The sequence below is a fragment of the Pagrus major genome, chromosome 22, assembly GCF_040436345.1.
Source record: "Pagrus major chromosome 22, Pma_NU_1.0".
Classification (NCBI taxonomy): Eukaryota; Metazoa; Chordata; class Actinopteri; order Spariformes; family Sparidae; genus Pagrus; species Pagrus major.
In genome coordinates, this window is record NC_133236.1 from 11,169,975 (window position 1) to 11,314,153 (window position 144,179).

Consider the following 144,179-nt stretch of genomic DNA (forward strand, 5'->3'; position numbering starts at 1 on the left):
GTGATTTCTGCCACTAGGGGTCTCTGAATCAAAACACAACAAAATACATAAATATTGAAGGATCATGGGAGTTGTAGTCTTTATTGTCAAGCATCCACCATCACCAGTGAAAATCTATTTTTGTGAAATGTTCACAACCTTCACATTACAGTCATCTGCACCACTGTATGATTTATTGATCAGTGCAGCTTTAATGTTGGTAGGAAACAACGTTTTGGAGACTTGAACGGACTTTGCACCATCAGATAATAGAGATTGTAAACAGTTAATGTCTAGTTGTTTCCTCTCCCTCATAGCTCCTCTCTTATAGTCGACTGTTTTGAAGAAATGTAAGTAAAACAAATCTTCCTCACTGTTTGAGCTTTTGCAGTAGCACAACTCCAGACTCTTGATCTGCTCCTCCAGGGCTGCTTCTCATGCTCATTTCACTCTGAATATTATGATGAAATTATATGTGAGAATGAGAATAGCGTGTGCATGGGCGTGTCTTCAGGAGGTATTCTGGGAAATACTCTGAGAAGTAATTACATTGTGTGTAATATGTTAATTGGTCACTCGCATTCCTTTAGAGTGTGTCGTCTCACTTCAAAGTTCAAGGTTATGACTCATGAAGGCTGCTGTTTGGATCCGATGGCGCTCTGACCCTTTGTTATGACCGTTTTATGCTTTACTTTTCAAATTCAATAATTGTTGCCTCATAAGGGCCTCATTAAAGCGTGCCTGAAAAGGGCGGTGGAAGTTAAAGATGAGGAACACATGCCGTGTGGCGTGCTGGCTAGATATTTCTACAGGTCACAGCTGAGATACCTGACATACAAGGATTCAATACCCATTCTCAGGCATTAATTTCTTCTCGGTGAAACATTAATTTAAAAATCAGCCCAGAAGCACTTTGGAGTAAGTGGAACCAGCGATTAAGAATAAATTACTTTTCCTTAAACTGGTATCATCCATCATGCAGTGAGGACAGACAGGGTAAGTGGGAGCATGAATAAATCCTGCAGCCTTTTTGATGACACATTCGACATTTGTTATTCAGGTACGGGAGATGTGAAGCTGTGTCGCACAACTTGTATTTTTGTTGTGTTTTTTGCTTCTGTGTGGAGCTCAAACAATGAGTTGTTGCCTTACGTTGACACTTGGTTTGGACAAAACATGCAGTTTGAAGTGATTCACTTTGTCTTCAGACATTTTTTCCACTATTTTCGGATATTTTCTTGAAAAAAATAAACATGTAATATTGTAATATAAACATATTAATCAGATTAATTGTGACAGAAAACCATCTTCAGTTGCAGCTCTACTTCTGTGTGAGAACATCAGTAATAGTTCCTTCATTGGTCTTTTGTCCACACGTTTTGTATCATTAATGTATTGAAATAGGATTAATAATATGTATCAAACATCTGGCTCTGTGGTAGACACTTAGTGATTCAAAACTTAAAGCACCTACGGGGCGGAAATGAATACATTATTATTAAAGGGCCACTCCACTCAAAAATGTGTTCTCGTTCCTTCACTGTGCAGAATGATGCCTGTGCACAGTTTGACAATAGAAATTCAATGAGGGAAAAGGAGCAGGTCCAATTTTAAGAATTTTAAAAAGGTGATTGAAACCTAAGCAGGATACTATTATATGAATAAAAACCAGTCTGAAGACAAACTTAAGATTTATTTAATATCTGAAAATATAAGCAAAACTCTGACTCATCTTTCCGATGCTTTACTGGCAGCATGGTGCACAATTCTAAACAATTCACTGCAAAAAATAATATTTGACCCTTTTACACAGAAATATGGAAGCGACAATAATAGCACAAACTGCTGGATAATATAGAGAGAGCGCATGAGCATTTCCTGGAACCCATCAGACAGATGAACACTGCTGTATTTAATAAAGGACACAATTATGTGCCGGGTCTTTGCTGGGGAGTGGCGGCTGTCTTTCCATTTAATCCCTAATATGCAGACGCTTTTGCATTTTGCACATTGATTTATACTGAACAGGGTTTTTCCTCATGAAACCATGACAACATGGGGAGTCATCGTTTATGTTTGTTACAGCACTGCCAGCTCAGACAGGCAAGGTCAGCTGTGCAACCTATCATGTTGGAACTATAAGAAATCACTAGTTGAGCAATAGTGAGTATCAACCAGATGCTTATATTAATCATTCACTTAAAATAAATACATCTTCTTGAACAAGAAGATGGAGACTGTCCCACCTAGTTTGAGCCTCCTTTAAGTGTCTGAGAAGACCAACAGTCATTTAACTTACTTCTTTATACAAATGTTGGCAAGGTCACAGCTGTTGTTTCTGAAAATTAAGTCATGCCAAGAGGTAGAGAAAACTAAGTTTGTCCACTCAGTCTGTCATGAAATGTCTAAATGGGGATTGTGATCAAGGGCAAAATGGTAAGATCCTAATTATGTCAGTCTCATAAAGGTAATCTTTTCTGTTTTCAAAGCATTGAGATTCAGGTAAATAAAGACTATTGGAAGCATTTCATCAAAAAAAAACCAAAACATTTCATTATTAGCTGCTGGGATTCCTATCTTTCGATCTTTACTGTGAAGAGAAATAACTCCTGAAAAAAAAAAACTGAGGAAAAAGACAAATGAATCCTGGACGGTTCTGGTGAAATGTCACATTCTGATCTCTGTTATGTTGTTCATAGATGACTGAAAAAAGTGGAAACGGCCTTTTCCTGCCCTTTCTAGTTCAAACAATCAAAAGGAACATAACTGTGTTAACAGAAAAAACAGAAGATTTGATGTAATACAGTGTCACACACTGTACTGAGCAGTAATACTATGTAAAAACATGAAGTAATCCTCTAAAAGACAGATCTACCTTTTTTTGTAACAATAAAATGTTCCAGCTGCATTTTTAGAAATTACACTTGAAATAACACGTGTTTTGAGGTCTTGCCATGACAGTTCATAATGTTGAAATATGGCCTGAGTTTTGTACAACTGGATAAGAGACTTGATGTAAAGGAAATGAGTTTATCCTTTTAAGGAGGAAGTTTAAATGTCCTGTTCGCTAACATGAGTCACGCTGCAGCACAACATGACAAAGCAGAAAGTTTTCCATTCTTAAGTTGGGGATTGACAACGTAATAACATATATTTCAATTAAAATGTATGACACATAATTTGTTTTTTCATTATGGGGACTTTATTGCAGCTTTATGTGTGCAAACAAAATAAAATAAAAGATAAAAAGTATGATTTATTTACTGCATACTTTATGTAAACAACAAATCCATTTTTGTCACTATATTATCACAGTTTAATTCTGATAATATGGTGACATCCTGAACACATCGCCAGTTTTTTGTATAATCAAAATTCAAAGTATAGTGTCAACACAGTGTTGAAAAATGTTGTATCTTGCAGTATTAACATAAAAAAAATGTTTTTTTTAACCACCACGACAAATTAATCCAGAAAAAACTTCACATTTTCCCACTTTAATCTTGATTACAGGATTCACTGAGATGAGGAGCACAACTTTCAGATGTCGTCCTTTGATAGATGAAATTAGATACTGAAGCCTCTGTGGCCTCCTCGTCACTGCTGACATGCACTGTAGTTCATATATGAACAATGTCTTTTAATGCCGTCATTTGAAGAGTTTGAACTTGCGCAGCAGCGGCTGGACAGTCTCTTTTGGACATGGCTTCAGAGCCAAGCAGGTGGGGATGTTCTCTGGCTGTTCGATCCAAAGCTTGTGGGCCACACCGGCCTGCGTTAGGTTCTCTGATAGACTAGAGAGGGCGGCCTCGTCTGGAGCCTAGAGAGACAAAAACAAATACACAAAGGAATTTAACGTCCAAGACTGGGACACAGATCATCATGACTTCACATTTGACTCCAGCCTCCATGCCAGAGAAAATGCATATAAATATTTGTAGTTTATCTAGCACTAAAATCTCTTGATGATGACTTAAATAGGACATTTTCTGATTCAAGTATTTAATGAATTGCATCATAGTGAAATTGAAACAGTTTCACCAGCTAAGACTGCAATAAATTATTATTTTAAATTCGTATTATTTAAGGAAATTTAAATTATTTTTAAGTATTATATCAACCCTTAGTATGAATAGCAAAATCATCATAAAACTGACGTGAATCTTAAATAAAGAAATACCTCCAAACTCCATCTGAAATCCGATCTTTTCATTATTTCTTTGCTTGTCGGCACAAACTTACGACAGCTTGAATACCATTTAAGATTTTGTTATCTTCTTAAGGACGTACTTTTAAATTCGGCATTAAGCTTGCATCGACAGATCACTTTAAATAGTCAAAATCGAGGACTTTTTACGTCGCTTTACCTCCGGTTATCATGTTATTCTCGCACGTGTTTTCGAAAGCTTAGTTAGCGGGTGACAGCTAGTATAAACCGCTTAAAAACGACATTTTAAATAAATTTGAACAACGCCGAAGAATACAGCTAACCAGACTAGATTTCAATGTGTTATCAAGTGAATTGTGTTCAGTGATATAACGTCGTTGACGTGCCAAGCAGCACTTAATTGACCAATATTTGAATGGAGTCTGGCGTGACGTGTCGCGCTTACCCCTAGCACTACTTTATGCATGGAGTCCAGCTCTGCCAGGTACTGCTGTGTGTCCGGGTCCCCGTAGTGAAGGTGAATGGCGGCGGTAGCAGCATGACAGGCCTGAGTTATAACAGCCCCCAGGGGCCAGGACAGTTTGTGAACCAGATCCGAGCGGACAACAACATACTGGACCAGCCGGCTGGGGGACCCGGCTCCTGTAGCCGCCATGTTTAGCCTGAACAGGAACGGGTTCAGGGTTTGTTTTCCTTCCGGTTCAGCCGCAGTGGAGTTTCTTATTAAACGATATTGAAGCGCCACTGCCCTCTGCCGGTCACTGATAAAACTGCACGGGTAAACACACAGTCGACCTACTTGCAGCACCAGCAAAGAACAACGTGTTCTCCAAGAAAAACATCCTTTAAGCACCTCACTGCAGCGGCTGTTACTGTACTCTTCACTCCACTGCACTTATATTATAGCCTTAGTTACTGTACTTCACATAGATCTGACAGAGGCCAACAAAACATATGAAGAACTTTTAAAACAAGATGCATTGTAAAATTATATTCTTTTTTTTAAAATTTAGCTTGAATAATTAACTAGTTAATCAATTAGTTGATTTGTCAATTTTCAAAAAATAATGGGAACCAGTTTTGGTCACTGAATAATTGTTTAGGTCATTTCTAATGCAAAAATGTCTAGTAATGTAAGTCAGGTGGACAGGTTGATGGTGACGCAACATTCCCAGAGAACTCTCTGGGAATGTTCCCTAAAGGTTATCTATAGGCTATTTTTTGTGTAACCTTTAAAGACCCTTGAGGGGGAAGGTTCCCTGAAGGTTATTTTTGTGTAACCTTTACAGAACCTTAAGGAAACCTTCACTGAAGGTTTTCTGAGGGTATTTTTTGTAACCTTTACAGAACCTTTAGGGAACGTTCCCTCCAAAAACTCCAAAACCAAACTATATGCAAGGAACTTTTAACTGTGTATGAACACATCTCATTTTAATACTGATGCCTGTATATGACCTACATAAGCAAAATAACCATCTCATTGTCTTGGAGATGAATTGAGGAGTCTCACATCCTGAGGAAAGAAGCTGCTCTGCAGTCTGCTGGCACAGCATTGTCACATTACAGTTATTAATCTTACATAACCACAAAGAGATACATACCTCATTGTATTGCATCCTGCAAACAGCTGTTTATTTTTTTCTTTTTACGTCTCTCTTTCATACGCTTTCACAACAAATGCACAGCTAGACAGATTAGTCTTAAGATCTTTATTACAGGAGGATGTGGTGCTCATACTGCTTTTGTCCACAGGACTGCCAGAATCAAAAACAAAAAACGAAAAAAAGTTACAACAATCAAATCATCAATAAATTTTCATTACTGGCATAAAAAGAAATTCACAGTACTAGTATAGAGTTAAATTAATACGTAGATTAATTGTCATATTGGCAGTATGAACATTAAAAGTGAACATTAGTGTTCCAAATCAAATAATTTTGACAACAAGCATTTCAAAGTCTTTTTGTATACAGACAATGACACTGAAGAATCCAGTAATAAACATTTTCATTCCATGATATTTGATAGAAAACTGACCACGGGATGTTTTCTACAGAGAAAGATGAAGATTCCTAACCTGTCTAGTTGGGTAATTATGAAATTTGAGTTATAAAACAACAAAATAAAATAATATCCAAAATTATCAGGTACATTTGTAATCTTATATCTCACTATATAATGTGCATGTAGCAGCAGCAGTATTTTGTACAGGTACGTTAGAAATGTACTCGCCCATACGATATTGCAATATGTCAAATACAGATAAATCAAAATATAACGTTAATGAACATGTATTGTGTACATCACCTCTGAATTTTGAATTTGCCTATAGATTTAGAGCTCTTACTGCAGACTAGACCAACCTGTTCTCTCCAGGAGAGTTTATAATCGATCAGAATACCTGAAAAACATGTTGATGAAGATTATTTCTTTATTATGAATAATTTGCTAATTGTCATCCTTTTTTTTCGTCTCACAAATAACATGAAATTAGACTTTTTGACATTTAGAGACAACTTAATTATGAGTTATTAGCAGTGTGAGTGTTTCTCTACACATGAGGAGACTCTCCCTCCTACAGCTCACACAGAGACACTGAGGAACCAGGTGACCATAACCAGAACCCAGGATAAAGTGGTTCGGTGAATGTGGTGTTGAAGGTGTGGAGGTGGATCAGTGTGTGAGAGGAGACTCTGTAGAAGGACAGAGTGCCAGCAGGACAGTCCAAATACACTGCCACTCTGTTGGAGTCAGAGTCAGAGTCAGAGTCAGAGTTGGAGGAGGTGGGAGGGAGGGTTGTTTTTCTTTTATTGTGATAGACAGCAAAATCATCAGAGCACTCCAGACTCCAGGACTGATTATTCCCTCCAAACCAGCTTTCAGCTCTGTTTCTTCTTGCTAAGATTCCTTTGTAAGACACTGATACATACACCATTCCTCTCCACTCGACCTCCCAGTAACAGCGACCAGTCAGACCATCTCTACACAGCAGCTGTTCCCAGCAGTTAAACCTCTCTGGGTGATCAGGATACGGCTGCTTCACTTTCACTGCTGTCACCTTCCTGTTGTTGTTGGTCAGTTTGAGGAGTCTGTTTACTGTGTTTGTGTCCACTGTGAGTTCACAGGCCCCTGGTGGAGAGAACAAGACACAAAATAGTTTAATATCTAACACACCTACTGTACTATACATTAGATCCAAACTTCAGAATGACTCATGCTGACACACAAGCCTCTGGCCCTGTTCACATTTGGTATCAACATGTCTGTGAACACACTGTCTGTTTCAACTAAATAGTAAATGGCAATATCCCAAACTCCCTCAACAAATCATGTGATTTTAAGAGTGGTTGCATGAGGAGAAACTTAACGAACTTTGTGAAACTGCTACGGCAATTTCTAAATCATTGGTGCCTTCTTGTAAATTCAGCATTGAATACAATACATTAAGATGTATTATGATTAAAGAATATAACATACTGACAGTTAACATGTCAAATTTTACAAATATAGTCATCTGTAGCTAATATAGGCTACTTCTTTGTCATCTGTGGAGAAAGTCACCAGACTTGACAAATTGCTAAATTTTAAGACTTGTTGCATTAGAGGAGAAACTTTCTAAACTTTGTGAAACACTGTCTACAACACACTTTTTGTGCCTACTTGTTAATTCGGCAAATGTTATTAATGAAAAAATGTCTTTCTTTGTGTAAAACACATTATATTCATTTGTTCCAGTGATGTAGGTGTACATTTGCATATATAGTGGGGGTGTGAATTGACAGGCTTGGAGCTGTCCACTTGTGATCGGATCACTCAGCACGGATGGTAAAACCAAATGTGGCCAGCCTCTTTGATTTAAACTACTTTATCATGTGCTGCCTTGTAAACACATACTCACATTTCCTGACACCAGGTTTCAGCCTCTCCCATCCACAATGTCCCACCCTGGAGGAAGAAACAAAGTCAGAATGAACCTTCACAAGCTTTCTCATGAACCGTCACTCAGATCCAGCATTAAGACACAAGAATATACATATACTCAATTCTCAATTAGAAAATTGAGACAATAAAATACTAAAAATGAGAAATATAACTAAAGATGTAGATATAAAAACGATTACCTGAGAGTCTCCAGTCTCCAGTGTGGATCCTCCAATCCGGCCAACAGCAGCTTCGCTCCTGAGTCTCCTGGGTGATTGTAGCTGAGGTCCAGTTCTCTCAGATGGGAGGGGTTGGATCTCAGAGCTGAGGCCAGAGAAACACAACCTTTCCCTGTGATCAGACAGCCTGACAGCCTGGAGACATACACACAAACACAGATCAATATTTATTTTGATCAATTTCATCATTTCACTGGTTTGAAAATTCATTGTTACTATGCAGTCAAATGACACTGGAACCCTCAAGTATTTTGAATTAAATCTACATTAATTTAATTTTGACCACACTGTTATTAAACAAAAGAACTGACACATTTCCATCTAATAAAGTTGATATTATGTGCTCGCCTGATATTATAATGTTGCCTACTTCTGTGGTGACTTGCCAAAGCTAACACGTGTTAGGGCTCCACCAGATCTTAAAAAAAAATATACCAGGCTCTTTAGCTGCGAGATGTTCCACTTTCTTTACCAGCTATACTCTAATCTGCTTTTTGTTGCTGGGCAGGTAGCGTACAGTCGGGTTATTAGAGCTTGTTTGATAAAAGCAGCTACTTGTAAAGGTGTGAGTCGTAAAAACAACATTGGACAAAGAAAATATTTGGGATAATATAAGTACACAACTCAACATAATTTATAACAAGGACCTAGACGTTTTCAGATATTTTCATACAGAATTCCTACATATTATATTGTGTTGATGAAGGTTCTCAGACATCCAGGTCATGGTAATTCTAGGTGCTATATCATAGGCAACTGGACTTGTTTCAGTTTCTTGAAGACATTTGACCTCTCATCCAAGAGGCCAGTTGGATCAACGACCCATAAGGTGGCCCTAACGACTCTGAAACTCAGAGCTCACGCATGTCCTTAACGACTCTGTAAGGACACTCCCACACAGAGTTTAAAAGCCTGCAACTGCCCTTCAGTTAGTTAGAACTGAAGAAGCCTCTTGGATGAGAGGTGAAACGTCTTCAAGAAACTGAAACAAGTCCAGTTGCCTACGATACAGCACTTAGAATTACATATTATCTCTTTTAAACAAATCTTTTATTATAAATGATATAATTTTAGATAAAAACCTGGACATCATTTTCCTTACAGAGACATGGCTGGGCACTGACGCACCTGTTGTTCTCACCGAGGCTTCCCCACCAAATTTTAACTTTTTATTTTCTACTAGGGGGTGCAGAAGAGGGGGCGGTACTGCTTCGATTGCAAAGACCAACATGCATACAAACAAAGTCAATTTTAACAGCTACACATCATTTGAATATCATGCCTTCGTTTGTAGCAGCCCGCCTATCCTCTGTATAACTATCTACCGACCACCCCAGTATTCCACTTCTTTTATTAATGAATTTTCAGAGCTTTTATCAATTATTCATACCTCTTTTAACAGAATTTTAATAACCGGTGATTTTAATTTACACGTCGACATCTCCTCAGACTTACTGTCTAGAGAATTTTTAAACCTTTTACACTGCCTCGATTTTAAGCAACATGTCACGCAGCCGACCCACAGCAGGGGGCGCACCTTGGACCTGGTTATATCTTATGGTCTGTCCATTGGCGCGCCCTCTGTTGTGGACCTGGCTGTGTCTGACCATTTTTGTGTGTTTTTTACAATCACCAGTTTTAACCAGCGAGAGGCCCCTGTGGGAACAGTGAGGAAACGCTACCTAACTTCTGAAGTGGCTGCAAATTTTATCCAGATCTTACAGAGCACTCCTGCCGAAATTCTACCAGCACCCTGCGATTTTATTACTGACAACTTCAACAACAAAATAAAGACAACACTGGACTCAGTGGCTCCACTTTTTATCAAAACAGTTAAAACAAGATCTACACCCCCGTGGAGAACTGAGGATATCAAAAAACTAAAAAGGGAATGCAGGAGTGCTGAAAGGAGATGGAGGAAATCCAAGTTGACAGTTCACTACGACATACTACGTCAACGACTCAAAATTTACAATAACACAGTCAAACAAGCAAGAATCTCCCACTTCCAAAACTTAATCCATGACCATAAAAATAACCCCAAATTCTTATTCTCCACAATCGATCTTTTAACAAACAAAACTTTTAAAAGATCCTCCAGGATACCAGATGACGCCCTCTGCGAGGATTTTGCAGACCACTTCAGAAGAAAAATCAATGACATCAGATCCAGTCTTTTATCCCAACAGCTTTTAACATCTGGATCATTGCTTTTACCTGAGGAAACACTTGAGAGTTTTGCCCTGGTTGATGCGAGGACACTTGGTCGAGTTTTCTCCCAGGTAAAGCCCACAACCTGCCTTTTAGATCCCATTCCCACACCGTTTTTTAAAACACTCTATGGATTCTTTGAGGAACATCTGCTGTATTTGGTGAATTGCTCTCTTCAGACGGGTGTCTTCCCCACCTCCTTTAAAACGGCGGTGGTGAAGCCCCTTCTGAAGAAGAGTGACTTAGACCCCAATGTTTTAAACAACTACCGGCCTGTATCCAACTTACCATTTTTAAGTAAAATTTTAGAAAAACTTGTTTCTAATCAAGTAAATGAATTTTTTAACTCAAAACATATTTTAGAGTCTCATCAGTCTGGTTTTAGGATGAACCACAGTACAGAGACAGCACTTTTAAAGATTTTAAATGACATCAGGTGTAATTTAGATAACAACAAACTCACAGTCTTGGTACTACTGGATCTAACAGCCGCCTTCGATACAGTAGACCATCACATTTTATTAAATAGACTGAGGAACCTGGTTGGCCTCTCTGGTACTGTTTTTAACTGGTTCACATCCTACCTCACTGATCGAAGTTTCTTTGTTAGTATGGATACATGTTCCTCAAGAACCCATAAGATAAAGTGTGGGGTTCCCCAAGGGTCAATTTTAGGTCCAACTCTTTTTAATCTTTACATGCTTCCCCTTGGGGACGTCATCAGGAGGCATGGCATCAATTTCCATAGTTATGCTGATGATACACAACTGTACATTGCCGCGTCTCCTGATGACACAGGGCCAATTGATGCCCTTTTTAACTGTATTTTAGACATTAGGTCATGGATGGCAGCAAACTTCCTACAGCTCAACCAGGACAAAACAGAGGTTTTAGTCATTGGTCCTGAAGGCCAGAGAGAGAAACTTTTACCAAAGCTACAGGATTTTAAACCCTCAAAATCAGTAAAAAATCTGGGCGTGATTTTTGACTCTGACCTCACTTTTATTCCACACATCAAAAACATAACAAAGATAGGTTTTTACCATCTTAAAAATATAGCCAGAGTCCGCCCGTTTCTCTCCCAGGCCAGCACGGAGGTGCTGATGCATGCTTTTATCTCTTGTCGTTTAGATTATTGTAATGCCCTGCTCTCTGGTCTTCCCAAAAAGAGTTTGCATAACTTACAATTATTACAAAACTCAGCTGCACGAGTGCTGACGAAGACCAGAGGGCGGGAGCATATTACGCCTGTTTTAAAATCGCTGCATTGGCTCCCTGTGCGCTTCAGGATTAATTTTAAGGTTCTTTTACTTGTTTTTAAGTGTCTTAACGGTCTTGGGTCTTCTTATCTATCTGCATTACTTTTACCCTATCAACCCTCGCGGACCCTGAGGTCCTCCGGTGCTGGCCTTTTAACGATACCACAAGTTAGAACTAGAACACACGGGGAGGCGGCATTCAGTTATTATGGCCCCCGATTGTGGAACAGCCTCCCGGAGAACCTCAGGGCCGCAGAGAATGTTGATGTTTTTAAAAAGAGGCTCAAGACCCATCTTTTTAATCAGGCATTTAATTGAGCTCATTTAACTCTTTCTAATTACCGGCATTTTTTATTATTTATTTATTTATTTATTTATTTATTTATTTATTTATTTATTTATTATTATTATTCTATTTTATATTAATTCTTAGTTAAGCCAATCCTGTTTTATTACTTACTTGTTTTATCTCAATGTTTTATTTCAATGTTTTAGTCGTTATTTATGGTCTATTTTATACATTATATTGTTCTATTCCCTCAGTTTTAGCTTCTATACCTTTTATCTTATTTTACTGTTTTAGCCCCTCGATTCTCCAGTGTTTCCTCCTGGGGGCCTACCACACCGGGAGTTGCTTCTGGTCCACCGTTGGGGGTGCTGTCCCGAGGACGGCCCTGGCCGGAGTGGCGGGAGAGCTTTACGCCTTGGTGTGGAGCCTCCTGTCTACCTGGGCTGGGGCGGTCCTTTTGGTGGCGCCCCTGCAGTCATGGACCTTGATTCCTCTCGGTGTGCACGGCCCCCAAAGGTAGCTGTTCCTCACCTCTGATCTTTGTGCCGAGCCATGTCTCCTTAGCAATAACTAGTGTATGTCTGTGGGTGTGTGTATGTTTGTGTGTGTGGGGGTGTATGTATGTCAGTATGTCTATGTATGTACGTGAGTGTGTATGTAACTGTGTATTTGTGTGTATGTTTATGGGTGTGGGAGGCTTGGGGTTTTTATGATGTTGTCTTGCTCTGTTTGTTTGTTTTTATCCTCTGTGAGGCACTTTGTGCTGCAAAACTGCATGAAAAGTGCCATATAAATAAAGATTGATTTGATTTGATTTGATTATATCTTTAAATCCTATAGATTGTGTCTCTTTTGTAAAATACACTTTATCCTGCAAGCAACATTTTAAGAGTTCTCACTTAAACAGAAGCTCAATCCTGACCTGAGAGTCTCCAGTGTACAGTATGGACTGTCCAGTCCGGCAGAGAGTAGCTTCACTCCTGAATCCTGCAGATCATTGTTACTCAGGTCCAGTTCTCTCAGACTACAGGACTGAGAGCTGAGAACTGACACCAAAGCTTCACAGCTTCTCTCTGACAGATTACAGCCAGTCAGCCTGAAAAACATGCACAGGAATAAATGTGAAGACATTTCCCTCCTTATTTAATTTGACTTACTTTTATTTTTGTGAGCAGGTTTAATAATCCAACCTGAGGGTCTCCAGTGTACAGTTTGGACTCTCTAGTTCAGCCGACAGCTGCTTCACTCCTGAATCCGACAGGTCGTTGTTACTCATGTCCAGCTCTCTCAGACTGGAGGAGCCGAGAACTGAGGACAGAGCTTCACAGCTTCTCTCTGACAGATGACACCCACTCAGCCTGGAGAAGAGTTGGTGATAAAGATACATACTGATTTCTATTGTATGCAAGGGATGCACAATGTGAGATTTTTAACAGATATTTTCGAAATCATGTTGGTGATGGCGACATATGCACATTTCTTTCTGCATCCCTATTGAGTACAGAATCAAACACATCACATTTCTATGGTTGCCCTTACTGAGTTGATGAAATAAAGATTTTTTGGGATCATTGGTGTTTTTTAGTTAAATATATTTGTTTTTTTTTAATAAAGTATATTATAACAAAGATATCATGGATTGTACCTTAGATTTCTGGGGATGAGCCTTATCTGAACTACAAGGTCACAGATTTTTGTCTTTCATTTCATGGCTGCATTAATCTGTGAAGGTTCAATAAAGCTGAAGAAACAATATGAATATTTTTCAGTTAATAAACTTATTAATTAGTTGACTAAATCTTAGACTCTCATTTGACATTTATTAGCTGAGAACAAACCATACACATAGTTAGTATCTGCACTTACAGAGCTTTGTTGGAGCCTTTGACCACCGGCAGCAGCCTCAGCAGAACCTCCTCAGAAGCGGAGTATTTCTTCAGGTCAAACACTTCCAGATCTTTCTCCGATGACAGTAAGATGAAGCCCAGAGCCGACCACTGACCCGGAGACAGTTTATCTGTGGAGAGACTTCCTGAACTCAGGTACATTTGGATCTCCTCCACTAGAGAATGATCATTCAGTTCATTCAGACAGTGGAATAGATTGATGCTTCTCTCTGGAGACAGGTTCTCGCTGATCTCCTTCTTGATGTACTCGACTGTTTCCTGATTGGTCTGTGAGCTGTTTCCTGTGTGTGTCACCAGACCTCGTAGGAGAGTATGATTGGTTTGCAGTGAGAGACCCAGGAGGAAACGGAGGAACAAGTCCAGGTGTCCATTTGGACTCTGTAAGGCCGTGGTCACTGCGCTCTGGTAGAGTTGTGTTGGATAAGGTCTGTATCTGAATACTTTCGACCACCACAGGGCTGATGGTTCTCCTGACAGCAGATTGATGCCAGAGTTAAAGAAAGTCAGATGGACATGAAGAGCAGCCAGAAACTCCTGAACGCTCAGATGGACAAAGCAGAACACCTTGTCCTGGTACAGTCCTCTCTCCTCTTTAAAGATCTGTGTGAACACTCCTGAGTACACTGAGGCTGCTCTGATGTCGATGCCGCACTCTGTCAAGTCTGATTCATAGAAGATCAGGTTGCCTTTCTGCAGCTGTTCAAAAGCCAGTTTTCCCAGAGACATGATCATCTTCTTGCTCTCTGGACTCCAGTGTGGATCCGTCTCAGCTCCTCCATCATACTTGACGTTCTTCAGCTTGGACTGAACCACCAGGAAGTGGATGTACATCTCAGTCAGGGTCTTGGGTAGCTCTTCTTCCTCTCTGGTCTTCATCACATCCTCCAGAACTGTAGCAGTGACCCAGCAGAAGACTGGGATGTGGCACATGATGTGGAGGCTTCGTGATGTCTTGATGTGGGAGATGATCCTGTTGGCCTGCTCCTCATCTCTGAATCTCTTCCTGAAGTACTCCTCCTTTTGTTCATCAGTGAACCCTCTGACTTCTGTCACCATGTCAACACACTCAATAGGGATCTGATTGGCTCCTGCAGGTCGTGTGGTTATCCAGAGGTGAGCAGAGGGAAGCAGTTTCCCCCTGATGAGGTTTGTCAGCAGCACATCCACTGAGGTGGGCTCTGTGGCATCAGTGAGGATCTCAGTGCCGCGGAAGTCCAGAGGAAGTCGACACTCGTCCAGTCCATCAAAGATGAACACGACCTTGAACTCTTCAAACCTGCGGATTCCTGCGTCTTTGGTTTCAGTGAAGAAGTGATGAACGAGATCTACCAAGCTGTACTTTTTCTCTTTCAGCACATTCAGCTCTCTGAAAGTGAACGGAAATGTGAACTGAATGTCCTGGTTGGCTTTGTCTTCAGCCCAGTCCAGAGTGAACTTCTGTGTCAAGACTGTTTTCCCAATGCCAGCCACTCCCTTCGTCATTGCTGTTCTGATTGGTTCATCTCTTCCAGGTGAGGGTTTAAAGATATCTTCTTGTCTGATTGTTGTTTCTGGTCTGGCCGGTTTCCTGGACGCTGCTTCAATCTGTCTGACCTCATGTTCATCATTGACGACTCCCGTCCCTCCCTCTGTGATGTACAGCTCTGTGTAGATCTCATTCAGAAAGGTTTGGTTTCCTGCTTTAGCGATCCCCTCGAACACGGACCGAAACTTCTTCTGCAGGTTAGATTTGAGTTGACGCTGACAAACTGCAACAATGCTTCCTGAATGAAGACACAACAAATCAGTGAGTGGATGTTTGTGTGAATAAGAAAACAGTCTAATGAGAATCCTCTTACTGCTCTGCAGACTGTCAGCCAGCTCCTCCTGCTTCATCCTCCTCAGGAAGTGCAGTGTGATCTTCAGGAATGCCTCACTGCTGCTCCTCCTCTGCTCTTCCTCCTCACCGCCCAACACCTCCTCATCCTCACTCTGCCTCTCTAAGCACTCTGGGTAATCTGGACTCAGAACCTTCTGGAACTTCTTTAGCTCGTTTCTCACAAAGGTGGCGATGTTGTCCTCAAGATGCTGGAAAAGAATAAATTGTAAAAGACAGTTTTTCATTTAATTTGCAGCTTAAGTAAACTTGTTTTCAGACATTTACTCACCTTAAATATGGAGTCCAGGTCTGTTGGATGCTGCTGACCACCGGGAACCTGCTGCACTCTGCAGAGAAAACATGAAGTAGTATGATTACAAATGTTAACAGGGACACATTTGTACAGAGGCTGCCTACTTCTGGGGACATCTGATTGATTAGGTGATACAGTTTTCTGGTATTAATGATGATATCTTTAGGCTGATATAAGAAGCTATCTCAGCATCTCATTTGTCACATAATTCTTTGATTTTCCGATTTTCCTGGAAAACTGGTCTGTCTCTCTGTACTAAATTGGGTGCTAAGAGACTGAAAAGGAGTTTACTGATTTTGTAAAAGTCTTGAGAGAATCACCAGCTTACTGTGGTAGAGGGGTTTGCATGCCTTCATGACCCTGGGAGCTGAGTTGTTTAAAACATGTCCGTAGGGCTGGGTATCGAACTTCGCTATTTTAATGGCACCGACTGAACTGCCTCAATACTATCGAGTATCAAAAAATGTCTTGTCATTCGATATCAAATTTCAACACCTAAGGAGTTCATCTCATCAGCGTCAGTGAGCCAATAAGCATGCAGCATGCTTGTTGTGCCAAGATCTAATAGTGCTGGTGAGTGGCTGTCTCGAGGCAATGCAGGAAAAACACTAGGTTAAACTCCAAGATGGGGCTCATCACGTGTATGTGTCATGTTGTTTGTTGTTAAAACGGACTTAATAAAATTGTTATAGAAAAAAGTATTATTCAGGAACCAGTATCAAGGTCAAGTCAAGGTATTGGTATATGTACCAGTATCAAAGATTACATTACATTTTACATATTACATTTTATTTATATTTTAAAGTTAACATTTTTCAACATTTTTTGCTTTATCTTCAGCAGACTCACCTATTGTAACTAGTTGTTTGTCTTCACTGTAAAAGTCGCTCAGCTGCAGAGTAACAACCTCTTCTGGTTTAAAGGTCATATTGGTAACATTTTTATGTCGCCAAATCATTATTTTTTAAAAATAAATAAATAAATCTACAGAGCTTGTAGAAAGGTGCAGCATAAAAGTATCACTACTCCTTAAAAACATTATTATGATTATGAATCAATAATTTAAAAATGTTTGTCAGGTCCAAAATGATTGTGTGTGTATGAATTCTGACGGTCGGTTCCAGCTTCTAACGAGGTTCGTCAGCTAATAGTATCACACCGTTGGTATCATGTGGTATCAGTTTGTGGAAAAAAACCTAAAAATATCTTCGGCATAATGTACTGCCCTAACATTAGCTAACTATTGTTACCAACATTAACGTTAACTAGCGTGAGCAACGTTAACGTTAGCTAGTGCAACACTTGAGGGGGGCAGATGATTCGTAGCTGAATGTGATCAAAAACACCTTTCAATTCTTACTTTTCTTTATCAGAGCGGTCTTCATCCTTGAAGGTAACAGGCTCAATCATGGAGCAGTCACTCTTCATGGACACACCGCTGGGTGCAGGGGAGTCTGGTCTCTGCTGGTGAACCCTGCGAGAAACACACAGACAAACCAACGCACCTCTTAAAGCAACATTATGTAGAAATTAGCATTTTGTGTGATTCGGCGCTCCCCACAGTTTGCGCAACACCACTAAATACAAATCCCAGGTCTGTAACAAGGTGGAGTGGTTGAGACAGAGACACCATTCACCCTGTTACAAGACAGCACCTCCCACAGGTTGGACTGGCTTGTTTAGGCGCCATACAGCCAAGCTGCTCCCACGACAGCTCAATAGGCTTGAGATCTGGCGGCCGGTCCATTACAGACAGAATACCAGCTGACTGCTTCTCTTAGTAGTTCTTGCACGGTTTGGATCTGTGCTTTGGGTCATCGTCTCGTTGTAGGATGAAGTTGGCTCAACTCAAGCGCCATCCACAGGGTAGGACGTGGCATTGCAAAATGGAGTGACAGCCTTCCTTATTCAAGACTCCTTTGACCCTGTACAAATCTCCTTTCATACTTCCCTCTTGCGTCGACGACACCCATCTAAAAACTTCATTTTGATCTCAACTACGTTATATATGTTCACGGACAGAATCAAAATCACTTCTCTGGTTGTTCCTGCAAAAAAAGGTGTCTCCAGGACCACATTTTACCATGATGACACACACACAGACTCATTACTAGATGACGCTGCAGAGTAACAAACTCTTCTGCTTTAAATTCTTACTTTTCTTCATCCTTGAAGGTAACAGGCTCAATCATGGAGCAGTCACTCTTCATGGACACACCGCTGGGTGCAGGAGAGTCTGCCCTCTGCTGGTGAACCCTGATGAGAACACACACAGAGCTTTGACTGTGAATAATGACGGTGGAGTGATTTGATCTGAGAGTCACGGACAGTTAGAGATCCTCATCTCACCTCTGAGCTCCGGTCTGTCCGTCATGTTCCTCACACAGAGTGGCTGTAGAGAGAGGGACGTCCTCCTCTGTCTCCTCACAAGGATTCATTGCAGAGCTCACACCTTCACACAGACACAACAACATGCTGTCACATGTCAGGTTACAGTTCTCCTCTGTCACATGACAAAGTTAGAGTTCACACAAATACATACAAATCAGACGGTTTACATGTTGACAACCGTTTTATTTATTAAAGTTGGACTACAGGTTACATGTAGAAGTAATATGAAGTACTTTTACTTTGAAGTGTTTGAGAAATCCTTATAGAAAACAAGGTTAAGTCAGTTTTTTACTTAGATGTTGAATAAAAACTCTTTTTCCAGAAGTATTTCACCTGTATTTTGACTTCAACGGTAGTCAACTGTGTTTGTGACCTCTTCTCAAGTATTTTCTGAAAAAAACAAACAAAAAACTCGAACAACAATGGTGTCTTCTTTCTGTTCAAACGTATTCTGCTAAAAAAAAACACAAGCAGTTGATCCTGAACACCTCTCACTTTAACCACACCGGTGGTTAACTGTGTCAGACTAATGCGAGACAGAAACATTCAGATAACATGAGTCACTGCAGGAGAAAAGAGAAGAAATCTGACATGAAAAACGCAAACATACCTCTTTGTGTGGAGGCAGCAACTAGTTCTGCGTCACCAGAGAGTGAAAGTGAAAGTTAGAGACAGAAAGTAAACTTTACTTTTTCTTTCCTTTTTTAAAAGAAGTTAATAGTTAATAGTAAAAATCCTCTCAGTGCAAGTTAAAACATTACTCTGAGTTATGACAGGTCTGATCTAATAACAGGCTTGTGAGCTACTTTTCTGTAATGGAAAGTATTTTTTACTTAGTGTTTTATTGTATTGGAATATTTCTTAGATGTGTGTCCATACAGTTCAACAAACCCAGGCCAGAAAACTACACTTTAAAGTTTCTTTGTAGTTTAAACAGCTGCATCCAACACATCTGTCATTGTTGTCTCCGTCCTCTTCTTCTTCTGTCCTCTTCATCACCATCTTCTGTGCTTCATCTCACAGGTAATCCCCGTCTTTCTTCTCAAAAGTTGACTGTGTTTTTCTCCTTCTGACAGCACACTTGTGTCTGTGTGATGGGGAGTCTTTATATACTTTCATATACTTTATACGGAAAAATGTTTGTTCCTTCACCATCTCACCTTGCATATTGTATAGTTTTCTACGGTGCTGTCCTGATCAAACAGTTCAATGTAGTGTCATGTAGTGTCTCTGCAAGAGAGATTTACTCACTGTTATCATTTGGGAATGTGTTCTGTCTGTAATGTGGTGTTGTGTTCTTTTGAGAGTGGTTTTAACTCGGTTAAAACACCAAAGGTTGAGGGTGTGTGGAAGTTCATGAATGTCAAATTAATTCATCAAGTACAAGTTTTAACAGACTGCAAGTTCAGATTTGAGAACGACCAGGGTGTGTGTGGACAATTATTTTTGAATGCAGCGGTCAAGAGTTACTGTGTCACCCTGACATAACCCTGCTTCTTTATCACAATTATTTGTAAATATTACATTTCTGTGTTTATTTTCCCAGTGTAATGTTTGTATTTTATGTTCTATCTTATTTTTCTATTAATTATGGCATTCTGTTCTTGTTTTTATATTCATGCCAGGTCTGTTTTCACGTGAAACACACAAAAAAGTGAATATTATTATCATCATCATTATTATTATTATGTTACACTTTAAAAGACCGTTATTCAAAATGGTAATTTTAAAGTTGATTAAACATTAGTTATTTCACTATTAACAATTAATTTCATGCTTTATTAACCATTTATTAAGCAATTGTTTATTGTAGTTCACCTTTGATCATTATTTGGATGGCCATTTTGAAGTTGCACCTGATGTTTATATTGAAGTTTGCTGATTATTAATATTGTAAAGTAAGATTGTAAAGGTTATCTGACTTTACAATATTAATTAAAGTTGAATTTACTTTAAATTTGACATTTATTAATGATGGTTATTTTAAATTGTCACAAATGAAGCTTATATTAATATTAATGTAGCTGTTGTTGTTGTTATGTGATGAATCAGCTTTTTAAAATTTTTCTAAAATACAAAAACTATCCTGATGAAGCCTGTTGATACACATTCTCTTCACATTCTGTAAAAAAAATAGCAAAAGAATTCAAACAAACCACAACTTAAACATTTTAAACCTTTTCTGCCTCAAAATGTGCTGCAGCTCAATATCTCAGTCACTGATGAACTTCCATGATGTTGCATCTCTTAAAATACAGCAACACTAAACAGTGTGAACCACTTATTCATTCAAATAAATGACAAACAAACACAAGTAAATGTCACAATAATTATTTATTAAGCATACACATTATAATATAAATATAAAATATGCTATTTTTGTTTTTAAAATTGGTGAGACATCATTATATCTGTGTTGAGACAGACAACCATACAAACAGGTTTTAATATTCTACCAAAATCTGCTGAAACTTCTATGCAGCTGTAACAAACTCGCCATGATGGTGCCGTCCTAAAACCAGAGCCTATGTTCATGGAGCATATCAGAGAAGTGTGACTGATCTAGGATCAGGTCCGTGGAAATGTCACCGTTAATGAGGAGGCGAACTGGTCGTAGATCAGCGCTCCTAGTCTAAGATGCTGTATGCAGTGGGCCCACGTACAGAGAGAGCACAATAACCTACCGTATATTTCTTTATATATATATTTCTTACTGGAGTCCAACGATGGCAATTAGCAGCATGATAATGCACCACTCAATTTTTTTTTCTAGTTCCATGAAACTGCAAAATAAGTCAGGAAGTAAAGAAATCAAAGAAACATCGAACAGACTGATGATCATTGTCACTGTACTAAGAGAGAAACTCATCCACAGTGAAACAATCAGAGAGAATCAAACAATCAAATCAGATCAGAGTGATGACGTCTGACGGTCAGGATCCAATCACTTTCACCTCAGCCAACGACAGGAAGTGGGTCATCTTTACATTTTCACCAAAGCGAGGATGAAGGACATCGAGCTCTGTGCGTTTCACTGACAGATCAATGACAATTAATCCTCAAACCATGAATTAGACTTCCAGCTGACTGAGTCTAAAGTGAGCTGATCCCCAAACCGATCAATGACAATAAATAACAAATAGTTTTAACATTTTTTCTCTTTTTTTCTGTGTTTTTTTATCTCAGTTTTTTTTTTCTCAAGTTTGGTTGACATGCTGAATCCTTGTGTTTGCAGGTTTGTTGTCAATCAAAAGGAAAAGTATTGAGCGAACCACTCCTGGCGCTGGGCGTCCGGGGAGTCGATGGTGGAGTCAGTCTTTGTTTCAGGAGGGCTGCAGATGCAAAAATCGCCACGAGGAAAATGAAAACAAAAGACAGAGAAAAGACAAGTCAGGGAAGAAGCCAGAGGTTCACTCAGTGCTGTGCTACACATGACTGAATGGTGGGAGCAATGTCCGTAAAGTTGGTCTTTTGCTCTACTTTGCTACCGTCCTCTTCTCTGTTTGTGCTTAAGCTTTAATTTTTTCACTGAGTCAAACAGAAGTGAGCTGCAGTTTTGCTGCATTGCAAAAAATCAATTTATGTTTGGATTTGATTTATCGAGCCTGACACAGAACAGCAATACAACCATCAGATTATATGAAAACCAATGGATTTTTCTTTAAAACTTAAGACCTACTTATTCAGAAAGGCGCTTAGTAACTGTCTCTTTTATGAATCTGCCTTTTTAGTGGATATTTGATTCCTTTTTTATGAATGTATTGATCTTTTTCTATTGTTTTGTTTCTAGTGTGTCTGCAAAGCACTTTGAGCTGCATTTTATGTAATAATATTAATAATCTAAACCTTTTTATAAGATCTGTATGGGGGTGTAATTCACAATTCTGTCCACATGGGGGCAGCAAAGCCATTGTTAAGATCCAGTGATCAGAGCAGAGCAGAGAATTCCCTCCTACATACCAGCTGTATACAAACACTAATTGTCCTAACAAGCTGTTTTTGCAGTTAGTTTACAGGAAAACAACAAACTGTGCAGTTTTTTGGGAGTGAAAAGTGATGCAACACGTGTACAGTACAGGAAATTCATGTATGTGAACTTCTTACACTGTAGTGTTGAAGATGAATCAGCCAGATCTTCTTTATATTTTTTGTATCTCATTATGTTATGCAAATGGAAATGTATGCTGTTGTTTTAAACATGGGAATTGTTGTTACTATTGTGTTTGAGTTAATTAATCCGCTGCTGAAAATAGTGCCCAACGAAAACACTATTTCCTCCTGTTTGAGTGAGTTTGGTAAAAACTAAAGTGAAAAGCTGGTTGAGGATATTAGTCTTTTTTTTTTTTAATTAAAAGGAACTATATTTGTCTTCATCAGATACCAACGGGCCGAGAGCCAGAGATAGAGTAGGAGGGTCAGGAAGTATTAATGGACTAACACAAGGTTGATTTTGGTCTTTTCGTGGGATTTGATCACCAGATATAATCTTTAATACGGTTAACTTTTTATTTTTTAAGCTATGAGTAGCTGGAAACTTACATTTTTAATATGCATGCTGGCATAAAGAATTTAAAATAATTTTCTCTTGATCCACTAACTAGATCTGTCTTTTTCAGCATATGGAGTTAAGCTGAGGATGACCTTGAGATGTGGCTGAAAGCTTGAGAACAGTTTGAAGAGTTAAGATATTTGTTTTGACAACTTTCAAGTGTAGAATCCGGACACAGCTTTGCATTTACACTTTACATGTGTTTCGCCTGGAAACATGTTAGGATGTCAATGTTTTAGCATGACGAAGAAACTCTGCGTGATCCGTATCGGACTTTTCAAACCTCTATCAACCCTCATAAACTGCTGAGAGTTATTTGTTTTTACAGGTGGATGCCGATCATTGGCGTTGTCTGTTTGACCACATGAGGCTGTACCTTCTTCCTGCCTCATGTCCTCAGGGGGAAACATGTAGTTCCCCAAAGTTTGAACTAATTAGGCTGATCAAAACAAACACCTATTGGAGCCTTGTCTGCTCTCTTAATTGGCTACTTCTTAAATAAACAGTCTCTTGACCCCGGGGTAATGTTTAAACTTCGAGGGTCGTATTTTCGTTGTTTTCTATGCTAGAAGAAGTCGACTTCTTCCCAAAGGGCTTTTATTTCGTGCAGCCTGATAAATCAAGTTTATACTGCACACGGTCACAAGGATTCTGTTTTAAGTTTATGAAATATTAATTGGGATATTTACAGTTATTCGCATTCAACATTCCCATATTAAACAAACACTCTAGCACAGTACTGCTATATAACTGTAGCTTTTTATTCATCATAAAATAACACCAGTGAAATCTCCCTCCATGATCATTTGTGGGTATTTTTTCTGTCTTTCAATGTCGCCAATTACAGGAAGTGTTCGAAGGATAAGTTGAAACTTTATTGATCCATGAGGAGAAGATGGGCTGTGACAACAGCAAAAGGAAAAGTGTTTATATTTATAAAAAAACTGATTATATCCTATGGATTTCTCTATGGGAAACATTTAAGATACAGAAAGATTATTAGCAGGTAAAAGGAGAATTTATATGGTCTATGTATGGGCATTAAGTTGTTGTAAAAAGCTATATTTACCTCATTAAGTATGATTGTTGGATATCATTTTAAGATAGCTGATGTACAGAAAAGGACGATTTTGTTGACTGGCAATGGGAAGCGAGAGGAAAAGAAAATGTGATCAGAGATGCTGGATGAACTGAGCGATATGGGATTGAAATGTGACGGAGAGGACATGAAAAGAGATTGGCAGAGGATGTGATGAAGAATCAAGGTCAGAGGAGACGCAAGACGATAAGAAAGATGAAGAAGGAAGGACAGAATCAGAGGAGGGAAGGTAATGATGTGGCTAACTCTTTACAGATTGTGATGAGATCTCGGGGGCCAGCTAGAAATCTTATAAGTCTGTTTCTGATTGAAAAGCAAAGCCCAAACACTCAAAAGCTTACTCCGCTGTCATCAGGCAACAAATGTCTGCCGGGCCCAACAGTCCCATCAGGATCAGGAAAGGAACAACATGTTTTTGTTCTACTAGACACATAAATATGTTATTTTTGTATTATATTCTGTGCAAAAATAAAACTGTTGTATATGATATTATCTACAATAACAATCTAGCATTAATTGTATGGGACACTGTCTTCTGTCGACACCATGGACTGTATAAAATATGGACGGATCATCCTGGTTTGAAAAGTGAAACCAACGCTGAAGGGCCTTAAACCACATTCTTTGCACAGCCAGCAGGGGGTGACTACTGGTTTCAAAGCGAAGTCCGATTGTATGTAAGCTTATGAGAAACTGACCCTACTTCTCATTTGATTCATGACCTGAGTTAACAGTCTCCTCATGAGTTTATGGTCTCAATTGAGTAAAGTAGAGCAAAATAGACGATAAAGCAGGGTTTGTTTTGTGGCGTCGCTACCTTGTGATTAACAGGTCTATCAGGATATCCTCCAAACTCCAATCTCTTATCCAAACATGGTCACTTCCAACTCCCAAAAATAATGGATGGAGACCTTATTTTTATATAGCCAATCAAATCCTGCATAAAGCAATAATGCAATTGTTGTATTATAGGCAGAACAAATGGTCACACTTAGCTCTGAACAACAACCAACATTAGCTTTTCGTAACTTCTTGAACAAACATTAAACAGAGAAAATTTCACTGCTCATGTCAGTTTGCAGGCCAGATGGCTAATATGATGTAGCACATTTAACAGCATGTGAATGTACCAGCAAACTGCCCTTCAGTCCAGTTAGATGCTGGTGTCTCTACTCTTCAGTACCACTAACAACAAGCCTTCATTACATGTAAGCTGCAGTGCAAGTTTGTTTTCTTTGTCACCTGTTCCCCTGCTGGTGCTCAGCCTGCCAGCTGCTGTAAGTCAAATATAGACTCTCCAACATGTCTGATATTTACCAGAAGACCTTTTAATTCTTAGTTTTTCTTCCTTTTAATGATACAACATTACTATCAATACAGTTTAGAAGTTAACATTATCCTTGATGACAAAAAGGAATGACTAACTGTTATTTAGTAACAAGTACATAACAAGTTCTCATTTCCTGAAACTAATGTTTACATGGAGCTCAAACCAAACCCTCTAAAGGTGCCAATAATAGTTGACCAGATGACCAAGAGGATGATCTACAGTCTCCTTTGGGATGATCTCCTTTAACGCTGCACTTTCAAATTTTTTTGTGGTCTGATTCCCTGAATTATACAGATGTGGAACACTTTTTAGCTGCATTTAATTTTTATATAGATATTTTTTCTTTTTGATTAAATTTAGTATCTACCAGTCTGTAGCATGACCTTTACTTTACACTTTACATCATCCTATCTAATTTATAAACGTTTAGCTTTAACCATGTTCTCATTGGTCCTCAGAGGGCAATAAGTACCAGCTAAAGTTAGCTTTATAATCAGTGTCAGGATATTTGCGTATGTCCCAGGCAAAAACCTTGACTTACTCACATTAAGTTAGTGTATTTATAATTTACATTCACATCATTAATAGAAAAAAATACAGTAGGGGAAGGTAATATTAGAATACATTCTTTAAATCTACTGCAGGAGTTTTGCTAAAGCACCAGTCTGTAGTTGGTGTACAGCATCCTTTCTGGGTGGGAACCTTTTTTTTACTTTAGAGAAAACTGTTAATTAACTCTGCTCACTGCTGTTTGGCTCATTGTTTAGTATTCAGAATCAATTGTTATATTCCTGTTCTGATTAATGTTGAAAGTCCACTTTGATGAGGTTTGTTTTTGCTTCAAGATAAAACTACTTTGAGGACCAAATAATTTAAAGGGGTCAGCTGAACAAATTGCTCATCAGTGTGTTGGGAGCAGGTTAATGTCGGGGCAGAGGGATCAGTCGAGTTACAAATGTTTGTCAAGAACAAAGAGTGTGCGTGGAGAGGATGGGCCAATCGTTTAATGGAGTCTGAAAACATTTCAAAGCAGATCAACGATATCTGACCTCATACTGTCAATGCTCGGCTCTGTTGTGAGCGTGTTTCTCTGTGTGTGTGTGCATTTTATAACAGTAAGATGTAGGTCCCATCATAAGAGGTTTGTTCCAAGCTTTAGCAAAGCAGCCACCACATCTCGGTCTTTACATAGATGGCAGCAGAACATGCAGCATAGAAACATGCTCACTCACACACACACACACGCTCACACATGCTAGAAACTTCAATAACAGAGCCGTAAAAAACACATTTCCTGGCATGCGATACACAAACTGCATGTATTCATGTGAAAAGCATGTTACATAATTTATAATCATAATAAATTCACACCACAGCCACCAATCACAGCCAATATCAAGAAACAAGAGGACGATTATTGGACCACAGAGCTGAGAAGTAAAGCGGTTTTCAAAATAAGACACCACCACACACAGAGGGGACAGTCCACGATAGCAAAAGACAATATCTACTTCATTATAAATTCACATAATAGTTTATTTATTTGGTGTACAAAAATAGTCAATCCCATTTCGAGTTGAGTAGAAAAAGTGCAGCGTGAGCAACATGCTGGAAATTAGATGAGTAATGACGAACCATAAAATGACACAATGCACAACAAAGAGCCACAACAGATATTAACAGCAAGTTGAATAACTTCCTGAACAGAAAATGGAAACCTGTCAGCATGCACACTGTTCACAGACGGACGGACACATGGAAAGGACAAAATGGAAATAAATAAAAACATGCCCCTTTTGCATTCCAAGGCCATTCTTTGAAGCTTCAGTCACATATGGGACTCTTGTGTTGATGTTCTGTTTGTAATGTCAATTTCTTTTATTGAAACACCTGAGATGCTGCTGATGTCTCTCAGTTGAAATGTGCTGCAGGGAAATGCAGCCATGTACTTTATCTAACGAGGATCAGCCATTTTGTGATATAAACCTCAGCGCCTGATAGGAGACTACCAGTCTGTTTTATCCCAAATTATCGCCCTGTTTCCACACAGTTTTGTTTCGTATGCGTAAATGGATTTCTTCACAAATTTCTTTTAAATGCCACCGCAAGCATGAGAGAGAAACTAAATTTCCCAGTTTTTATATGCGCTTTGGAGCACAATCGAGACAAAAGTGGGTGACAAATAAGTGAGGAGGTTAGCCTGCCAGGTGTGTAGCCTGTTTTGTGAAACATTTTGTTAAAGTTGTCAGAACCACTGTGCATGCACTCTAACTTATTCATGTTACACAGCTAGCATGTAACCAGTATTAGCTAAATTTATTGTCGAACGTCTCGCTCTTCACAAAAAGTGTATGAATAGAGCTGTATTAGCATTCGTCAATCAATGCCCTGTGGCACAGTGCATACAGTTTGTCCAGAATCTACCGCAAAGGTTTCAATGTCGTCGGGGCAAATTCCTGACCGAAAAAAACAGGAGTTTCACAAATAGAACCAAGATCACTGAGGTTACCACTGGAACGGATAGATCTGCGGCTGACTCGCATACGTACAAAGTGCTATGTGGAAACGAGGTGTCAAGCTTAGCAAGTGTAAATGAGATAATTAAGTGGAGTAATACCACATATATGCAAATGTTAGCATATCCAGCTAACGCGCATACTACCATAGCATTACTTCCAAGGCCATTTCATACTACATTTTTTTATGAGGTAACAAGTTACTCTAACATTATTCATGAATAGTACATCCACTGTATGGTATTTTCCCACTATGTGGATGGTGGTCTGGATGCTAACGTTACTATTCAGAGTTTAAGCTAATGTTAGCAGCTCTGTCTTGCTCTGTATTAGGAAGGTTACACTCCAGCAGCCACAGCTAAATCGTTTCCTAAGATTTTTTATGGTAATCAAAGACACTAGTGAAACTGCTTGGAAATGCGAACAATAAAGCATAACAATAACCTCTGTATTGCTTTTCCGAGTGTGTAAACTTAGCAAGTAAATGGGGCTACTTTGGAATGAAAACACAGTCATCTCTCACTAACTATTTCTGCATCTGCAACAAAGAATCAAGCTGGTGATGATGCTAACTTTTGCCTCAGACATGCAGCTTTAGCCCCAGTCTTTTAGCACAGTATTAATCAAGTGCATATTTAAGACCCCTTTACAGGTTTTGTTTTAAAACTTGTCAGCTGGAAACACTAAAAACACAGCCAGAGACGACCAACTAAAGTTAGCTTATAAAGCTAGGTAGCTACAGCTGATAAACTAAGCTAGCGACAGGTGTTTTTTAAGCTTGAACAGACTGGAAGCTGCTTTTGTCTAACACTAGCTCAAATGAATCAAAACTAAATGGCAAATCTGCCACCGTTATCATTGTAAAGTACATGTGTCTTGTGCGAGGACAGGGAGCTTGACAGGCGTAGCAGCAATAGTAACTAAGGTAGGTGGGGACTAGCGCTCGAATACAACACATTAGAGTGTCTGAAAGCTGTTATTTTACCCTCTGCAGCTCGTGATGACAATGATTTCATGCTACTTATGCTTTATGAAAGGGCCCACTTGGCAGGAAGGGATGAAAATGTAAAACATCAGTTACCGTCCCACTGAGGAGTTTCTTTTCAAAGCCAGAAACAACAGAGAGTTCTGGTAGGTTTTGTTGTTATTTTCAGGCTTCTGTGAGAGAACACTCAGCCTAAAATACAGTTTCTACATTCAAGGTTTGACTAAGGCTACGAGTCAAATCAGTAAAAGTGCTTTAACCCTCATTAACCAGCAGGATTTTCCAATTAAACCCAAGTCTGTGATTGGATGATTGATGCGTGGATTGACCAGCTGCTGCCCGTCGGGGCTGAAAAGGTCTCACCTCATGAATTTCTTGGGTTCGGTGGGAGGGGTCGGCGGGGGAAGAGGTTTGTTGGAGTTGAGTTCAAGGTGGTGGAGGGGGGAGTTGGGGAGGGGCTCTAGGCGGCTGGGCTGGGCTGGGGGCGGTGGTGGGGGTTGTGGGGGCTGCCCACTTCCCGAACCTGCCACGCCCACGCCCATACCCGATGCCTCCATAGCCCTGACATTAGAAGAGCTGCTGAATCTGCTGGCTGCTGTTTTCTCATTCTTTCTCTTTTGCTACAGACAAAAAAGAAAAGGAGGGGCATGGGGGTCAAAAAAGGAGCAAAAAAGGGAAGTTTGAAACAAAATCATAATAAAAGATAAGAGGAAATGGAGGAAAAAGAGGGAAAATGGAGGACAGGCAGAGCCCTAGAGGTCCATCCAGTGAGAGACAGGAAGAGAGCAGCGTGCTAACTTGATCATTTGAATGTTGATCGAAGCAGAGTGAATGGATCAATCTGAAGACTGGCATCAATCAGTCTCAGTCTGAAAGCATCAGTCGCTCTGAGCAGAATGGAAGTTCAGATGAAGAGAGATGTGTCAGAGCAGAAAACATCTCACACTAACAAATGGCTTGGAAAGCAAAGGAAAGCTGGAGAAAAAGTCAGGAAGAACAATCGAATCGGGAGGAAGAATCACTCGCAGATTTAGACGCACAAACACATAAATAAAAACCAGCACACGGTGAACACACGACACATATACAGATATGTGGAATAAATACATGTAACAGCAGGAAACATAAATACTGGAAGTTATAGAACCTGAGACATGATGTCAACAGTTATATACTGATCATGCAGAGGGGACCATTCAACTCAGACACACTGTGAGAGATGAAATATGTTTTTCAGGAGCACAAAGAACTTTAAAGACCCTGAAAACATATTTTCTCAAATTGCTTCTTATTATGAGCAAAGGGATCCGACAGGACCACACAGTTTTCTGCCAACGCCAGAACAGCTTTTGTCGTTTAATTAAATGTGATGTCACATCCTTCCATGCACCAATCAGGATTAAGCAACATTTGAATCAAAATGTGGCGACAGTTGTGGAGCTATGGTTGTGGCAGTGTTCCAGGGCCAAACCTAATTAGTATGCCAAAGATTGCAGTGGTTTAAACATGCTAGCTTCGTTTTTATATTTAAAAATGGTGGGAAAGAGAAAGAAGTCATGGTTTAAGTTAAAAAAGCCCATATCAGATACAGAATCAGAATCAGAAATACTTTATCAGAAATACTTTATTGATCCCCGAGGGAAATACAGGCCCATATTTAAGTTTATATTAGCCGGCGACCTCTAGTGGCCACAGTAATCATTACAGCAGCAGAGGAGGAAGTCAGGCAGAAGAAGTATAAAGTAACAAAGTTTGCAAATTGAGGAGGATGGAGTAAGATGGTTGCATCAAACGTTCACCCAGGAGAACACTGTTTGTATCCAGTGTGAAAGACAAAGCTGAGTTATTTTAACTCATGAGTACCCAATGAGGTCAGTTCGTAACTGAAGTTACACGAGTGACGTAGATATTTTAAACCGAACCAAAATGACTTCCTCAACCTCATCGACAAAGGTCTGCATCTGTTTTTCTTTCCTTCCTGGTATTTTCATACTTCTGATGACTTAACTTATGTAAATATGTAAGAAATGTACTTATTTTAACCAGAACCGTGATCTTTCTCGAGACTTAACCAAGTAGTTTGGGCGCCTTAACCTTTCCACAACTATTCTACAACATTAAAGGTCCACTTTGTAAGAAAATTGATATTTGAGTCTCTTTCCCAAATTGTCAAATACTGAAGCCTTGGGATCAAAGGTCGGGTCGGTCGCCATACCAGAGCGTAATATTTGAAGAGTTGGGAATGAGACTCAAAAATCAAAGATCTTACGAAGTGGACCTTTAACTTCGTAACATACTTGACGTCACGTATGTAAGCTCCTTGTGTTGTCACCAACAGACATACCTCCAGTTGCGAGGTTGTTTGGTCATTTTGACAGCACAATGTCAATCATTAGTTTGTGAGTTGAGTCAAGTTTAGGACATTTGTTAAGTTTAACTTTGTATAAACTTAAATGTTAACACATACAAATATATCATGTTTAAGTAATCTGTTGCCTATTTAAATATGTTTTCAGGGCCTTTTAAAGCTTTTTACACTTCAAATTAATGCAATTTTAACTAAAAAAGCACTTGTATCCCTTTAGGTTTGAGATGAAATGGGACACAGTAACTCTTTCATTAAAAGTAAATTAATAGATCCTGTTGTTCATGTTCAGTAGATTTGAGATTGCAACAGTATTGTGTATCTGTATACTGTGGATCCTTTTCATAAAAGTTGAAGGTTATTTCAATTCAACAATATTAACAGTATTAATGTTGTATTGTGGTGATGCTTGACTGTTCGATAACTTTTTGAACTGTGACACTTTGGTTTAATTGTTGTAAAGAAATGAGACCTTGTACAACTGTCAGCCTCCATTTCATACCAGAGAAAAAGAAGCAAAACACACCATATTTCCCATTAACTGTGCTGTTTCCTGTCCTCTTTCACTGTCCTTGGCAACTTTGTTTGTACTAAAAAGAATAAACTTGTAAAAATTGATTTTTCCATCGGCCCGACATTGCAGTGAAAGTTTTAGCTCTTTTTCGCTGGAACATCATAATCCTGTCTTTTGCAATAAAACACAAAACTTTCCTTTTTTTTTGTCATGGCAGCAGATTTCCTGCTCGGTTCAACCTGAAACGCTCTGGTGGAGGCTGACAGTCGGCACAAAATGGTCTCATTCCTTAACAGCAATTAGAGTAATGTTTGAAAATTACTGCGGCCATGATTTATGGCTGTTGCAATGCAATCGTACCTTTTTAAAACTTCGGCACTGATTGTTCTTCTGATCGATCAGCACTGACGGATATGAAATGAGATGCAGTGGATATCATCTTTGCTATGTAGTAGAACAAAGCGGCAGGCTGATCAGAGTGCCCCTGTGTGTGGTGTGTTACAGGATATCGGGGCCTACCTTGATGAGCGGGTTGATAACTCCTACGTTAGGACTGGCGTTGAACACTTTGTTGAAGTTGGTCTCCCTGTTGACGAGTTCCAGCTGGTAGAACTTCTTGTCGTCCTGGAGGAGAAAACCATGTTAGCTGACAGCCAGAAAGGCTGCGGGAGACTCAAGGGACTGTGAAATGACTGAAAATCACACATTTAAGAGTTCTGTCTGCAGTGTTTCTTTAGAGGCACACACATATTTGACGCTGCATTTTGATTCTGCTTCCCCGAAATTCTTCTTCCTACCTGGATTTAGGACTTGAAAGTTAGCTTTTAAACACTCAACTCTTCACCTCTAAATGACTGCAGACTGTGGATCTCAGACACAAGCTCGTGACTCAGGACCCTCAATGGCAGCAGCACTACAGCGTGACAAATTGTAAGCTGATTTATGAAGTCACCTTCATGTGATCAGAGCAGTGGAACCGCAGTAGCCTTGTGTTATTGTCAACGGTGTTCCAGACACACCCTATGAAAATCACAGTGTTAATGAGGTGAAGTACACTGGATCACAAACTGTCTGAGAGACAGAAATTAAGGTCGGCCGTGTTAATGCAAAGAACCTTAAAAAGAATGAAGGGTCATTACGTCACTGAATCTTGCTTTGGGGCCAGACTGTGTTGCCAGCTGTATCTATGGGTGATACATGGTGAAACACACTGAAACCCAGCATATCAACGTCGTATGACTTCTGATGAAGAAACGCCTCCAGAAAATGAAAGAACACACTTCAGAGAGCAGGTGAACCACTGATTTTTTCCCCAAATGATTGACAGAGCTGATAAAAGTGTGATTAAACGGAGCCGGTCCGACCAAATATCGCTGAAGAAACTGCAATTACACTCTGAACAGGAGGCTTTTCCAAACGAAATTGAGGGACGAACAACATTTCAATAAAACAATAATCACTGGTTAAGAAAATCTCTCTTCACTTTCTGGGACCTTTATAAAATTAACATCCCGTATGTAACATGTTTAATCTGCACTGAAGTCGTAGGAAGTGGCTGCACTACAGGGATTAGGAGGCATAGTTTCCCGCTGCTTCCAGTCTTTATGCTAAGCTACGCTAATTACCTCCAGGCTCTACCTCCATATTTAGTGTGTCGACACAACAGTGGTATCGATCTTCTCATCTTACTCTCGGCATGGAAGCAAGTAAGCTATTGAACTATTCCCCAAAATCTTTTTCCATGGGCGGTGGATCAAAAGACAAACTGAACCTCTAGATCAGGAGATTCTAAAACAAAGCTGTATATGTCTTTCGCAAACCTCAAAAAAAGAAACCACACCCCAGTCTCCTTGCAAACTATTGCATTTACTGTAAATTTTCAACTGACCAGGGGAATTATATCTTTAAAAACTCTACTTACAAAATGCTTTCCTGAAAAACTATTTGGCTTTGTGGGATACAAATGTCACACATGTCTGAAACTACTTCCTCCTGTATATAAGACACATATTACCTCATCAGCAGTTACCTACCACAAGTTTCTTGACTAGAGACTCCCTCTCTGACACCATGTCCTTCAGCTCAGCGATGATCTGCAGATCCTCAGGACGACTCTCCCTGTTCCTGAACTTCTCCTCTGTTCCTTCCAGCCTGTTAAGAGACAAAAACATTAATATTCTGCATGAGGGATCCACTGAGCAGCGTTCAGACTCTTAGGTAAACACAATAATTAAGTAATGAAAAAGGAAGACAGCATTCAAAACTTCTTCCTCAGCGGTGAACTGCGTTAAAATGCTCAGTTTGAGATGTGATCTAAGCAGGTTGTGTGTAAAATATGCAACATCAAATATCAATTACACATCAAAAAGAGCGAGGTGAAGATCTCGCTCTTTAAAGTGAGTGTGTACTCGATGGAACCTTATGTTGGTTAAGAGAATTAAATGCATATATTACAGGGAGCAAAGAGATGATGATTCATAGGCTTTTCTTTTTCATTAGCTTTTGATCAATAAAACAGTAATTGTCCCCAGTCCTTTCCCGTCGTTGCCCTCCTCTCCTCTCATTACAAAAACCATTAAGCAGCGGGGCGTTCAAATCAAAAATAGAGCTGCGCGGTTCCTCCGGAGGTTGTTTTCATTCTGTGAGTTATGAGAATTTTCAAAAAACTCTATAATGGATTTCTGCTACTTTCCGAGCGGCCCCTCAGAGAAATCACCACTCGTGTAAAAACCTCCGATTCATTTAAAATTCGGTGACATTTTCTCTAATGCAACACATGCTAAAGATCGCTGAGCAGAATGGGCATTAGCCGGCTGAAATGTTCTCAAGCGAGGAACAACCAATCATGAAGTGACACTGTTGCTGGGAAATGACTCATTTTTAAAAATTGTAATAAAATGAAACAAAACACAATTGAAAGCCTCCATTTGGCACCAGGAGCGCAAAGTTTAGAGAACAAATGCACTTTGGAAAGTTTTTCAGTTTCAATTCATCAGTTGCCCAATACTTCATATCACGTCACTGTCCTTTTAATGTGATACAGAGATGAACTAAAATTGCAAGGTTCAAGCATTTATCACAACACTGCAATTTGTAGACTTGATAAAAATGTACAAATTTTGTACAATTTTTTGTTGTAGTCACCTCTCGGTTTTGAGAATTACAAGACACCGTCCAAGATCCAAAACACAAGTTTAAACTGAACAAGAACAAACAAAAATGACATCTGAAGTACGATGAGTTTCAGTGAAACAACAAGCTACTGGAATATTAAACATGAAACCAGGGCTCGAGATGTCAACGTTGTTTCTGGAGCAATAGAAAACATGAAACAGAGATTTTCCTCAGGACGGGGTGTATGTATAACTATAAATTAACAAATGACAAACTGAACCGAGCACTGTCAACAACAGAGTGCGGCTCGCAGTGCAAGTCCTATGAAAAATATGACGCATTAAAATCGCGTTATTTTTTGACTGTAGCGGTGAGGTCTTCTGAGGTGTCTGTGTTTCTTATGATTAAACAAGGCTCCTCTGCATGTTCAGCTGTGAGCCCATTTCTTGTTTTACCAGTCCCTTATGTGACAGTGATTTAAGCAGCCTTTCACCTCCCACACTTCCACAGCACAAACCACTGAGGGGTCTCTTTGTGACATTCACGCCACAGTGTGAAATCACAGTTTCTTAAAGGCCGAGCACCAGAACAGCTTGTCTTCCCGATAAACTGCGTTCTCTCCATGGACTGTCCGCCGCCGCACAGGAGCAGCCACCGGAGCTCTGCTCAGTGATACTGATACATACTGATCTGCAGTTTCATCAGATACACTGCCTGCTGCTGCTGTGCTGGTCCTTCTGTGGACGTCTGATAGCCGATTCATCGTGTTTGTCAAACATTTTCAGCAGCTCAAACATCAGGATCAGGACTGCTCCAGCAGTGTCTCTGTTTGGCTTTGTTTTACAACGAAGAGAAGGGAACATTTTAGCTTAAACTATGTTCACTGAGCTTTAGGATTTGAATTATTTAACCGCTTAAAACTGTGTTAAACAGTCACGGAGCAACAGAAGGTATGATTTCTTAGCAAATCATAATGGCCTTTTTAAAGCTGCATTAGTCAGTTTATTGACCTCTAAAACAGGAGTTCTCAAAGTTTTGACGAGTTTGTGCAGATTTAAGGAGCCAGCCAGCATGTGATGGAGCGCGGCAGAGGAAGACCCATTAACTTTTCATCAGACTACTGATTTGTCTGATAATGGCAGTTAAAGCCGCAGCAGACAACTCTAGAGAAAGAAAGTATTTCGTCAAATACTGGCGCTTTGGGTCGGCCACCGGGACGCTTGTTCGGTTAAAGCTGAAACGCAACAGGAGGTTTTTCTCCAGACCAGAAAAGGAAGTGCCTGTAAATGATGTGCTGTTTCAAGTTTTATCCTAATTGCCCTGAACAGACGCTTTAGCCAAGAATCATACACTGACAGCGGGAAGGACTTCCAGAGAGTCCATTTGTCAGTAAACTCCCCAAATGGAGCTCATTTGTTCCCACTGAGGCTGGTGGGGAGTTCATGATCCGATCCAGACATTCAGGTTTTATTCTGCTTGTTCCAACGTGTTCAATTCTTCTGTTTCTGTACTTTTTGTTGTTTGCATTTCACACTTAAACGTCTGGTATCTCATGCCAATAAAACCCGTTGAATTGAATGTATCTCTGCTCTCACTGTGGCCGTTTTCTCTCGGGGCAGGAGCACACTGAGTCCAAATGTTTAGAGTCCAGCTATTTTACGCCCGACTGCCACAGCATCAGCAACCCTTCAGTGAGCAGGAAGACCCTCTGTGACACCCAGCTGGACTGTCAGTGACACATGAAAGGCAGGGGGAGGCCGGTGTCACCCACGGCTTCCATCTTATTTTTGGGTTTGTCTAAGATCACATAAACAGAGTATCTCAAGCGACTGGACAGACGCACCTGCTATTGCTCGGCTTATACGCAGCCATCAGACAGATTTACCTGCAGGGGATGAAAAATCCACATCTATCCACAGCATGTTTAAGCTGATAAGAGATATTGGACAGACACTACTGCTCCAAACGTCTGTAGCAAAGCTGCAGCGAGGTACTGATGTGGTTCTTCAGTTCATTTTTGGTGAACGTGAGTCTGTTTTCAAGGTGCTATAACTCAAATCTGACAATGACTGATGGTCACAGGGAAGTGTTGGGTGTGTTACTGTTATCATCGCTACCTTCTGCTTGTCTTTTGTAATTTTGTCTCGCTGCTGCTGCTGCCGCAGTGACTGGCAGCTTTAACAAAATCACCGGACTGAATGTTACAAATTCAAGTGCTTTTCAATGACTCTCCAGGTCCGATTCCAATTCCTTGGCTCTTGCTCGCCGTCCAGAGAGTCTTGTTTGAACTCACAAATGTTAAACTGGTCATTTTTAATGGGTAATATGGCAGGCAACCAAAGCATTGTTGCTATGGTAACATTTCCAGATGGTGTCCGGATGATTTTGACAGACACTTGTGAGCTGGAGAATTGCTGTGCGTGAATACAAACTGCATCTCCAGTTGGCGTGATGACTAAAACCCAAACAAACACACACTTCAACTCGCACACATGCTTGCTAACTCCCATAGGACCGAGCAATAAGGCACAGACGCAGGAAGAAATATTTAAAAATTCATGAAACTTAAATGTTGGAGTATTCTCAGTGGCTGTTTTTGGAGAGGGAGTGAAGCTGTCGTCATCGCAGAGATTGATGAGGCGGGAAGGGACAGGGCTGCTGGTTAAGATGGATCTGTGTTTCAGTTAATTAGATGGAAGACAGTGGATCTTCTCCGGGGACGGCTCAGGAAATGCTTCTTTACCAGGGAGAGTGAAGAAACAGCCAGAATATAAAAACTGCTGATCATTAAAGTAAATTTGTCCCAGAAAACTGAAGCAGACTGCATGTTTAGTCTGGAAGATGATTTCACCGTGCAGACTGTCTCTTTCCACTTTATTTTTTAAAAAACTATGCAGTTGTTTTGACAGGTTTTCCAAAGTTGAGCCTCTTTGGTCAAGTCAAGGCTTCAGAAACTTGTCAGAGATTCTTGTCAGAGTTTGGTTTCAACTAAATACTGTGTTAGATAGTGTTAGTTACACATACAAGAAACTTAAAAAAAAGCTTAATATCAGCCGATAATTAGTCAGGCTGATAATCAGTCTATCCCTCGCCCTACTCTGCTTCTGAGTGGTTGCATTTGTTGGTTAGGTTGAGGCATGAGGAGGGAGATTGGTTAGGATTCAGGTGAGAATATCAGGGTATCCAATCAGAGGGTTGGTGTTAGTAAAAAAAAAAAAGCAGCAGGATCCATAAAGAGACAACAATGACTGCTTACATGCTGATGTTTGGCAATTATACTTGCCATGTTTACCATCTTAGCTGTGTGTTAGCACGCTAGTATTTGCTGATTAGCACTAAATCCAAAAATGTCATTAGCTTCGCAGGTATTTGGTCATAAACCAAAGTACTGGATAAATAAAAATTCTAACCTGATGAATTCACTATCTGGAAAGTTAAGTCATCCTCAGAGTTATTACAATTATGAGAATTCTGTCATAAAGGTCAACTTCATGGTGGTGCAAAATGAAAAGACTGAGGATTTAAGGGTATTACATCTGAGAGTTGTTGAGATATTTCAGGACCGACCAACCGACCGACCTTAAATGCTTCGAATTAGAGCATAACAGCTTCTAAGATTAAATGTCATCACATCCATCTCTGAGATAACTGAGCTAACTAAGTCCATCCTCTGAAGAGAAATAAGGTTGAAAAAGCCAGTAAGACGACCCAGAAAAAACCTACATCAGTAAGAAGTTGACTCAAAAGAAAACTAGGCAGCACTGTATATTTTCAATGTTGTTTATGTAAGATGAGCTTCTTGGCCTCTGCAGGCACATTTTATTGATTTTCATTTTTTTGGACTGTCAGTATTTGTGCAAATATAACAGAGGAGAAAAGAGAAAACACTGAGCACAGTTTAGTTGATTCTTCTGCCTTATTAGACAACAGAGAAAATATTGGAACATTTTAGGAACTGCTCCTCTACAAATCTATCCAACTGTCCTTGTGTTGTTCTTGAGATCCTGTTGAACTATAATGTATATCTTGTGTAATTCAGACTCTATCAGGATGTTCTTCTTCAGTCCTGCAGGTGGTGCTTGTCTCTCAGCTGAGTCAGAGTAAAAGGAGGTCAGCTCTGAGGAGGAAGCTTGCTGGCTGCATATCTCTGACTTTCATGTAGCTTTTCTTTCTTTATCTCTCTCGGTTTTATCTGTTGTCCTTTGTCTGTCTCTCCTGAGGTTTGGTTTCGCTCATTTCCCTTGTGACTTGGCATCATCCACTGCCCAACGGCAAAAAATGTACCTCTCAACTCAATTTCTTTCTGTTTTCTTCCTCCATACATCCATCTTCTTCTCTGAATCTTCCTACCTGCAGTCATTCAAGTCACATCTCATACACATTCTTCTCACTCTCTGCATCGACATACTGCATCCACAAAGCTTTCACTCTCTTTGCTTCACCCGACACCTAACTCCACCTCTCTCTCCTACATTATCTTCCCTGTATGTCATCTGCAGGCCATCAATAATACATATCTGCTTCTTCATCTTGGGTAATGTCTTTCCACTAATTAGATTCTCTCACCCTGGTGTCATTACTTTCGAAGCTAAATGTCTTTGATCCGTTTTTCATACAAGTCTATACGTTACCTTTGATCCCTGCAAGTTCTCTCTCAGTTTGATGTTATTCCACACTGAACATTTGGCAGAACATGTCCTGAGTTTGAGGATGTATAGTTCATCTTATATGGATGTTTTACAATTACAGGAGTCCAACCATCTCAGGGTGTATAACTACTTTTCTATATTGTACATTCGCTGCTGTCATCCTTCAACTGTGTTTTAGAGTCAGAAAAATTCAGTGTTTGCAGATATCAGAGTTGGGTTTAATATTTTGTAAGACTGATTTATTTAAAGGTGAATCATTATGATGATATTTCAAACTGAATTAGAAAGTAATAACCAATGCCTTCCTTTCCCTGCCTGAACTTGCCGTGTCTTTGTCTTCCCAGGACTCAAGAGTCCTGGTCGAAGCACCAGTGAATCACCTTGCTCCTGTATTCCTTGTCATCAAACTGGCCTTCATCGGTTACAGAAGCTGTGTTTCGTTCCGGTCTGACCGTGTTCACTGAGAGGCTGCTGATCTCAGTGCCATTGCCTGCTTTCATGGCTCCGGTTCTGGCGTTCTTTCTGGCCCCACTCCCCGCCCACTTTCTGGATAGGTCCCTCCGTCGCGGACATTAAAAACCTCCTCCTCCTGGCAACAAGAGCTCCTGTGCACTCCTCTGGTGCTCTAAGCCCACAGTCCGGACTGCTACCTGCACTGTTAACTGAGCTAACCAGCTTTGACTACATTTAGACAATCAGTATCATGTAAGTTAAAATACAACAAAGGGAATATTTAGAATATTATCCTGGCGGTATGATAAAGCTTTTGAAACAACATTTGTGGAGAAAATTGTCAAGAAAATACAAGTGAACAATCAAATGAATGAATCGTTTGGCTGTGGTTCGTCAAAAATGTCTGAGTGTTTCTAGAAATCCTGGCAGCAGCACTGACACTAGCCACAATTTAATTCAGTGCATTTTGGCAGGAAGAAATGTTTTTTATTTCATGCTCAATGATTTTTAGCTGTTTTGTGTTTGTCTGCTTAAACGATGATGACACCCCAAATCTTCTGTGCCTCCTCTGTGGTTTCATACTTCAGTGAAGACATAGATACGATGGCACTGTTTGGACTCAACAGATGAACATATCACAGCAACGTTCGCAACAAATGAAATCCAAAATTTCCGGCAGACTGGACAGTTGTTACAGTTGTTGTGACGCAGCCGTGTTGACGCACACCAGGAGTGAATGCAGCAGTTGCCAAGGCAAACACACGTCCTTGGGTGTGACACCTCATAAACCTGAGAGCTTTTGATATCAATCTTTCATTAAGTTGGAATCAAAACACCTACTTTAATCAAAGACTCCAATGTAGCTCGAGACAATGCAGCCGTTTGTGTTTCGCTCGTTCTTATCTTTGATTTCAGGGTGTCATTTTTATCTTTTTGCTGTTTCTCTTTGTTTTGAAAATGTGAACACATTGTCTCCTGAAGAATGCAGCTCAGGTACACACTGAGGGTGCACCGGTAAATCTCTCTGGGTGCTGCCTTTCATGGTGAGCCAGTTTCGTCATGCACCGTCATGCTCGGTGCAGCTGTATGACAGCAGCAATATGATTAGCTGAGAAGAAGAGAATTCATCACGGCAGCCTGCTATTTATACTTCACTTTACCTGACGCAAATGAAAATAAAAATAGTCTGCGTGGATCCTGACTTACGACTGTAAGTTTGTTAAGCTATGCTCCAATTGTCTGTGTGACGCAGTGATTTTTTAGGTCACTGCATTGAAAAAAGTACAGTGTACACTTTATTTTCCCATATTTGATCATCTACTCAAGTAGAGGGCAGGTTAGAGCAAGTATAGATAATGTGAATTAAAGGAATTAAGGGACAGTTCACCACAAAAACAAAATGCATATATTCGTCTTACCTTTACTGCCATTTATGAATCTAGACTGACATTGCTGTTGAGTTTTTTTGGCGCTTTAAGCACCACAAGCGAAGCACATGTAGTTTTATTATATTCAAGAGAAGGCAGAGAACTCTTTGGCTGATATCTCCACAACTCTGCAACTCACACTAAAACAGCTCCACAGGTAGGAGGGGAAATATGGGCTTCTGATTTTGGGGTGAACTGTCCCTTTAAATCTGATGGGAGGAAAAGAGAAACCTGGAGTGATCAGGCAGGTGTTAATGCGTCTTCTGTTATTCTCCCCAGAGAAAACTTGTCAGTTGTTTTCAGCCTCCACTTGCCACCTGACAGCGCACAATTACATTATCTAGGACGAGTAGGTTGACCTGCTCACATCATCAGTCATGAGTTAAGAGTTAGACAAGTGTTGTATCTCTTATTTCTCCATTGTTGCATAGCTGTTTGAAGACCACACAAGCACACAGTCTGTTTACAGTATGTACGTACAGTATTTGGAGGGCGGAGATCTTGTCTTTGAGCACTTCCTGGGCTTTGTTGAAGTCTGACAGCATGTTCTGCGTCTCTCTGCTGTGGACGGCGCTCATCTCGTTAAGTTCCCTCTCGTGCCTCTTCGTCAACTCTTGTTCGTGAGCCCTGAGGAGAGAGAGAGAGGTCAGACGAGTTTCAGTGTTTTATGTTGTAGCTGGTCAAGTAGGCTTTGAATTTGAATTTTCGTTAAATATGTCTTAATATAAACGATTTTTCAAAATAATATTTTCTGTAAAGTATCTAGTAACTATAACTGTATGTAGCTGAGTAAAAATGACAACATAGTGAAGTATGAAGTCGCATCAAATGGAAATACTCTGCTGACATTTTGATATAAGGCTTTCTTTACCTGTATCTTGCTGGTTTTGTATATGAGAACAATTACTAACATACATTATCCTGCACACTACATAAGGATAATTAAAACAGCTTCAAAGAACTTTCTGTTTTGTTGATTCTGGCGGCCCCTGTGGACAAAATCCGTATGAGCACCACTGCCTTGATCTGGCTAGCTCATTTATTTGTTTTGAAGCGAGTGAAAGAAAGACGCAATGTAGTGGTTACATGTAATCCTTCAGCCAATAGATATGGTTGCCGGTAAAAGAAAATTTGTTGAACTTAAACTTCACTAAAGGTAAAATTAGCACCATTTCCTAGAAATGTTATGTCTTAATAATAATAAGCCAACAGCAAGATACAACTCAGTAGCAAAGCCAACATTAAATGTCACGTTGTAAGTCAGTTGCCACCAGACTAAAGAGCAGCTTCTTTCCTCAGGCTGTGAGACTAATTATTTAGGTCATATAGAAGCATCAGTATTAAAATGTCCTTCAAGTACAAACAGATGCTCCATCTTATTGAAGTTTGGTGACCATGGCTGTTACCAATGTCTCCCCCCTACGTCACAGCAATTAAACAAACAAGTCCTTCCTCTTCACTGGTAGTCCCAGGAAGTTGCAGGGGAGGTATTCACATTAGAGGCTGACATTTGTTCGGGAATCCCACGGGTCACGGGATTCCCGTGGGATTCCCACGGGATGGGAGTCAACCTTACTATTAATCACGTGATTGGGACGGTACAGGATAAAAAAGTTAACGGGAGCAGGCGGGAGCGGGAACCAACTGATAGGACAACAACAACAAAAAACATAGGACAGGCGCACCGCCACTTTGTAGTTTTCTTTCCATAAGCCTATACTGTTACGCAAGTCAAAATAACTACACAGCCCAGAAGCCAACAGTGCTTCCGGCCGCCGCTTTCCGCTGCTTTCCATCGGAATATCAACTGTCTGACTCGGTGTACTCTCAGGAGCCCCGAGTCGGAAAGTTGATATTCCGACCAAAAGGGGGCGTGCCTCGGTGAAATGTTGCGAGACAGCTGCGAGATTTCCCACTTTGCAACTCGGGCGAGTGGTCTCCCATGCATCTGGAATGCAGCATAAGAGGCACACTTGCAAGGCAAATTCTGTTTGGGTTTATTCAACTAAGGTAGGCATGGTGTGACCCATGTAGTTTTCTTGTTTGTTAGAAACAGGGACTTAGCAGGTGGTCCTCCACAGAAAAACTATAGGGACCACAGGCCATGTATTATTTATGTTTTGTGCCCTTTAGTGAAGGTGTTTTGTTTGGATTAAGGCAATAAATGCCTCCCTATATTACCACAGATGAACTGTTCCTGTTGCCATATCTTTTAAAATGACACTGCAGAAAGTAATCTAAAAAGAATGGGGAGAAGATCAAATCAAATTCAATGTATTGCCTAAAGACTAGAAGAAGAAAAAAAAAATGGGAGCGGTACAGGAGTGGGAGTCATTCTGAATGGGAGTGGGATGGGAGTGGGAGTCATTTTACCAGGAGTGGGATGGGACAGGAATTTTTTTTTACTCTGGCCCGGGATTGGGACGGGACAAGATTTTTTCTGTGGGAGTGGGATGGGACAGGAGTGAAAATCCACTCCCGTGTCACCCTCTAATTCACATCCCCGGTGCCCCCATGTTCGAAAAATCAGCGCAAGAGTTCCTTCTTGGATGCCCCAATGGTTGATAAAACGGGCCCTCTAGGTTGCCCTTCTAGCGGACAAACAATACAACAATACCCCCCCCAATACAAGTGGTGCGTCCACCGCTGTTCCTCTTAATGACGTCATTTTAATGAAGCCATGTGTGTGAAGCTCAAAACCACTCTCCAAAACATCCTTGGTGGCTCAGAAATAACACCAACTTCATTCATTTTACTTTCAAATGGGTGACATTTCCCTTTAAGACTTAATCAGGACCTGCAGACTCTCCTTCTTCGTCCGTCTCTCCCACGAGAAGCGAACATAATGGATTGTTCCCCAGAGGAAACGGTGGTGAGATTAGGGGAAGGCGACAGATGCACTGAATGAATTCCTCGAACATAATTGCATGAAAACATTCTGTGAATGTAATTGTGATAGAAATATGACTTTTGGGTTTTTCGCAGACAACATGAAAATGTACCAAACCATAAATATGTAATGGCTTAAGTGCAAAACACGACATGTATGGAAAACAAATGCAGAGGAAGTGGTAATAAATTCGTCTTCTGATCCAACATGTTCAATTTGCAAATGTAGAAGGTTTTTCTACCGGAGGAGATGAGCTAAAGAAAGTGGAGGATGACGGAAAACGGGAATAAAAGATGATGATAATTAAATGAGGAGGAGAAGAAGACTGATGAAAGGGATGTGAGGGAGTGAAGGAGGACGGAGGAGAAACATAGATGTCTGTCTGCCTCTCACTCTGACTGGGCCAACTCTCCCTGAGGGGTGCACATCTTATCTCTCTCTGCTTCCTCTTTATTTATTTATCATCCTATTTTTATCCCTGTGACCAGGATTCAGACGGGGAGTTACGTAAGAGAAGGGGGAATGTGCTGCGCATGGGCCTGCCAGCCAGCACAGAGAGAGTGAGAGGATGCATATACATGAAGGCTAGCAGCGCATGAATTAACGATACAGAATAAAGCATCATGGATACAGTCATCAAACGTACACAAAGGCATGAAAAACCTTCAAACACACACACGTAACACATAACTCCATGGCTACAGATTGATTCTAATGAGTTGCTGGACCACATAAGCCATACAGCGCTTTCACAACACAAATTCATAACACGCCGCAAGGAAACACATGATTATAGATTCCATTTCGCCTCAACCCTTAATAACCTTCACGTCTCCTAATCAATGGGCTGCTGACACTGGACGAGAGACAGAGAGAGGGGGGGGACAAAAACACAGGGACTGATTTGCCTCGTTTGGTTTTTCTCTCTCTTTCATCTCGCTGTGTTTTCCTCGGGACCGGAGCAGGAGTAGGATTGCAGAAACTATCGTCATCCAGATATAACAACAGGGGTTAAATTCAGCAACATGCACAGATGACAGGGGCCACCAGCAGAAAAGGAATGTGTGTGGGCATGTATGTGTGTGTGTGGATGTCAAGGCCGTCCTGAAATGTCAGTGATAATGTCCTATCAATGTTCCTAATGTTGCTACTCTGTGCTTATTTATCCAAGAGAATAGCTCAATAATCTGGGAAATACTCTTATTCCCGCTCTCCCCCAGAAAGAGATGAGAGGATCAATACCACTGGAGCCTGAAGGTGATTGTCTAATACATCAGGCTTTTGTGTGCAATGGGAATGTGTAAACTCTGTATTTACACCCAGGTCAATTGACCAAGGTGGCTAACTTCCAGTTTAGCGTCCGGCTATCTTGAATGGGGTTAAAATTATTTAATCGTGCGGCTCCTCTAGACTTTTCAAATGTTATCAGACCGAATGGTTCAAATTATGACAGTGAAACGAGTCACTTCGTGGGGGCTGTGACGCTCAAAACCACCTTTATACAGACACTTCTTTCACAATGGGTCTATTGTTGCTTTCTCATGATTGGGTCCATGTTGCACCGCCATGTTTCTACAGTAGCCCAGACCGGACAAACCAAACACTGGTTCTTGAGAAGGCCTTTTGCGTTTTTAGCAGCTACCATAAGTGAGAATGAGACGCGGGGAGTTCAGTTTGTTGCAATGTCAAACCTCAACTCTAGATGCCACTAAATCCTACAAAATTTCACCTTCCATCATTTGCTCAATCACCTTTCTGTGGCTGTGTAGGCCTGTAGTAAGCCCACCCAATCATTTCTTGTGACCCAAATGAGTGAGAGTGGTTTTGGAGAGAGGTCTGAAGGAAGAGTGCAGGATTTTTTGGTTGGATAATTTTAAAATCGACATTATCAAGATTTAACACACTAAACAACGGTGGTATCAATCTTCTCATCCAACTCACTCCAGTATATTTCCCAACATGTTGGAAGTATTTCTTTAATAGAAGTAAAACCTAAATTCCTGATTCTTGATCAACAGAAAATTCACAATAAAAGACATCCGTCTCGTCATACAATGTGAGTGGAAAATGATCAGGCAGAACATAATAATATATCAAGTGCTTATTGCCCAAAATGGAGGCAGAGAGAGTGAAAAGGACCACCACTCTGAATTCATGAGAAAGATATTCAGTAGTTTGGTTGCCAGGTTACAGTGTATTAAGATGAACTGCAGTGTGAACACAATGGGGTCTATGCTTCCTGGGCTTTGGTTGTGGAGTTGCATGTTTGTGAGACGAGGATGAAACTGTGCGGCTATAAATATTTCATACAGACTGAAACAAAATCTGACACAAACAAAAGAGGAGAGACGACTCGTATCAAACATGGATAAGAAAGATGATGTCAGTTTGGCAGCTACTGAAGATAAGAATTCACTTTTCTAACATACATGACAAATGGGACAGTCAGATTTAAAAACAAGAAACCATTTTACAGTAAGAAGGTCTTGGTTAACTGAAGCAGGAAGTTTTTGAACAAGTTTTGAAGGCCAGTGGCAAAAAAACTTCTACTCATTTCTGCTCTTGTCAAGTGTTTTTGGACAAAATCAAATCAGCAGAGCTCCCAGGAAACAGCAAAATCCCTCTGTTTTCGCCGAGGCTTTCATTTTAGTATTGTGTCTGCTCCGAGCGCTGAGTCATACCTGATCTGCTGATTGGCTTCACTGCGGATCTTGAGCACCTCCTTGCCCTTGAGCTCCAGCTCTTTAGTCAGAGTGCTGATGTTCTCGTTGAGCGTGTGGATCTGGTGGTCCAGCTGAGCGATGTGGTTCTTCCTCCGGGACACCTCCTCCTGCAGCTCAGTGATCCGACCCAACAGCTCTCGCTCCTGGGATAGAAAAAAAAGGAATCAGTGTCGTTCATTGTCATGGTTTAAAGAGTTGAGGTCCCACTGTGATGATGTGAGGTTTTTAATTACAGTCTCTCTCTGACTGATATCAAGTATAAACCCTCCATCAGATTTTCAAATTAAAGTCAAGGACAGAGCAGGTTCAGCAACTTTCTCAAAAAGTTGAAACCACAGTCTGACAGGTCAATTCAATGAATGTTTATTTTATTATTATGTCTATATAATTTTTACACCCAGCTTATTTTGGCTAAGTTTATGTATACATAGGTGTATAATATAAAATATTCATGCAGGAAAGTAATCATGGGTCTTGACAGAAAGTCAAGGGCTTGAGACTTGACTTGGACTTGAAAGTCAAAGACTCGTGACTTGTTTAAAAGTGATGGGGAGGAGATATTACTTTGATTAAGAAGAAGTTAAGACATAAATAAGATTAAGCACTTAATTGTTTTTTTGTTTGACTGTATTTAATGCGCTAAATATCAATAATTATAATACAAATTCAACTCACTGCCAAACCTTCTGAAGAGGTTAGATACATTTGCCAATAATAACAACCATTATATCATTAGATGACGTTCAACATTAACGTAGACTGGAAGGGTTATTCTTACATCTTGTGGTTTACACAAATCTTTATGCATTTCAATTAAATAAAACTATTATGAAGTAAAACCACACAGATGAGACAGTGAATAGTGAATACAGCTATGCAAACAGCTTCATTAGATCTCATTTAAATCAGCGCTTAAAACATTACTGTTTACTGTGTAAGTAGATACATAATTTATTTTTATGTCTCTGTAAAGCACTTTGAATTGCCTTGTGTCAGAATAGTAATGCTATTCAACAACTTGTCTTTGTGACATTGCACACACTGCGTATTGTATTGTAGTTAACAACAGGGCTTCTTAAAAAATGGTTTCTTAGTTAAGTTAATGCATCAAATCTTATGTAAAATGCTGTATTTATGTAAATGTGGGTGGAAAACATTTTATATAATCCATAGTTGAATCAGCACCTTTCTGAAACAGTTCAGACAAAAGCTAAATATGATTAGCCTTCAGAAACAGGATTTAATACACAGCTGTTGTGTTTGATTACATTCGGTGGCATTAGGCACACAGTGCATAATAAGCTTAAAACTCAGAATATTGGTCTGTTTTGACTCTTGTCTTGCGTGTTTAATGAAAAATAACTGGAATAAGGCATTTTTCACCTTCTTGAACACGGCTTAAATGCTTGTTTTTGCATTTTCTTAAAGCCAAACTTCTTGTGGAAAGTGTATGAAACAGTCTTGATACACTGTTTTTTGTGAACAGAAACAAACTCTACCCATAATTAATGAGATGATTAATCCACAATGAGTCAAAATCAAAGATCAAAGCTCCATAGTGGCTGTCAAAAGCTGGTAAACTGACAATGAATGTTAATGAATGAACTGACAACATTCATCATCATTCGCTGTCCAACAATGTATTGTAAACAGACATCCCAGTGTGTAGAAGAGGCAACTATTGTGCTGAATGTTTCAGGTATGAATTACAAAGCGTATCGTTCTTGACTTTATAACTTAAGGGACACTTTAGAAACGCTTAAATAGAACAAAAATACACTTGTTATAACAGCTCTCAGACCTTAAATTTGCAGAAGGATGGTGGCAAAGGCGATATGTAAAGAGGGACTGTTGGTGTGTTGGTGGCTAACGGAAAGTAACCTGCTAAAATTTACCCTGTAAGACAAGTTAAACTTATGAAAAAAAGACTCACAGATATCACAAACACTATATTTCAGCCAACGTCAGCACTGTACAAGAATAAGGTGCTCGTTTGAATCACTCAGTCAGCTTCTAAATTATCAAAGTTCTCCAAATCCCTGAATGACGTCCATGTAAAAACTATCCAAATTACTCATAATTTGCCTGCAGAGCTCCACAGTCAAACAGAAGAACTGGTTTATATCAGTCCTGATTTCAAAGTGAGAAAATGAACACGCTCTTTCTTTTCTGAAGATGAGTCAGTATAAAGATGCCCTTCAAATAAGTGACTCACTTCTTCTAAAACTTGGTGGATTATGAAAGTTTTTCATTTCTGGCTGATGAAGACGGATTTCAAAAATAAAATGTCATCCAGTTGAAGGATAAGGCTGGAAAAATTCTAGATTTTTCTTTCTGTCAACAAACCTTGTACAGAAAACCCAAAACCAACATTGAATTGATCCAAGGAACAAGTATTGTCTGGTAAAACTGAAGTCTGATATAGATTGTATTCCTCTGTGTATAGGGGTCCATTGACGTTCAAAAACGTGTTAACAACATCTGGGAGGCATGTTTCTTAATGGGGAAAATGGGCACTGTAGTTTATTTTGACTTAATCAACATTTATCGTCCTGCTGCCATAAAATGCATAAAGTGCAAAAGTACTTTTTCCTCCTGTTTGGCTAATGTTTTCGAAAAAACTACAGTAACCAGATCTTTTAGGAAAATTAATAAGCATTTAAAAAACAAAACAGTTTTCAAAGATTTATGTCTTCAGCGGGGATCAGTGGACAGACTTGCAACAACTGATTTTGAATCTGTCTTCCCCTTCACCATAACCAGACACTAAATATAAGACATTATTTTATTACAAGCCATCAAGGCTGCCAAACAGGTGACCAGAGTTTGAGTCACACCGCTGGATATTTTTAAGGACACCTGGACCATTTTCAGCAGTTTTAGTAGCAACAAACCTCTGTGTGTTTTTTTTTAGGAGCGTTAGAGACATTTCTATCCATCAAAACCGGGTGTTTTTTAAGACGACAATTCCTGCAGACATTTCCAGCTGTTTTTGTGGCGAACCATGATGCGTTCCTAACCCTAACAAAGTGTTATTTCTGCTGGAATAGAGCATGAGCACAGAGTTGTGACAAAAGAGAAATAGCCATCTCATTAGCCAGCCATCAACAAACAAAACTGCCAAGTCCAGAGTTAAAATCCACATTATGATGGGAGGCAGAGCGGGCCCTGTTTGTCAAATTGCTCATTATGTTTAGAGACTTGAATTAGGGAACAAAAAGCAAAGATGTGATCTTCAGTCTCCCAGTCGAGGGCCACTTAACTCCATCAGAGTCAGATTAAATATCGTCGAGTTATTGTCCGCTAATGATTCCTCACTCTGCAGAAATCTCATTCTACTTTCCTCTATAACAATTTACGCCAAGGGCTATGTTCATACATCCAAAAGCCATAATCTTGTGTAATCACCTCATGGTCGCAAACTCCCGTCTCAGTATCTGTCTCTATCTGACTCTACCTCAACGTTTAATTTAATGTCATTGGCTGATTTTTGCTGTCAATAAACCTAGCGGCGCAATTAAGCACAGCAGGGACAGGGCAGATTAATCTTTAATGACTCATTTACTCATTTTTACTCTCAGTCTCGTCAAACTCCTGGCTTCATTCTGGGAAGAGATGACGCACAAAAGCAAATAAAACAACAAGCAAACAAGAAAGGGATGAAAAAAGAGCTGGCACAATAAAAGGAAGGAACAAAGAAGAAAGAGGATAAACCCAGAATTGGTTCCTTTCAGCGCATTCAGGACGATTTAAAGGAAACATAATGCACTTTTTTTGAACAGTCTGATCTAATCAGACTGAAGCAGAAATCTGTTGGCTGTTCATATTCACGTCAGATGAGCAGTGAGATAAAAATGATGGTGTTGACTGCGAGCTGGTTTTGGAGCATCGAGCTTTATTTCTTCTCTCATCTGTCACTCTGTCATCACTCTCTATTCTCTCTTTTTTTGTAATCTCATTTCTCTCTCCTCTTCAAACAACCCTGGTAAATAAACAAACAGCACTGTAAAGGAGGATATGTGCACCAGTTTTTTGCTTTAATGCCAGTTTCCTTCTATTCTCATTTTTAAGTCTTTGAAAAATAAATAAGTTGTTCAAATATTTATCAAGCGACTCGGCTGGATTTGGGTGTGGTTTTCTGATATACTGAAAATGAAAAATATATACCTACAGTATATCAAAGATAACGGGAGAATACAACTTATCTGATATCCAGTATGACTGAAAGACTTTATAGAACGAGTTAGCACTGAACTGGCTCCTTAGAGAATATCATAAATGTGAATGATAAGATTGTGATGTTAACCTCAGATTTAATGGACAATTCTAGTGCGTAAATGACAATTCACAGGCCTTTACAGTCTGTCAACAGAAGGCCAGATCTTCTGTGACATATCGAATAATTGTCTGGCTCTAACTTGGTTCAATATAAAGGCCCTGATCTCTGATCAGGACGGTGACTCCGGGGATGAGAAGACACGGCAGGAAGGGACAGGAGAGGTGTAAAGCAGCAGAGGGCAGAGAGAGAGTGAGCTGAGGATTTATTTGGACCAAACCAGAGGTGACTGTGGGAAGATAAACCAAGACAGTTTGCGTGAGTTTTATTTTGTTTATGTCAAGTTTGAATCAAGTGAGTTTTACGATGAGTTAGTGAGGCAATTAAGCTCGTCTTAGTTCGGTAAAACTTATTTTCTAAGTCAGAATGTGTATGGTTGAAATTGATCCTTTCTTGACTTTTTATGAGTTTATTTTGTTGATCTATTAGACTTAGTCGTGAACTTGCTACTTTTACATCACCCAGCTTAAACTACGGGGGCTATCGGACTCTCACCTCCCTATACCTCTTTGTGGTACAAAGTGGTATAGGGAGACAGAACGGACTGGGACTAGCATGCTAACTTCAGTGGCCATCTCTGTAACACAGACATGATGCCACATACTGTAGGCATCTTTGACATACCATCAACACTGTTGTTTCTTCACACTCTATTGATAATGCTCATATTCTGGACACTTTTTACAAACTTTTTAAAACAAATGATGAGGTTAACATATTGGACTGAGAGCTGTAACAGAAAATGACAGCACTTCTAAAATACTTCACATGTATTGATAAAAATAATAGTTTCAAGTTCAGAGTAGAAACAAGAAAGAAAGACTTTGTCACAAACATCAAAAATAGAACAATATCATGGAAATAGAACTAAATAGATATCGGGTGTCAAGAGACGCCGATGATGTGATAATTGATCAGACAGCTCTGTCAGATCAAACACGTTACTGTGCGTGTCTCCAGGGAGACAGACGACAATGTACGAGCAGAGACACACAACCCCGTACTTCATCAGCCTCTTTCTCCCCGTCTGTTAAGTAATTGGAGTTATAAAAACATTATTTAACACAGCGTGACGACCGTCTGCAGCTGAGCTCTTCCACTCTGATGACTCAACACAGGAAGTTTCAGTTTATGTGCCATTAAGGCTCCGGCATTGTAAGCAAGGGATTAATGTAAACACAAAATCTCCATGTCTCCGTCTCTGAGTTCTATTGTATGTGCAGTGTTTCAACATTAAGAAGTCATTCAACAAATAGGAAGTGCTGGGGTTTTTTCCCCTATATTTTAACTTCATAACCCCAAATGAAATTCATACGCTGGGTTACAGTTTGTGCCCTGCTGGATTATTTTAAAGCACAAAGGGGGATAAAAGCAGATGGAAAAAGGACAGAGAGGATAAAGTCACTGTCATATTGGTTCTGCCGAATACTGACCTATCCTTTCTGTCCTTACTGCAATGTTCCCAAATCAAATCCCTCTCTCTGGCCCAATCCCAATACAGCCCTTGTCACATACTGCTCACGCCAAGGTGTAGGGTGTCCTAAATGCTGTTGGGATAGAGGGGTTAGAATGAAGTGTTGGACCACATGGCTCCTCAAAACAGAGGTTTGTTAGAGGCACACTTGTAATTTTCCATCTGATTTTATTACATGTAAAGTGTTGAGTCGATGTGAATAAGTTAAATAAAGTAGTCTGATTAAATTAAATTATTGAGGACTTTTACATCAACCTTATGGGTTTATTCAATTATAAAGTTAAGGCGAACTTCAAGATATACATAATGTGTCTTTCAAGTGCTTATTATTCAAGTATTATACATAAAAGTTATGCATTTCAAATAGGTTATTCTGTCTCCTGTAATGAATCTCAAATCTAGTTTTACATTAAACTTATGTAATAGAATTAGATGGAACATTTACTTAAAGTTCATGTTTGAGGCATAGTGACTGCACCGATATTACAGGAGTGGTACAAAGTGCGGCAACTTTACTACTAAACTTCAGGCATCATATATCATCAAATGGCAGGAATGCAACATTGAAATATGTCTGAAACTGTGGGACTGTCATGAACAAATCAGCTTTCACAATGTGACATTAACTAGTTAACTACTGTAGTTAGCGACATCCGCAACCTAGACTAGCAGGTTGGGAGCATGGGTTGCTAATGTTAGCCTATTAAACACAGCTAGTGGCAAGGTAATAAAGCAGTGTTCTTCTGTATTATATGACTTGACACATAAATGGCAAAAGGCATTCTGACAATGACAGGATAGCCACAGTAATGTAAGAGGAATCATCGCAGCGGAAATGTCTGGTTGCTTGTTCTTACATTAACGTTATGGATGACTACCCATGAGGGTCTTGAAGGGTTGTCAACATTTCACTGGGGGAGATTTTACTGTGTTCTGAGGGGCAAGGGGGTACTTGAAAACAGGAGGTTCTTGAGTGAAAACGAGCCGTTTTGACTTTCTTAAACTATATTTTATGAGTTTAACCTTTTTACCATACAATGAATTGACTTGCTGGGTTGGAGCTTGTGCCGATAAATCTGGTGGATTATTTTAAAGCATAAAGTGAGATAATAGCAGATGGTAAAAGGACAGAGAGGATAAAGTCTCTGTCAAATCTGGCCAGTCGAATAGTGACCTATCCTGTCTAACCTTACTGTTCAATATCTCCATCGGATAAATGGCAAATGGAGTTTTTGAGTGGTAGGGGTAAAACTTGGGAATGGGATTGAGCATCTGTCTGCCCTCACATTTTATGTCTGATTCTCTGCTGTACACTATAAAATCAAGTGAAAAACAAGGAGAAATACTGATATTTATTCAGGAGTATTTCACCAAAACTAGCAGAGTTTGAGCTGAAACTTCTAAATTGGTTGATCTGTGATGTGTGTGATAGGATTTGAGATGCATCTGCAGTGGAGAAAAAAGTTTTACAGACACCAGAGCTAGAAATTAAAACTAATTTGGTTGAAAAAAAATCAACAGTCAGCTTATTGCATCTTTTCTTGAGTTATTTCAGATCAGTTACAGAATTTACATTATATTTATCACAGATTTCCTTTCCCATATTTGCAGTTCTCCATACACAGGATAATGTTTTAACTAAATGAACAACTAAAATCTTCTTGCACGTGTGTCTGGGATAGAATCTGACTGAACGAAGGCCTGTGACTGAACGCGAATCTTCTTTGGAGAAGCTTGTGTGCTGCAGGAGCGACTGAAATTCAAACTCAGTTTTCTCTGTCTTTCCTGCAGCCTCGTGACTGACAGGCAGCTCAGACTGCAACACTGTACTATTAGCCTTTATTGACTCCTTATCACCTTGGCAACTGCAGATGAGAGGGACTGACGGTGGCGTGTGTGGGGGCCATTAAAGACAGCCAGCTGGGCTTCTCTGCTAGAACATCTGTAGAGCAAGGTGAGGAGAGAAGAGCCTGTGGTGTTTAGGGTAATTAGTTACAAGAGATGGTAAGAGGGTAGCCTGCCGGGTGTTGTGTGTGTGTGTGTGTGTGTGTGTGTATGAGCCAGCAGCAGGTGTTAGATGAAGCTCTCTGGCTGCATCTCACACAGACGTTATCCACAACTAATTTCTGTTTGACCGCTGACACAGGTAGACATTTTAAATTTTTTTTTAAATCAATTTAATCCTTGATGTTTTTCTTTGATTCATATATTGTTTGTTTTGTCTTTAAAATGCCAATAATTGGGCGCCGCGATAACTGGGTTGAGTATACACCCTATGTACAGAGGCTGTGTCCTCGCCGCAGTGGCCCAGGGTTCGAAGCTGATTTGTGGCCCTTTGCTGCATGTCATTACTCCTCTCTCTATCATCCCATGTCCTGTCACTTTTAATTAAGCTGTCCTGTCCAATAAGGTCCTGAAAAGGCCAACAAATATTTATAAAAAAGCCAAAAATAGTGGAAACTGCCTTCCTGCCTTACAATTTTCACAAGCTTTTTTGTCTAACAGTCCACTAGAGACTTCTGCCGACCGAGCGGGCTGACCAATGGGGATAGAGTAATTTAATCGTGCGGCTCTTCTAGACTTTCAAATGTTATTGGACCGAATGGCTCAAATTATTAGAGTGAAATGAGTCATTTTGCAGGGGTTGTGACGCTCAAAAAAATGTACCCACCGTTTTACAGACCCTTCTTTCACAATGTTAGCTAATGGGGAAAAGTCTTTTTGGGCTGCAGTGCATCATGTGATGATGTAGTTACATGGTTTGGCCACTACGAAAACTGGATTCAGAGCCTGGTGCTCTTCCTGCGGGCTTGGATCCAACCACATTGATTGTATATAAAGATGGACGACATTGCAGTTCCCCAGAAGTGAAGCCAAAACATCGTGATCGTCCCCTGGTGGCTGGTTACAGTATAAGTCATTTGCCTCTCCCCCTCCGTTTTAGAAGATGGGACATGGGCTAAACTAAAAACTCAAAGAACACGAGTAGTTTTATCACATTGATGTATTTTCTAGTTTGAATTTTTCTGATAAGTTTGTTTTTAATCAGTTATTCGATACTATAAAAATGGGTGTGATGTCACATTAAGAGCATCCAACTGGCGAAACACACGTTGGCTTTTATTTTGAAGCAGTTAGAGGAAATCGAAATGTTTCACTACATGATTAGTTCAATAATTGATCAATAATGCATTTACAAAACAAGACGATTGGTTATTTTTAGCAGCTTTTGACATAAAATCAGATCACGTTAACAGTTTCACCAGTAGTAGTAGTGTTGTTGTATTCCTGGTAATATCAGTATCTGCTCAATGAGTGCCGCCCCAGACGGACCTCGAGTATTAAGCCATAATCTTATGAATTACAAACAGCTTGCTAAATTTCTTATCAGTCAATTATAAGCATGTATTCAGTCTCTGTCTGTGTTTCTCACGAGAAAAGCTTCCATGGAGACTGTGGATGAATGTGTTAATAGTGTGAAACTCCTGAAAGCCTTTTCAGAGGCGTCTGAGCATCGTGGATTTATTATTTCATTTATTCTAATCACACAATCTTCACTCTGGCTGCGAAAGAAAGAGAACATGCTGGTTTGTGTTTGAAAGGAGTCATACTTCACTAGAGACTCATTCATCACAGTAGCTTTGTTTCCGTGTAGAGGTCAGGTGATCACTAAGGTGGTGATGATAGCACAGATGGTCACAATATAAAGCTCTGGGTATTATAATCAACTCTATAGACGTGTGTTTTTGTGTGGACAGCTCTAAAGTTTTGACCTACCTGTGTCCGGTTGTTCTCCAGTGTTTTCTCCAGCTCCACCTTGGCAGCTTGTAACTCCTGTTGGTGGGTTTGTCTCAGGTGTTCGATGGCTGATGCGTGGATGTGGTTCAACTCTGATCGCAGAGAGGCTGAAAAGGACACAAGAGGTCATATTTCATTGGAACAGAACATACCATACGCGAGGAAACAAAAAGCATTTGCACATTTCAGATTCAGGGATTTTAAGGCTTGTTGAAAACCTCCAGCCATTAGTCTGCTCGTGAAAAAGTGCTCATTAGATGCACAGGCTTTTTTAATATAACATAAATAAATTAAGTCTTTTTTTATTTTGCACATAAAGCTGAGTGCTTCTGCTACCTTTACCAAAGTGGCCTTTAATCCTCACTCCAATGAACACCTTTCATTGCAAACAGTAATGGTTTGGAGGAACATTGAGAGGGAACACACTGCTGTTAGCTTTATATTTGTATATAAGACCAATTCAAAATGTCAGAATAAAGAAATACAGCATTGAAAGCTGAAACTAAATCTCACCTGAGCCCACATATGTATAAAAAGACACATTCATAGACGAGGAGGAGATGAAGGGAAGTGAGAGAGGGAGAGAAAAAAGGGTAATAAAAGGTTGTCAGGATGTGGGAAGTGAGAAATAGATGGAAGCAGCTCTCCAGTGTCAGGACCATGACATGAAGGTTAATGGAAGACCATTTTTCACAGCAGAGTACTGGTGTGTTCCCACAAAAACAGGAGAGGGACTGAGATTCTTCTGCACTTTCAAGTTGTGTTGATCTATCGTTATTTCTACTGATGTTCTCATTGTACTCAGACTGTTGTTCCAACGTCACATTAGATTACACTGTATATAAAAACACAGACTGCACCTCTTTAGTCTTTTCTCAAATGGACTTAAGAAAGGAAGAAAGCAGTAACAGTGTAATCTATGATGGAGGGATGGTAGTTTATTTTGTCTCTGAAGCCCTGTAAACATCTCACAAAAGATTAACAGAGTTTTCACATATAATCACCTCTGAAACTATTTTTTAATAGTAATGCTACAGCTACTTGTGGTGCTACAATGACTTGCTAGCAACCAATTTACATAGTCTATTATTAAAGTCTTAAAAGGCTTAATGAAAATAAATATTTTGAAACTAGCTAGTTGTTACTAAGCACCCAGAATTTAAGCATTATGCTAATTGACTTGTTATGTGACCATGACAGGGCATTTTTGATTATTCTGCCTCTTGTTGTAAATGTTTTGTATTATTTGAACTAAACATGTCACGATTCTCCAAATCCATGATTCGATTTGACTTGATTTCATGGACATGATTCGATTACATTTTATTTATTAATTTCTTTTTTCAGCACTGGTGGCTTCGCTATTATACTCTCATTTGGATTTGCGTCACATGCGACCACATTCTTTAAGCAGTAGCAGCAGATGTTTGTGAACACACTGTCAGTTTCAACTTGTCCAACCATTGAACTAGTAACCACAATATCACCAGACTCCCTTTACAAATCGTACAGTTTTGAGAGTTGTTAAGTGAGGAGAAACTTTGTGAAACGGCTAGGACAAATTCTAAATCACTGGTACCTTCTTGTAAATTCTGCATTAAGTTCAGAACATACAGTTGCTGTGTCAGTTTGTGGCCGCATCGCTGGACCAGCCTGTCTGCTTCTGTGTCTAAAGTGCGTCTTACTTGCCAACATTTAGCAGCTGTTTGAACACTCTGTTTCAACTGATACTCCATTTACACTAAATTTTGATCAACAGATCACTGTTTTTTTTACCTTGACTTCTGTCGTTAACAAGTTCCACCTCTTCTTTGAAAAGAAAGGGGCATTTTAAAGCAAGGATTTGACTTTATCCTGGTGAACGTGCGAATATGTGTGAATGTGAAAGTCAGCACAGTGGGTGGGTGGTGATTTAGAATCAAAATTATGACGCCCCTAATTTGAACAGTATTAAACTGTACTTTCTTGAATTCCAACTACTTCTGGACAGAAAAATGAGTACTCCTACATCAAAGTGACAGGCTTATATCACTATTTACTACATGAAAGGACATGAGAGGCATGAGAGGTTTTATGACTCCAATTGCCCCCGGTTTCCACAGTAAAATTAGTGCACACTGTGACCAAAACCCTCAAATCTGTGCAGCCCAGGATAATTTTGTTGAAAATAAAATGTGCCAAAGGGTCATGGGAGGGTGAGTCTTTATAAGTCATGTCCCCCCACACACAGACACTCTAAGACCTTACCCAGCATGGCTTTGCCCTCGTCCTCCAGTTCAAAGCGCAGTGTCTGCAGCTCTTGTTCCGACTGCTGTTTGAGCGTCTCGATGCTCTGGCGGTGAGCCTCTCTGAGAGACTGCAGCTCTGCATGGTGATGATGGCGGAGACGCTCCTCCAAGTCCTGATGGGGAGATCAGAGGGGGAGGAAGAGGGATGGTGGTGATGGTGGGATGCAGTGGGAACAGGGGAAGGCAGGAAAACAGAGTGGGAGGGCCACAGGGAAAGGGGGAATCCAGGAAAAGTAGGGTAGAGAAAAAGAGTGAGTAGAGAGAAGGGGAGGATAATTTGATGATGAAAAGTTTAAGATGTAGGAGGAGATGATGGAGTGGGAGAGAGGAGTAAGAGGGGAGGGAGATATAAAAATGAAAATGGAAAAGTGAGGCAGGGAGAGATAGGGAAGTACTTTAGTAACGTTTTAAATCCTCTATACTGTTTGAACGAGAAAATTGCCAATCATCACCCACTGACTTAAACTGCACTGAAACATCAGCAGAAAAGAGAATAAAAATGTGACTATTTCTGCTGTACAGTCACACCTCCAGTGTCAAAATGCATTGTAAAACACAGAGTGTCCCTCTTATCTGAAGTCTCATAAAAGTCATTCTTCAAAAGGTTTGCTGACAGTTTCAATAGTTTCCTGTGCACCAAATTAATCAGAAATCACTCTTCTGTAGAGCTTTTAAAATTAAAAAGGTTACCTGTTCTGTCAAAATGCATTGTAATATTGACAATTCACTACATTTCTACTGTACCGCTTTTGAGAAAAATCGAGGGAAGGTCACCTCTTATGTCAAACTGCATTTAACACAGAGAATTCAATACATTCACAATCATATTTAAAAGATTGGCTGAAAATACAGATGGATTCCTGGTTAGAAAGGCCTTGAATGAAACTTAACTTTTCTGATTAAATTACATTTTTTTCCTCTATAATACTAGTTTTTAGTCAGGGACCCAGGAAGTCAGTCACAGTTGGGGGTGCTGAGTCTATACAACGACGTCATTGTAAATGGTGCGTGATGTTTTTCTGTTAATTTATATTAAGTAGTTATTAACACCAATTTCCGACAATTTCTAGAACAGTTTGCACTACAGCAGGCGGCAAACTTGAACACCAAAACACTACAGCAAGGAGATGAAGAAGGAGAGAAATTCCCAAGACTCCATAATAAAATCCCTCCATTTTGTGATCAGATCACCAGTGACACATGTTAATGTTATGGACACCTGCTCATCAGCTAAGCTCTCTGCCAACTTCCAACCATTATCTACTAAACTTTTTTTTAATAGAGTTCAGACGGACTTGACTGAAGATAAAACCCCTACGTTTTCATGTTTCTATGTGTTCAGATTGTTATTAACAACTCTATTTGTGGAGGAAACAAGTCTACTATTTTTTATTTTAAGTCTAACTATTTTTTCAATGTTTTTTTAAACTGTATACATATTCTCTCAATTAGGTGATTAATTAATATGTGTTTGGTCTGTTTGATTCAGCAGTTGTTGGTTCATTAGAATTTAACAACATATTAGATTATTAGCAAAGAAAACTGACACTGACAAGCACTTATATACACAGTATTAGCATCAGGTATTAGCACTGCTGACTGGAGGGCTGCCACAACACACACACACTCACACACATGCACACACACACACACACACTGAGTATAGACCAACTAACATTACGCTGCTGGCAGTTGGAATGTTTACTCTGGCAGTAAAAAGCTGTTGTTAATGTGCGAGGATCCACATATTGAGGGTTTGTGTTTGTAGCCGTGAGTCTAATGGAAATATGGTTTTAGGTTTTAGAAATTCACAACCGGTGCTGCTTTCAACTCGATCCGCCATTCAATAGACATTTGTTGTGTCTATTAAGATCATCAATCTGCCTTTTTGGCAGCGAATGTGAGAGCAACATTTCATTTGACCATCAAAAGCTTCTGTTTAAGCTGTTTTTTTTTTTTTTACAAGAAACATGGTGACAGTTTTTTGCAGTTGATCATAATAATAATGTCAGATTTTATGGATACTGATGGATGCAGCTGCTGGAGTGAATATCAAGTTACTGTACACTTATTTTTTAGTCAGTTTAGAGAATGTGCCTGATTATTTCCCTGTCACTTCCTCAAATACATATTTACTAATGTTGAACCACCTTTAGTTACCTTCTCTTTCTAATACCACATCCAGATAAATTATTCATATACAATTCAATTGGATGTAGGCTAACAGGTTATAGGTGCTTGTTTAATATTTAAACATATTTAATGTTTAATATTAAAGGAGAAAACACAATAGAGTTGAGATCCCATTTTCATTATTACATAAAGCCTTAACAACTCACCACAGTAGACAAGAAAACTACTGCTCTCACTGACTTCAAACCATTTTTCCTTTTCAGTAAATTATTAAGATGCCATTTTGGAAATTATAACTAGAGCCCATCAACAAGGAACATCTAAAATGATATTCATAGGAGGTTGACAGCAACATCTGTGGCATTTTAATTCAGCAATATATAATGCCTCTGGGAAATGATTCATAGAACGCAGAGAGCTCTGAATATTTAAATGAACCTCGCTCTGAGTCGGCGGACATCCGTCTCTGATTCTTAGCGTCTGACGGGGCACCATGCTGTTTTTATGGAAACGCTTTAAAACCCCCGAATGCAAAACAACAGCGTTACAGTTCGTTAATGACAAGATCTTCGTGAGCAGTGGGATAATAGTGTTGTTCACGCTTTATTTAGTTGTGTATCTACTAAAAATAAAAACAGCAAGTATACAACAAGCCTCTCCTCTCTCATCTCAAGAAGCAGCTCTTATCCATTATCAGTCTGACAGTCACCAGCATCCTGTCATTTCTGCAGTCGTCCCCAGTGTTTCCTGCCACTCAGCACCACCTGATCTCCTCATTCACCTGAGCACTTGCTCCCAAACCCTTAAAATCAGCTACCAATACATACAAAAATCATCAATTGTGTATTCTGCTTTAACCTTGTCTTGCCTGCCTGTCTCTGAGTTGTACATTTCAGTTGTTGTCGTCAGTATTACTGCTTTGTAACATTGGAATTGGAATTATGACACCAAGATATCATGACTAATATGATGGTTTTCTGAAAGGAAGGAAGAAAACTTTATTTATCCCCAAAGGGCAATTCAGTTTCTACAGTGGTTAACACCGTCATAAAAAACATTCATACGACATAAATCATACATACATACGCGTATACATGTTTAAAGACACATTAAAAACTAGAATGGCACTCAGTAGAGTGCATACCTCCGCCAAGGCCCAACAGTCCCTTTTAATCAATCAAGCCTAATCCAATATCAAACTTGATAGCCCTGTATGACTATGAATTTAACCATAATTTAAACTCACCAGATCTAGGATAAGCATTACATTGTATTCACTCACAGATACCAGCCACTTAAAAACACCTGATTTTTTTTCATTAAGATCCATGCATTATTCCCTGAGAAATTAACGAAAATGTTGAAAAACGCCCTATCTCACACTGTTAAAGAAAGTGAGAAAAAAATTCCTGGATCTGTCCTTTTATCCGGATATGAACCAAAAGGTAATGGGGTCTATTCTGGGCAGAGACCCATCCTCCATCAAGCCTCAGTTTTGTGGAAATCCATTTAGTTCTTTTGTAATGCTGCTGACAAACCAAAAGACCAGCCTACGCAAAAACAACCAACCAACTCACCAACCCACCAACCAACCCACCAGCCAACCCACCAACCAACCCACCAGCCAACCGACCATCCAACCCACCAGCCAACTGACCGACCAACCCACAAACCCACCAACCAACCAACCAACCAACCAATAAACTCAGCATCCAACCAATCCAACAACCCACCAACCCACAAACCCACCAACCAACCAACCAACCAACCAACCAACCAACCAACCAACCAACCAATAAACTCAGCATCCAACCAATCCAACAACCAACCAACCAACCAACCAACCCACCAACCAACCAACCCACCAACCCAACAACCAACCAACCCACCAACCAACCCACCAACCAAACAATCCAACAACCAACCAACCCACCAACCAACTCAGCAACCAACCAATCCAACAACCAACCAACCAACTAACCAACCAACCAACCAACCAACCAATCCAACAATCAACCAACCCACCAACCAACTCACCAACCAACCAATCCAACAAACAACCAACTCACCAACCAACCAATCCAACAACCAACCAACCCACCATCCAGCCAGCCCAAGACTAACCAACCAACCAACCCAAAAACCAACCAACCAACCAAACAACCAACTCAACAGCCATCATATTAAATCACACTTGGCCGTTAGCTTGTAGTTCGTAGTAACCAGCAGAACAAAAAAAATCCACCCTTTAACGATATCCCATTCACATAATCCTTATCACTTAAAACATGTTACATAACAGAAGCTAAGGACACTTTCACTGTGACTTTAAAGTTAGCATGAACTCTGAACTGTAAACGTTAGATGTCTTTACTTTTCAGTTCACTGAACCGGTAAAAACACAAGTAGATGCGTGTTGAAACTCCAGTGGGACGTTTTGTCACAGTGTGAAAAAGTGAGTTTTAAAAGCCTCTCTCTTATTTATTGGTATTGATCATTGGCCTTTTTGTGCCGTGGGTCAGTAAAAACCACACCTTTTATTTCTTTAATTAAAGGGAGAACATTAATTACTCCGAATGGCAGTGACTCGTATAATTACTAATTGACTGTATTTTTGTGTACAGTCACCTCCTCCTCTTCTCTGTGCTGTTCGTGTGCGGAGGCCTGGTTGTTCAATCTCCACTCCATTACTGGTAGGTCAATATTTCTTACTTTGCTGGTGGCTGAATCCATTTAACTAAGTAAAAAAAGGTGATAGTGATGAACAAGAGCAAGAGAGACAGGAGGGATAAATACACAGAGACATGAAGTGAGACTGTGGCCTTCAGGTCGTCTGGCAGGCTGATCCAGCCGGTCTTAATCCTGACCCTGAGGACAACAGAAATACCTGCTGCAGGAACTGATGTGTCTACAGAAAAAGGGATGTAGTTTAAAAGAGTGTCTGATCTGTATTCAGGTGCTCGACTGTTGTGTGATTTAAAACCAAAGAGCAGAATCTTAATGTCTAATCTAACCTGAAGCTAACACTTTGAAACAGTTCCTACATGTTCTCTGCTTCTGCAGAATGATGATCTTCAGTTTAATCAAAGCTTTCTTGGGCAGACCAGAACAGAGCACATCACACTAGTGGAGCCTTTTAGAGATAAACACATCTATAACCTTTACAGTGTTTGACCGTGAGAGATGGCTTCATGCTGGAAAGATTCCAGAGAAGTTATTTCCGTGGTATTTTTTCATGTGGGCTTCAAAATTCAGATCAGAGGAAGAAAGAGAAGTTAGCTATCCTGGGACTTGACATGCAGCACCCAAGATTCCAATAATATCACTATAGTGGGTGATTTATAGAAGTAGACCATTAATACTTTGGTTTAATTAAAGATTTAACAAAACTAAGAGTCTACAGTCATGCTAGGAGCTATTAGGGTCTGCTCTTACGCAGGGGAGCTAAATGCTAGTATGCTGATTTCTATTAGGTAATATGTTCACCATGTTTGATTTCCTAGTTTAGGATTGCTACAATTTGTAAGTTAGCAGTATTCCAGGCATTTGGTCATAAAACAAAGTAATTGAAAAAACAATGATTGGTCTAAAGTAAAAACTGAGGATCACAAATGTCATCGGGATGCATCATCTGCAAACCATGAATGTCTGTAACAGCTTGAGGTCCAATCCATTGAGCACAGGTCAAGATATTTGACAGGATAGTGAAAACTTTGACCTGCTGGTGGTGTCGTTTTAGCCTCATAGCATGGTACATTAACCTGAAAGTCAGATTTAATAATGATAACCAGTAGGATTATTGGTCTAGAACACTTAACACTCTCATACAACTTTAATAAAAGTCTGGCAAAAGCCATTAGGCAGCCACCAAGCAACCATTAATGCCTCTGCTATATATATCACATTTTAATTAACACTCTGAGATGGTTCCTTTAGGAAGTACAGAATTCCCACGGTCACCTGCCATTGATTCAAACATTTATTTTAATATGTGCAGTCAAATAACTTGACTTGTACTCTAGCAATGTGCTTGCATCATCTGTAGTTATCAGCAAGACCATCATTCTCTTATTGTTTTCTTTTATTACTTTATATTGGTCTCCTGTTTAATTTGTACCTAGTTTTTCCTTAGTGTTAACACTTGTGTTTACTACTAGTAAGAGCTACTCTTTCTAACTGATGCCTTTTTGTTTACTTTTACTGATAGATGAGACCGATCGACTGTTTCAATGTGTTTATTTTTTCCATGTTTCAAGCCAAATTTTCCATGTGGGACAATAAACAATGAACTGAACTAAGACATCCGAGGATAACCAAAGTCATTAGGATTCATCCTCCAAAGAACTTCAGTTTGTACCAGATCCAATGGTGATCCATCAGATTGTTTTAATCGAGACAAAGTGGTGGATGGACCAACATTGCAACCCCTTAATCCCTGCAGCTTCCGTGTCTAAAAGACAAAGGTACTAGTTGCTTTGCCTTCACATACTGTACATTTATATTTATATGAGTATATTCTTGCTTTTACTTGACATGTTATATGTTTTGTATTCTAATTTGTGTTAAGAGACTTTTCCAACCTGATCGCAAGAATTAATGTTGGCGATGTACGTTTCTGCAAACCATGGATATGTTGAAACTTTACATTTCTTCATGTTGCAATTGTACATTTCTTGAGGTTGAATTTTCAATTTAAGTTTTAACAAGCTGTGCTTATAGTCTGGTTAGATTTAGGCATGAAAACACTTGGTTAAGATTAGGAAAAGATGATCTTTTGTTCTAAAATACCTGTTTTTGTTGCCATGAACACAGCTGAAAACCATCCCAACATTTATTGAACAAGACTCGGTCAAAACCTAGTATATGGCTGGACTGTGTCTGGTCAAGATGCAAAAATGTTCCATTTTGTCAGTGGGGTAGTCAGTAGAGTCTACAATTTAAATCCCTGGATATTAAATGCTGCAGAATATTCTTTTGTCAGCAGGGCGATAACTTAGGAATGAGGTGCAGGCAATTTGGTGAAGCCCCAGTAAACACTCACTGAGGACCTAAGAGAAAACAGGTCGGAGAAAAGAAATGCCCCCTGGTGACGTAATAACATAAGGGCAATGGGTAAACGCCAAGATTTGACTGCCTGGACCAGTGCTGTAACTTCCTCACTTACTCACAAACAAATATGTTATCATGGCTGGCCCCACTGTTGTAGTCCAGCTAAAATATGCAGTGGTTTCACACTTACAAATGGTGAAACATAGTCTTGAACAGTGGTCTCTGCCTTGTCATCCCACCACCATCCCCTCCACCAGCTCATAAAGATATAATGTGAACGTGATGAGACACGTATTGTAGAAATGCCAACATTTTACTCTGGTAAAACGATATTCTCCCTCTGAAAACTTATAGGCAGAAAGAAATGAGAGCAAAAGTCAGAAATAAGACAAGTAGAACAAAAGATGATAAAGCGAATCAATAAGATGCAAATTGCTCCGTGCACACTCGTTGCTTCTATTTGTATCTTTTCAGCAGCGGAAAGTTGGAGAGCTAAATTAGGTTATGTGAATGTGTTTGTGTAGCGGGGATTTGTAAAAACTTTATTACTCCCTGGATGTCACTGTCTGCGAGGTGTGAACTGATAACGCCAGACAATCTGAATGTACCTCCCTTCCACCCAAACACACATAAAGCACACATACACAAATCATCCCTCTAATGCCTCCACTCTGGATAATTGAGTTTTCTCTCCCGGCACCGCTGACAGAAATATAAACACCCCGCCACCATAAAAGCCCTCCGTAAAGCTTCTCACACTTTGTTTCCCTGCTTATTAACAAAGACTGTGACAGGAGAGAGAATACTCGGAGTGTCTGACACAAAAAGTGGTCAATTTCGTGGTTCTCTTGAGGGATGTTTGCATCAGAGGAGAAACAAGTGGAGGAGGAGAGGGAGATAACAGGGAGGAGCGTGTTTGTTGATGCAGTCGGTTCGGTTTACAGGAAAATAATGAAGACTGCCGATTTCATAAGTGCAGCGTGACTCAGAGGTGATATTCTTCCTCCACATTTGCACTCAAGGAGTTGCCAGAAACACATCATAAGGACGCCACTTCCTGACCTCCATCCCGCCTAAAGCATTAATACAATTACAGCGTCCAAGTCGGAAAAAGGATTTGGAATTGTGATGTATGGCTGATCCAAATCGACCTTGACTGTGAAATGGAAGGATTAGCTCTGAAGAACATTTTCTTGGCACCTTGAGGCGCGTGTATGTTGTGTCTGTGCATGCATATTTTGACATTATGAGGAGGAAACACAGAGCTGTCAGTATAGCTGCTTGGTATAGAAGCTGTCTGCTGTCAGTGAGAGTGAGTAACGATGCTGATGACTCACTGCCAGTCTAACCTTGACTCTGACAAGGCTCTATTGGATTAAAGTGTCATGGATGGCTTCCTCTGAGGAGCTTCTCTAACTGGCAGAGGAGATGACATAAATGCTGCAGCTCAGAGTTCTTGTGTTCTTTTAAAATGGGAACATTGTTTGCATTTAATTACGGGATAATCATTATTTTGAAGTTTGACAATTCAGTGCACGGAAAAAGCAGGTTGTCACATTTCTACAGCCATTATACTATTTTTAACTATGAAACTGTCTGCCTGACAGAACTGTTTATCCAGTCTACTTTACACTTGGCAGGTGTGTTGCTGAGGACCCAATGAAGTGCAGTGTTGAATTTGGTGGAATTTGCAACTGGCATAGATGATATGAAACTCTTATGTCACGATTATCCGTAATGCCATTCATGATAGTATTCCAACAATCAAAATATGCCACTAAACATGGAGGGCAAATCGGTGTTGGGCTTAGAATTTTGGAATGACTTGTGGCAATTAAAAATAAGTCGGGAGATTGTAGGACTGTGTCTCAGCGAGCTAGACTGCTAGACATGAATATTCATGATTATCCTGAAAATGGAGATTCACTACAATCAACTTATAATGAGAGTTTTGAGAGATCTGCGATAAAATCTTTTATTTTCCCAATCCCTTCTTTGGACGTGTTAAATATTTATAAGATTTGAATGAACAGTGAGCATCGCTCTGTGCTCTGGCTTCATGGCTCTGCAGACTAGAGCTAGGCTCACACGTGATCCCTCTCATGTGATCTCATAGAGAAGCAGATGTAAACAAAACAACAGCTTGCTGTAGTAATGCGTAGCAGTAAGAAAACAAAAAACAAATGCGGAAGGTTAAACAAGTCTGGATGAGTGACGTAGTCAACCGAGGTTTTCTATTCTTCAGCAAGAACGTTAACGCTAACGTTAGCCTCAAGGACTAGAATATGTTGTGTACTGGGAATAGCATAAAACATAGCAATATTATTTTAATGTCATATCGCCCCGCCCTAGGTGGTATTAGGTATTTTTTTAGTTCGAAAATATCATTATAAGCATTGGCGTCAAGTGGGGTCATGTTTTTTAAAAGGGGCTTTCTGTTTTGTTTGTATTTCGTGCTCTACTAGAGCACAGGTGCTTCACATGCTCTCATGCTATTGCACTGATTAACAGTTGCTGGCAGTAACATGCAAAGAAACACAGCACTGTGCCAGCTAAAAGCAGGGAAGAACAAAAAAACAACAACCTTGCAAACATTTTATGAAGAAGAAATTGCATTCAACACATAGTAGCGAGTAGCGTTGGATTATGGGAGTTGTTGTCTTCATTGTTTACTAAGTTTGCCGTTGCGGATAAATGCAGAAATGTTCCCAGACAAGATAAAGTATTAAAGTTTAATGTTCTATTTAGTTACGTATGCCGACTTCCTTCCTCACTTGCTAAAACATTGTCTGATGTTTCCCCTGATGTTATAGTGAAGGGCAGCCGAATAAAAGACAATGTTACCTTGAATAAAAATAGAGATTTCTCTGGGTTTGAACATTGTTGAAAACATTTGGGATAATCTAATTACACAACATTAAATCTTCTATGCTTCATTAAAAAAACACTTTAAAAACTCTTTAGATTGTATTGTTTATATGTGTGTGTTCTCCACCACTCACCTTCAGGTCCCTCTGCCTGGCGTGCTCCATGTCCTGCATGGAGCAGCAGTGGACCTCCTGCAGACGCTGCTGCCGCCTCTGGTGCTCCGTCTGCAGCTCGTCCAGCTGCATCCTCAGGTGCTCCCTCTCCTGGTTGAACTGGTGCTGCAGCTGCTGCAGCGACGACTGCGACTGGGACAGCTGCATCTCCAGACTCTGCTTCAGCAGGGAGATCTAGAGGAGAACACACAAAATAATAAGTGGACTGCGAGAGAGACCCTAACTGGGACAGCTGAAGAAGCTGCTGCGTTTGCACTTTTGCATATATATACTTATTAAATGAAAAGCAAGTAGATGGTGCAGGAGGAGTAGGAGGAAGTTTAGGCTGTCTCTGGGGAGCAGCATCTTTATGCAGCAGAATAACAAAGAAAGGGCAAAGAGGGGGTGGCAATTAGGCTTAAACAAATGTTGCCGTATTAAGATTTAAAGCCTTGAGCAAATAAAATTCCTTACTGTTTGTAAATAAATTATTTGCAGTAGGCTTCATAATAAAATGCGGCTAATGCTGCAGTGCAGTGAATGTAGCGCTAGAATTCATTGTTGGGAGGAAGCAGCATGATTCACCAAATTAGTCTGTCTAGACAACTTAAGACAATGATTATTGGGGAAAGCGTAGAGATAAAAAAGTACAGCCTTGTACAAACTGCTTTGGCAGTGCTGTATTAACTGTGGCCATTCAAATACAGGACGTTTTATAGAGAAGCTGAATAGCACTTTAGTGCAGGATGTAAAGTTACTCTCACTCAGGGAGATGATAACCTTGTCTGCTTCACCGACTTCTGAAGTCCCTCGGAGCAAACTGACAGGAAGAAACCTGAACTTTGAGCACAAGAGAGACTGAGCATTCAAGCGGACCTTGAATGTTTAATTCATTAACACTATGAAACAAAGTTGGAATAAATATTGGTAAATTAATCACCTTTTGGACTCCTGAAAGAGAAGCAGCTCAGCCTCAATAGCTGCATCCAAAATTTGCATTATATGACCAAGACATGAGTCCAACATTGTGTCATGAGTTGGATAAACATATAGTTATATATGCTGTATTCTGACCCCATTAATACCATGTTTACTTGCTGATACAACTGGGTTTCTGAACTGTGAAATGTGCAGGTGGGGAGAACAGCGTTGATGCTTAAAACAACTGTGTGTCATCTGAAAGCGCTAACAACTTGAGAGTCGTGTAGGCAGCGAGGATATGATGGATGGTCGACTCTTATGTCTCATCTGATGTGCAATGAATATTATATAATTAAAAAAAAACATAGTCTCTCCTAATTGAAATGGCTTTCAGCCCAACGTCAGCCTCACACTTATATTTACAAAGCTGATACATACATTTGGAGTTGTGCTTTTTGTTAACAAACTGTGAGGCATCTTGTGTGAGAGCAAAAGTCACTGATATAATAGTCTTATAAAATACAGACCATTAGAAAAGAGTCTGTACCATCATTTGATTTCCAAACACCATCTTCTGTCAGTGTGTGTCTGACCGCTGCTCTGATTTGACATTGGAGTAAATAATATGGGTCAGCTGACTGCAAGGCATGAAGCATTAATCACTGGACGGGAGCTGATGGACAGCACAGGCGTGACGACGACCGGCAGCTGATGTGCGCAGAAATGAACATAAATAAAGCCATCGACACAGTTTGTCTGGGAGTATGATGACCACAGGAGAGCTTAGTCACGCTACATTAAGATTACCGGCTGGTCATTAGCAACAGCAGCCTGCTCTGGTGTATTCACCGCTGCATCGAGTAATGAATGTGTGAGCGGGTTTGTCCACCAGCGCGAGGCAGAAATCCGTCAGTCTGGCATCGACAGGAGGTCTTACAGGAGCAACATGAGCGTTCAACGGAGGCAGTTGCTCTTATTGCCGTCCTCATCCTCTCTCTCCCTGACCATTGATTTTTTTACTGCAGGTATAATTACAGCCATTCGCCTAGAAGCTGCAGGCGTCTAGTACTTCGTGTTCAGAGAGATCCGCAGCCCGAGTTAAAGATTAAAACAATCTTTAACAAGTAAATGGGGGTATCTCTATTAAAGTCCTCCATATCCAGGACTAAAGATTATCTCTCTGTGCCTGGTTTGGACTTTTAATTTGAACATTATTTCTTGTGCTCCTTTAAAAAAACATAAAAAACCAAAAGCTCTTCATCATGGTGCCATTTTATTCCTCTCTATGTAGTTAAAAGGACCACAGAGGAGGCTGGTCAACTTACTGTACTGCACAAATACAGATCTGATGACATTAGTTGTACCTGTTCCAGCAGGTCCTCCACTTTCCTCTGCCAGCTCTCCCTGGCGTTGCTCATCTCCTGCTCCTTGCTTTGTGCCAGCTGAGCCAGGGCCGAGGCCTTGTCCTCCTCATGCTCCTCTTTCAGCTCCTCACGCAGCTTCTTACACTCCTGCCTGCAACACAAAGAGACACACAGACACTTACGTAAGCTTCAGGTGCCGGCTATTGAGTTTGATTCACTAAACCTGCGACAAAACCAGCGAACTTTCCAAAAAGCAAAACAAAAGAAAGTACTTGACTAACACTTGAATAATCACAATAATGAAATCCAGTGTGATAGAATGACTATGTATGAGCAAAGTGTTTGGGAAAAAAAGAAGATAATGGCTAAAGAGAAGGGGAGAACTCAAATGTATCATAAGGCCTGTAGACTTTACTTAATTGCTAATTACTTTACGTAAATAAATCAGGGTTTCTTTTGTCGAGATGAACAACACACAGCTTTGATAAATTATGGCCTCATCAAATAAAGATGACCAACATGTTAGCAAACAGTTTAGTCAATGTTCATGTGACCTGATTAATGCAAGTCCATTATTCCTTCTCCTTCCAGCTCTGATTCGGTCTCCAACAGTCGCTGATAAATAATAGCCAAGTCTTTAGCTCTTATTGCTCCGCTATGATCACCAGCAAGTCTCTAACATTGTGGTACTGAGCAGCCAAAAAATGATGCTATGATCATTTCTTCATTTGCATCTTTTACACAACCTGTTCAAGGCAGGACTGTTGCGTCTTTATTCTGCCTTTCTGTATGTAACTTCATGATTCCACTGGGCACTCCTCTGTGACCTCGCATGTTCACACGGTTCTGTTCCATCCTCCTTCATATCCAATTGTTTCATGTGTGCCTGATATTGTTGACTTGCTCAGATTGTGTTTATTTTGTAATTTTTACTTGATTTGTATGCTCCTATCGATGGTGAGTAGGCTACAGAGGTAAATTATTATTTTTTGACTGTTTTAAGTGTGTTTATTTTCTGGATGCACTATGTTGTTCTGCTGTCTGACTTCCTCATGGCTCAATCTGCTCTGTACAGCTTGACGTGGCTGCCGCCCACGTTCGTCAAAAGTAGACTTGGCACGTATGGAACCACGAGCATTGTCCAGAACGCCCCCACAGAACGGCCGTGTCATGACTGGGACACGACGCAGGTAATCTGGGGGTAAGATACAAAGATGGTTCTGACTCTGAGCAGCACAGAATCAATATCTATGTAAAAGGAGTGAGCTGGAAGGGCGGCAGGATGGGACAGGGGTGTGATTTTGACAGCTAGCAACAGCTAGTACCTAACTCAAAGAAGAAGAAGAGCAACCGAAAATGTCTGCAAACTGGGGAGACAACGAGGTCTGGGAACTTCTTACCCTCCAAGCAGAGGATAACATCAAGATATAGACGGATATATGTTTAGAAAGCACTGCCCAACACGTATGCAAATCTTCAGACTAGAAGCAGACGCTGTTGTGTCACATGCCGTGCCTCTTTTGCTTGCTATCCAAAATCACACATTATCCTGCTGCTGTTTAGTTCAGTGTAAAAAAACTAAGGGAGCGTAGAAAAGGTTCTTTGTTGTGGCAATTTCGTGCAATCTCTGTGTAAAAAAGGGCCATTTATCATTCATCCAACTGAGCTTGATACAGACTGTGCTGCAACAGAGTTACATTAAAGTTAAAGCTGCAAGTCTGCAAGCTGAGCTTTAAGGCTGAATTTAAACCATTCACTGCCTAGAAGATAAGAAATCAATCTTGAATGTTATAGTATGATTTGTTGAAAGAAGTAAATACTTTCAAACAAACTCCCAAATCTTTGTGAGCTTCCTTAAGGCACCTTTTGTACTCTTGCTGTTGTTGACATGGCTTTTATTAAGTGCCGCAAAAATCCAGTGAAAGCAGCGACTCAAACAAAACTCCCCAGCAAAGGTAAAGGTGCTTCTGAGGGTTTAATATTCTCTACAAGGGAACAATAAACGGTCCTTTATCAGAGCTCAACACTGCATCTATTGAGTGACCATCACTCTTAAACACTGCTGATAACAGCTCTATGCATGGCTGTGTGTGTGTGTCTGTGTGTGTGTGCGTGTGCGGTGTGCGGTGTGCGTGCGCCCTGCCAATGTAATAGCTGTGTGGGAGTTGAAATGGCAGCTGTTAAATGAAGTATCGAGGCAAAGCACATTTTTTTGTCACTTTGAGAGCCAGACAGACGGCAGGCTCTCTCTCTCTCTCTCACCCGCTCTCTCTCACACACACACACACAGACACACACACATTAAAACACAGAAAAATGCACACAACCACACCAGACAGTCACGTTCATCATGCAGCACACTTGACACGTGTCATCATTCATGTCCTCGTTCAATACAAAACACGCAGCTACAGACATTGATGCATACATGTCCTCTCTCTCTTTCTCCCTGTCTCTTATACACACACGTTCACACACACTCACACAGACACACACACACAGGCCTTGGGCTTCAAAGAGCTCTGGTCTTTCCTAATAAGCGATGTTCTATAGCATCTGCTGGGCAGGAAGAGAGATGAGGGCAGACGGAGCGAGGTAAAAGCAGGAAGGAGTGCATGCACTGTCAGAGATGTAAGACATATCCTGATAAAATGTGCGATAATTGGCTGGATTCTACTGCCTGCGCCATAAGATATTAGACACACATACTCATTTTGATGGTGTGTGTGTTCGAGCATATGGACTTGAGTATGCTAAGTATCTTTCTTTTTTTTAATTGTGTGCATGCCACAGTGATAAGGCCTTCATCTCTACTTGGCATTAACACGTGTCTTAAGGTTATCTAGAGATCTTATCTGAGTAAAAGTAGCAATACTCTAAAAGTATGTTTTTTATGTTTATGTAGAACGGCTCGTTTCAGAATTATCATGATATTATTGGATAATAATCCTAATTGATAAATTAATCTATGTATCACTTTAAATGCATAATATGTAACTTCTGCCTCTTTCAAACCAAAAGACGCTGGTTGCAGAGCCAGACCTTCTGGAAGGATATACACCCAGAGTCCCATCAGATTCTGCTCTGATCTAAAGCTGTTTACAGGCAGGAGGAGAGCTCGGAGATTACTTTTAAACTTTTGGAATTGAAAAGTGGATTTAACTTCACTCTAATTTATCAACCTGACTGCAACAGCAATCTGCTGAGTGACCTCCATTTTCTACTCAAAATGTTGACTGCTAACTGGAGCTGGAGGGAAATGACTTCAAGAATGTAAAGTTACAGAGAGGAGAGAGAGCCGGAGTCTCTGGTGAGAGCTGAGTTCAGTGAATAAATGGAGTTAAAGTAGAATGTAAAAGTAAAAGCACCTCACAATTACTTGTTAGTAATAAGTATCTACTTAACTTACTTAACTTAGTTACTGTTTAACTAAAAATGTTAAATGTTAAAGACGAACTGAAGAAAATGGTCTTCGATCACAGGTCTGATGGTGATCACAGATCAGGTTTTTATCAATGGGGAGAGAACTGAGCAGGAAACAAAACATCTACGGTATTGATTGTGATTCTCAGTTACACTGGGCCAATCAAGTGGAACATGTTTATTCATGAATCAGTCAGCAGCTGCATTTTTTCTGAAGACTCATGGTGCATGCAGTAGGCTTATTGTTCTTTAGGGCAGCCACTGAATCTATTATTCATTATGGTATCACAACATGGTTTGGTTACCTGTCTGTTTAACTCGAATCACAGATCCAGATCCTGATCAGAAAGGCTGAAAAATAATTGCCATTGTGCCCCCATCTTTTCTCCAGGAGATATTTGAGGAGACAGTGAGGAAGCACAAACCACATCCTTCACTGACAGGATGAACTGATGTCTTCGGGCAGAAGGGAAAGATCACGAGGTATAAACTCTCCTTAGTTACATGTACTTAGACGCGACGCACGGGACGTCACAGGAAAGGGAAATTTATTCAGGTATTTGGTCATGAACCAAAGTAAAAGTTAAGGGATTCATGGTGGTGCTACAAAACCATGGATGCACTAAATTCAATGCCTCTGGGAACCATTAATATCTATAAAAAATTTCACAGCAATCGATTCAACAGCTGTTGAAACATTTCTGTCTGGACCAAAGTGGTGGATCAACTGACCCACCATCATGCATGGCTCAAAAATCACACCCGTACAGCGACGAACAGGACCAAAAGGCAAAAAGATTCAAGTCCCTAACAGGCTCTACAAGTCTCTCTGTGACCAGGACCAACTAGCACGGTCCTGCCTGCTCTTTATTCTGCTGATCTGCTGAACCTCTTCTGTTCATTTGGTAATCCTGAGAGCTCTTTCCATGATTACGCTATCACAGAGAAACCGTCTGTTTCCACTGTGAGACAGGGATTAAAGCCAGCCGCCTTAATTCAGACAGCTCACTAACCACAGTGTACTCACCCCAACCACCAAATGAATAGATGTTCTCCTGAGAATAAAGAGCTTTGCGCAGGAAGACAAAGGAAGGTGAATGAAAGGTAATGAAGAGGAGACTGAGAGGAGGGGAAGAGTGACAGGTAGACAGCAGCTCGCCGGCTTATATTTCTTGTTATTTCCACAGCCTCCACTTTCAAGCTCCACTCTTATTATGACTCTGAGATTCATTAGTGATTTAACTGAATTGGCCACAGTCAGCTTGTCATCACAGCAGACAGAAAATTAGAACTGGCATTCCCAAAACTTTCCTTGATGCAGCCATTTTCAGCCATTAATGTCAGACCATTATTGCTATCACTGCATGTAAGACTGTTTCCTTTTGTGTTTGGCTTTTGTCACTCTTTAATCAAGACTCTCCCAAACTGTTAAACTATTAATTATCTTTTTGTCTGTCATATGTTATACAGCAGGTGCAATCAGCCAAACATAGATGATATCCACGGTGGGAGGAAGGTTGTGTTTGCAAATGTTTAGGGGAAAAGAAATGTCATACTTCTAGGGAGGTATAAAAAGAAGTAAGCTGTCTGGAGAGACACTGGCTGACAGATTTAGGTTGTGATGATTCCCAAGATAGGAGGAAGCGATGCTCGAGGTTCATAAACTGCTTCCTGGTATTTTAACATCACTTCTTTCATAATTTGATGTATGACTTGACACTTATTAGCCCTCTATTTTTGTTGGGTCTCTTGAAACTTGGAGAGGAGAGGATCACAAGGCCAATATAAACCATTAAAAGCATTACTGTAGATAGATCTGACGTGCTGCGACTGTATCAGACACATATGATCTGGTAGTTAACATCTGTATAGATTTCTGGCTTTAACCAAATTGTATCTACCCTTTTTGGTTCTGTGAACTTTTAACAGGGGATTTAGGACCCAACCCCAATTGCCAGACTAAATGATTCTGCAAAAGCACAGATATGTTAAAACTTTAAGTTTCTTTATACAGCAAATTTAGGTTTCCTGAGGTTCAATTTTCTATTTCTATCTTGTCACAACGCTGTGCTTATGCTCTGGTTGGGTTTAGGCCCAAAAACACTTGGTTAGGGTTAGGAAAACATCAAGGTTTGACTTAAAACACCTGTGCTGGTCGCCACAAACACAGTTTGAAATGTCCTGAAGTCTTGTTAAAAACACCCGGGTTTTTATTCCACAAACACAGCTGGAAATGTCCCAATGTCTCGGTAATAACACCTGGTTTCGGTCACCCCAGTAGCTCAGTAGGTAGAGCACGTGTACAGAGGCTTTGTCCTCGCTGCAGCGGCCCAGGGTTCGAGTCTGACCTGTAGCCCTTTGCTGCATGTCATCCCCCCTCTCTCTGATCCCATTTCCTGTCATCTCGAAATTCTGGCCAAAAAATACATTTTAAAAAAACACCTGGTTTTGTCGCAGATGTCTTGTTAAAAACAACCAGTTTTGGCACTACAAACACGGCTGGAAATATCCTGACATCTTGTTAAAAACACCCTGACTTATGACTCCACAAAGGCAGCTGAAAATGTCTTAACATCACGATAAAAACATCCAGTTTTGCTGCCACAAACACGGCTGGAAACTGAACATAGGTCTCCTTAAAAACAGCCAGTGGACACAATCGTATGGATTTTCTGTGGTTTGCAGAAATGTCAACCCCTAAAATTCTATCCTGGCACTATGCTGTGAGGCCGCATATAAAGGGATTTGATTTGATGATATGGGTGATACTTTTAAACCATCTGAGTATCCAGAAACATTGACCGCACTCAAATAATGAGGGCACAAGGGAGAACAAGGGATGAGAGTGAAGTAGTACAAGAAGTGGAGTGTTGTAATGAAAAAATATTGAGGTGCGGAGATATTCACAGGCTCCGAGAATGAGGAAAGGCTGAAAATATCAAACAATATCAAGTGTGACCTTTACAGAGAGCTGGAGCATTAACTGATTAAACAAACTTGCAGGTAGAGAATGAGTGACTCGAGACGAGACTCAGGTCGACACAAAGAAATCAGCAGGTAGTGGGAGCAGCAGCACATAAATTAAATTTTTTTTTCAACAATACAGAGCAACAGCAAAAATCCAATTATGATTTATAGGCCTGTACTTTTCTTCTTCTTCTTTTCACATTACAACATACATTTTCTCAAAAAAGGGTCCTTTAATTTGCTCATTAGAGACATGTGATCAAGATGTGCTCTGAATGTACGACTCAACTCAGTTCGATTCGACTCGACTCACTTCTTTTTTGGTCGGTAGTATTTCTAGACAGAACTGTCAGTGTGTATCTTCTTTGGCAGGATGCTTTGGACACAGCCTCTCTTCATCCCAGGTGTTAAAAAAACACTGACATTTAGGTGAAGTTTCCAACCAACAGCAACCACTTTACGCTTGTATTTAACCTGTGAAATGTCACTTGGAACAAAACTGCTACAAACAGCTGTTGTGTTCAAATGGTGACCTTTAACGCGTCCGTGCCCGAGGGACCGTTGACTCATGATCCGTCCACGTCTGAGAGATTTATTTGATTTCTACCTTCACCCCGATGAAATGGGCATGACCGGAGTTTCACTTGTGCTCACGGCATTAAAAAATAGCTTTAAAATAGAAAATTCTCTTTGTAGAAGCAGTGTCCCAATTACTCTGGATAATCCACGGACCTCACTGTGAACAGCTTTCGATGGGACTACTTTCAAACCAAAAAATAGTCCTTGTGAAAACAGTTGATAATGTGTTCTGTGGATTATCTGGGGTAACTAGGACACAGTTTCTGAAAAAAACAAAACAAAACACAAAAATCATTTTTAAAAATTTGGACGAATCAACCCTGGAACAGTTATCTAAACACCATGGAACGGCTATTGTTAAGGAGATAGTGCAGATCGTCCACTAACCAGGAAGTCGGTGGTTCGATCCTCGGATCCCCCGGCTGTCTTGTTATAAAGCGCTTTGACTGGTCAGTAGACTGGAAAGGTGCGATATAAATGCAAGTCTATTTTTCATATACATGCCCCAATTATCATCACTGAGCTGAATGAAAAACTATTAAATAAGTACGTCCAGTCATAAGCAACAGATTTATAAGAGACAGACTTTCTGGAGGAATAAACACTCACAGTCACATCACAGTCTGCTCTAAACCATTTACAGCCGGGAGGAGAGCTCAGAGATTACTTTTTAACTGTTAAAAAGTGGATTTATCTTCACTCCTGTTTATCAACCTGACTGCAGCAACAGTGATCCACGGAGGTGACCTCCGTTGTCGGTGTTTATGTCTGAAATGTTGACTGCCGACTGGAGCGGGAGGAAAAATGTACTTTGCTTTGTTACAGAGAGGAGAGGGGAAAAAGAAGAGAGAGAACCAGATTCTCTGGTGAGTGCTGAGTGTAGTGATTAGCCTGAATGCAAACACAAATTCAAGTGTTGTTTCTTGCTAACGACCAAATGAAATGCACGTCGCCTTGAGTAAACTTTGTTAGAAACAAGTACATGACTAAACATAATATATTACAAAGTTCTAGTTGTTTTTAGACATTGTAATGCAGAATTTGTATATGTTATATCTTTAAGTTACTTATTTTACTTAGTTTATCTGACTTTTATTGTTATTCCAATAGGCACTGATGTTCCCATTTATTCATCATACACTTTATATTTACAACTTTATTGTTTTTATTTTCATGCTACAATAACTTTAGAGCAATCTCTGGCAAAAGTCTTATCTCAAGTCATCTCATCACAGAAGAAGTAGTATAAAAAACAATAGATTAGAGTATCCATTCAGAGCTGTCTAGAGACAACTCAGCATAACAAAGACAAAAGCTCTCTGTGGTTTTGAGCATTAAGACCGTATTAAATGCCGAGATAAACTCTAATAGAGTCATTTAGTGGCTGCCGACTTCAGTGTGTGAAAAGTATCAGTTCACACCTGAAAACAGTCAATTTCATTCTTTGAGGTCTTTGAATAATAACACTTCAAAGGTCCGCGGATGTTAACAGAGACTTTGAGCTGGGGGCTTTAACACTGGGTTGAGCCGAGGAGTTGCGAGCACTCCAAGGATAATGCTCGGTCACGGTCAATATTGTGAGCTGGATGACCTGTGTGTATACGTGTGTGTGTTTTTGTAAGTGTGGGAGACAGAAACACTTCCATTTCCCATCCTTTCCTAATTTCATGCTCTCTCTTTGTTGAAATACAAGATAAAGACAGTTGGTGTCTCCTCAAATACAATGACACACACACACACGCACACAAACCTACCTGAGTGTTTCAGTCCATTTGAGCTCCAGCTCCAGAGCCATCTTGTCCATCTTGTGTTTTTCTTCTTCTTTGGTGGTGATGAGTTTGGCTTCATGATGACGCTGTTGGGTCTCCAACTCTCCCTGTGAAACAGACAGACAGACAGACAGACAGTAAGAGAGACGGACGGACAGGTTTCAATGGAAAGTGTCGGTGTGCCATCGTAGTCTAAATGCTGCTCAGAGGTTTTTTTCCACCCTGACAAGAATCAAATTCTTTAGGCGACTCTGAAAAACTTTTGGGATTTTCTGTAGTGTGAAAAAAGGTTAAAGCCTCTTTGACTGACATTGCTGAAAGCCAACACAAAATGTTGGCTCCTGGCAGTGTCAATCCAAAAACAGAAGTGACATGGAAGCCCTTCAAAAAACTACTCTGGTCAAAACTACGTCTACGCTGTAGGACTCAAATAATTCATGGATGAATTGTAGAGTTGATAAACAGAAAAAAAAAAAAAAATGGAATCAGGGGTGATGTTGGCACCAGGATTTGAAATGCAGTCCACTCCTATAACACTGTTGTGCTCATTATGGACAATTTTAAAAACAAATAATCAAATTCGATACAGCAGGACCAGAGATATCACCTTCTTTATTCCACACATTCTTCTTCCTTTTCAAAACCTAGTGCCTACATTACCCACAATGCACCTTAGCCACTGAGTGACATCACTGGAGGCAATTAATCAGATTAAATGCAGCTTCCTTTGGAGCCACAAAGGGCTTTATACTCCTTTTTGTACATATAGAGTAGTACGCCCCAAGACCTGGAAACACACTTAAATATGTAAAACTGGTGCAGTTACCCTTCAATTGTGTTGTGATTTATCAAATAAAATAGCCATTCATGGATCCACAGACTTAACTGTGGGGACTTTACCATTTTCTCTGTTTTATATAATTGCTAAATTGAATATATTGTGTTCTTGACTTGTGTTTAAATGACTGTAAACAGGCTTTGGGCAGACACCTCTTGAGCTTTAGGAACGTGGTGGGCGTTTTACACAATTCTCTGACATTTCTGACTAATGCTGTTAGTCGTTAATTAAAAGAAAAAATACTGGTGACTTTTTAATAGTAACTAATTAAATTCAGAGGTAATGACAATAATTGTTATTTGCTGCCCAACAAGGATATGTTGTGGATGGTGGAATCAGTCCAACACTGCGTGTGTATATATGTGTGTTCTCTTTCTTTTACCTTTGGACCAATTTGAGTTTTAGATCTTGAGATTAAGGATATTTTTGGGAAGTGAGGACATTTTGTGTGTCCTGGTTGAGATTTAAAGTTATGTTAAGGTTTGAAGTTGGGTATTTCTCATAGGTGGTGGAGGCTCCTTCAATCACCCTTGCCACCTTTTGACTATTAACGTTACCTCGTGGCTGTCGTTTACCTTTTTGGCCTGGCTCAGACTAATGTTTTCTGATCTGACAGGAAAAAGTCTAATGGTCTAAAGCCCCTGCAAACTCCCTCTATTCCTTCTCTTTTCTTTGGGCAGGAAGAATAAAAATATGTCTCCTGTCGCAATAAATTGTGTTTTATCTTGAAAAATGAAGCTGGCAGACAGTGACGATGGACTTTGCAGGAGAATATTCACAACTAGGATTCATTTTCTGAAAAACCTTTATGGTTCTTTTGATCAGTGGACCCTTATGGACTAAAGGAATATAAATTACCGAGGAGTGGAGGTAGGGAGTCACCAATTTTTTTTGACGCTTTTGCTGACCATGCTGGAAAATCTGAATTAATTATGTTTCGGTTCTTCTGGTTTCTGTTGAATGAACTAAGCGACTGAGTTGTAAAGAATCTCACTGATCTAACCATCTATAGCACGCTCATATGGTTAAAACTTGAATATTACTATGAGCCACATTGAACTAACGTTAGCTTAAACAGATTGCTGGTGAGATGTTGGTTCTGACTGATTTGAAAAAGCATCATAAACACCTAATTGTTTGATAACAATGATAACCTAAAATTAGGTTATCATTGTGTTTATTAGGATGAACATGGTAATTGTTGGCAGGGCAGCTGGGCCCCAAACAAAATGTGTTTGTGTGTCCATGCAGACCTGCAGTGCAGTCAGCAGGTTGCTGGTCTCTCTCAGTCGGGCCCTGGTGGCGTCCAGCTCCTCCAGCAGTTTGTCCTGTGCCTCCTTCAGTGTGGAGATCTGTCCCTCAGCTGTTCCGATGTCACACTCCCCCTGCTGCACCTCCTGCTGCAGCCGAGCCACCTGCAGGGAGGAGAGGCAGACAGTCAGAGTTAGACTAAACTACTCTGTTACACTCGAGGCTGTATCTCAGTGTGGCAGCAACCTTGAAACTACATCAGCATTTTATGCTCAGCGAGGTGGAATTTCCATCAAAAATGCATTCAATAACCATTTCTGGTTCTGATTTTTAAATGAGCCTGGCCCGTACACTTCATGCTAACGTGGCAACATAGCTTTGCAATGCATCAGATATTCATTTACCTCAATTTTAAAAGTACAGCTTCGGAAATGACAGCATTGAGCGGATAAACAACAGCAACAAACACAGAGCAGCACAGGGGTTATTCACAGGGAACTGCTGTTTTCAAAGAAAAATGATAAATCAACATTTGTAATAACAAAGACTAACAGCTCCTGACTCAACCAGGGACTGGATTAAACAACCTTTTGTTAGAAGAAAAATAGAGTTTCTGTCTTTCTCTTTTAATCCCAAGGGTTTTAACACACACATACTTCACTTCACACACTTCACATTCAGAAAAGCTAATTAATGGATCATCAAAAAGTTAATATCTAATATCTACAAAAAGCAACACATAACAGGAGCGAGTAAATCATAACGCCACTTCTTTACATTCTTCTGATTAGAGCAGCGTAACAGTTTCCTTTGTTCTAAATCGCTTCTTATAATTAAGTCACTCTGAAATATGTCTTAAAGTTGGACTGAGCTGTTTGGTTGCAAAGTAAAAAGTTAGCAATATTATAATTAGAAAGCTATCAGACATTTAGGTCCTCTGCAACATTTGGGTTTATATAGTTTATTTTCCACACAGGTGATTTTAAAGTCTCCCTGAAGAAAGACGACTGCAAAATACTGTCTCCATCTTTCAAATGGCAAATACTATTTAACATTCAAGTCACACATCCAGACTTGAGCTTCTATAACTCTTAGAGGTGACATTACCAAGAAGAAGTTCAGAAAAGCAAGTGAGAAATTCCTGACAAATTAGGGCTGGGCAATATTTCAATATGAGACTGTAATGGCCTTAGATTTGTGTCGTGTGTTGTCTGTTCCTGGTTTTACAGGTTCAAGTGATGCAATTTTCTGAACTAGTCTACTTGTTCTAATACTTGCCTTTACCTACTTAGTCATTATATCCACACTAATATATACTGTAGCTAATATATATAGCCCACAAATGAAGGCCATATCCTCCAGCCCTATTACAAACCAATTCAACGGATTAACAAACAATCTTGCCGTTTAGTAGCTGTTCTGGAGACATGATCTTTGTCAACAGGGGCCCAAATGATCATGGATGAAGTTTAAATCTCAAATTTTACATAGATGAGAAGTCTTACAGCATTCAGAACATTGCGAAATTTCAATTTCAAATCTACATTCGAACATCTGCTGATGAAGATCATTTAACGAGATCAAAAGCTCCACAACAGTTACTAAATCAACCTTGGGGTGTTCATTCTTGACCTTTTCTGACCATACTCCAAAAAGTTTTCTGACTGTATTCTTGATAAGTAAGCAACCAAACACAGCTGCAGTGATTTTAATCATGCAATTTTTTGTAACCGTACAGTTATTTCAAAGCTTTTACTGATCTGACACCAATGCACACAGCCCAGTTGCCAGCACATAATGTTAGCAGTTAACGTTTCTGCAAACCTAAGATTCGTCCATGGTTGACATTTGTACCAAACATGGTATATCATGTTCACATTAAATGCTTATTCGCCAAATTTCACATCAGCCACGTTCACCAACAAGGCTGACAAATGGCTGACAGTTCAAGTCACCTCACTGGATATTTTTAAGGACACCTGGGGATATTTCCAGCTGTTTTGTGGATACCAAAACCAGCTATTTTTCACAGGAAGTAGGATCATCTCCATCTGTGATCATGGCTACCAAAATGGGTGTTTAAAGCCAAATTGTGATGTTTTCCTAGCTGGGGTTTTTTTGTTCTTGAACCTAAGCAAGGTGATAACCACAGTGTTGTGACAAGAGACAAATAGAAAATCAACCTAAACAAACATATAGTTGCAACATAAAGAAACGTTTAGTTTGAACTTCTGTTCTGTAGTTTTGCAGAAACGTACTTAGCTAACATTTATTCTGCCAATTGTGTTGGCGCACAATAAGCCATGGTACAAATTTAAAGTCTAAAGTGTCGTACCTCCTCATTGGCTGCAGCGAGTTTGGAGGTCAGCTCCTCCTGCAGCTCGTCCAGCTGCTGCCTGAGAAGCGTCTTCTGCTCCTCCAGCGAGAGGCGTTCCCTCTCAAACTGCTGATCCAGCTCCTGTGGAAACAGAATCAGAGACACAAATCTGTCAGGGCGAGTGAGTGATAAAAGCCAAAGAGCGTCAAGACGGAACAAGATCGAATGCTCTTTGTGCCCCGATCAGTCATTCACATGCAGGTGAAACCGGTCATGTCCCTGGCCAGTAAAACTGTACACATTTTATTGGAGGCCAAGTAACATTTCATTGGTATTCATAATGTTTTACATCTGTGAAGATCCTCAGTCATCCAGGTAATAGGATATCTGAGAGAGGGTTAGTCGAAGGCAGTTGGATTTATACATAGTCAAAAAAAAGCCAATTTTCCTTCAATGTATTAGAACAACCATGACTTTAAGAAGCACTTTTACCTTGTTACCTTGTTTCTGTGTTAAACAAGTCAAACTGTATTAGGTCCAGTCATGCTCAATTCATGTTAAGCCAAGTCATGCTAAATCAAAGGGATGTCACATAGTTAAAAAAAAAAAAAAAAATCAATACAGCAGAACCGGAAAAAAAACCCGACGCCTACATTACCCACAATACAATTTAGAGTGACATCACTGAAGGCATTTTATCAGATTACGTGCAGCTAAGGTAAAGTCAGTAAAACTGGCGGAGTTACCCTTTAAACAAGACTAATTACAGTCATGCTAGCAGCTCCAAGAGGCTGTAATAAGGTACTGTGTTGCTTTGGAGTAAACAGCATGCTAATAAGCTCACAATGGCAATGCTAACATGATGATATTATGCAGATAATGTTAACTATGTTAGTCGTCATTAGTTTTGTAGGTATTTGGTCAAAGCTAGATGAAAAGCAGGGATCATTAAAGTGAATCCTTCTCAGATATACATGAATATCACGCAAATCAATACAATAATTGTCGAGATATTTCAGTCTGGACCAAAATGGTGGACCAACCGACAGACCAACACATACACATGCCGCTTTCATGGCTAAAAACAGGAAATGGATGTGCTGGAGGCTAAGGCTGGGCTTTACGATGCAGGAGACGCATTTAAGATTGATTTATTTGTTTATTTTATTTATTTGAAGACAGAGACTGAGAACAGACATCTACTCTGTGAGCAGTATCACACTTGTCTCATATTCTCCACTTTTGTGCAGTATTTCCTCAGTTGTGCTGCAGATCCAGAATGTGCCTCCCTCGCTCCTCTTTGTTTGACATTACATTCAGTGCATTCATCTGTACACATTTCTAAAAATACTTCAAACTATTTCATTGTCCTTGACAGAGAGGAGAGAAAGAGCTCCAGCATTGTCACCATAATAAAGCTTATTATGCCTGCTGATGAATGGGGAACGATTTCTGTTACAGTGTGCAATGATTGCTGCTTTCCAAGGACAATTAGAGCTGAGGGAAACTGCTGTAATGTCAAATGAAATTTGCCACCATTATTCATTACATAGGAGGATGGAGTTTGTAATGCTGTAAAAAAAAAACATTCAGCGCACTGACTGCTGTGACACAGCCCGATAAAAAGGAATGGAACTTCACAGAAATCCATCTGAAAGGAAGTAAGGGTGAGAAATCAGAGTAATTCATGTGTAATGCTTCATGACATGTTGTGTTTCACCAGCCGCTTATGGGGTCACAGGGTGGAGAAAGTTCTTGTGTTGGCAGGATAATAACTGCGAGAACTCTTCCTCCCTGACACAAATAAGCATCCGTTAAACATTTGGTGTAATTTGGTGTAAAGAATCAGACTTTTCAGCATGTTATTCGAATTATTCAAAGACTCTTCCAAATGATTCAGAGTTTTGCAAATGTCGACCTGCATGAACACTCCTGTTTTTCCAACAGACTCCCTGTGGTTGCTGCAATAGGTTCAGTGCTCTAATGCAATCTTTAAAAAGCCAAGATTGGGGCCGGTACCTGCCCACCTCAAGGCCATGATGAAACCCCATGCTACATCAAGATCTCTCCGATTTCCAGTTAGCCCGGAGCCTTCTTCTCCCACAGGTCCTTTCAAAGGCTCTCTTGCTGCTTGTGAAGCCAATTGTGAAATATGTTTGGGGCAGAAAGCAGGACTCAGAATCAGCAACCACAAACTTTCTGTTACTTAGCCTGTTCAAGGAATAACTACAGACTTAACTCCAGGCTGTGCTAACTTTTTGCTATTGTAGGTGTAATCCCTACAGTCTGTAATTCTACATAAAAATCAAATTTCTAATAATTAAAGCTGAATTGATTAATTATGTTGACCCCTGAGGCAGCAGAACAAACTGTATAGGCTGGAAAAGACACTGACACATTATTACCTCATAATAATATGTTATGCTAATATGTTAGCAAACAACTGCCTGGAAAAAAAGCTACATCAAAAATGTGTAAAAAGCAATGAATACAAGGTGTTTCCTGCTTGTAATAAGTAAAATAAATCTGCCAATGGAACAAGTAAAAAATCCTAAAAGTCCTCTAAAACTACAGACATAACATAAAGTACAACATAACTACATTATTTAAATAAAAAAACTGTTAGTAGGTAGTTGAAGCTTGACAAGCCAATCATTTTTCTTATGGTTAGCTAATGTCTGGACTGATGCTGACGCTATCACATACATATCTATATGTCTTATTATCAATACTGAGTAGAAAAGCTTGGTTATCTCTTTAAAAATTTAGAAATTGTGTTAAATTTTAATTTTATTTGGGTCGTGTTCGCAAGATGGTGAATTTCCAAGTAGTATAGCATGTATGGACCCTGACACTGTGATACCACAGATGTACTTATACCAATTCAGACACCTAAACCCCAACCCTGAAATATAGCAATCAATAAACCAAACAAATGAATCAATGAACATGTCGTTTTTTTCAATATGTGAATAATCACATTTGTGGAAATACATTTACTGCTACGTAAGGAGACTTCCACCAGTCTGATGATGATCAAGGACATGAGACACAGGGGACCTTCTGAGTCGATCCAGAAACAGACAAAGTCAGATGAGGAGGAATCTAATATGGCACATCAGGATTCCTGTCGTACCTGCCGCTCGATATCGGGGGCGAGACCGAGTTCTGCTGCAGACCTATTCATTTAAATTCCAAGCCCTGCCTTCTCTCAGACAACTCTCATTATAATTTAAAGTAATGAAAGGATAGAGGTGATGAAAGAAAAGATCATTAACTAGACGCAATGAAACACGGATCAAACAAAAGAATCAGGAGATGATGAATTGAGGGATGAACAGGCGTTTCTTCTCGACTGTCTGCCCTCTGATTTTGCCGAAAATACATAAAAGTAGATCAGGGTGAGTGAGTGACAAGCAAATGAACGTTGCTTCCTCTCTGTCAGTCTCTAAATCTGGACATTTCTACGATGACACTGGCAACAAATTCATGAACAGGAGGGAACAAAGGCAAATTATTGTGCATATCAGAACACAGTGGGAGGGATTATGAGACCATGGAAATCACACAGGGCCTGAGAGGAGGAAGTCTGCAGAGGGAACGCATATCTAATAACAACGGAAACGCGTAACGCTCTTCTCTTAACACAGCTGTCATCTCTGATCTGGTCTACTGTGGAATATCATTTAAAACACAGCCTCATTATGCATCTTTGATGCAAGAGAATTCTTGATCACTTGCTTTCAAATGGCTGTCTGTGAGTGGAATAAAGGCCTCTGTGGAGATTAGGCATCATCACAAGGCTATTTCAGGCTGGTGGAGCCGTGTGCCTCGGCTGCAGTCAAATTAGTGGTAGGCTGTGGTTTGGAACAGCTAGACCTCGGGCTCATTAAACAAGTCCCAGGGTCTGGTTTGTAATCCTAGGGGGCAATTTCATCGTCTCATATCAGATACAGAGGATGTCCTGATGCTGGAATTTGGCTGTTTGGTTCTGTTTCAACGCCAAGAACCAGAGGGGACAGGCTGCACAAGCTTAGAAGCTGCAGGTTGTTCTGTTAAAGGCTGAGGAGTAAGTATAACTGTGCTTGTTCAGAAGGTAAAGTCACTAATATCCTTCGTCAATCCCAAATCATCTTATATTATTATGTGTATTCTTTGAGGTTGTGGCCTTCAAACTTGTGATCTCCCTCCCAAAATCTGTGGACACTCTGCGCCCCTTTACGAAGCAATCAACCTCTTTATATTTCTTTAATTTGTTTTTATCTTTAAAGACTTAATATTTATATTTCATGGTGTTAATACTCTTCTTTACTCTGCATTTTATCTCTGTTTCCTTATTTATTTTTTATTGTGAGGCTACATTAATAAACTAACTAAAGGTACATTTAAATGGTAAATGGTAAAATAGAAATTGTACTGCATTTATATAGCGCTTTTCTTCTTTAATGGTCAAAGAACTTCATAATTTTATCTCTCATTCACCCACTCACACACACTCACACACTGATGGTGGTGGAGTTGCCAGGCATCAGGGGCGGCGGGTAACGTAGGCTTGAGGAGGCTCCCTAAATGTTCTGCTTTAGTTTCATACGTAGTGATGTGCTGATCACAGTTATATTCACAGGATATTCTGCGGATCGGGTGGCCTGGTCATAAAAACAGTCATTCTGATTAATAGCAGCTGGGATGTTGGTGAAATATCATCTTTAATGAGGAAAATATTAATTACATTATCTGCAGCGATCCAGGATCCTGTCTTCCTGATGAAGTTAGACTACTATATTTTAACAAAAGAGATCAATTGTGACGCCACTAAAGTTGTTTATGCCACTCCAACACAAAGCAAACAAACACTATATATGTATTTTATATACATCTGAACATTGTTTAAAAGGTTTCTATTCTGGTATTTCACTGCAGGCGGGGCTTGTGCATTTTTAGGACTCTCTTTATGAAATTTGGATTTCTAGGTTGCCTTTTTCATCTTCAGAAAAAACAAGCTTGAAATGTTCGGATCACGGAACACTAATAACATGAATCAGCTGTTTTTCTTTGAAGTACCTTCAAGAGAAATTCACATTTTATTCAGAAACTCACTTCAGAGGAGAGAAGGATAAACCTCTCTGGGTAAAAAAAAAAAACTGAAAACTCTCATGTTCCTACCAAGAGCTAAAAAAGTAATGGAGTAAAAATATATACCATAGAATATGCAGTAGACACGCAGTGTAAAAGCGCCATCCAAGAAGTGGGTGTATACTGTATGTATGAGCTTAAGTCCTGTTAGGGTCGCCACACTCTGTGCTAAGTAAGTAGCAGTGAAATATTTATGATGGAAGTTTTAGAAACACACGAGTACACACACACACACACACACACACACACACACACACACACACACACACACACACACACACACACACACACACACACACACACACCGTACTGCTTGCCGCCAGAGTCACATCCCTCAGCCAGCACTCACATCCATCTCTTTCACCATCACATCATTTTGTCCTAATTTTGATTACTTTACTCTTTTTATGCTCTCCACTTGCAGTTTTATGTGCAGTAAATGTCACGACTATGAATTTAAATCGAAGGGTCGTGCACCCATCTAAATGTCAAAACTCCACACCTTTTCCCAACCTTAATGTCCTGATTTATTTTGCAGATTGTGGTGCTTAATATAATGAATCACACAGTCACCTTGTTATCATTTAAGGTGACAGATGAGAAAATATGTAGAGAAAAGTTTCAGCACAAATCTCTGATCTGGAACACAATCGTTTATGTTCACACTCCCTCACATGTGTATGTAGCGTGTTAATCTAATTAGATTGACACACTGGCACGTTAAGACAGCTGTTTGTGTTTGAGTGTGAACAGGAGGAGTAGCAGTTTGAGCGTCGGCCAAAAAAAGCACATCAAGCCACTCTTATCACCTGTGTGACTCATCATCAGGCAGCGTGGAGCGTCCACATGTGGCTCCCGTCAGCCGTCGCATCTCCAAACTTTGTTTTCATTGAGAATTTATTCACTTTGTCTTTTATTGGATCTCTTTTGTAACGTAACCATCCAGGTTGCTCACATTTCACCCGGTACGGGTTATGTGAGCTCGGAGGTGTCCTAGTTGACATTTATCAGTGATAAATATAAATGTGCTCCCACGTCAGTGGGCTGTATTTCCTCCTTTGAGTTTGCCAGCTTCTTAGTCACTGTTATAACGACGTTTGATGTGCGTTTGTCTGTAGAAAACCTAAAAAAACTTCAGCTTTTTTCTAGCTATTTCAGCTCCTGTTACTTGTCATGCCTACGTGTGATGTTGTATTCATTTTAGACTTCAATATTAATGTGTGCTTTTTTATGTAACCCTGTGCAGAGTATAAATCCCACACCTTTATTTAGTATGTTAAAGGACTGCTTTTGAGCCACACCTTTAAAATTGGTGCTACTTTTGCTCCCATTGAAATGATATCAGTACATGCAGACATGCCATTCCAGTCATGAAAATAAAAACAAGCCTTCCTGATTTTGTTTTCTGTCTCCATCTTGTTTCTCTGTCACCTACTGTGCAGCTAAAGCCATCAAGAGTCCAACTGCTACCAGCATCAGCGACTCATTTCTGTCCTGCAGTGAACAGCTGATCAGTATTTGTAACGGCAGCAGCCTGTGTGTTTCAGATAATATTGCTCTTTGTGCCGTAAAGGTAAAAAAAGATTAACTTAAAGCCCTGTTGCTACAGATTTAATAAGCACATTCAGATATCGAACAGGAAATGCAAGATTGGCTGATACAGCTGGAAGGCAAATAAACCACAAAATAACTTGAGCTCAACTTGCTTCCATATGATGTCCTCTATAAAAGTTGCCATAACCCTGAGGGTCATTTTAAGTGTAATGGATCCTGTCAGTGCGGCCATTAAATCCAAGCACCTGCTGAAAAATGTGAACCGTTTCTGCACTAAACAAAGTGGAAGCCATCATTCTCAGGGTGGTGACACCATAACTTTCTAAGTTCTGTCTTCAACCCGTCGTCCCTTCTAGTTTAGTGGAAATAAACTTAAAGAGTTCCTACTTCAAACACAGTTCTAACTCTCTTAAAGAAGCCCTGCCTCATTCCTCTCACCTCTATGTTTACAGCATGAAAAATTGACATTAGCTATTCTCTATAGTAAATTAACAGTATGACTCTCTGTAATGATAGCAGTGAAAAGCCTTTTCATTGATGGATTTGCCCAGTTTCCCCTCCGCTGTTATAAGAACTAGTGGTGTAATGGTTCATGTATTCTTCTCCACCTGCAACAGTCATAAGGTTCAAGGTCCAAGGTCATCTATTTGTCATTATACAACACGGGGTTGCACAAAATGAAAGTCTTTAAACTCCTTCATGCTACACAAACATGGAACATATATACACATAAAGGCATTTTTTAAATTTGGGTCAGGTTGATTGTAAACAGCAGCAACAAGATGATGTTTCTGAGAATGTCTGAGAGTGAGTGGTGGAGTTGACGAGGACGGCGATGTTTGATGGTTGTACATGAGGGGAAACAGGTCGAACACGCTGACGCCATATTAAACGGCATCACCCAGATGCAGCCCAGTTGCCAGGATAAAATGTTGGCAGTTAATGTTTCTGCAAACCACTGATATGTTCAAAATTGTCATAGGCTACGTACCATATTGACATGTCACTTTTACATTACGTGTTTATGACCTGACTTTCCTGTTGGGAGGTGGAGAGGATGGTGGAGGAGTTCAAGTCTGCTTTTTGGCATTTGTAGGTGTGAAACCGGTGGATATTTTTAAGGACATCTCAGGACAATTTCCAGCTGCGTTTGTGACAATTACAACCTGATATTTGTGACAAGACCTTGGGACATCTCCTGCCTTGTTTGTGGCAGCAGAACAGGGTGTTTTTAACAAGACGTCTGGACATGTTCCAGCATTATCTGTGTCAACCAAAACGTGATATTTTTCTAACCCTAACCAAGTGGTTATGTACCTAAACCTAACCAGACCATTAGCACAGTGTTGTGACAAGAGGAAAATAGAAAACTGAACCCAAAGCAACACAACTCGTCTGCGCTTTTGCAGGAATGTACTCTGCCAACATTTATTCTGGTGAATCCAACGACTTATCCCTGCTGTTTTAAGCGGCCTCTAGATGTTAAAGCAGACGGGGCCAAAGACATTACTGAGGCAATTATCATTAACATCACATTTACATTTGATTTATAATAGCCCTGTATTCAAATATGACCTATATGCGAGAGTGTATGTTCACTGTTTGCTGCTAAACAGTCTCTTCAGGCTGAATCAACCATTAAGCGGAACAAACTGTAACTTAAACTGCCTGTTGAAATTAAATGAAAAGATTTATTGTGATTTATTGTTTCTTTGTTCCTGTTGTCACTATGTATTGTTACACCCTAAATAAAGATTCCTTTAGCCGATATTTCTGCTCAAATTCATAACAAGCTTCTTCTTCACAGCAGAGAAAAATCAACTTCTAAAGTCAAGGCTACCGACTGAAAACATCGGAAGGAAGGCTGTTTTAGCAGACAGGAGAAAAAGGATCCTTAGATTACTGTTCAGTTTTCATACCACCTGTATTTCAATGCCAAATTAATTGAATGCCCAACTCAAAATGCAGTACATTCTTCAAAAAACTATTTATTATTAACAGTTGACAATATTTAGACCTTCGCGAGACAAATCTACAATTCTCAAGGCAAAGAGAGCTGATAGCTTCTTTCCAGCTCTTATACTGTAACAGATGGTTCAGTCAGTGAACAATGTGGAGTCAGTAGAGAGGTTAGAGAGGCAGGCTTGTGACTGTTGAAATCCCTCAATAAGCTCACAAAGTGTCTGAGGGGAAGTAAATGAGTACTGCTGCCTCCTCTCCAAACAACTTCATGAGAAGCACCAGCAGACAGAAGAGCACTGTGGGGTACAAGTTTCCTTTATATCCCGTGTTTAGTGTACACGAGCGTCAGTACTCTTCCATCGCAGCTGTGATCTGTGGTATGTTGTTGATCGGACTAACATATGCACAAACCACGGGCTGTCTGTCATTCATAATCACCCCTCATTCATTAGCAGATACTTTACAACATCGACAGACTGAAGTGGTGCGACAGGTCCAAATTATTTGGCAGGAAGTAAATCCAGAACGCAGACAGACTGAGAGAGCTGGCAGCTTGTTTTTTCACTGAGTCACTCCTGAATCTCATGCAATTTTATATTAGTTAATATCAGCTTTTCTTAACAGCTCAAAGAGTTGCAGTGGGGGAGTGTTGGATTCCGAGCAGAAGCGGTAGAGGAAATAGTGAAGCTGTAAAGGAGTGAATAAATCTGTTACTACTTGTATCCATCCAATAATGAAAAAGTGATTCTTTAGAGATCCTTGACTCAATATTTTTACATTAAAAAAAGATCAAATGACTATAAGTAATGTGAAAGGAGACCGAAAACAGAACTAAAAGTTGAGTGAACATTGGACTTACAGTTGCCAGATCTAAATGAAAGCTAATGTTGCTCTTCGTTTGTTGGATGTCTAAATAGGCAACTAATTGCTGAATATAAAATGTTCTAATATGTCAAGGTTCATGTCATTAACAAAAAAGGTAACAATACAAAAATTAAGAAGAAACTAGAACTGCTGCGTTGTGGTTGTATGCCTCCGTTATGCCAGTTAGAAAGTTATGGTGTTGAAAAGTGTTTTGGCAGAACATTATGATGTCGCATAACGCTGACCTTTAGACATTTTGGGAAAATGTTTTGTGAGGTAACAGTGACCTTTGACCACCAAATTCTAGTCAGTTCATCCTTGAGTCGAAGTGGACATTTGTGCCAAATTTAAACAAATTCCCTCCAGGCTTCCCTGAGATACTGTGAATAAGACTGACAACTAAAAAACATAAAAATGTGTACGTATTACCAGTAAAATGCACAAGAGTACATGCAGAGATGTTAAAAAAGTTGCAGCTGGTCAAGTTGAAGCTGACAGTAACTACTTATATACTGTTGGTTACTTAAATCTATACCAGTGTTTTGCAAACTGAGCACAATATGATGCATTTCTTTTTAGCTGTAAAGTAACTAATGACTGCAACAATGAGATAAATGTGGAGCAGTACAAAAGCAAATATATAAGTAAAAGCACAAAGTTGCACAATACCAACGATGTTTAGTATGTTTAAGAAAAGAACCAGTGGATTTTTTATGTTTGAGATGCAAACATAGTGGTGACACACTTTTATTTCACATATTTATGATTTTTTAATCTGTAGACAAGTTTATTTACTTATCAAAAAACAAAAGACAATCTCAAAAAGGTGGTTTAACATCCATTTGAATGTTGTCAAGAAATCTTGCACTGTAGCCACATACTTTGACCAATTTAAAACATATCGGGTAGATTTGTTTTTAGCTCAGCTAGTTCTAACTAATGGATTAACTACTATTGTACTAAATGTACTACCAGAGGCAATACTAAATATTGTACTGTTTTACCTCTGGTCTCCATAAAAAGAGTGACATTTCCACTGAACTGGGGAAAACAAGCTTCCCAAGGACACCATGTTTACTGTTTGAGATGAGCCCTGAGCTCAATGATGCAGGATCAATTAAAACATACAGCTGTTCATTTTCCTCCAGCTTTGGGCAAAAAACACTGATTATACAACGTGCAGCAATCTGAAAAGTAATCTCATGGATTTTCATAATTTTTCCCTGCAAACTCACCATCTGATGCACCCTCTGTCGGACATATTGCTGTCTATACGCTTCCACTTGTCCTTTTGTGTTCATCAAAGTAGGAACACTTATTTATGACTGCATGTGTGTGCAGCTGTGGTCAGAGGGAGCTTCCATTACATTAGCGATGGACACTGACTTTTCATGATAGGATTATCCACAAAGGGCCAACGTCAGCCTTTTGAACTGGTCTCACCTTGGAGTCCATGAAGAGATGAGTGCGTATGTGTGTGTACTCACAGCCAGCAGGCGGTTCTTGTCGAGCTCGGCGTTGGTGAGAGCGTTCTCCAGGGTCAGTCTGTGCTTCTTGGCGACTTCCTCCAGAGCTCGAGCCTGGCTCTCCTTCATCTGGCTGGCCTCCTCTTCGGATCGAGCTCGCATGTTGCTCATATCCTTCTCGTGGGATGACTTCTCCTCACGCAGGGTCTGATGGACAAACAAGATAGATGTGCAAGCACACACATTTTAAAAATGCACAAAGGTGAGTGTTGTGATAGACGATACAAACACACACAGGGAGCTCGGGCTGACATTCACACCATATGCTGTATTATTCAGCCATATTGCCAGTGTTTACTAAGTGACAGCCAAGGAATCAATCTTGCATTCTGTTTCTGAAATTCTCTCTCTATTTTCATCTTTCTCACCTCACATTTGTTATTCAGAAAGCACCAAAACCCAACAAGCTGAAAACAGAAGATACTGCAGCAAACTCCATTTGGGATTATCAATAATGAGGTTAATGATTATGAATCTATAAAGCCTATAATCAGTCTGCATCATAACCCTAGCATCAGTGTGATTCTAGACGGAGTCATGCTGCTGTTTGTCAGATGTTATCTTCATTGTCAGGAGTGACAGAGGCTGTAAACTGACCTTTCGCTGAACCGCAGCCCTTTTAATAAGTCTTGCAACGCCTGTCAAGCTGATAACAGCAGCACTTCTCTGTTATCTTTCAAACAACGGCTCTCTGATTTTAAAAACAAAGAACCAACAGCAAACGTCTTGTTTTTATAATTGTCAGTTTTGTTGCTCGCAGATTTTAGCGGTTGCACAACACAACTTTTTTCATGTTTTCAGCTGAGTTCTGACAACTTGGAGGCTTTTGAGTCTTTAAAATGCTCTTGATGGTAACTAGTAAAATGACAAAGACTACTCGAACAAGCAACACTAAGGTTAGACTTTCGTTTTACTGTTTTATAAGATATGACGACAACTAACAAATGTGTTTGGCAAATGTAATGCTATCTCTGGTAGCTTTTCTGGCAGGAGTTGTTGAAGCGGTAATTTTCTGAAACTCATTAAAAAGCAGGACAGAGCAGTTAAGATTAGCTTAAACTCTGAAATAGTAGCCTAGCATCTCGACTTCCACAAAGTGAATGTGTTGGTCATGGATGGTGCTTTTTAGAACGTAATCTATAATTCAACAAAATAATGTAATTGGCTAGCAAAATGCTAACTCTCGGAATTAATGCAATGTCACTGTCGGTGGAAAGCTAGTTAGCCATGCATGCTAATGTCGGCAGCTTCTGTTACCAAAAAAGTGAATGATGAGAAGAGGGATGAAGTACTTCTGTAGGCTAACCCAGCAGTTAGCATCGCCCTGGTTTCCTCGACAATTGATTTTTTGATTATTGTAGAAAGTAAGCTCTGTGGGAAACACAAATTAATGACACTTTAACATTTGTTCAGCAAGGTCGTCTTCTCAGATGAACAGCACTTTTATGATTTTTGAAAATGCTAATGTTAACGTCTAAGCTTAAGTCCGCCTGTAAAGACGAGTAAATGAGTCTCTGTGTTTGCTGTGATGACGTTTAATGTACGGCAACAACTTGTGTAGTCGCATTTAGCCAATAGTTAGCGACCCCCTTTCTGTTAAACACTTAAACTTTTATAATTCACATGCGGGCATCAGACATCTAACTGAAAACCCAGTCAAAGATCCAGTCGAGATTTTAGGACTCATTCCTGCAACACTCTATTCTACTCAGAAATATCAAAGCTTGACAGGTCTGCTGAACCTTTCTACAGTTGTATGATTAGTGATTTATCCATGATTGGTTTGTGGATCAGTATGAGAAGTGGCAGTTGAATTAGACGAGAGCTGTCTCATAGATTTTAAACTGAAGGGATAATAGAGGAAAGTGGTAAAATATGGTAATGGATAACAGCCAAAGGATGTGGCTTAGAGGGCACCGAGGAGACACAGTGAAGTCCTGCAGATTCAACTTTTTACTGAGCTCCGTATATTGTGTAACAGGCAGACAGGCAGGAACAGATGCCCTCTGTACTGAGCAACAGTGCACTGGGTTTGTCATTGGAAGTCTGGTACAGTATGAATCAATGCTGAGGGTCAGAACAGTGATTTTCCTGGGAAATGGGGAAAAAAAATTATCTGTCGCACATTTGCTTTGGGTTTAATCAGGGGACCAGCTGTTTCTTCATTGCATCGGTTTGACAAAATTTTAATGAGCCAAACTTTGCCAGAAAAGCCACATGGGAGCAGCAATATCCATTACTTGGGCTGGCATTAGGCACAGTAAAGTAAATGTTCTCTGTGTGAAACCTTTCCTGTTGAATTATATACCAAGATTATCTGACTTCTAATGAGATGAGATTTAAAATCAGTTAGATTTTAGAAGATTTTTTTTTTTTTTCACAATTTCTCTGTTTAACACTTCCGGTATTCTGCTGACAAAAAAAACAATGTATTGTTTGTGCATAAAGATGCAACTCTTTGCTTTGTATCAGTACAGACTGATACGTTTAATGCTGCACTAGTAGAAGCCCACAAATAATGAATAATTGGACTCAATGCAATAGATGTACCAAGTATTTTTGGCCCAGATCCCGATCAAAGTCCCTTAACATTGGGTTTTTACCATTACTGAGTCTAATCCTAATTTACCCAAATGTTATCTCAATATGTCAAACACATATTTAATCAACATGGGTAGCCTTCTAAATTTGCCACTCTTTATTTTGCACAAACTACTTGATCCAAATATTGAAGGTCCTGGTTCAAACTATTAAGTTGATCAACTTTAAAGGTCAACTTTGTAAGAAAGTTGATTTTTGAGTTTCATTTCCAACCTGTCAAATACTGAAGCTTTGGGAGGCGACCAACCCGACCTACAATCCCAAAGTGTAATTAATCAATTAATTATTTATGTGATATGAAAGAAAGTTTATCTAAAAGAATGTGACTCCTGTGGCACAGTGTTATACCTTTTACTTGGCAACAAAAACAATTCTTGGCTGAGTAAACCAGCTTATAGAGAACATTTCAACCAAACATCGGCCATGTTTTGTTTCATCCAGTTATCAAGTTACTCTGAGCCTGAACCGGCGTCATCTCAAACTGTGAAAGTGATGGTCAGCGGCAGCTAAAAGTCTGAAGCTCTTGAAGATCTCAGCTTATCCAGTTTTGTCAACCTGGAAGTTAATCACCTGTGCAACCAAACATTTTTCGCTTTCACACAGGCTAATTTTCATTCTCATATGAAGTAAAATGCTGCACTGCAGAGTCCGCCTGAGGTGGACAAAACACATTAAATAAAGGCTCAGATTTTGATCAGCTGTTTTAGCCAATAGCGATCCATTAAACTATACTCGTATCACTAATATTGGAGTAGATCTCTGGCACGGTCTGCTAAATCTTGTACGTGAAACCCTTCCTTTCTCAATTTCTAAATCTAAACAGATGCTGCATTTCTTTACAGCTGCATCCCGAAATGGAACATTAAAAATCCAATCATTGAGACATCAACACGTTCAGCTGCTTGAATTATAAGGATGCAGGAGTTCCATCATTGCCAACACACTGTTGTAAAACATGTAAAATATATAATCTCTTTAGCCTTTAACAGTCATTTTAAAATTAGCCAGTATCTGCCAGATTAAGAGATACTGTATATCAGACATTGGCAACGACATGAAAAAAACTTTAATTTCCCACCAGGGATGCAATCATATTAGTGTGCACTAATTGCTCCAAACCAAGGGCTGTTTTGGAAATGTACCAAGAAACGTCCATCAAACGGGTCAAACTGAGTGAGACCGCTGCGTTATCGTATGGACAAACAAACCCGAGGGGGAAAAAACATCTCCACAGCGTGACATGAACGACGGGGCATGAAAACATCCCGGGAGGTTAATTTCTCCTTTTGCTGAGAAAGGAGTACAAGAGGGGGAAAAAAAAGCTCCAAAGAAAACAAAACATAAATGAGGGAAAGACGGTGGTAATCAGAGAGAAGAGAAAACCAAGCCTCCCATTAATGTAATGACTTCTCCACTTTTTCTCTTATCATTCCTGGAAATGTATGTCAAATTATCTTAAAACACCCAGTCCAGTCTAGCCCAAATTTAATTCAAAGCTGTTGTTGAACCATTTGGAGTACAGGCATGGTTCTGGGCTTTTTTCAAAGGTTACCCTCTGATCATTCTGATCGTCTGATCAGACGTTATGTAAGTGCTTCTGTCGTTGATCTATAAGAGTTGAACACTTTCAATGATCTATTTTTCTCACCTAAATTCTTTAAAACAAAAATAAGCCTGCAGATGACCTGTTGCTGCTCCTGTTAGCTCGGAAACACAATGGGTCCACATCATGTAGTCTTACATGGTCCAAGTTCAAATAATCACCATGTCGCTGAAAATGCACACTTAACACATGTTTTTCTAATTAAATATCCAGGCGCAAATGCCATTTTGGGACCTGATAATACCCCTGCCTGAGAGTAACAAGAGTATTAAACTCATTATAGTTATTTATTTCCTTACTTACACTGACTGCGTGGTTTATTTGGAAAATTGGTAGTGTATGGAACAAAGAGTGGATCTCCTGTCTATCAAATCGCTCCTTGGCTGTTGCAGGCCACATGACAGGCATATAAGCTCATAACTGGTCAAATGAGCTGTCAATTAATAGTTCAGAGTTTGGCAGCCATCTTAGGTATCTCTGTGTTGCACTTACTTCTTTTGCTGGGAGAGGACAAGAGGGAATAAAAGGCTCCAAACAAAACAAAACCTTAATGAGGAAAATATAGTGGTAATAAAGGAGAAGAGAAAAGAAAGCCACGCCACCCATTAATGTAATGACTTTTCGACAACTTTTTTTTAATTAAGTCAGATAACTAACATCATCTGAACTGTTTTCTCTCTCCCAGTTTGCAAATGTTGCTAATTTAAACACAATTGATCCAAAAATCACTAATGCAAAGAGGCTGGAAACCACATTCTGCTACGAATATCGCCAGATTTGTTTCATAAATGTAACGATTGTTGGTTACAAAACCAGCCACAGCACGTTCATTAACGGTCACAGATTACTGTGATTAATCCATTTTGAGCACAAATCAGTTGAGCACTGAGGGGAAGGTGCTGCTGCCGTATAGTTTATGTGGCGCGAGATCCTCCATTATCCCAAGGAGGACATTCATATTCACAGCAGCCTCGCTCAGTGGGAGAACTCTCCCAGCTCCCAGAGGATTACACTGCACAAATGTCAGAGATAAAAGGATGGGAAAACACACATGAAGCAGCAACACTTGACATTTACCGTCGGCTGTGGTTGGTCTGCTGACTACACTGTTCCTTAAATCACCTGACCTTTAAGCTTCTTGGTTTTTAAAGAGAGGAGCAGCTAGCTTTATTTTCTGCAGAATGCAGTGATCGACAGGTTTGACCCTTTCAACAGTTTGCTGATTATAGGTTGCTCATAAGGTGTTTAAAGCGTTGCTGCATGCAAACGATTCATTTTCTTCCTAATCTGTGGAAACGATTCTGCAATAGAATCACTGACTGTGATTCAGAAAGGTATAGATAGACAGTGGGAGTCTTTATGCATTCTGTACAGCTCTGTGCATGTTGTTTTCTCTATAAAGAAATATATCAATAATTCAAGTCAAACAGTCCTTTAACATTTACAAAGACTGGCCTTGGGGAAAACATAAACCTCACAAGAGTATAGGGGGGGGATTACTGTCTCTATAAAGTCACAGGAAATGTCAGTGTTACAAAACTAGATAAATAAAAAAATAGAATTGAAGGAAACAGTTTTCCTCTCACTTTGGGGCAAATACGTATTAGAATTGCTTCATAGCACCCAACAAACTGGCTTTCACTTTTGGCCTTTTCTCTCCAAATGGCTGGATTTTGGGGATTACTGAGGACTTTCAGTAAAAACGGGGCCTGATGACATGGAAGAAGTGGAGCTCAAGGGAGACAAACTTCCTACATCTTCTCAAAACTAAGGTAAGAATCAAAATATGAAAGGCTAGGGGTGCTTCCTGGATTCAAATTGAGTATGTCGGAGGTGCGCTTTGGATAGGGGACAGGATGCAAAATGCTTTTTTGTCCACTGGTCGTATGGCTAGTGATTGTTCACATTCTACCAGCCACTCAGTAGATTACCATTGTAACCATCTTTTAGCTGTTGAGCTGAGCAAATCCACCTGCCACTTGCATATTTTACCAGCATCTGGCTATTGGTTGTCATGATTTTGGTTTTTGGTTAGTTATTGTCTGTTTCATTTTGTAGTTAAATCCTCTTGTGTCCTGTATTCCCAGTGTTTTGTTTCCTACCCGTGTTCCTGCGCTCCTCCCCAGGCTCATGTACACTCTCAGGCACTCACTTTTTAAACAATTAAAATGCCTTCAGACCTTAAAACAAGCGCATGAAGCCTTGGTCAGGGAGACCTTAATGTGACAATCAAGTTTCTCTGACTCTGAAATCTTGATGTCAAAAATGCAAGGAGCTTGCACTATGAAATAACGGGCATGGAGGCATGGACATTCATTGTAAGCAGGAGGACCAATGTTCTAAAATCCTTAAATGTGTTTGCGTTGAGATTTCTTGGTGGTTTAAATGGACGGTTTTTATATGCAAGGTCCTATTCTTCAACATACGAGCGCAAAATTTTTTACTAACTGTATTTGAAGGATGAAAAACTCCACCAAAAACTTGAGTCACAGCATCCTGATGGCTTATTGGTTATTCATAACAGTGTTATTCTGGTCTGAAGTGAATACAAATCATACCACCGACACACGCAACCACACACACACACTCAGACATGCACAAACACACACCTTCTCCAAGGACTGAAGCTGTTGTTTCTGTCTTTCGTCCAGAGCCTGACACTGGCTCTGCAGAGCCTCCCTCTCTTCCTCCATCCTCAGCACTTTGTCCTTCAGTCGGTTCCGCTCGTTGTCCAGGTCCCTGATGGCTGCTTCCTGGGTCATCTGGGTGGCCTGCAGGCTGCTTATCTGACCTATGACGGGGGACAGCGGGGCAGACAGACGTGAGAGGAGTGCAAATAGTAGAGAGTGATGCCATCTGCATTTGTCATTCTTGGAGGTTTCTTGTCTATGCAACAAACAAAAGTAAACTGGTGTCAGCAACTTCGTCCTGTATTTTCAATCAATTTTGTCATCGAAGTAGTTTGTTTGTTTTGAGCCACATTCATTTGTTTAAATCTAACGAATCAGTAGTGACATATCCATTCTGAGCATGTCATTTCCAATGTTGGAGAGTAGTGAACAACAAATAATTAAATTAGTAGTTTAACTACATTTTGCTGGAGCGAAATACAGTAAGTATTAAGTACATTCAGATTTGCATCGTGATTCAAGTAGGAGGAGGAGTTAACTACTGAAATTACAAACATTATTTGGCCATGAAAGCAAAGGAATGATTTTTTCTAAAATTTCATTCAGAGGTGCAAAATATTTTAGGTAAAAAAATAAATAATTAAAAATGGTCGACAGAATGTGAAGAAATGACATTGTGATGTCTACTGTATGTATTGTGTTGCAGAGATATCTACTGAAGTAAACATGCTAACCAGCTAGGTTAGTGGTCAAAAGCTCCTGTGCTCGCGGTGAAAACTGACCGCTGACCGCACAACAAAAAAGTAGTTTAAAGTACTTTTCTAAATAGCTTGAGTAAACCAAACTAGATTTCTCCCTTGGGTGGCTTTGTTGTTCAATTTCTATTGTAAGTACGTAGCTCTCCTGACACTGTTTATTTCCAGGTGACATGGAAGCTGTTGTAATGGTTGCTATGAGAAGCTAGACGTTTTTCAGGGTTAGGGCTAGTGTAGGAGTTGTTATTTTGTGTATTACCGTAACTGTAGCTCACTGTGTAGTCTGACTGATTGATCTCTTCAGCTGGCGGAAACAACAGTTAAAGGAGTTTTGCAGAAGAAATTCAGATCAAATACTGAGATGAAATTCTCAATATTTACAATATTAATGAGGTAATAATACAAACTTAGAAATATTCAATGTTTTCCACAACTGAATAAACAAGCTATTCTCAGAGGCAAATAAGGTCCCCAGAACACTGTTTAAAGCTAGAAAGGTGGCAGGGTCCGCCACATATAAACAAAGTCAATAAGTATGAAATAGTGTTGTCCTTTAAGGTCAGTTTGTTTATTCAGTTTATTTAGTCAATCTCCCCCAAAACTACAAAGTGAACCTTTAATGGTCACTTCACCAAATCTACATGAATCACTGAAAAAATCTGAGATGTTGGTGGTGATTCTGACTTGTTGCTGTTAAAGGATACATTACAGTTTATTACAACTTGGATCTTTTGTGGGTTTGGGCCATAGTTTCTATCAATTAGTGTGCTCATCAAGTTCAAATCTGAGGGTGTCTGATGGGTTGGAGTGCCCAGGTTGGACCAATTTATTTGCAAGAGAAAACAATCAAATAAAAGAATTGTTAGCCAAAATCCACCACTGTCTGAGCAATGCAGGATAATTTCCCAAGTTACGGGTGCACTAACTTTCAGTTTTACCTCCAAATAAAAGTGTTTATACTGTATAATCTGACTGAGCAGTTGGTTTGTTTACCACCAACATTTCCAAACAACCAACCGAGCACAGCAACCAAAAACAACCTCACAGTTTAATTAAATGAGGAGCTGAATGTGACTGTCATAGCTGGATCTACCCGCTGGATTTGATTTGTTTCCCTCACATGTGAGCAGCTCCAGTGGAAACTGATATAACATTCTCATCGGACACGAGGAGCTCATAGGAGCTAATGGGCCGAGCGTAATTCAGCATCGACTTGCTGCCATTTCTCACACGTTTCAAAGTCATGTTCATGCGATGTTGCTTCACAAAGTATTGACTGAGAGACATCACGAGAGATGACATCAGATTCTAACATGCGACAGGAGTGCACACAAACGCACACCTTAAACTGGGCATAACTGATGTGAGATGGGTTCCCTCTGCCTCTGAGGGACTGGGAATAACATTAGCCAGGATATACTGTACAGCATAAGGCCATTAAAGTGTTAGAGGCCATGATGCTGCAGACATGATGAGCGAATCTGTAAGTGGATATGTTTGATGTGATTGCATGACAAGGCCAGGAGGTGCGTTGTGAAGAGAGGAGAGGAGAGGAGAGGAGAAGAGAAGAGAAGAGAAGAGAAGAGAAGAGAAGAGAAGAGAAGAGAAGAGAAGAGAAGAGAAGAGAAGAGGTCTTACTGGCTTTGAGCAGTATTTCAGTTGCTTGCTGCTGAACTCGGTCTCTGGCCGCCTCGAGTTCACACTCAGCCTCCTTCTGACGGATCTCCACAATCTCTGAGTTCTGGGTCACCTCCTCCAGCTGCTTGGTTAAGTCCTGGAGGGGAATCAAATCAACACAGAAAACTCTGTTAGCAGCCATACCTGACTTCCATGAGAAACATTACCTAGAAGAGAACAAATCAACCCCTTGGCTTTTTGGAGCTATTTTGTGAGTTTTGGCTCAGTGTTGAGCTGTCCGGCTCTGTTCACTCTCACAGCATTACTTTGGGTTTCAGCAGGCAATTGATTTTTCTGAGAAAAAGCTCTGAAAACATTACCTGGTCAGCAACAAATAAAAAAGCAAACACGGTTACTAATTAGCTGGTGAACATAGTGAAGCGTTGAGCCTCCAAAGAGCCGGATATTTAAAACTGAGCTAAAAGGAATGTGAATATTGGACTTGCGTTCACCATGAGTCCAAAACAAATAACTCTAAATGTATAATGTTGGTTTGTGATTGCTGGATGTGTAGATAACAAGGGTGCACAATTCATGATACACATGTATCGATTTGATTTTAGATTTAAACAATTCTTTTTAGACTTGCACTGTCACTTACATTTTTAAATTCTTCTCTCTAAAGATATAGGTATTTTACAACAACAGCTTGACTTTATCCTGGTGGCTTTTTGTAGGTTAGGGTTAAACAAGTTCAAATAATATTCAATAAAAATAAAGATTCCAGTGTCCAACAGAAACTACCACCCTTTAGTGATTCAACAATAAAACAAGAAAAGCTAGAAATACAGTTTTCTCAAATCTGTGCAGAGCAACCCTCCTCCCAGAAAAATCAATAAAGGATCTCTGAAAATGAAACTCAACATCTTCAACGCTGTCTGAGTTTCCTCTGGTTCCCAGTTAGTTGATCTTCTTCATGCACACAGGGTATGTGTCTGGAAGTGCAGCTGATGCAGCTTTTTGATTAAGATTATCAAAATTGAAACTTTATTTCAATCAATGTTCAATTTAGAATTGAAATCATGACACCCTCAGTAAATAAGCAAAGTCTGCTAACTTCAGGTTTAAGTGGGAAAAGAGGTTTACTAAATAGTTGCATGTGTTATTTTTTGGGTATGATGCTTTTTGCAAACTACTCTACTCATTAGAGCTCGACGGATACTCGATTTTTCAGGCTGATGCCTATACCGCTATAGCGAGTGAAAAAGTCCAATATCGATTTATGTAACGCAGGAAGGATATTTTACAGTTTAACACATATCACTGCACTAAAACAACAAACTTCCCTGGGAATTAAATAATTACAAATTACCCCAAGCATCTTTTTCTGACTTATGAGCTCACAAAAAACAAGGTTTCATATTGGAGCATATCAAACAGCAAATATACCGATATGATATATCTGTCGTAGGCCAATATTGGCTAACCGATATATCAGTCGACTCTAGTATTCATATTCTTGGTTTTTAATTGTGACCTCTATGAATTTAGAAAAGTTAGTGACGTGGTTTGATGGGAATGAAGTCAATGTTTGTCGCACTTTATAATTTTCTACTGATGTACCAGTTATTTATCGGTTATGCAGCTGCTGCAAGTTCATAGTTTTGTATTCTGTCATGAGATTTCCTATCTGACCGTCAGACATCTAATACCGTAAATGCATTCTGATTGATCATTCTTATGACACAAAATGCATTATGTGGATCAATACATCGATATTTGAAGCAACTTTGAGACTTTGACAGGATGATGAACGGAGGTAGAATAAAAATGCAGTTCTTGGTCTGGAGCAAAAAACTGTTGTGAGCTTGAGACATACAAATGAAAATATAGAGCCAAAGGGATGAAGGAAACATCCTACTGCTCTTGAATGAAAAATTTAACAACTGGTATATGTTCATGTTACAATTTTGTTGTACTTGCACAAGTTTTTCTTTGTGTATCTTGGCTCACCCCAGCTAGTTTGTCAAACTTACAGAACAAAGCATATTGGTGGCATATTACTAATACTGAAGATCAGGAATGTAAATCCTGACTGCTGCTCAATTAATAAGAAGGAGACTTCAGGGAGGGATTTGACGTGCACACACACACACACAAACACACACACACAGACACGCACAGACACACGGTCAGGCAGTACAGTTGCTGTGTGATTTAGCACTCGGTAAGAACTCATGAGAGGCAATTTCACATCTTTCAATCCCATCAAGCAGGCTGCCTCAAACTTAATTACTGCCGCTACGGCTAAGACAAAGAAACCTCAGACTGATAATAACCACAGAGGAGTCACACACAAATTAGATGTGATGTGTGTGTATGTGTGTGTGTGTTAGACTGTTGGGTGTGTGTGCTGATTTCCCTGATGAGCCCATGGCAGGTAGTTGTTCTATGTGACCTGGAGGTTAAATGAGAGATCTGTAAAGGGAGAGTGTGTGTATGTGTGAGTGTGTGTGTGCTTCGTCCATCTTTTACATCTCTGTCAGGACCAATTCAGGTTTTTTAAGCCTCAAAGGTGACATATTTTTTCATACACAAGGACATTTTGTCCGTTCCTCTGCTCTTCAAAGGGCAGTTTGAGAATTAAGACTTGTTTTTATTGATTTTAGTGTTGAAGTTAAAACTAAATTAAGGTCAAGGTCAGCGTCAAGGTTGGCCCTGTTGATGTGTCCTGGCATTCATGTAGATGTCCTTTGACACATAACCCCCCCCCCCCCCCCCCCCCCCCCAACTTTTGAGCGTTTATTGTGACGCCCTGAAAACAGGAAATGTTGGGTCCGCACCTGGAGGCAGGTTGGGCGCAGTTTGGTCCCGCTCAGGAGATGTCCATCTCGGGTACAGCGCAGCACCACTCGGCACGGTTAAACCAGTAATGGAATATGTATGATATCGTATGCTATGTCAGGACATATTTGGGTTTTAAAGAACAAGATTTTAGGAAAAGTTGGTATATATGTTCAATCCTGACATCTTCAATAAGCATTACTACAAGACCATTTCCCACTGAAGACCTTATTCTTCAAAAACATGTTCTGAGGTTCTTAGTAAACGTTATCCTCGCAGGTATGAAAAAGTGCATTTATTTGAAATGATTTCCAGCAAAAGATGTGCATGATCTCTCTGTAGGGTTCCCCACTAGTACAGTGTACAACCCCTATAGTTATATACATAAAATAATAGTTTAATAATTTGATTAATCATATCTGTGATGATTTATTTGGGCTAAAAGAAGAATCCAATTATTGCAGACATTTAGTCATCATCTCTGATTCACCACTACTCATATTTAAACACTACAAAAAACCAACACACAGATGCTCTCACACACTGAGCCTCAGTTCTGTCAATCATCCTTATTGGACCTGGCTGAATTCTGCACTGCCATTTAAATATGAAAGGCCTCGGAAACTCAATGATTTATTGTTTTATCTCACTAAAAGCTTCCAACAACCAGTCCAGATACCTGAGAGTGAAGTATTTAGTGACAGCGGCAATTTAACATAGCTTCAGTGGAGTATTTCACTTGGGGGATGATTTGTAATTTTTGGCGTGCACATTCCGACGGACGCTTGTGAAGAGTCAGCCATTAATTACGTCTGTCTCAGTTACTCCAAGCCATCATTTGCTTGCATTTCTATGGTGATTTGCCTCCTAAATCACGAGCTGAAGGAGGACGACGGAGAACACTGAAGCAAGGAGCATCCTGACACCAAGCACAAGTGTTCTATTTGATGCTACTATTTCTACCCGTGGTGCAGTAATTATGTCTTCCTCAGACTGGGGAACATTTTGATTCGGTGCAACGTTTTAATTTTCCACTCTGAAAAGGAATTTAGCGAAGACAGTCTAAAAATGTCTCCGCACTTGAGAAGAATGCTACGGAAACCAAGCGATCTCTAACTTTAGGCAAGAGGAATAATGAGATATGTGTATTGTGATTATCAAACCAAAGATTAAAACATGTGCTGTGAGCTTGTTAAGGTTAATTTAAAATCTATTATCTCTCGACAATGAACTCACAGCAGGAGCAGGACGATTAAGGGATGTGCTCATAGACTGGGGTAGAGATAATTGTGATATTACCTGAGAAACAATACATCAAACACATCAGCTATGTACTGTATGAAGACTGTAAAAGAGCAGGATCAAACTGTTTCTACTCTCTCATATCTGTTTTTCTTAAATCTTGTACTAAATCTAGAGGAGCTGTCAAGTAGAGTTGGTTTCCAGCTCTCTGCTCTGTCTCTCTGTTGTTGTTTCTTTATCTGGGTTACACTTAATTGCTTTGATAACTAATGAAATTATTAACTCCAGGCACACCAACCACTGCTGACCTTGTTCATATTCTCAGTAACACAGAGTAGAGGGGGGGGGACCCCTCACTGTCTTCTGTGCAATCAGTGATAATTTCCCACAAACTTCAGAGCATACCATAACAACAAAATAGACCTACTTAACCAATTCCCCTGGAGCACATGTCAACTTTATTTTCAACGGTGGTGATAATCATGTGAGTCTTCTCCTCACAGAGCTCAGGAAGCAGAGTTTCAAAAAGGAGACGAACACAGCATTTCTATGTTTGCCCTTCACAAAGTGCACAGAAAGGTAGAGTGAGGGGAAAAGATTCCACACTTAAATGGCTGCTGAAAAAAATACTCGATGCCAATCAAAACTAGACACCATCAAGTTTCTATTTTGGGCAACTCTGATTTAGATTCAATATGCAGGCAGGCTGTGGCACACAAGACCGACTTAAAATCTGAAAAACCTGAAATTAAGCTCCACCTTAAAGGTCTTGAAGGCCTTGTGAAGTTTTCTTATAAACAAACAGAAGTGAATTTCATATTTTGTGTTTCTAACCGAAACGTACAGTGTGTATCCGTGAGGTCAAACAAACATACTGAGCGTATCTCCTTCTCATAAATCATTTGCAATATTTTTTATTGTTATATATTTTATGCATTCTTCATGTCAATGTTTTCATGTGTTCTTCACGTGTTTCTTTGCATGTTATTACCACCACCTTTTAGTCAGCGGAAAAAAAGTGAAACTGGTGGGTGTAATGTGTATCTTGTCATCCGTGTGCTTGTACATGTTCACACTAGAAAAACAGCTGGTAAAAATATGGCTCCATAACGCCGCTAGCTGTCAAAAACTCCCCAGGGAACTTTGAAGTTATCCAGTATTGATCTACTGCAGCTACTTGATTAATTAACATTTTTAGATATTAAATAGAGATCGTGTTGTGATGAGACACCAGTCATCACGCCCGTCAACATGTTAACGTTCTGACCCATGACTACTCAGTATTTACTACATCATCACGAGTTCTCAGTACTTATGGATCGGACCACAACCTTTATTTTGATCTCAGCTACGCCCTTTTAAAGTTTTGTGACACTATCTTGCACTTGTGATTGTCTTGTGATGACAAAATCTGTCCACAGACAGACAGACAGACAGACAGACGTATAAACACCTGACAAAATACTCAGTATTGCTTCTGTGTCGGTTCCTGTTACAATAGGTGTCTCCTGGACCACATTTTACCACGATGACACAGACAAACATTCACACAGACTCACAAGGTGAAAACATTACTAACGGATGCTGTCGTGGCTAGTTAAAAATTCTGTTGACAACTGTTTTGTTTGTCATTATGATGCATATAATTATACACCAGAAAAAAGTGATGGATAACTGGTTGGATATGTTTGACTTTTATGTTTTCAACTCAAAAAGCTGTCAAAACATACTCAAAGTGCCATTTTCTGTTCTCACCATATGTTGAGATCTTTGAACGACAGTGATTAAATGTCTGAACAGTTTTTAATATCAGAAAAAAACTCTGACTCAGACATCTTGTTGAACATCTACTTTTTGTGATTAAATCTGTGAATTACCAACACCTGACGATCCATGTAAATTGTTTCCCATTTTATCTCATTTAATCCCATAAACCCATTTTATTTTACACACCCATTTCATCGTCTGTTACAGAGGACAAATTTTGTGGGCTGTCCGTAAAAACTACATCAGAAAATGGCCAATCATGGATTTTATTAGATTAAATTACAGTGTGTTCTGACACTATTTCTCTGACACTGTCCAGTTATAGTAGAATCATGATGTAGATGTGTTTGAATCAGCTGTTCTGGGTTCAGACTCACCTTCACGTTGCCCTCAGAGGCATTGAGTGACGACTGAAGCTTGTAGGACTTCTCCCGGTTCTCCCGGGCTTCATCTGACACCCTGGCCAGCTCGGCCCTCAGTTTGCCGAGGGTTTTCTGGAGCGCCGCCTCCTGAGTCTGAAATTCCCGCCGCAGCTCGGCCTCGGTGCGTTTCCATGCCAACAGGTTGTCGGCAGTCAGCTGCTGAGTTCTCTTCATGGCCTCCAGCTCGCGCTCATAAAAGGCCTGAGCCTGCAGACAGACAGACTGGTGTGTCAATCATCCAGACAGATTAATGGAAGAATACATACTGACTATTTATACGAACTTTTCCCTGTTTTTTCTTCTCTATTTTGGATGATTTGAGGAGCTTTCTCATCAAAATGCAATCCTGTGCAAAGATAATGAAAGCAAGTAAAAGCTGAAGCCAAGATGAATTGGCTGACAGTGTTCACTGTCAGTGAGGACAGCTTTTATTGAAATTAATAGCCTCTAAATGCAGTACTTAAACTGTGCCATTCTGCCTTCGCTCTGCACTTTCAGCAAGGTCAAGATTATAGCGCCAACAAATGTAATTTTCGTGCTTTTTAACCATTACTTACCCAAGAAGACTGTGCAGAAACTGTGTTTCACTTTGTTTCATTATTGAAATATTAAAATAAGTCAAGTAAATAATGATGATTATTAATGTTTTACTGATCGTAGATATAATGTGGGTACTTCTGTGTTGTCATTCACAGTATAATTCTTGCTAATTCATTGTTGTTTTGTTTTTTCTGGTTGGTTCCCAGAAAGAATGGCTTCTGCCTTACATGACTATACATTACACTACACGACTATACTCCTTAAATGATATTATCAGTTTTAAAATTAAAATTTTTTATTCGACAAAATCTAAAAACAGATCTCCAGAAGAATTTCCGTGATTTTTAGGGTTTAAGGATTAAAAAACAGGAACATAATGTGAAGCAGGAGGTTTGAGGCACAAGTTACAAAGAAAAAGTAAATAGTTAATTTCCCCTCAATTAAAAATTACATTTGCACAAAAAGATGCACATTTGCTAAAGTTAATCATCTGATTCTGTGCAGGTCAGACTGCACCATCATGCATCTATGAAGTTTACACAAAAATTAATTTGACTTTATAAACTATCCCTGTTTAGTCCATTGCACAGATGTCACTACAGCCTCATATCCTCCATTGTATCTACAGTACTGTACCTTGCTAAGTTTGGCCTCGTACTCCTCCACCAGCCTCTTCTTGTCCTGTTTCAGCTCCTCCACCCGCTCCGTCAGAGAATCCACCTGCGACACATAAGCACAGCATGAGAAGGACGGCTCATGTTTGGGAGCGTTTAGAGCGATCAAAAAACAGAGAGGCTGTCTTAAGGTGTGTTCTGTTTCACAGTGTGCGTAAACAGTCCTCCCTACTGCCTGTTCAGTGAATGTCGGTTACAGGGAACTCAACAAAATGTCTCCACTCAGAACACTGTGCAACCTCACCAAAGCAGACATCGCTTCCTTTGTGTGTTACCCTGGAAACGTAAATACCTTGGATACCTGTTGCTGCTACTGTGAAAATTTTACACTTCTCAAATAAAATATTTAATATATATGTTTAATTGAGCTCTATGTAACATTTATTAGAAATTTACATGTATTAATTATTTTTTAATTGGCCATATGTGAGCTGACTGTCACATGACATGAAAAATAAGACCTTCCCCGTCGCTCCCTGTTGCCTATACGAGCCTGTGGATGACATGTGGAAGTAGTTTAATGCTGCTTGACTGTGTATTTCTTTGAAGGACTCAGTCACGACAGTCTGAAAGATGTCACTTCATGCACATTCTCCAGTGTCTCGTATCAGTGCCTCTCTCCACTCTGCTAACAGAGAGCAACAGTAGCTGACGTTAGTTTAGAAACTGAGTCTGCTAACATAACTAACGACCGGCATCCAGCACAACTCAGAAGTTACACAGAGCCCCTTTAACCAAAAGTGAGTGATTCATTTACAAGATTATTTCCTGAAGAGATTAATATTAAACAAATTATTTTCAGATTATTATCATTTTATATTTATATTATACCGTCTTTGATAATCATGAATAGTGCATGAAATGAATGACAGGTTTCTTACACCCTGTTGTTGTCACTATTGTCAAACTAACACTTCTAAGGTAAAACAAGGGAATGTAGGCCAACAGTATCTGGTTTCCATTGAGATATTAGACTATTTGTTTCATAGATTATTTGAGCCCTGTTGTTTTAAAGGTAACTACAATCAAATATCACCAATAATGGGAATGTGAGCTATATTTACTGATGGGTAATCTTGCTTGTCGAATTCCGATTGAGAAGCTCCATTTTCTGCTACTTTATACTTTGATTTCACTACATTTCGGAGGCAAATATTGTACTTTCTACTCTCTACATGTATTTGATAACTTTAGCTATTAATTACTTTGCAGATTGGATGTTGCATCTGAGCAGAAGAAGTGCATTTTTAAATTAATTTATATCATCGTCATGGGATTAAAAAAATAAGATTCAGATAACTGGAAAAATGCTAATAATATCAGACATGATAATTGGTAGTAGTATATAATCCATAGTAAAGAGTAGGCCTAAACATACTGTACATGGAAAATATGTATTTTTACTTTTCTTTCTTACTTTTTTTTGTGTTACTTTTATTTTTACATTTATTGTCAGAAAATTACTTTTGATATTGAAGTACATTTAATATCAGATAGTTTAAGACTCTAACTCAAGCACTGTTCACATGGTGACTTTCACTTTTGGCTACTTTTACAACACTGCCTACGGTTTGGAATATATCTTAACATGGCTGAGTACCCTGTGCAGTCCACTTCTCAGGGAACTACGAGGCGATCAGAACGCAGGCTGAGTAATTCAGTGTTCAGAGATAAAACTACTTATAATGTGTATAGAGTTTCCTCACACCCCGCTGGTTTAATGGCAGAGACGTTCCATATAAAAGATGTTTGAGCTGCTGTGCTCAGTAGAGTAGATGTAGAAGGTTAATTCGCTGGCTCGTACACAAACAGTTAATAACATAATAATCACTGCTGTCCCACTTTCTCCCTTCAGTGATTCAGTTTGTTGCTTCGGCTTTCAGGAGCTGCTCCACTTTCGCAGTTGTTAGTGTGTTACCTCGGCTTTATGAAGCTGTCCCAGTTTCTCCTGGTCTTTACTGTAGTTTGCGTTCTGACTCTGGTGGCTGCGGAGGAGCTCCTGGACCTCCTGTCTGTGCTGGGCCTTCAGCTCCTCCAAAGCCACCTTCTTCTCCTGCTCGAACTGGTTCTGGGCCGAGCTGAACGTGCGCAGCTTCTCCTCGAAGGACCGTCGCATCTCCTCCACCTCCCTCGACATGGACACCACTCGCTGCGTGTGCTGCCAAAGAACCACAGGGAGGAAAGACTGAGCGGACAGGAAGATTGATTTATGGGTTTGTAGGTTTCTTGCACCACGGGTAAACTTTTTAAAAAGCTTTGAGCCAGCTGGTGCTTTACTGACTCAGGGGAATTTGACCTTCTGGCTGCTCTAAATTAGCACTGAAAACCAGCAAACACACCAAGCAGAAATGAGAACAGTAAACAGCTTATAAGTCATATCCATATATAACGGAAAACAACATCATGTAGCACTGAAGTAGCATTTTCCTCTTGTGAGATTGCTTCAGTCAGTCAGGTCAGCCCGTTCTCATTCCATCAAATACAGCAGTCTGGTTAGTATGATGCTGTAGTTACCGCTCTGTAGTGTCTTTTCTGGAAGCTTCCCTCTAGTCAAAGAGTATAAATAGCGACAAAAGTTCTAGCAAGATGTTTAAAAGGTGTAATTGCATCTGTCTTTACAATATACCGTATAGACCATACTGACACAGCGGCCATTTTCCACTGATGTCACGTTGAGAGTGCATTCCAGGTTGCAATTTGTAGCTCTAAACGTAAAGAATCTCATATATTGTTGTCATTTCAACTGAAAAGATGATGGATAGTGAAAGTCTAGAGGGACATCGAGCCATATTTTGTGGAAAAACAACATATTTGATAACAAATGAGCTAATGATAGCATTCAACCACTTCCTAGCTAACATTACCATTTGATTACATCCAGTATTTTTCACTTCCAGGCTTAAATAAATGCCCACAATGTGAACTTTCAAAGTTCACATTGTGGGAAGTGGTTGAATGCTAATGTTAGCTGCTGTCTAACAGAAGCTAAATGGTTGTCAAATATGTTGTTTTATCTTGGAGTATGACAAGATGTCCCTCTAGACACAGATTTCCTGCATTTATATGACATCCTGGAACAGAGCTGTAAGAGATCTGAGCTTCCCACCCTAAGCGGAAAATGGTCGGAAACAGACACTCAGGATCTCCACACTGCGATAACGGTGAAATTACACTGAAATGATATGTTTTCTCTGTTTCGTTACAGAGTGCAGTCACTGAGTGATCTGTGTGGGTTTCAACCACATGCTAGTGTTCATTATGTGCATTTTTTCAAGAGAATGAATGACATAAACTGGGATGCCCTTGGTGTGTTGGTATGGAATGACCCATCTGTTGTCTGGCTGATGGAGAAGCATAAATTTGCCGACGTGAAAATGAAGGTGTGTTAATTCTCATCTGGATACAAGACAAGAAATAATAAGTGAAACTAAAGAAGCCCTGATATTACTGCTACTGCTACACAGCAAGACAAAGGTTCAGACAAACACAGAGTGCAGTAATGCTGACCGACAAGAGAGCTGACCAACAAGAGAGACTCTCAGCCTCACAGCAGGGGACAGAAACAGACATTAGTACTGATTACCTGCAGCTGTGACATCATGCCGGGCACAGCTCACACACACACACACACACATTCATAAATTCACTGACACACAAACTGTCTACCTGAGCCTCAGTGCAAAGCTGCATGTCCTCAACCCTCTGGCGGTAGCTCTCGAACTCGGCCAGCGCCTGCCTCTTCATCCTCTCGTGGAGCTCCATGGACTCCTCCAGAGACTGGATCCGCCTCTTCAGGTCCATCTCATCGCTGATCTTACTCTTGTACTGAAGCAAGCAGGAAGGGCTCCATTAGTCACATCCTCCAAATTTGTTCATTTAATGACAGAAAATAATGACCAGTATTTGGATAGAGCTGCGACGATTGATAATTGAATACTATTACATTAATCACAAACTGTATCGACCTTGGATTCCTCATTATTTTTTGAGAAAATAAGGATAAAACTCTCTGATTCCTGCTTCTTAAATATGAATACTTTCTGCTTTATTTACTCCTCTATGACAGTAAACTGAATATCTCCGCTTTAGGGACAAAAAGAAGACATTTGAGGACATCATCTTGAGCTTTAGGAAACACTAACTGACATTTTTCACCAATTTCTGACATTTTATAGACCAAACAACTAGTTTTATCATGAATTTTGCCAACACATAAGCTACAGAGACAAAACAATGACAGATAACATACATTTTAAGTATTAATATTACAACAGTATAAATATAAAAGTCTCCTTGGCTACTGTAAATAAACAGCATGGATTTTAGCCTCAGGTCCCGCCTTGATTTAGCTCATGATGATAAATAACGTTGAAAATTCAAAGATTAAATAAGTAGATCCAGCTCTGCTCGATTCATTATGTTTCATTGAAGGCACAACAGCGAAGCTTCCCTGAAGGCAGACTTTGTGGAGACGTGTAGCACGTAAATGTCTGCTCCTATATGTTTAGCTGTTCAAGTTTAGTCACATTGCCTCCAGGAGTGATGACATATAGATTTAAATAATTAATATTAAGATGACTAAATATGGATGAGCTCATTCTTAGTGTGATCGCAGCTCTCCGGTGGATCGGCTGCCATGTGATAGTGTAGTAGTTCAGCGTACAGCAGCGATACACGAATGTAAGATACACAGTGATACTGTCGTGACCGACTGACATGAATGAGACCGCAGTGAGCCCCTTCGACTGTTTAAAGATATTTATAACTCCTGTGTCAATCATCCTAAAAGTAAAACTGTAATATGCATTTATTTATTTATTCCTTCCAGGTAGCAGAGATTGATTACATTACTTATTTAAATTCATTTTCTTTTCCTCCCACGAACCTGCTTTCTGTCTTCACAGCTCCCTTCCAACTAATTGTTCAGACTAAATATCGACAGTATCTTAAACTGTACATCTACAAGGATGACTTAAACTTTTCTGTGATTTCTTATCAATGTAGGACATATGATTTTACTCGGAAAGCATCAGTAAGACGTCAGTGTTTAAATGATAAAACATAGAGGGTATAAACCTGTAATATCTTCTCTCGGGTCTCAGACAGAATCTGCTGCACCTCCTCTTCATGGGCCTCCTTCAGAGTGGCGATGGCCGCCTCGTGTTCATCGTTTTTCGTGTTCAGTGCATAGATAACCTGCAGCAGAGAGGAGAGAAACCCATTAGTTGTGAGACACGTTCATAATCAGGAGTTATTACCGTATTAAAACTGGCTGGAGATGGAGTGCACCTCTCATAGCTCAGGTTCAACCAACACGGACAATGTGAGGCTGCTGTGTGTGATGAATGTTGTTCAAAGATTAAAGAGGACACTGGAACATCATAACGTGAGGGTAAAGTAACCTGGAGATCAAAAGAAAGTTGATATTGAACACAACACCTTCACATTTCTTCTTTTTAGGAGAGAAAAGCTTCTCATACAGCATTTATGTTACTAAGTCCTTTAATAGAAAACATTATTGAACAGCTTTTTACTTCCTGATACCAGTTCCTTTACCCTAACATGCGTGTGCGCCAATGCACAGTACAAATAAGATACCAGCGTGTTAACAAAATATATTGATACTATTTTTATAACAGCTGTATACTAGTAACCCTGTAAGGATGTGGCATGATTGTTATCATTGTTGTGTGGCCTGGCTCAGGTTCAACCCTTTGTAACACATCAACAAAAACTAAAAACGTTGTTATGATTTTAAATTAATAATTTTAAAATATAAGTCCAATAAGTCCAAAATGATTGTTTTGTTTATCTCTGTGTAAGAATTCTGACGGTTGGTTCCAGCTTCTAACAAGGTTTGTGTGCCAATAGTGTAACGCCGTTGGTATCATGTGGTTTCTGTGTTTTGTCAGCGATCAAGAGTCTTGGTAGTTGCCAGTTTGTGGGGAAAAAAACCCCGTAAGAATGGAGTTCTACAGTATTCGCCCATACTGTACTGCGTTGCAAATTGAATTCTGGCTACTACTTCTGGCTAATCAGGGGCATCTGACGCAATGCGACGCCTCTGGAAACTCCTGAACAACTATAACAAACTAAACATTGTGGAGTTAAAATCTTTTGAGACAGATTCTGCAAATGCACGGCTTGTTTCTTGCCTAAAATGTCTTCAGAAACACATTTCGCTGAGCTATTTTTTTAATATAAGGGAAGGTTTCCAAAGCAGCCCAGAGCAGCAGCCCAAGTGTGGTGTTCCTCCTGTCAGGTACAGCCTTCAGTCTTCGTTGGTTCGTCTGTGTTTCTGATCTGTTTCCTGCCCGTACAGTACTGTTTTTTTCTTTTTGCACTCTTGGATTCCTTGTTTGTTGCCAGATTTTTATTGCCTGCTCTTTTGTTTCTGTGGACTACAGCTTTAGTTGATATATGCTCGCCTTTTGTTTTTCAGCCTGTCTCTGTGTTTTGCGTTTGTTTCCTTTTTTGATAACCAGGACAATGTCATTTCACAAAAAGAAGCCAGGGTCTAAGCAGTATTTAGGCAAACTATAGAACATTCTTGTCACGCTTTACATAAATGATTCTTCACATTTTTTCTTCAGTTCAGCTTATAGATCAAATGAAGCAGAGAAATGCAAATTACTGGCATGTTATAATGCTATTGCATTGCAAATGAGCAACGATGACAAGTAAATGAGCTGTGGCATAGAGCTGGTGTAGGGCTGCATACAGTATATGTGGTGCAAGCCTGGATGTTTCCAGTATTAGCTCAGAAGCATCAGTGGTGCCCCGCAGTTATAAATTAGAAATTGGTTGGTGCCTTGTATTGCTGGGGATAAAAATAACACAAGCAAACTGTTGTGCATGAGATTGACCTTTAAATCCATCCCAAAAATACATGCAGCCATCCAGAGAGCCATAATCTGACAGCACAGTGATCCCCTGCTCACAGGCAGCACAGAGAGAGACGGCGAGGACAGAAAAGGGTTTTTCACTTCCACATGAAAAACCATGAGACTTTCTCCCTCCTTCTCTCCCTGCCGTGAGAAACAAAGCGATGTGTTGCCTCTCTGAAAAATCAAGTCAATAATTCAGAACATCGAACTGCGCGATGGCGCTAAAGAGCCTTTGTTTACTTTGCACCAAAGTCCGTCAACAGAATTAGAGAAGGGAGAGAGGAGAGAAGAGAAGGAGGGCAAGAGCTTTCTTTGAAACAATGATATCCATATATTTTTATGCCCTGCCATGCCTTCCTGAGAGATGAAAGGTTTTGGTTTGACAAGTGGTCATGTTTTTCAAATTCCTACTCGTCTATACCCTCCAAACACACACACACACACACACACACGCACACACACACACACGTGCACGCACACACACACACTCTCTGGTTTTGCTCACAGCCATGGAGATTTACTCAATAAGAGAAAGGAATACACTTTAGAATAAAGAGGTACTCATTGGAGTACATGGAGCACCATGGGAGTTATGCTCTCATTTTATTTTATCGACCTCATAATGTAAATATGATTATCATCCTTTATTTGCTGGTATGTGGCATATTTAATATATCTCTTCATGTGTGATACCTCTTTACTGTATATTGTTTTTTTAAAATGTTAGTTCAAGCCTTTTATGTTGAGTATAGTAATATTTTCATAATATTTGTCCTTCACCTTCGTTTAGGCAAAAATTCAGTTTTATCACTTATTTTTTACCCACATTATTGTGAAACAAGACTTAGCTGTTGGCAGCTGGCTGTTAGCTTCACTATTTCTTGTCAATATTCTGTTTTTAATTGAAAAAGTAACAGTTTACAATCCTACCACTAACAATACAGCACAACACAATCATGCTAGCTGCTCTGTGAGGCTGTACTGAGCTAAATGCTAACATCAGCATGCTTACATTCCCACAATGACAACGCTAACACACTGATGTTTAGCTGGTCTGATGCTTCCAATGTTTTTTGTCTTAGTTTACCATCTTCACCCTGTTAGCATGTTAACAGGCTAAATGAATAGCTAAACCATGAATGAATGTATGAATGTATTATAGACGTGGATACTGGGGCACAGCTCAGTCTATGAGTTAAACTAAACTACAACTAAAATACAATTTTTCACTCAACAGAAGTACAGCTGAGGTAAGGTTTCTGAAAAAATTGGTGCTGGTCCACTTGTCCTGGACGATTTTAGTCTGACATTTAACAATCAACTATCTTACTCCACCTTTAATACTACTAAAGTTGAGGTCAGAGGTAATTATTTCTAATGGACATTAAAGATTTAAATATGTGGAACTTAATATAAATCATTATGGTAATTGCCTTGAAATGGAAACCCTAGCAGCCATCCAACAGCTATTGAGACATTTCACTTAAAACCACAAATGCCAACCTCTTGGTGGCGCTAGAGGAAAAGTCAGAGGATCACCAAAGTCACTGGGTTTCATCCTCTGGGGAGCATGAATGTCTGTACAAAATTTAATGGAAATCCATCCAACAGTTGTTGAAATATTTGAGTCAAGACCAAAGTAGACCAAGTGACTCCATCCCTGGAGTCACACAGCTAGCATAGCTAATAATTCATATTAAGACGAGTTGAAGTCAAGTAGATTATTTACACAGGCTAATATCACAACTTTATTCCACAGGGTTTTACAATCTGCACTTCTGGACCTCATGTCAAGTCTCTTTCTCTACTCATTCATGTTCACAACAAACAGGAAATGAAATGTCCGAGATCAGAGCCGCCAAATAAAGCTGAGAAAATTCAGTTTGCTCCAAAATAAAACATCTCTTCCTCCGCACGTCTAAATTATTCAGCCAGCTCAGTCTCTCATCGGCTTAGGAAATGAATGGAGCAGACGTAACAGTTAGAGGAGCTAAAATCTCCACCGCATCCCGAGAGTCATCAGCACACTTCTGCAGATGAAATGCACTAATCATAATGCTGTGGGGTCTGTTGATACACACACGCACACACACGCACACACACACACACACACACACACACACTTCATGTGCACACACGTTTATCGAAGTAAACACACGAGGGCAGAGGCTGTTAAGACCCTGATGAACCAATGCACCCGTGTCCAAACTCATCAGCATAATTTGGCTGACAAATGGCTTGTGTGTTTGTGTGTCTGTGTTTGTGTCTGTATGTGTGTGTGTGTGTATGTGTGTGTCAAATGCCAGGAAAATGACAATCACTGCCTGAGAGACAAAGGCTGCCAATATTGTCATCATCGTCATCATCATGAGGGATCAGCAGATATTGATCTTGCCAGCCCTCAATCTGCCAAAAGCAGATATTATTCTAAAGGGGGTTGCACACATCAGCCAACATTTGGGGCCAAAATTCACAAAATCTCAATTTAACCTATTCAATGAAATGAATTGGATAAATAAACTCTGGTTTTAATGCCAAAGAAAAAAACTCCACATAATCATTTACACAATATATATAGGTGCCCATCCTGATTTTTGGGGCTCTGTCAGTACTACAATACATACAACTGATCCTCTCAGGCAGAACTTCCTCCCAGAATCTGCTCTTGTTAAGGCAAAATACAGCCATGAGTAAGTCTTGCCTTAAGGCGGAATTGTGCTTATGTGTTAATGTGTTGTGTGGTTACCTCACCAGTGCACAAAGAGTTCAGTTTATGATTCAACCAAGGTGTTATACAGTATTGTTCATGTACATTCATTACATATCTAATGAGTTAACATTCTTTCATTCACTTTTTTGGAAGAGGGCAACAATCACAGTGAGGGTAAAGTTTTCAGTTTGTAAAAGTAGGCTGGATTGTTTTCAGCAATACAGTAATGTAAAGATTCTCGCTTTCTCTTCACTGTCAACAAACACTATCAGTTCTGAAAACATCTTCAAGAAAACACAGAGCTGCCCAAGCTGACCAGTAGCAGTTGTCGTGGTCTAATTATAGCATGTGACTTGATATTAGGTAGAGCGGACAGGCCTGTTTTCTCTACCTACGAGCCCAGAGACACTGCAGTTGTGACAGCCGAAGCGGCTGGCGTGAATCCCGGGACAACTATGGCTCACAATCTGTGGTATCAGCTCAGCTGTTGGCTGATTATTTCCGAACCAACTGCGACCAAACACAGGCACAGCCCATTAACATCAGAGTGAGAAAATGAGTGCTGACGGAGAGGAAATTGTGAAAAAGCAGGTCAGATTGGTAGGGCAGTATTCGTGTCATTCTATTTGTGTGTTATTTATTGTGGTGTTGACATAATTATAACCTGTGTTAACCTCGATAACACAGCCTTCAAAATAAGGAGGTTAAATGGGACCTTTTTTTGCCCAGTCTTAAAAAATAATAAGAAAATAGGACAGGTCATGAAAAATTCAATATGAAACTTCACTATTGTTATAGACTTTTCAGTCAAACCGCTCAGGCCTAGTTTGTCCCATTTCATGGCTGGAGATTTCAATCACTATCTTTTGTAGCACGTTCTGATGGGCAAGGGGGCACTCAAACACAAGTGGCAGGGGTGAAAATTGGAAATGAGATAGGGCCTAAAACATTAAATAGATCTGAGAGGAAGCACACAGCCGGGTGAAGATTGTATGTGGTTTCGTCACTATAAGCTTCACAGTTCACATTACACAGACTCATTTGCTCCTTTGTTAATAGAAAATACAGATGAGTAGAGGCTCAACTGGAATGAAACATGCGGTTGCTTTTGGTTTAGCGCACTGGTAAATAGATCTTTTAGTATTACCTATTAATACAGCCCATAGTGAATATTTACTGTCCTGTGAATGTGTTTTATTCTTTTCTTGAGAAAGCTGTTATACTCAGTATCATGCTGAGGGAGTGCAGATCTAAATTAGCTCATAGTTGACCATGGCAAAGCTAAGAAGCTGTGCACTGCTCCTGTTAAATAAACAAGTAAGTAAACAGGCAGTAAGAATTTAAATCATTTATTCATTGTTTACATGAACTTAAGGTAACCCAAGTACTTTAACCTGTTTCGTATCACACTTGTATTGTTCTACTGTGCCATGGAGACTAAATTTAGTCTTATTCTGTTGAGTCTTTCACTGTTTAAGTAATTCATTTTGAACAGCTTGCACAGCTTGAAACAGAAGCTCCCTTTAGATTAATAAAACGCTGGTTTGCTGGTAGGCACATGTCAGCGTGTGCACACTGTTCTAAGGTGTGAGAAAAATGGGAAGGGAGAAAGTGTGAGCGAGTGTTTCTGGTAGCAGTGATCCTTTCTCATCTCCTCCGGTCGATCGCTTCGTGTCCTTGGAGGAGTTTGCATAAATGACAGTGATACCAGGCAGATCGATAAGGTGACAGCGAAATGCCACAAATTTCATCTGTCAGCCGGGAGAAAGTCACAGCTGAGAAACTCACTGAGACTTTTACCAGCGAGCTACAGCTGAGTCCTTGCGAGCTGCTTGATGAAATATGACTCTGCTGTCAAACTCTGTAAAAGCCAAAAAAAAGATGTCTGTTTTGTGCCTTCTGCTCACTTTTACTTAAACTTTTCAACCTCCATTGTACTTTCCCGGCTTTATGTGACTCCCTCTATACAAACCAACTATATAACCTTCATGAGGATGTTTGTTTTCTTGTCTCTTGTGCTTCTCTTTGACCTTTTTTCCATCTTCATTGTTAGATACAGTACTTGAGGTAAGGAGGAGTGCTGTGAATATTCTGCATTGTACTCTTGACTTTTGCTTCAATAAACAGACAGATGTCAAGATACATAAAAGAAATGTTAATCTCTATGAATATATTAACCAAAACAGAGAGCTACATTATTTTCACAGAAATAGAAGTCAAGCTGGGAGATAAAGACTGAACTGAGCAGCCTTTAACTTATGGGTCATATCTCACTGTGAAAGACTCTGCTTCACTGCTTTTTTAAAAATAGAAATCATTGTGTTTTGTATATTTTCTAGACACGAGAGTCTGGATCCAAACCATTAGAAAGCACAGTACCAGTGACAGGGGTACCGGACAAACACATGATAAATGTTGTCAAACAATAGGAGTTTGGTTACATCATGGTAACAATAATAAACATCGGGTTAAGAGGAAACTGTCATGTTTGGTTAGGTTTAGGCATAAAAACTACTTGGTTAGGTTTAGGTTAAGATCATGGTTTGGGTTAAAATAAGTATGTTCGCTTACGTTCGACACTGACTTCTCCTGGGTTAAAATTGTATGTTTTTTATCCATTCATTCCTCGACCTCCTCCCTACGCTTTTCAAACTACTTCACCTGACTTCCTCCTTTGCTACTGTCATAATTACTGTGACCACTAGAGGTCGAAGCCTAACAGTAAACACATGTACAGCATGTGTTGTATTGAGCTGCTTACACAGATGACACAGACATGTTTTGGGGCATGGTCTAAAGTATAAGTAAGAAAGCATACAGGATTTTGCTGCACAACAATCAAGAAAATGAAAGTTGATTTTTGAAAATGCAAATGAATTGCTGATGCTCAGAAGAAACAAGTTGAAATATCCTGCGGCACTGGCTTCTTTTCATTAAAAAAATGAAAGACGATCTTTTTTTGCAGTGCTAAAAATACAAACACTAGAAATGTTAGGAATTAATGCATCTTACAACTCTCGCAACTATTGTTGATTATACTTAATGACCAACACTCCAACAAAAAAAAACTTTAGTTTCAGTTTAATCTGAATAAAACATAATCTCAATTAGGGGAGCTAAGTCATAACATTTTAATAAGGTAATAAAAGACAAAATTCTGTAGTGATCAATGCAAAATATGCTTTTTTATCTTCACTTCTTTCCAACTCTTAAATCTCAAATTTTGTTAATATAAATTGCTTATTTGCAGACTTCTTTGTCTGGCTTTTTTGCCCACTGCCAGCATTACCTATTGGGTCAGATAGTTTCCCAGAGATGGACAACATTTCACAAGATACTGATGTGTAGTTTTGTATCTTGGTGATTTGATGCCAACTTTCTAAAGCCAGGAGGACAGGAAGATTCATATTGTCGCTCTCTGTCTCAAGTTGTAGTGTTGTAAGCTGAGATTTACTCAATGTCTGGAGCATTTGGTCCTCTAGTCTAGAATAAAGTCAGAAAATACATGCCTCGTCTTATTCCAGGGAAACTTTGGAGTAGTTTGTCAGCACTGGGAGTGCAAACCAAAACTCCTACAGAGTACAACATCAAAAACAAGCATTTAGAGATATGATGAAATGATTATTGACTTCTTGTATCCAGCAGCACCTCGTGTATCTAGAAAAATTCAGAAGCAATTCAAAATGAAAGCAAACCAAAAGTAACATGACCACCACCAGAGAAAGTAAACGGTCCATCGATGTTTGCTAAAAGTTACATTAAATGAAATGGGGTGTGTTTAGACTCCAACAAGCTGCCAAAGTCTTTGAACTGGCAGGATGAAAGCTACCTTGACAAAGCTAATTGGTAGCCTTTGCAACAAGGTGGATCCCAAAAGTAACCTGCAGACCAAAGAAGCAAACTTTAGGACGGTTTGTACTGTAAACTGAATCCAAAAATGACAGTAGGTGCCAAATTGTGTCCCTCTGGACTGGTTTCACTGGCTTTACAAAGGATCAAAGAGGGGAATAAAAGATGAAGAGATGCTGGTCCGACCTCAAAGGATCTAATGACTCCTAACTAACTCTTACTGGCTGTAATTTCCTCTTTATTCACCCTCACAGGCCTGAACACACACACACACACACACACACACACACACACACACACACACACACACACACACACACACACACACCTTACTCATCTCTCAGCTCCAGTCTCTCCGTCTCCTGATGAGACTTTGATGATAATGACGATGTCTAATGACGACCATTTTCCCTACCTTAACACTGGCCAGTAGTCATTTTCCACCCTGTGGCAGTGGAGCTTTGTCTTATGAGTGCAGTGGGTGTGGGCACATAAAGGAGAAATTGCAGAGTGATGAAGAAAGTACGAAGCACTGATGGAAGTACTGTAGTGTAGTTAGAAGAATGGCTGCCTCCTTCTATATAAAGAAGATTGTTTTATTTTAAATGTTCACAGATTTAATTAAATCGGATCATTAAAGGAATTGTTTGATATTTTGGTTCAAAGAGAATCAAACCCACCCTCTATTCCTGTAGATATAGGACTACAGCCAGCAGCTGGTTAGCTTAGCTTAACATGAGAGCCGACCAGGACCCTTAAAGTTCAATAGTTAATGTATTGTATCTCATGTGTTCAATATGTACAAAAACTGAATTGTACAAAATGACATTTTGACATTAAAAAAGGGGTTATATCAGGTTGTGTCTTGGCTCTGGGTAGTTCTGAGAAAACCAGCTGAGACTCCAGGAGGTTCCTTGTCCAGGCGGAGAAATCCAGCACATATACGTCCCATAAAATGGCAAATTGGCGCTTTTACTCAAGCTACAATGATTAATTGATTAGTTGTTAACTGTTTAATGAATCCCCAACTATTTTGATTTGATGACTGGTTTATTCGGTTCACTCTTGGCTGACATCTTGTTATGCTATAGCCTGCTTGTGGCTCAGATCTGGCAAACAGGAGCAGGCCGTCCAAGTGCCATCATTCCACGTGGCATGAGTGCCAGATGAGGTTGTTTGGTACAGTTTTGCTGTCTGGGTGACCTCTGGATGACAGTAAACTGAATATCCTTGGATTGCGGACAAAACAGCAATTTGAGGACATCATCTTGGGCTTTGGTAAAACACTGATAGACATTTTTCTCCATTTTCTGACATTTATATGGACCAAACAACAAAACGATCGGTGGAGAAAATAATCAAAACATTAATCGACAAAGAATATAATCTGTAGCACTTGAATGCCTTCCAAAGTAGTGAAACTGGGCATTACAATCACAGGCTGTGAACAAATCCATCACTGCAAAGCAACTCTTGGGTGTCAATACCTTAAACGACCGCAGCCATCCTTTGAATCACCACTTTCAGCTGCTACAGAGCCCTTAGTGCTAAAAATAACATATATAAAATATAAATAAATGGCAAATTATCTGAATCAGTAAGGACAACCTTGTCTTAAGCGAGCCTGCATCCTCAGCACACAGCACTTTTTAACTTTTGTTTGGACTTTATGTATATCATTCCTAAACATGAAGTCTTTTAAATGTTGAGTCTTTGCTAAGCTAACCAGCTGCTGACTTAAGTATTTTATTTAAGAGAGCGATATATATCAGACAGGTATTGATCTTCTCATCCCAGAAAGCAAATTAGTGCATTTCACAAAATGTCAAACTATTCCTTTAAGATCTTTTTTGTTATAAGAGACCTTTATGACTGACTATGAGTATCTTTATGACCTTTACCATCATTTCACAATCTGAAAGCAAGTTGGAGTCCAAAGAGGAGGCTGCTTTCTGAAGTAAAGCCTTGCAGATATGAACGACTGTATTTTGGAAGCAGTGCATTGATTTTTGCACACTTGGGGATAAAATCGTTAACCATGTGGAAGAAGGGCAACGGGGAGACGCAGCATTTAATTGCTGCAACTACTATTGATGTGTCATTTCACTGGCAGAACCCTTTTAGATACAGGGCTGTCGCAGAGGGTAGTCAGTTTAGTGGAAAACTGGTTTAGCAAGCTATTAACTTCATCATTACTGCTGCGTACCAAACTATTGTTCTGTTGATGGGAAGCCAGACTTTTCACTCTCACTCTGTTTTCTCTATCTTGAGCCTTAACCCTTAAGTCACCCACTGCAGTTAAAACTACACTCTCCCTCAGAATTGTACTGTAGAAGACTTGTCTTTTAACAAAACATCTGATCGCTGATATTGTTTTGAACACTACTTGGCTGAACAATGTGATGAGACACGAGTGCAAAAGCCTCCTGAGCTGCAGCGAGGTACATTAGCAGCTAATTATCATTACCTGCTTACGCTCATTATCACTTAATCATTGTCTAATTGGAAATTAAATTTCTAATTTGGAGGAGGGAAGTCTGTGGTAACAAATTTCTGCCTTCATTATGATTATTCTTCATCTCTCCTGTTGAACTAAATACATATTCATTAGTCTTTAAACCGTCTTTGTTCAAACCAAAGTCTACAGGAAGATAAGGAATTTTGTAACTAAGAGAGTGGTTTAAAGACAGTTTGTAAACCAGGTAATGTTTAAAACAAATCGAGGAGGTACTCAACAACAACCCATGTGTTGTGTCTTTTGAGCACTTTTTTACAACACTGCTAATATTGCGAGTTATCCACACAGTGCCACTATACTGAACTTCTCAGACTGAAGTCCACAACAGAGAACTCTCATCAGTAACGACTTGTTGCAGGTTATCCTGCAGCTCATTAGTGTTAAACACTGTTTTTGTAGTACAAAGCCTCGTTTTGATCCACTGCTCCTGTTTGCCCTGTTAAAGTTACTGCATCGCACTTCCTGTATCCATTTAAAATTTAAAGCCCTCTGGCATTTCAGTGAACAAAAAGCCTTCATTTCTTAACAAGGCTTTTATTGTGAAATATTATCAGGAACGTGTCATAGAAACCCTCATTGACTTGGAGATCCCCGTCCATGGACGACTTGAAATCTACTTATCATCTACTTGCTTCACTTCATCTTTTTACAGCCAAAAGTTAAATTTTGATATAGATTTAACATTATTCAATAAAACTGATGCTGGGTTAGTGTCATCCAGCACAGATGGAATGGATAATAGGGAATTCAGAGACCAATTCGTCAGCACTAACCTGTTTGCCATAATCCAGACTGACTGAAGGGCTCAACTATAACTAGATTCCACACGAGTATGCATTAGTAATTTCTGTTTACAATTCAGCATGGCAGCACCATAAAAATAACCTTTCAACAAGAATGAACACCAGAAATTAGCTGATTAAAGCAAATATTTGTATCAGTGTCTGAAATGTGCTACATCATCACTGCGCCTTCCACCACTACCATTACAAAGTTTCATATTTCTAAATAAATAACATTTGCAGACAGGCAGTGTGCCATCTCATTTCCACAGCCTCAATATTATGCGTTTACTGGGAGCGAATTTAACGAAGCAGAGAGAGAGATAGGAGGCCTAATTACTTTAATTATAATGCGCGGCTGTGATCTGCTAAACTGTAAGGTGCACCTTAATCCGTCAGCTAATTATGGGATGTTCTGCGGTGGTGTAAGTGGTGGCGCGATTGAGATGGGGTTGAGCCGATGAGCAAAACGCAAAGTTTGGCCTTAATTAAATGCAGAATCCGTGATCAGTGGAGGAGCTTTTACAGCGTTAGACCAAATAAACTGCCATCAACAACAGATTTTAAATGAAGAATCCTGTGAAAATAAAGTCGTGACTCGCTTGTTAGAATCTGTTCTGTCAACTGAGGAGGGCTGGAAACCAAATGAAGCGAGGCATGCTGCAGACTGTACATGTTTTCTGCTCTGTTTTTTGGGGAAAGCTTTTAATGCAAATGCCTTACATAGCTTTTGAACACTGCTGAATAAATCAAAAGCCCACTCACCACAGTTTTTTAGACGATAACGTTTGAACGCTTCAGTTCTTTACGGACTTCGGTCTACTTCATGTGGATCGTTACTTATATACACTGTTCCAAATGAAATTGAGAGCAAAGAATAAAATATGTAAATTGTAAATCGACTTGCACAACAACATAAGAGCCTCAACTGAACAGAAAGAGCAGTGCCTCAGACTATTGCAAGTGAAAGATGAAATGATTATTTTCCATTTGGATGCTCGGGTCAGGGCAAAAACAGAAAACAGATATTAAATGAGATGTCCATGGTTCAAAAATGGAAAAAAAAAAAAACATGATTCACTATCTAAAAAAGGAAAGTGATTGTCCCAATACAATTAGATATTCTGATATCAACATTTGGCAAGAACATATTACTCAATACAAAGTTAGCGATCATTTGTTAGCATCAGATAAACTTAATAAAGTACAATCCTTGTGCAAAAACACAGGTTTAGAGTTATGATGCATTTGTGTCATGTCAGAATAATCAGAAAAATGACTTCCTGACTTCAAAATTTCATGTGAACATCAAATCAACTTGGAAAATTTTGGTAAAGACTTTGACCTTATATAGACACATGGCAGACGAAAACAAATGTTTGGTTGATGGTAAGAACTTTTATATTAATCCATGTAATGCATATCGATTTTTTTCATATGCAATTTGTAATATGGTGTTTAGTTGTTGTCTATATGGAGTGAGCTAGATTAAGATTTATTAGCATTTGAAAAAGCTGCCTTCCATCAAGTTAGAAATTATGTTTTCGTAATTTCTTTGAAGTACTTTCTGACACAGTCTATCAGATACTAAGCAATATTTTGTAGGTTTAGGGAATTTAGCAACAATTCTGGGACAAGCTCATTTCAGAACTTTTGACAATGGAAACGCAAAAATAACCGTTATCATATGTAACAAACTGAACTGAACTAAACCAGAGTGCTTGTTGGAAAAGATTAATCATAACAACACATCTTCTTTGCAGCGTCCATGTTGTTTCCACATTACGACTGAAAAGCGAATGAAACCCCAATAGGAGCATTTTAAAGCACGATTATTTCTGAAACATTTAGCAGAGAGAGAAAAACAACTATTTTTGTCACAGTTGATTCACTGCAGTCAATATGAGAGACCTGTCAGGCAGATCATCAAATTAAGTAAACAGCGAGAGTCCTAATTAACTAATTAAAATTTTACTCTTTAATAATACATTTGTTCTGATGGGGAAAAATTATTATTCTAGTTTGTTTACTGCGTGCCTCATTTCTTTATGCTCTGTGTAGACAACTGGGACAAGAGTAGCAAGTCATCTTTTCAACAGCAGACATAAAATTTCACCACGGAAAAGACTCAACAGTCTTCAAATTCCACTTGTAATGGCTTGATCTGCAGTGATGCTTTGACTGAATGAGCCTAAATAAATTTAAGAGAGGCGCAGATTCACTCAGAGACTTCTGCATCATGTTTTAGACGCCTTCTGTGCACATGAATGTGTATACAGGCCCACAGGTGGAATGAGGTATTATGCATGTAAACAGTGACGTGCACCTCTTTACTGTTTAGAAAAGGATAACGCATACAGCAGCAAATCCAGCAGAACATCAACCACACATGATAGATCCTTCTTAGGGAAAATACAGCACAGGCATAATAAAGGAAGCTTATGCAGAAAATGTAAATCTGAGCCTCACTACCTGATTCTGTGTAAGAAACAGCACTGAACGCAGGTGGTACAACAAATGTTTACCTCAAATCTAAATCCAAAACTCAAATTTTGTTCTGCCAGCGGTGTATTTTTAGCTCACAAGCTGCTGGCAAGAAAGCCACAATTCTGCACTCTGGTGGGATATTTAACCAGTTATTCTGGTCAGTGCTGCCAATGCAACCTAAAAACATATGGTCTGTGTTTGTGTTTGTGTGTGTGTGTTGTTACTGTATTACATAACTACTAAGCACCATCTGGAGCCATTAGTAGATTGTAAGTTCTGAGTGCATTTTATTGTTCTTTCTGCCTCTTTAACACAGAGAAAAAATCTGTTTCTGTTGCGTAATGCTGGAATTAATCTGAATTATTCTATGGAAAAAGAAATTCGGGTAAAATATCTCGAGAACATCTTGAAAATGTTGCTAAAACATTTTTATAGTCCAACACAGATAAACACACTGAGTGTTGAGGCAGATGTCTGGTTTCTCTTCAATGTCTCGGATGGTTTAATAAGTGTTTAATATTTCTGCATTAAAGCAGGTTTATCTGTGACAGATGCAGTGATTCCTGCTCGTGTTGCAGAAATAAAAGAGATAATGCCTTCTTGTGGCATACACACACACTCACACACGTTGGTCTTTCAATAGTTGTGAGGACCCTGTTTGACATAACACATTCCTTCGGACCTAACCTTAACCTTAACCATCACGACGAACTGCCTAACCCCAATATTAACTCTAAACGTTTCTTTGCTGTAAAGCTCCAGAAATATTTGGTGGAAACTTTCCATGACTTTACATCAGCATGGGGGTAAGCAGATATTGACTGAATTTTCATTTTGTGGTGAACTTTTCCTTTAACCTAACTAACCCAACCAACGAAGGCGACCAATCAAAGGTAGAGTAGGGCAGACGAGAGAAAAGCAGTGGGATCCATAATAATCAAAGCCTAACCTAAACCTTATTCTAACCTCAACCTTAACATTGAGTCGTAACCTTCAGACAGTCCTCAAAATGTCCTCACAAAGCAAAGGTCCTCATAACACAGGCACACAATCACATCCAGACACAGTAGTAAAAGTCCTATCTGTGGATGGCACAAAGTGATGTTACAGTATATTTCCCTCCAAATGCAATAGATATACATATACTTGATGCGGAGACTTAAAGGGGAATTGCCGTTTTTTACAACCTGGACCTATTTCTAGCATAAAATACGATCTGGATGATGTCATCTCTGAGCGCCACACGCACCCACGACAGCCGGCTTGTTTACCTGTAGTTTGCTACTGCTAGTTTTTTGCAACATGGCTGAATATTTTTCCGATTCTGATTGCGATGATGATGATGATTCTGATGAGGTTGCGGAGAGGAAGGCTGTGGAAGCTGAACTTCGTCCAATTGGTCATTTTGTTCGGACAATTTGGAAATACGCAGTAACGAACCATAGCAGTGCCAAATTGCAGCTAAACGAGCCGACCGCCGCAGAGTGGCTGTGCTGTGGCTGCGTGCGGCGCTCAGAGATGACATCATCCAGGTCAGAGGTTAGTAGGTCAACCTACAGACCCTGGATGTTGATAACAGGCAACCCCGGACTCAGAGGGGAATAGCACTAGCGTATCATAACAAAATATTGGTGAAATGAACTAGTTTCGCGGCAGATAATGCGTTATATAGAGGCTGCGCTTCGGTGCCCCAATCACTCGCATCATATGGATATACGCGGCGCTTCACTGGATCTAATTTCGTCCGAACGACTCCAAATGACACCAAAGTTATCTGGGTGAGTAAATGATCATATTTTATGCTAGAAATAAGGTCCAGGTTGTAAAAAACGGCAATTCCCCTTTAAGCAAAAATTAAGGCACTAAGTCAAAGCCATAAGCACATTTCAACCACAAAGGTTAACTGAGGGCCTATTGATAGTGTGCCTTGACTTCCTGGCCATTGAGATATATATTTTTTTGTAATACCGTAAGTTCAAACCCAACATGGGATCCATCTGTCTGTCCTTCTGAAAACTTAAGTAAATAATGAATAATCAGAAGTTAATATTGGCCACATAAACTGGCCTAATTGTCATCATTTTGGAATACTTTGGAGCAGTAAAACATATAAAACCCGACTGATTTGAGTTCAAACAGCTGAAAACATACAGTAAAACAGTCAAAGTCATCTGCAGCAGAAGAGGTGGGTTAAGATGTCAAAAAAGAGTCTTAGGGCCACATGAAGAACAGAGTCGGCATCTGGTTCTTTTCCGCTTTTCTGGGTTTTTGATCTCAGTGATGCAATTGGGATGCAGCCCGTGTGCTGTCTGTGGCTCAGTGTGTGTGTGTGTGTTTGTGTGTGTTTGTGTGTGTGTGTCTGAGTTGATTACAGTCTATTCTCCGTCTCCTTTCATCTTTCCACAGGTCTTGGCAGCGTCTGGCCTCTACAACAGCTCTTTGCTCAGGTTTCATTAGGGCGGACTGAGGGTTCATCCCACTCTCTCTAAGGATTTGGAGTACTATTGAATGAAACTAGAAAACTATCAGCTTTACTTCTTTTCTTACTGACTTCATTCGGCCTTTGTTGCCACCGTAACATGCATGTATAGCTAACCCTCTCATCATCATATCAGACGACTCTACGCCTCACTATTGTCATCTGATGCCAATATTTAGTGTGGTAATAATGAGATAGAAATCATTTTAAGCGTGTTGGTATTGACTGGAGACTGTGTCCTGTTGCAGACCTTCAATTCATGTCCACCTATTACAACCCTAACAAAGATCTTTCCCTAACCTTAACCATACATCAGCCATAGTTTACCTGCTATAACCACAATCTTTCTGAACCTTACAGGGAAAATTCCCCGCTTTTTCTGTGTATGTCTAATCAGTGTTGATGGTAAGTCTAGCCATTTAAACACAGGTACTTTTACCATCGTCACGACCCGACTCAAGGTGGATAAGGGATAGGAGAACACACATGAGTTGTATCTACCACTACTGTCACGGGATGTAGCAACACTACAAACCAAACCGGGCAACATTACCACAAAAACTAGACTAAATGTCGCCAAAACGTTTAATTTGATCCTGGACAAGCCCCTGATTTGTCACAACTCAAGGCTGGACAAAGAATGGGAGAACACAGGAGCTGTAACTAGGAATACGTTTATTTTACAGAACTAAAAAGAAAATTAAGGCAAACTAAATACAACACAACCAAAGTGCCAATAGTCTTGCCACTAGACCAGGTGAGTTGAATCTCCCTGCGCCCAACATGCTCCTGGAGGGAGAAGCCTGCTCAGGGGTCCTCACAACCATCACCACTAATCGGACATCCGCAAAAAATGTGGTGAATTGGCCCTTTAATGATGCCATAGCAGACATTGTAGAAAGGGAGACATTGGCATCGGATGAAATCTGTGGTTTTGTAAACTCATCTTGTACTGATGTTCATGTCTGTTGATTGGATTGCAAAGCTACATATAGCGGTGAAAACTATCAACTTTATTTCTTTCCTTTATATTGGCTGTAATCGCAAACAACATCTAAGATGTTTTCCGCAATTAACAGACCATAAAACAAGTAATGACACTGATCTGCTGTTTACACAACCCTGATATTCTGAATTTGATGCCTTACGTTACAATAGACAACTAAAGACTGTGCAAGTTGTGAAATGCTCCAAAAACACCTGTTTGGAACGTTTCACAGGTAAACAGGGTCATCGGTAACAGGTGATAGTATCATTATACATTCTCGAAAGGCTCAGTCGTTCACAAACAAGGATGAAGCGAGGCTCGACAGTAACACGCGCTTCTTTTAATCTCTATCTGCAGATGTTCGCCGCATTATTCAGAGAAAAAAAAACATGTTTTGGCCTCCGAAAGTTCTTGACATCAGCATAACTGTCATTATGCTTTTGTGCATCTGCAGCTGTTCTTCCCACACAAACAGCATCAAACAGATGAACCACTGAGCCGATGGCCTGCAGCCAGAAACACGTCAACTAGGGCGACTTGATTATTTCTAGTTTTATTTCCCATCAAGTTATCCTGTTATCTGTCCGTCTGATCAGCTGGCTCGCTTCCATCTCATTTCGGTTTTCCTGATCGCTCAGACTGGACTGACTCAAGTGAGTTCAATTACAACGTGAGAAGTGAAAGGCTGCTCTCATCGCTGAAGACACACTTATTTCCTCAGTTTGTTGCAGTTTACAATTTGTGAAGGACTGTCAAGTAAAAATGGATCAAACTTGCAGATTTTTGAAAGCGACATCGCCACATCACACTGGAGGACCAAAACAAGAGCTGACAACCATGAGCCTGCAGTATACCAGCTGCACAGCAGGTAGAAGACACCCTTTATCAGGTCTGATTATTGTATTGGAAAGAGAGATAAGTAGAGACACCAACATCCTCCTGAATTTAACCGTTACTGCTGGTTCCATCAGTTCTACGAGCTTTCATAACTCTTTCTCTTCCTGTTCTGCAGAATGGGCTGGGTGGGAACAGAGGATTAAATAAGAGGAGAGAGTTTATCATTTATCCCTTCGTCCATCCACCGCTCTCTCCCCGCTGTCACCAACAGGCTCGGAGGAAAACACCGTGATCCGATTACGATTGTGAATGTGTGTGTGAGAGAGTTTCGGCGAGAGATGTGTGTATTTGAATTATAGACAACACGCCCCTGTGCTGGACAGACAGAAAGCTTAAATCCCTCACAAAGGCAGCGTGACCGACTGCTGAAATGTGTCTTTTTGGAGCTGCGCTGAGGTTTAGATAGACTGCAAAGGACAATGTTAAAGGAAGAGTTTGGGGCTTTTTTGCCACACATTGATGCATGGACATCAGCTCGGGCAGTTAGTGTTGTGGTCGGTAATCTTCCTGCAGACCAGAACTGCAGTGATTAGTCGTTTAATGAATTACTCGATCAAATTAAAACTAATTACCAACTATTTTCATTATTGATTTTTAAAGCATTTGCTAGTTCCAGCTTCTTAAAGGTAGGGAAGGTGATTCTGGAGAAAGATAGTTGATTGTTGAGTCTCATTCCCAGGTTGTCAAATACCAATGCTTTGGGTTAGAATTTCAGGCCTAATACCGACCCTACGAGTCCTTCCACACCTTTAAATGGAAAGATTTGCTGCTTTTCTTTGTCCTTTATGACATTAAATAAACACTTTTTGGAATCTGGGCTGCTAGTAATCTTCCAGCTGATCAGAGCTGCAATGATTAGTTGAATAATCAAACGACAGACAAGACAACTAGTTGCCAATTATTTTGATAATCTCGATTTTACCTTGGACATCAAATGTCATAAATTTGACATAAATTATCCCATTTTAAAATTTGGGTAAAGATCTGTTGTAATTATCATATGAACTGTTGAGAAATGGCAAAAAACAAGTTTTGTGAGGTCGCAGTGACCTTTGACCTTCGACCACCAAAATCTAATCAGTTCATCCTTGAGTCCAAGTGGACACTGGTGCCAAATTTGAGGAAATGTATGCCTCCGACCACGGCTATCACTGATGTGCAGGCATAATAATCTACAGATTAATCAATAATCAAAATATTTGTAGTTGCATCCCTACAGCAGACCCACAGATTGTAGAAAAAAAATAAACAGCATCAAGTTCAATGGAAATACTGTATGTACATTTTACTTGTTTCAGATGCCTGATTTTGCTTTGACTTGTAATCACGAAGCTGCTGTTGTACTACAAAAAGAAACATAACAAGCTGTGGCTGTAATTGCATTCATTAAATGTGTATTTGCAAATGAACTGTCATCTTTTCAAAAACTTTAATATTAAGGGACGGCAGTGTGATTTTTTTTTGTTAGTTCATTCATGTTCATTTTCAGATGTTTTCTTCAACTCCAACCACTCGTCTGTGTGTTTTAATCATTGGGGACAGAAGAGGAGAGGAGGAAAGATCCTGTGTGAGGATGGAGCGAGAGACAGGGGAGAATTAATCTGTCTGTGACATGCTGCTTCAACTGTGAGTGTGAGTGTGTGTGTGTGTGTGTGTGATTGGTGTGTATCTGTGTAGGTGAACCGCCTGGCGAACACAGAGGGCTCTGAGAGGATAAGAGGGTAGAAGATGAGAGAGCCTGGACCACTTTTGCCTGATTTATGGCATGAGCAGACACCGCTGCCCTCCATCCATCATAACATCAAAAGATCTCCTACTCTTCATGCACCGTGGGCACGACCACACCTTCGTGTTTTCTTGATAAGGCTAAAGCAGGCCTGAGCATCTCGACTGGATTTTTCCGTCAGAATCCAGGCTGCTGAGAAGCAGATGGAGGGTCTTACTGGTCTTTCTGTGAGACATTCTTGCCAAGATGCCATGTACTGCGTTTTCAGCCTGGAGATCAACAGCAGGGATTAATCCCAGGATCCGGGGCTTTCCTGCCTAGACTCTCCCCATGTTGGGAATCTATATTGCAAAATTGTATTTTGTTATGTAATGCTTAAACATTAGTTCTTTCTGAGGGGGGATTGTTGTACAATTACGGGGAAAGGAAACATCCAGAGCTGCAGGTTTATTTCTCTGAAAACATGCTGTCATGTTATTACATTTCCCCTAATCCAGCACCTGCTCGTAGTCTATTTCACTTATAGTTTCATTTCTGTGCATTTATTCTCAGCAATAACAACCACAGTTTCTTACAAATTACAGCTTTGTTGCTCTCTGACTGATCTGAACGCAGCAGTAAATCTAATTCATCACAGCCGTGGATGCTTTCATATTTGGCAGCTGGAAGTCGGACCAATCAGCAAACTATGGGGTTTCGCTTTAGATAATGACAACAAAGAGCAGGGCAGTTTTTTTTTACTTGAATAGAGTGCCGTGTTTGGTTGGTGGCCCTGATTCATTAAAAGCTCAGCCAGACGCCAGCAAAGTAATTTTGGTCTGCATCCGCTGATGATGTTTCTAAGCCAAGCAAATGCCAATTTAGCCTGAACAGTGAACCAGAGGAAATGTGTCAGCTGGCGTAGACCTGCGGCAGGGATTGAGATATTCTGCTGATGCAGATTGTTAGGAATAATAAAGAGTAGCTAACACGGGAACAAATCGATTAGCGAAAAACAAAACAAGTCACACGCAATTAACACCAAAGATACAGATAGAAATAATTGAGCTACACCTACCAATCAATCAACACAGTTAGGAATTGTGTGATAAACTGACAGCATGTTGTTTTGTGCATGTATAATCACTGTTGTCCTGTCACGATTTCAAACATGTTGTCCCGATCAAACTCCCACCTCGGCATCAGAATTCAGATGTTGCTGCGCTGCCAAATGTCAGTTTACACAATAAGAGATGATATGTTCAACAGCACGGAGTTAATAGATTGACACACTTTATTCAAGGGTTGAGACGATTAACAATGGATGATAGCCATGGAGAATAATTAAGACACTGTGATGTGATTGTGCGATGATTCAGTTATGTAACAGGACATACTATTCATTATGTAAATGCTTGTGTGTTAACAGGCACGCGTCAGCCTTTATATTTATTTACTGCACAGCGGAATAAAGAATGTTCCCACATTTACATACTGAGTCAGGGATGTGTGGGACCAGAAATACTCATTTGTTATGTCCTAGTCAAATGTTGCTTTCTAAAAAATGAGCATGTGTTACTAATGTCAATACCAGTTAAGGGCTGCGTCTAAGATGTGTTTACATATTTGTAATGCGACTACATTTACCCAATAAAAAAGCCAATAAAATAATCAGTTTCTTCTTATTTTTTTCAATAAATATTATTTGCTAACTGAGGCTGCAGTTTCAAATGGTTTTATTGTGGTGTGGTGTTTTTACTTACTTTTTTACACTAGTCGACAAATCAACTCGTCGAATAATAAAAGTTTAACATCTGGGAAATTAGTCATTAGAAACATCCCCTCTATGTGTAAAGCCTTTCTCTTTTCTTTTTATTTGAAATTTGAACTTTCATTCAAAGGTAGGAAAAATATATTATTTGAACTGTAACGACCTAAACTATTGGTATTGGTGGGACTTAGCTCCAATCGTGGTTGATGGATTTATGTATTTAATTGGATATTTATTACTTTGAGTTTAATGTTCCCTCATAGAGATTTATTTATTTAGGTATTAATTACTTTGACTCAGATGTTCAGTTCAATAGTTTCTAATAAAGTCAAAGATTGTTAATTTCTTCTCTCTTTCCTTTTGTCAGAGCCTCGGTCAGGAAGGTTGGAGGGAAGATGGCAGCCTGCTGGTTGTGTGTAGCCCTGCTGAGCTCTGGCTGATTGTCCTCCCACTCACACACACCTCTGCACCATTTCAAACATCATCAATATCCACTGATCAATTCTGAATAGGTTTTTTCAGTCTACCTATAGTTTGAAGTTGACTTTTTGACTGTTGACTCATCATAGTACCCAAAGAGACACTGTCAATGGCAGAAAGCAGAGCAAGCCAACCCCATTTCCTCCTGCTGGACCAGATTCAGGGACACAGAATGAATAGCCTGAAAAACTACACCAACTTTCACCAGGATTGCCTCACTTTCTTGAACAAAAAGTAATTGGTAGGGAGTGTCCAAAACAAGCCCTAAGGTGAGAAATGTTTATTGTAAAGCTGTTCCAAATTGCCATACTGGACGACACAGAGCAGGGCGAGGCACAAGGATAATAAAAATGGGGAACAGGATGCACACTTTCACACAGTCTCTCCTTCATCATGTTGCACTTGACAGTATGCATATAAAGTTGACTGAGGCGGTATGAAGTATGAAAGAAGTTGGCGTTTAGCTAAGCTAGCTGTGAGGGAGGAGGTTTCAAACTGTTTGATGATGAAACAAACACTTCTAGTCAAGAATGCCTTTACTGTCCGTCTCTGCGACCTCTGGTCCTTCACAGCCACATGAAAAGAAAAGCAACTCACGCAACATTTTTTGCATTTCCACTTACTCTGTGGAACTGAAGAATGACTGCAAGAAAACCCCTCCTCTCTGGTTGCCATTTTGAAAGAAAATAAGTAAATGCTGTTGAAAAATCCCCACTTTCATGTCATACCCATTGCCTACATAAAAGCGTCTACCCATTTCAAAGGGATCCTACCTGCCTCGTGTCCCACGAAACCCTCAACAGGATGCCCTATAGGTGCAAAAATGGCTCTGAAGTTTGGTAGTGGGTTTTAAAATGAAAGAAGTGCTGGCAATATTTGAATTTTGTCTGAACTTTTAAGGCATTTGAAATCTTGGAAAGATGAGTCAGCAAACTGCACACAGCAGGGTGGTGTTCAAAGGGAAGAGAGAGTGAGCGTAGAGAGCTTATTGGCTCCAGTTTAGGATGCTGTGCAAAGTTTTGATTGATCATGTGTCATGTGCCATAGACTGTTCCAAGGATTGTACCTGACACCAGACTGTAAACTATAGACTATTAATTAGTGAAAACAGTGTGTCCTTCATCGGTGTGATAAAAGAGCTTTGTTTTTACTTAAAAATCTAATCTAGTGCAGCTTTAAACGTATTAGAGCCAAACTACAAATTGAGAAAGGACAATGCCATTACTATCTTGATTGAAAATGTGCCAGGCCTTTAAACATTCACCACTTCTTCTTTGTGTCTGTGCTCGGCAAGGTATTTGTTTTACATGGGACACCAAGCTGCCTGCTCATTGCTCACAGCCCGGCAGAAATACGGCTTTTATCCCACTGCCATTTTTTAAGCTAACCTTCAAAGAGTAAAGGACAAATGGGGGAAAATACTTTAAGGCTATTTAAAGCACAGATTTCCTCATAGCTCTTATGATTGAGTGCTGCGTTTAACATGAAGCATCTTTTATATTACCGTACAAAAGTGCTGACTGGTGCCGTTTCTCACTGGAGATAATCTGCAAAATGTAGCCAACATGAGCGGAGCGGAGCCGAGTGGAGCCACAGAATACTAAAGTTAATATAAACAAGGAGAGATCAATATAATAGTTTAATATGAATTGTCTTTTGATGGTTACAGCCTGGTGTGATCATCAGAGCCACTAAAACACCTGCAGGCCAGCTGTTCCTGACGCTATAGATCCTCATAGATCACACTGACATTACATCATTAAGATCATGGCTTTGGGTTAATAGTGCTTGTTTGAACAGAGTTAAGAGGTGAGAGCCAAAAGCATACACTTAAAGCTGAAATACTGATTCGAACCAGGCAGGTAAGAGTGAGTGTCAGTATATGTGAGTTCCAGCTACAAACACTCTGTGACCAGGGTGTCCTGGTGGCACTGAAGAAAAGACAGCGTGCAACTGCAACGCCCTTGATTTCAGTCTGAGCACTGACCTTTGGCGCAAGTGTGTCCCCTGCTCCACTTTTGTAACTATGCTGGCAACATGGCTCGCATGGTGTGCGTTTTAATATCTGTCTGTAGGTTGGTCCATCACTTTTGTCCAGACTGAAAAAATGGGACAAAGGCATATCCCAATGTAGTGCCTCAAGTTTGTGAGGTCCCGTAAAATAAAAACTAAACTAAAGGGTGCATTAAGTATTTCAATGACTCAAGTCTGATTGCTTATGGCGCTCAACCCTCAGAATGAGAGCCAAAACTTTAGACTCTTGCAGCAATCTGAGGCCTTAAAATTTAACGCCTTTAAAGGGCTCTTTCTCAAATTGAGGACCAACATGTATTTTATGTCTTCCATCACACACACACGCACGCACGCACGCACGCACGCACGCACACACACACACACACACACACACACACACACACACACTCTATACAGACTCATTACCCTGAAGTGTTTCAGATAACACCAACTGAGAATAACTCAGAAGTAATTTCTTCTCTCTGCTCTCCACCCCACTCACATCCCTCATCCCTTCCCACCATTCCTCCTGTCTCAGCAGATATCAGCAGAGAGCAGGGGGAAGAGGAGAAGACAACTTGCTTGCTTTTTGAAGAGAAAATGTGACGCTCTCAGGAGGTCCACGCTGCGGCTGACAGGGTAGCAACAGGATGGAGGAGAGGGGGGAAGGAAAAGAAGAGAGCCTGTGGAGAGTAGTGCTGACACATCACACGCTCCTTTCTAGCTCGGTTTCTCCATCTTTTCTGTATCTGATTCCCCTCACACAGGCCTACCCACACACACACCCATGCACTGTTAGCCTGTAATCTCCTTGGTCTGCCAGTTGGCCTTTCATGTTTTCCCCACAGTCCTCCCAGCATGCTGCAGTTGGCCGCGTGCTGCTTCGGTGAGGATTGGAAGAATTAGAAACAGTCTCCGTCAATCTGTTCATTTTGTTCCATCTCGGCTGCAGGTAAAGTTCATGAATATGAATTGAGCCTCACTGACAAAGCTAAAAATATCAGCAACCAGTGTGGATTTTGAAGCAACTACAAACAAGTACTGATACTGATCCTGTCTTCAAGCTGCAAAATCGTGTTTTTTTGATCCACTCGAGGGTGCAAAACAAGGTGGAATCACAACATTGTCACATTATCAGCTAGCATAGGTGGCAGATGTGTTAGCAAACATTTGGCTATTGGCATATCCAACAGACACAAAGCAACATTAGCATTTAATTGCAGTTATGTTGTTGATAGTTCAATAGTCCAATATCTACTCTTCTTTTATCTTTGTTTTGTACAAGACTAACTTCTGTGAAAAATGGTTCTTTAGCCACTGAAAGCTCCACTATATTCACCAGCTAGTCACCAAGGTTTTTTCTGAAACCAGATGTCTGTTGTGTCCAAAAATCGGCTCAAAAGCAGAGTTTGAAAACCTGAAAACCCCCCAAAATTGAGCTGAAAGATGCAAAAATGCACCATAGAGATGAAGTGTAAAGTCCAGTCTCACATTAAGGCATGTAATAAACCCCCTGATCCAGGACAGGACAGGGTTATCTCACCTAGGGGTGCAACGTACATAGCTAAATTAACTGGTATTACCAGCAGGTGGCAATAATGATGGTACTAATGGACGAACAGAGTATAAAGAGCCAGAAAGTTTGCAACAGGAGGTCGAGGTTCATTCATACAACTTTCACCCAGACGACCACGGTTCAAATCTTGTATCAAGCCAATAGTCAAAGGTGACTGCTTTAAGGATGATCTTACCCAGTACTTTTGGTGCCTTTATTTTGAAGGTGTAACAGGACATTGCACATTTGATCTTGCTAACTTGACCACAGAATGAGAACGCGTTGTTTTCACGGGTATGCATGACCAAACACGACTATTACACGATTAACGGATTGCGTAATGTCATGCATTGGTTTGTGGATTACCATTTTAGACTGTTTCCATTTCCGCTGTTGCTCTCTTGTTTTTGTAGCCAGAATTCACCGTATTTGGATGAGAAGAGAACCCGAGGACACGCTGTGATAGCCACTTTTCAACCACATGGTAGCCACGCCCTTAACCCTGCTTTATCGTCTATTTTACTCTAAATTGGACCATAACTTACAAAATGAACATCATGCTGTATCGAAGAAGACTTGAAACTAGTGACTGAGACCATAAACTCATGAGGAAACTGTTTACTGAGGTAATAAATCAAGCGAGAAGTA

At 39.9% G+C, this 144,179-nt stretch overlaps 3 protein-coding genes across 4 annotated transcripts; all 3 read right to left on the reverse strand.

Moving 5' to 3' along the window:
* Positions 1-3,460: 3,460 nt before the first annotated feature.
* On the reverse strand, positions 3,461-4,812 carry ptrhd1 (peptidyl-tRNA hydrolase domain containing 1). The gene is made up of 2 exons (XM_073493054.1): positions 4,593-4,812; positions 3,461-3,799 (listed from the first exon to the last, which is right to left on the reverse strand). The coding sequence occupies exons 1-2, from the start codon at positions 4,800-4,802 to the stop codon at positions 3,629-3,631; spliced, it is 381 nt and encodes a 126-aa protein (XP_073349155.1). The 5' UTR covers positions 4,803-4,812; the 3' UTR covers positions 3,461-3,628.
* A 1,063-nt stretch (positions 4,813-5,875) lies between these two features.
* On the reverse strand, positions 5,876-18,975 carry LOC141018005 (protein NLRC3-like). 2 transcript variants are annotated; one of them, XM_073492848.1, is made up of 12 exons: positions 18,869-18,975; positions 18,494-18,596; positions 18,302-18,400; positions 17,505-17,618; positions 16,121-16,178; positions 15,812-16,040; positions 13,933-15,736; positions 13,257-13,424; positions 12,989-13,162; positions 8,269-8,442; positions 8,046-8,092; positions 5,876-7,276 (listed from the first exon to the last, which is right to left on the reverse strand). In XM_073492848.1, the coding sequence occupies exons 2-12, from the start codon at positions 18,580-18,582 to the stop codon at positions 6,723-6,725; spliced, it is 3,510 nt and encodes a 1,169-aa protein (XP_073348949.1). In that variant the 5' UTR covers positions 18,583-18,596; positions 18,869-18,975; the 3' UTR covers positions 5,876-6,722. The 2 variants fall into 2 exon arrangements, with proteins under 2 accessions (XP_073348949.1, XP_073348948.1); XM_073492847.1 differs by having other exon boundaries at positions 13,933-16,040.
* A 2,807-nt stretch (positions 18,976-21,782) lies between these two features.
* fam184ab (family with sequence similarity 184 member Ab) lies at positions 21,783-116,169 on the reverse strand. The gene is made up of 20 exons (XM_073493225.1): positions 116,077-116,169; positions 114,329-114,568; positions 112,373-112,456; positions 111,152-111,403; positions 104,943-105,078; positions 102,529-102,710; positions 95,677-95,862; positions 84,695-84,817; positions 82,362-82,523; positions 80,256-80,377; positions 71,533-71,683; positions 69,230-69,442; positions 59,005-59,158; positions 56,737-56,864; positions 47,108-47,292; positions 42,017-42,163; positions 33,927-34,044; positions 32,413-32,517; positions 29,378-29,634; positions 21,783-21,867 (listed from the first exon to the last, which is right to left on the reverse strand). The coding sequence occupies exons 1-20, from the start codon at positions 116,152-116,154 to the stop codon at positions 21,783-21,785; spliced, it is 3,108 nt and encodes a 1,035-aa protein (XP_073349326.1). The 5' UTR covers positions 116,155-116,169.
* Positions 116,170-144,179: the final 28,010 nt, after the last annotated feature.

What these genes read in the sequence shown, in the direction of transcription:
- ptrhd1 (XM_073493054.1), bottom strand. Translation starts at nt 4,802, where the DNA reads ATGGCGGCTACAGGAGCCGGGTCCCCCAGCCGGCTGGTCCAGTATGTT. An exon ending in TGCATAAAGTAGTGCTAGGG is followed by an intron (nt 3,800 to 4,592) that starts GTAAGCGCGACA and finishes TTGTCTCTCTAG; the next exon opens with GCTCCAGACGAGGCCGCCCT.
- LOC141018005 (XM_073492847.1), bottom strand. Translation starts at nt 18,582, where the DNA reads ATGAATCCTTGTGAGGAGACAGAGGAGGACGTCCCTCTCTCTACAGCC. An exon ending in TGTACACTGGAGACTCTCAG is followed by an intron (nt 8,443 to 12,988) that starts GTCAGGATTGAG and finishes GTATGTCTCCAG; the next exon opens with GCTGTCAGGCTGTCTGATCA. An exon ending in GAAACCTGGTGTCAGGAAAT is followed by an intron (nt 7,277 to 8,045) that starts GTGAGTATGTGT and finishes TCTCTCCACCAG; the next exon opens with GGGCCTGTGAACTCACAGTG.
- fam184ab (XM_073493225.1), bottom strand. Translation starts at nt 116,154, where the DNA reads ATGAAGAGGCAGGCGCTGGCCGAGTTCGAGAGCTACCGCCAGAGGGTT. An exon ending in AGCTTTGCACTGAGGCTCAG is followed by an intron (nt 114,569 to 116,076) that starts GTAGACAGTTTG and finishes GTTCTTTGGCAG; the next exon opens with CACACGCAGCGAGTGGTGTC. An exon ending in GACAGCTTCATAAAGCCGAG is followed by an intron (nt 112,457 to 114,328) that starts GTAACACACTAA and finishes TATGTGTCGCAG; the next exon opens with GTGGATTCTCTGACGGAGCG.